Consider the following 111,637-nt stretch of genomic DNA (forward strand, 5'->3'; position numbering starts at 1 on the left):
GTATGTCACTTGCTTCCTTTTGCCAAAGTAGGGCAGCATAGTTTAAATGCCTTTGCAATCTCTACATTGCTGTACTTCAATATTTCATTGGTATGGTGAAACAAGCTGAAAGTAATAACACACTTCTCTTATGAGAGACATGTTTTGCAGAATTCAATATTGTTGATTTTTTTTCTTCAAAATAATCCAAGGGAGCAACAATTATGTCTTATAGTAGGGTTAGGTCTCTCACTTCAAGAGTATCCACACCACACAATATTGATGTACTGAATACCAGTAGTCAACCAGTTATATCCTCATGTAAAGAGTCTTATCCTCAGCAAAGAATGATCATTGAAATCCACCTGCAATTCAATCTGAGCAGCTTTGACACAACATTATGCAGATGGCTTCAACTTGGGTCTTGGGTCATCATTTTAGGCTGCCCTTTCTTGTGTAATTTTTGCTGTCTCATTAAACTTTAGCTAATTAACGAGTAATCACCATCTTTAAGGCCATCGATCCCCTGTGATGGAAACAGGTGATTTCAGGCAAAATCTTACAAACCATTTCTACCACAATTTCCAACGGCAATCGCATATTCTGAACACTCTTTGATAGAAGAAAACGAAATCAGTTCGACTGATATTCTTTCTCAAAGAAAACTTCTAGTGAGGAATACCAATTCTTAATGCACATATTGCACTGAACTGCTTTATACAGGCAATAATCATAGGCATTTTAGACATTTCAGCTTCCATTTACAGTTCAGTACTGGCCATCAGGGAGCTCAAAATGCACCACTGAATACAATTATTCAGGAGGTATCATAATTGGGACAAGCAAGACCAAATGACCGAAAGTGAGAACTATGGCCGAGGCAAGAAGAAAACACTGTGCAATTTGATAAAATACTGGGTTTAAAAAAGTCACATTTATTAATAGTATCAATGCTGAAAAGTGCAGAGAAAAAGGGCACGGACGGAAAATGAACTTGACAATGCACCCTTCAAACTCCTGGCCACTGACACCGCATAGGAAATAAAAGTACAGTAATACGACGTCCACCCCAACCATACCAACACTACTTTGGAGGGCGCCTTTGCAAAAGTGGTCTTAGTCGCAGACCAGGTAACTCTCTAAAACCGAGATCCAATGAAGTGAACATACAGTAAAATGAGCAGGTGTAGAAAGCAAAGACATTTGATTCACCTGTTAGGTCAAGCTTTTTTCCCCAATTTCATCATCATTAAGGACGTCATGTGTCAAGCAAATGAGGCTGATGAGGTAAAAACCAATCCGCAGGGTCCATGTGCTTTTAATAATTCATATGAAATACATGTTTGTGCAATAGCTGCAGCCCATACTAGTCTGCGAATGAGCCCTCGTTGTGACTTGCAGCAGCTGTGTACATGCATCAGTGTATGAAATCAGCTCTCAATGCATGTGCAGGTCTAGAAATTGAAGACTATCCCCTATACCAGCTTGACATAGATCATGTGACCTAAAGTGCATGCACATGAACTAGTGAAAGTCTACCTCCACAGCTAAGGAAGCTATGACATGGCCCAACAAGCACCCATACATAAACGGCATACTGACTATTGCAGAGTATACCGGTACCTTGCATCTGTGATGTGGTGCATTTGCTAGTTGGATGTGGGTACACTGTATAGGTAACAAGTTGCAAGAGGCTACTATTAACTGTATAAATTCAGCTGTAGTAAGTCAAACTGAATAGTAGCAGACTACTGTATTAAAGTGGATATTTTCGCATGAATGATTTTTCACACTTGGCTGCGTAAGATGAGTTTCACATGTTTTTAATTCCACAGAATCAAGACATCAACTACAGAAACATATCTATGGCATGCAAAAAATATTCATGTGCTTTTACTTTTGTGCTAGTTTCTAGTTGCACAAAATGCACAGACATTTCAACAATGTGAAAATTTCCAGTTTTACAGTACATCAAAGGTCAATAGTATAAAACTTTGCCTCTTTATTCTTTAATCTACATATTTTCTGAGTAAGTTATTTGTTGTTTGTTAGTTTGTTTGTTTGTTTTTCCACGACTACAGATCACAGGAAAGCTTTGTGAATGAGCCGAGATTACTCAATCCACTCATCCCAATTATCGACTCATCCCAATTGTGGCACAATGCAGATTACCCAATCCTCTCAATCACTAAATGCAGCACAAGAAACAAATTTATGAGGTAGGTGGTGCTGTAGCATCATTACTGCTGGCGGGACATCCAGATATACAATATAGTCAAGGGGGAGGGGTACATGTAGTTGCAATGATATTTGTGTTACAGCAGACTGCAAGCAGCATGTGAAGGCTTAACAATCAGTGCCACATAATTTCTGTTGTGTTCACCTTATCAGTGAATGATGCAATTTTTTGAGGACAGGACACGGCAGCATGTTATCATTCATACTGCGGTCCCACCACCTTCATTAATGTTACCCCTAAGACCTTCATGTCATGGCTAACATACCACACGGATTTATCAATTGCCTTGCGTGACCAGGATGAAGAAATAAAACAAAATCACAACCGTAATAAATTCTCAAAGCTCTCAAAGTATATTCACACAGTCACAGTTTGTGACCAAAAGTTTACCATAGTGTAGTCAGAACATATCAATACATTTGTCATGGGACCACATGCATGAAAATTCAACTTAGCTCACAGTAATGCACAACCAAATTTGGCTTCTTACTACTAACTGCTGGTATAACACATAAATCTTGAATCCACTTTTCTTATTTCTACAAAAAAAAAATGTTGTACTTTCAGTTTCATACTTTGCAATTAAGTTCTCTCTCTCTATCCATATATCTATCTATGTACACTGTACATACATAAAAAAGAAAAAAAAATCCCTTAGCTTTTCTCACTTTCCCTTCCATAAATGATCCCTAGAGATAGGGTAAATGATATTAAAGGCAATCAGGAAACCACAAATTATACCTGAGAATGAAAATGGGGGAAAAGAGAGCAATAACTCCACATTTTTTCATGTATCTTCTTTAGCTCTCACTCTCCACACAAAGATTGTTTATTAATAATAATAATAATTGCATTTATATGGCGCTTCATACTGACGTTTCCATGTCAACAACAAAAATTTGGGTGATTAGGTCAAAGCCCCTCGAAAGTATCGCTCATTAACCATTCATGCACAACAAAAGATCATTCATTAAAGTTTCACAGCAGTCTCAAAAGTGCCTGTTAGATACCCATTGTCTAAAGGTACTATCGATACCAATTCCACCCACCACAAACAACAATTATGATATGGACTCTCATTCATCACGGGTAACCTCTTTAGTATGAGTACTGCTCTTCGAGATGGCCCTGCCAGTATCATTACCATGGCGATTCCAGGTATCCATTTTTACACCTTAGGAAGTCATGCAGTTACTTCCAAACTGCTCACAGCACTAAGTCATTCAACAATTAAATGCAATGTCTTTTGTTTTTCATTTCAACAGTGAATACACAATATGTCACAGTGAGATAGGTATCTACATGTACCTCTTTAACATGTATTTACTACTGACAAAGTGTAGCACATTATTGTGCAAATTTCTCTAGGAACTATCAGGCCAACAAAATGGCATTTCAGACGATGTCAACCTATTTTTAGTGTTAATTGTTGGTGTTGAACACAGATTTCTCATGAAAGAATACATCACTATGGAAAAGAAAAATGACAAGATACAAACAAGGGTGGATAAATATAATTTAGAATGAATGAAAACAAGGTGTAATGCTTTGTTGACGGTCGTATGTTCAGGTAAAAATCCCAAGAGAGCATCACAATTTCTCTTAACTCCTCCTCCCCTCCCACCCCCCCCCCCAAAAAAAAAAAAAAAAAAAATGTCTCGGTAAAGTTGCCATTTCTCTGAAACTGTATTTAACCTGCATGAAAGAAGACCAAAGCTAAGATGTTTCTCAGTAAGTGTGAATACATTTGTGACTGCCCAGTTCTAAACCAACAAAAAGTTGCGATTAGGATTCTCTGTAATGGATGAACATAGGTAGGTTGACCGATTCTAATTCTTAAAGTTTGTTTTACCTGGGAGAGTGATCTCTTCTCTACCTGCTGTTGAAATTTGGCAACTTAAAATAAAACTAAAAGTGAGACATTGGCAGTTTTTTTTTAAACATATTTCATTGGACAGGTGCTGCCTACACTGGGGAAACAGAATATGATATCATTATACTTCTGCACAGCATACCTGAGTGACCCTCATATTTACCCTCCTATAAGATACCTAAATGGTCCAATTTTCAAATGTTACATATAATTCTAAAGCTTAGAGCTTGTACTCTTTTTAACTATGTAGAATGGTCGAATTTCATTTTTGCATACTTTTTGTGGGTTTTGAGGTGAGCGATCACATTCAACATTTTTTTCTTTTCTGAAGGACATGTAAGTACAGAGAATCCATGACGCACGAGTAGAGTAAAAGAGAAACTTGATGCTTTTTCAGTTTGATGGGCTCCTTTCATAATGTTAAATGACTTTAATTGCATGAAAAAATGAATACCAGATAACCAGAAGTGCAAAAATACCAGGAATTGGAAACTAGGAAGATAAGACATACAACACAGAGCTGCAGCTTCTGATATTTAGGTGGATTAACAAATAACAGAAACATTTGCATGAAAGTTCAGCAAACTGCTCTCATAGCCCTAGGGCTCATCTTTGAATGAACTGTGAGGTTCGCAGAGAAACTTCCGTTAGAGTTACATAGGAGTGCACTGCCCCCCTGTGCTCAAGGACATAAATGCAGCATTTCATCTGAATACATCAGAAGTGATTTGAATTTGGAGCACACTTTTCACAACTAACTCACACAGCAGGCGTTAATCAATAGGAGTGATCCTCCAGACAAGGACAATCTTCACAACTTAAAAAAAAAAAGGAAGATGAAAATGTCAGAGCAAAGGGGTGACTTTTTGTGAGTTTGGGGGTGCATGGTCATATTCATTGTATGTCAATCTTTGGGTAATGATAGAAGCTCTCTTGCCCAGACAGGACAGCATCCCTTGGAAAAGGATTCTGCTACTGGATGGGTTGGTGCAAGAAAGCCTTTGGAAAAGAAGTCAATCCATTACCAATGGTAGACAGACTGTAATTCAATTTCTGGCAGTAAACTAAAACAAACTCAGGGGAAAAAGAATAGAGATGAAATACATATGCCTAAGCCTAATTCCTAGGTACTGGTGTAAGGAGAAATGTAGCATGATTTTAGGCTTTTGGCAGTGATTCCTCAGACACCTTTCTAAAAAAAAAAAAAAAAAAAAAAAAAAAAAAATTATTCATCTCCTTATGAAAACACTACAGCCAGTAGATTGGAGCATATCTTCCATTATCATAAGACCCAGGTACTGCATGTCTTGTTTACCCTCAGATGTGGGATCTAATTTCACAATTTCTATGCCATATTCTACTCTGAACGAGATCTGATATTTCTCCCCCACTTCTTCACCCCCACCCCAGTTTCGATCAAAATATAACCTTTCTTTAGCATGATTCTGCACTGATAGTTTTGAAGTCGATGGACTGCACAATGTCCCTCCAGTCAAGAAACTGTAACAGGAAAAGGAAATGACAGTCTACAGCTTGAACATTAATGTCTCTGGTACAGATTTGACTGTATTTCAGCTGCATGAGACTGCGTGACAGCTAGTACTGGGTGTTTGCTATTATTACTATTTCCTGAATGCTATTATTTGAGCTTTTCCTTGTTTTTAGAGTCTGGTTGGGTCTAATGAAAGCAAGAATTGAAATGCACAATATTAACAGGGTAACAGTTTGGTCAATAGTTCAGATTTACAGTAATCTGAAAGACCTGCAAACACAGGACATTTGAAAAGAAAAAAAAATCCTGTTCTCCATACGAGAATGCAGCACAGGAAGGGAGATGCATGTTCCACAGAGCCATTGTAGGACAAATGTGATAAGCACATAAGAACACAATGACCGACCATGTCTGACAAGAAGCCTCCTGAATATTCACTTTTAAATTATTAAAGGGGATGGCTAGTAACCGATCAGTGGGAATCAGTGGGAATGTTGAGGGATGATTGTTCCAATCCTTGTGGGATTCATTTAAGAGTACATTAAATATCTACTGTTGTGTGAAAATTATTTGCTTCAGAACGGTCTCATATTCAAGTAATGTGCAGATTAACGCCCCGTCACTGACCAGGCATGTTAACCTGGAAACATTAAACTGCACATTACTTGAATATGAGACCATTCTGAAGCAAATAATTTTCACACAACAATAGATATATAATGTACTCTTAAATGAATCCCACAAGGATTAGAACAATCATCCTCCAGCATTCCCACTGATTCCCACTGATCAGTTACTAGCCATCCCCTTTAAGACCACAAGAAAAAAAAAATTGAATTATGAAATAGATAATTGCATTGTGCCACAATAAATATATTGGGCTAACAAAGCACCATCATAGATTTGTCAAGTTAAGTTTGAGGTGCTCGTGGGACAAAGTGTCACCAAAATTCTCGACGCCATCATGATACTGCTCTCTATTAACCACATATCGCTGCCTCAATCTTCTCTTCTCTGAGCATTTGCCATACATAACTACTGTGATTTAAAATCACTGAATAAAGAGGGAGCGGGGGTTGGGTAGCTTCTTCATTCTCTGAGGAATGTTACTCTTTGTCTGCAAAGCCCTTTTGATTCCCAAAAAACCTTTTCAAAAAGTTGACATTTAGAGGAAGAACGACCCAAGTCAGACATACATTGTTAGATGAGACTAAAGAGTTTCTTTGAGTGTTGTTTGTGCCATCTCTGAATGCTCAGGTTTCATTACATTGCGACCATGAACTATGTGGCACTGCATTTGACATTGTGACAGTAAAATTCCAATGCCACCATAACATTTATGACAAGCAGCATAATTTCATGTTATAATGAATTACATTTTTACCGCCAGCCACGGGATGCTACTGTGGAAGGTCTTTGCATTTTCAAGGTTTTACCAACAATTTTGGCACACACCACACATCCTCATAACCTTGAGGACATTATACAGAGCAGGACTGTCTTTTACGCGTAAGTCTCTTCTGTTCATTATCTTATGATCAGCACATTCCACGGACTACGCATCAATCGTGTGGTGCTAAGATCAGAATCTTAAACATCTTGACCAAGAAAAAAAAAAAGAAACGGAAGACCTTACAATGCTAGTCTCAGGTCTCTTGTTTTCATCTCTTTCGTTTTAATAGCTTCTTCGTCTTCTACGGATGGTTTGGTCATGAGTGGTCTCCGGCCCTGTTGGCGGTAGGCTCCGCTGCTGCCTCAGCCCCAGGGGCAGCACTGTTTGGCATTGGTGCTGTGGCCGTGGTCGCCGAGAAGACTGTGGATGGAACGACGTCGTAGCCCAACTTCTTCATGTCGCGGGAAATTATGTTCAGCTGGCATTTGATGCTTCCCTGAGATCTGACTCTTGTTACTGATGGACAAAAAGAAAAAAAAAGACAGAATAGTGATAAATATGATGGAAAGACTGAAATATAGAGGACAAATGCACTATTAGGAGACAGAATTGGACAACATTTCAATATATTTACAATATATGGATAGGTACTGTAAAACAAGGAATGTTCCCGTGCATTTCAATTTCGCGAAGTTAGCTACAGCCAAGATTCACGAAATTAAAATGCAAGCGAAAGTTCTCGTCTACACTATATGTACTGAATGTTAGAGGCAACTCGTGAAAATTTCATGACGCGAAAAAGGCTGTCGGCTCCAATTCGCGAAAATTTCATGCTGCGAAAATATGTTTTACAGTAGATAAATAGATAAATAAAGAGATAGATGGATAGATGACTAGACTGATATGTAGATAGACATGTAGATGGACAGACAGATAGATAGACAGATAGATAGACAGATAGATAGATAGATAGATAGATAGATGGATAGATATGCATACAGAAAGAATGGCCATGTTTTCTAAAAGAAAAATGTATAGATGGATAGACAGAAAGACAGAGGATACATACAAACAGACAGTAAGACAGATAGATTGACAGATAGGAAAATACATAGGAAGATAGATAGATAGATAGAAGATAGATAGATAGATAGATAGATAGATAGATGGATATACATACAGAGAGAGAATGGTCATGTTTTCTAAAAAAAAAAAAAAAAAAAAAAAATGTACAGATTTGTTACTACCCAGTGCCAAGAAGGCCTAGTCATTTATGAAATTTAGATTCAGTTTGAAATATCACTGACTAGGACAACAAGAAGAGTTAGCATCTGAACCGCTAAGTATTCTATGAACTTGCCAAACTGGACAAGAAAAAACTATTTCAAGCATGATTAGAGTTTTAGTCTCTAGATGATATCTGTGATGTGTCTTAAAGGGACTGTACAGTACTGGTTGAGGTGGGGATTCATATTTTGAACATTCCTAAGTGAGATAATGAAAAGCCTCTTATGAAATATGAAAGAGCATGTAATTTCAAGAAGGATTCAACGTTTATTTGATGAAAATTGGTTTTCAAATGGCTGAGATATCCAAAAAATTGCTAATAATAAAAGACTCCTTTTGGGCTTTCAGAGCAGTGAGGGGAAGATATGTCTGCTTTGGAAAATTGATTCAGAAAAAAGGGACAACTCCAACAGGTGTTCTACTGTCTCTCATCTTACCTTCTCGCCCCTCTCCTCTGGCCACCACATTGGTGTCGACATACTCTGGGCGTCGGCCCATGAACCACCTATGAGAGGTTTAAAGAAGACCAAACAAAAGATATTTCATGAGAGTAAGAACATATTCTGCAACCTGCACGGACTACCAGGATAAAACAAAAGTTTGAGCCCAGGGTTCATGCTGAAACGTTCCTACTACCAAAACAATAGTCATGCACTGCACGCAATGCACCCTGGAATCTTACTGAGGCTGGCTACATCACGCAATGTTTGTGCAGCATACGCTACCTGAAATAATTTTTGATCTGCTCTGCCAGTTTTAGTACATCAAACACTATGAAGTGAACTATCCAATTAATTTTTATGAACCTGTTCAAAAGATATCATATTAAAGTGACCTAGCAAAAGTTATCATTTCATCCTCACATTTCTTCATAACTTTCAGAACTTTGGTGTCCTTGTTGAGCTGTAAAAAATGGTTGTGCCAAGTGCTGCATGTAACAATGCTTGCTCTGCTACTTGCAACACTATCTTACCATCTTAGTTAGATATACATGCATGCAGTCCTCTGATTTGGTAAATGTTTTGCATTATCTCCATTTCAAATGCGCAAGGGTTTTACTGAATTAAATTAAATTAAATTAAATTAAATTAAATTAAATTTAATTTAATTTAATTTAATTTAATTTAATTAATTTAATTTAATTTAATTCAATTCAATTCAATTCAATTCAATTCAATTCAATTCAATTCAATTCAATTCAATTCAATTCAATTCAATTCAATTCATTTATTTCATTCTCATTTTCCTTGAATAAAAGTAACAGAATTAATAGATTTACAATGCTTCTGCAGACTTTGATTTAGGTCCCTTTAGTGACATAGAAATCAATACTAAAAAAAATTACTTGCAGCTTCATAAACGTATGATTAATTTACATCAGGTTTTTGTAATGGGGCATTAATACCCATGAGTCAATGATGGTGTCATACATTGAATGATTTGTACTGGATAATTTGTAATATTTTGGTTTTCCTGAATGCTTATTGACCTTTGGGTGACCTATTGTGATTGTCATTTTGCTTAGAATGATTACAGAATATCAGCTTTCATACAGGTATTTTCGTAGAGTATTTTCAAACAGTATGAGAAATATCAACAACTGAAAAACAAGACTTCATTGATTGCAACTGATTGACAAATTGCCCTACATCGACGTAAATAAGCACTGAATTGATCAGTGTTTTAGTAGTAGCCATGATAAAAAAATCATGGGCGTACATACTCGAGCAGGATTCGAACCTACAACCTCCTGATCACCTACGACCTCCTGATCACCAGACATGTGTTATCTCCATTAGACTACAGAATGTGGCACATGGATCACGAGATTCCCCAAAGTGCTCCATATCTTGTCTTTTTATAGCCTGCCAGCCTGGGTCACGTTTTTGGCATTAAAATCTGATATACATGAGTATTGCTGTATGAAGAGTTCACATCTTTCCAGATATACCTGCAGCCAAACATATTTTTATAATCAAAAGCCTGACTTAAGGCACACAAATTTTGATGCTGAAATCTGATACATGATTGAATACTGCCAAAAGATCAAGAGTTCATGTCTTGCCAGATGTAATTGCAAACAAACAATTTATCCAATACCTCACTCAAGGCACACATATATGAACTCCAGTGAACCCTACTTCAATGGTCCCCTAACCTTTATGATGGGTATCCATAAAGTCATAGAAAACACAAAACAAAACAAAAACCAATACAACACCAAATACAGCATAAACTTTAATGAACCTGTATCAGAGAGACATAAAGTCTTTGCTAAAGGAACACTTAACCATTCCCTGGGAATAATTTGTTTGGTTAGTAGCATAATATTTATCAATAGTGTATTTGCCGATACCAGCAAGCCCTTGGAACATTCAAAACTAGCGGAGACTCTCAAGTCAATATCTGTACAAACTCTTTCTTCTAAATACACTACCCTAGTATAAGTGGTATGATTATCTGTACATGGGCTTCACAGCAGTTTGCTATGAAAAAGTTTCAAATAAATCTATGTTGTAAGCAGTTGCAGCCCTCCACAAAGATAACCTGTAAAAAAAAAAAAACTAGAAATGTCGCTTTGGCGACTGGTATGCCTCCGCCATAATGCATGATTTTCCCAATAGGTCTAGATAGTACATGTGGACAATGTGTGATTACATTTTCACAAAATTGGCAAAATATTGAAATGACAAGTTTGTCACAAATGTGTTGAATGTTCACCTTCCTTGACCTAGGTTTAATTGGATGGATAGGAGAGCATGTATCTACAGTAGGGATTTAAGGACTTTAACTCGACTTTGACCCATTCATACATTTAGGCATTGAGTAATTTTCAAGGTACAGGTGTGGAGAAAAAGTGCAATTTCTGAATTGAATAGTAAATTGTTACCATTTTCATCTGGCCCTTGACCCTAAAATTCATAAGATAATCACTTTCAGGTAGAACATGCATAATATGTACTAAGTTTCAAGATAACTTGAGCCACTTCCGAGATATGGAGGAAAAAGTTAGTTCAGCACTTTCACTTGATCTTTGACCTTTTGACCTTTGAGGCAAAAAAGAAGAAAAAAAAAACTTTCCAGAGAATTTCTATTAGGTTACACATGTATGCATACACCAAGTGTAAAAAAAAAATTACCCTGCTGGCATTGCATGATAGGAGGGAAATAGTAAAATTTTGAAGTGTTGCACTTGACCTTTGACCCCTGACCTTTGACCCCATGAACCCTACATTCTCTAGATAATCACTTCCAGTCAGTATATGTATATACTATGTTCCATGAAGATACCTTGAACAATTTTCCAAGGTATGGAGAAAAAAAAAGTTTTAACATTTTTACTTGACCTTTTGACCTTTGACCTCATGACCCAAACTTTCACCAGAGAATCCTAATTGGGTAATACATGTATACACTAAGTTTCAAGAAAATATCTTCAGGCATTCAATAGATATGGTGGAAATAGTGAAATTTTATGTATTTGACCCTGACCTTTTGACTTTTGACCTTTGACCTCATGACCCAAACTTTCACCAGAGAATCTTAATTGGGTAATACATGTATACACTAAGTTTCAAGAAAATATCTTCGGGCATTCAATAGATATGGTGGAAATAGTGAAATTTTATGTATTTGACCTTGACCTTTTGACCTTTGACCTTGAGCATGTGCACCCAAAAGTTGATAGGCACAACTACACCCCCTAATACACATACATGCCAAGTTTCATTAGGATACCTCAACAGGTTTTGATAGTTACCTTGTCCACAAAATTCATTACGGACGGACGGAAGGACGGACGGACGGACGGACGGACGGACGGACGGACGGACGGACAACCCGAAAACATAATGCCTCCGGCACCACTTCGTGGCGGAGGCATAAAAAAAAAAAGCCAAATGCCTGCAAATATCTTAGATATTGATACCTCATAAATGGCACCAGAAAATTAATGACCAGTGGGGTCGATACCAACAAGCATATAACCTGTGTGCTATCATAAACACACACACATGACACACACAGACACGGACACACTAAAACCACCACTTATACTTCAGGCTGGTACAAATACAACATTTTTCATGGACAAAACATTAAGTTGGAAATATTGGCATGGTTATTCTGAACTTCTCCTGATATCATACAGGCTGTGTACCATTCTAAGCAACAACAACAACAACAACAAAAAGAACTAGAAATGCTGCTATGGTAATCTGTTTCTCCTGCAATTTTCTGAAAGCCTCCAATGCCCCCAAACATGATTCTTTTTAGTAGGTCGACAGAGAACAGACAGGTTGGTAATCCACCTACACGTGCCATCAACAATAAGAATATTGGTCAGGTGCGAGGTTTGAATAGAGCGTGTGCTGATGGGCTCTCAAAATCTTTTGTTTCGTATAAATGGCATGCCTTATTTTGTAAGTTGTTCTTCTGCAACACTATTAAAAGAAGTTTCCGCTGTATAAATTTGGAGTTGCTTCCATTTAAGGTCATGCTTTGCCAGAAAAACTCAGTAATGTGCAGAGTGTATTCAGATGAAGGAGAAACTTCCTTCGTCCTGAAGTATAAAATGTACTATCAATCATACTATCCAGGAACTACTTTGAACATATTGTAGCTAGAAAGCAAGCATTATCATGTCTCTTCAGAATGTTCTACGAAATTAATCACATTTCACGTAAATATCTTGGAATTAAAAGTATTACTCTGGATATCATTACCCTTACACCAAGATTAGTTTTTCAAATTGCTCTAAAATTACCACATTCGAGGACATGAACATCTATGTTCAAGTGGTTATTACTTTCATTATTTGATGTTATTTTCTCCAAATGTTCATGTTTCTGGTGGAAATGTTTTACCTATTTCACTTAAAATATGCTTCCAGTGATGTATGCACAAATTTTTGATGGAGTGAATTAAAACTTTACATAATGCCAATGGCAAAGGTGGTGTTGAGAGAGGACTGGCATGTGTTCTTTTCCACTGAGGTTATTTGCATTAAATTTGTGAAGGAGTTACTTAACCATGTACATCAATTCATTTCATATTTAAAATATTTAAAGGCATTATTTACCATTTGCAGATGAAATAGAAACCTAGATTTAGTGCTTCAAAATTGTTCTAAAATGCCAGTTCAGGATAGAAACAACCATTGTAAAAATTTGAATCAGCATAATTAAGGTTAAGTATTGTTAAATGTACAAAATGTGAACAATAACTTACAATAAAAATGTTTCTGGACTAGACTGTCTACAATTATGGTTTAGTGAGAAAAATAATGATATCTCCTTATATTTTAGGCTTAATTGCAAAATTTTATATGGTACAATGTTTTGTTAAACAACTTACCTGCACACATGCATCAATTGTGATACCTTGAACATCTTTTAAATCACTGCCCCCAATGGTAAACACTACCTTTAATAACATGTGAATAGTAGGAGTCTCAGGCAGCTCCCTGTAATGGCAAAGTTGGGGCTATGTGTGCAAAGAAGCGGTAGTTGGATCTCAGGCTGTTCAAGGAGACATCACACCTTCAATCACACACTCCAATCATATAATCTAAAGACATTAAAGCCAGAAAGCCATTGAGCCAACGACAACTTATGTTCACCATTTTTTGTTCATAATTGCTGTATTAACACTTAATTTGCCAGGCCCAAAACCCCTAACGTGCCAGAGGTTTCTACCTAACGCCAGAACGTTTCGAAACTTGACTGATAATGAAATTTAAAACCGCCATATCTCTGAAACTATTGACTGTTTTGAATTGAGTTTTACACAACATATATCAAGAAATGTTTGTTCTTTCGTGTCATGTAGTCAGTTTGCCATGATATCTATCTGAACCTGAAATATTGCAGAAATAATTGATACATCAAAAAAATTATTAGAAATGTTTGTGTAGTAAGGAAAAAAAGAGTCAGTCATGTTTTTTCTTCAATAGAATGCTCCCTTGACTCTGTGAGAAAGTTTTAGAGGAACATCTCCTCTTTCAAATGATAACAAAATCGCCTTCTAGAATATTGTATGATTCTAAAGATACTAGCAGTTTATTTTGTCATAGCAATTTCTCTTTCTGCCTCAGTAAATCATTCCCAAATCTGAGTCCTTTAGTCCCAGATCCTGTATTTGAAACTAAAGTAATTGTAACGGGCCCTGGAAGAGTGTCTTTTGTCCACTTGAGAAGGAAGGACCTACTAATCCTTCTTTTGTCTAAGCGGACCAACCGCTGGTGGAGGAGGGGGGGGGGGTACTCTATTGAAATCGGCAGGCCTTTGTCCGCATGCAATTCCTATGCTAGGCGTGGGGGCGATTAGTGACGTTCACCAAAACAAAAGGATGATAGACTTGACCGACGAACGAAAGCTGACCCTCTTTGAGGGACAAAATGAAAGCAGCTTCCCGCAGGACAGCATCCGAGCAGAACAATGCGAGTGGAACCGCATGGATAGACAATACACACAGATTCAATAGCATACGCACGCGTGGTTTACCAATGAGACTTTTGATCCATACACATCTCGCAGAGGGTGCGCTTGCTGCGGGTTTTCCTGACGCGAAAAAAATACATCTAGCTGAAAAATCATGTATTTACTCAAAATTTTCCAATGTGAGCATGCTCATATTTTTAGTGGAAACGATGGCTATGCTAATCAGCTACCAGTACATATCATTGGCAGTTTCTTGGTGTAACACATTACGGTACCACAAGAACTTAAATGATCAATACTTTTCTCGCTCTTCTTAGTTGCCGATCGGCGACCATGGCACATCAGGACTAAGGTCCCCGTTCGGCAACCATGGCACGTTAAGAGTTAAAGACATAGACAATTAAAGCATTAGAGTTCATATTAGATATCATTTTCTCTGCTTCATTCTTGAGTGAGCTGATGACAATGTCTGTAAAAGTTTTCAGAGATAATTTTGCTTTCTTCTACTTTATTTTCATTTTAACAGGTGGAAATTGGACCAATTCTATGAGTTTCAATAGTCTGAACTGAATGAATTTTCACTGCAGTTTTTTAAAAATCAGTCCCTTCAAATGCCATGGATCATCACAGGCAATTCTCACTTCATTCAACTTGTTGAGGCTTCCACACTGAATACTTTGAAGATAAGAAACAAATAAAGAAAGAGAAAACAGAAAAGCCTTGGGCCCCAAGGCACTTGTTGGAGGCATGGCTGCACAGATTCATTTCACTGGTCAGTTCCAAATATTCATAAAAGATGCTACCCACATATCACCAAATTACTCATGACCAAATGGTTTAGTCTCATATAGTATTTCACCACCTTACAAACTTCAAATTGGGAACATGGGAAAGTCATTATAACCTCTGGCCATTCATCAAATCCACTCCACTGACCATTCCATTTTAATACCTTTTATTCATTTACGAGATACCCTCAACATATATGATGGATATATTAAAGAGAAAGCATTACAGGCACAGGGACCTGGGAACAAGTTTTATAGAATGCCTGGGGGAATTGCTGGTCTGGAGTGAATAGTATGATATCTCCTTACATCACACCATAATGAAAAGAATACCAGGTACAGATTAATTGGCATTTATAATTCATCACCCGGGCAATATTTCATAAAGGCATTGTCAGGTCACCAAGTAAAAGGCCACTTCAAACAAGTCAACTGACCATTAGAGTCAACAGTATCACATTTGAAAGAGTATGATATGCCCTCACCCACCATACTAAGTTTAATCAGCAGGAGAACAGCACAACAACAACAACAACGAGAGAATGATGGCATGGATCGTATGACAGTGCAATGTACTGGATGCGCTGCGTGACTTCATGAACTTTGGAAAACACGCGAAAAGATAAGCACATTAACTGCAATCATTGGCCAGTTCAATCAAGTCAATTGACCATTACAGTAGATAGTATTACATTGTATACTTGTATTAAAAAGATCATATTATGCCCTCATTTGCACAACGAAAACTAAACTAAACTAGAAATGTCGCTATGGCGACTGATGCCTCCGCCATAATGCATGATTCTCCCAATAGTTGTATAGTACAATGTCTTCACAATGTGTGATGACAGTTTCACATAACTGGCAAAATACTGATATGACAGGTTTGTCAGAAATGTCTTGAATGTTCACTTTCCTCAAACTGGGTTTGCTATAATTGTCTAAGAGTGCAGGTACACATATTTGGGGAATTGAGGATTTTTACTTGACTTCTGACCGACCCTGTTATATGTTTATGCATTCAAGGTATGAAGAAAGAGTGTAATTACAGTACAAAATAGATTTTTTTTCATTTAAACCTGACCTTTGACCCTTAACCTTTGACCTTTGACCTTCTGGCTGGAAATTTTCCAGAGAATCTCCATTAGGTAATACATGTTTATATTAAGTTTTAAAACTAATAATGCAAGCATTGCATATACAACGGTAGTGTATGAGGGAAACAGTAAAATTTTGAGTTGACCTTGACCTTTGACCCCTGACTATTGACCCATGACCCCTAAATTCCCTAGATAATCCCTGCCAGTCAGTACATGCATATGTACCAAGTTCCATGAAGATACATTGAACCATTTGCGAGAAAAGTGAAATTGTAACATTTTCACCTAACCTTTGACCTTTTGACCTTTGACCTTGTGACATGAAACTCTCTCTGGAGAATCTTTACGCAGTAGTACATGTCTGCACTAAGTTTCAATAAAATACCTTCGGGCATTGCATAGATATGGGGGAAATAGCAACATTTTTAGCATTTGACCTTGACCTTTTGACCTCTTGCCAATGTCACTAAAATCTCCTCAACTAATTGCCCCATCATACATCATACTTGGACCAAGTTTGGTGAAAGCTGCTTCATCCAGTTTTGAGTTGTCACATAAACAGATAAATTTTAGGATTTGACCTTGATCTTTGACCTTTGACCTCTGTCCAATTTCACTAAAAAACTAATCATGCAATTGTCCCATCATACATCATCCTCGGACAAAGTTTGGTGAAATTTACTCGATCCTGTCTTGAGTTATCGCGTAAACGGATACAATTTCTTGATTTGACCTTGACCTTTGACCTTTGGCCGATTTCACCCAAAATCTAATCAAATAATTGCCCCATCATACTTTATACTTGGGCCAAGTTTGGTAAAATTCCAGTCAATATTTCTCAAGTTATCGTGTAAACGAATGCGGACGGACGTACATATGGACGTATGGACGCTACGACGGACGGACGGACAACCCGAAAACATAATGCCTCCGGCACCACTTCGTGGCGGAGGCATAACAATCCCTATAAGAAATGCATGATCAAGTAACTTGTCAGCACGGACACTTGTAGTCGCAGCCATCATACAAGCTCTTTCCCTATCACTTTCTGTCTCTTTTTACTGTTAGATATAAGTGCTTATTGCTGACCTTTGACACTGCATAAGAGATGAAAGGTATACAATATGACACAAGTAACCTTAAGGGACAAGTTCACCTTCATCTACATATGGATAGAGAAAATGTAGCAACACTGAGAACACATCAGTAAAAGTTTACAAATTTCAGAAAATAGGTGACCACAAAACTCTGCAGTATTTGAGCGGTAACTGGCACTTCTTTGTTTCAAGCAATTTCCACGCTAAGTTTGCAAAGAGACAGCTACCGTGTCATGTTCTGTGAAATGACAAAAGTACTAGTTGTAGCAAAGCAAATGAAGCAAAGCTAAATACAAGGACAAAGCAATTGAGTTATCCAATTACAGCTCCAAGGATACCTTAGTCATCTGGTAGGTGTCTCCTATTACATTAAAAGCACTTCTATCAAAGTGATGCACACTTACAGGTGCATTTTGGCTGGTACAATATTTTTTATCTAAATAAAAAACACACTATACTGTTCTCTCTTGGGTATGAGTGACTTTGGTGGATTCACACTCTTTGTCAGTTACAAAGCTTTGGGTGAGCTTGGCTGCAAGCTTGCCCACTGTGCGACCTGAGCCTGCGAGCTGTATGGGGCGCCAAGTGTCAAATGGCCTATTTTGTTACGAAATCAGTCATTTCTTTCACGAAATGATTAGTTCATTGACAAAATGTCATCGTTTTGTTTGGAAATGACAACATTTTGTTACGAAATGACTGATTTCGCACCAACATAGGCCATGCAACACTTGGCGCCCCATACAGCTCGCACCAGCTCACAGGCTCAGGTCGCATAGTGGGCATTCCGCTTAACTTGAGAGGTTTCAAAGTGCATTTGGAATGGTGTTTGCAAACCTGGGGAAGTTAAAGGGAAGATAAACCCCAAGATCAATGTGGATTGAGTGAAAGCAGCAACATTAGTAGAACACATCAGTGAAAGTTTGAAGAAAATCGGACAATCGATGCAAAAGTTATGATTTTTTAAAGTTTTGGTGTTGGAACCACTGGATGAGGAGACTACTAGAGGTTATGACGTATGAGTGGACTACAATATCAAGAAAATGTAAAGAAAATACTACAAAAATCCATTTTTCATGAAAATTACAAATTCCATCAACTTGATATTGACATATGTTAAGGGTAGCAATTATTCCCCCTGCTTTCTGAAAGCGGTTGGTCCACTGCTCTTTCATAATTCTAGAAAAGTGAATTTTTGTTGAATATCCTTTATATTTTCTTTGTATTGTTGTCCACTCATACGTCATATCCTCTAGTAGTCTCCTCATCCAGCGGTTCCAACACCAAAACTTTAAAAATTCATAACTTTTGCATCGATTGTCCGATTTTTCTCAAACTTTCACTGATGTGTTCTACTAATGTTGCTGCTTTCACTCAATCCACATTGCTCTTTGGGTTTACCTTCCCTTTAAGGTCAACTGCGTACCACCAAACATGCCTCATCATTACGCACAAATGATGAGCAGAGAACATGACCGGGGATAGCCAGGATTTGACCTTGAGATATAAACGCGTTTTGAAACGGCATTGCGTATATCTACTCGCAGAAAGGCGAATCATGGTCTCAAACGTATTACATAACGCCCTTTGAATGGCGTTTAAAATCGGCGTTTAACGCATTTGAAAATAAAATTGCGTTTATCTATCCCCCCAAAAATGCCTCAAATGCATCTAGAATCGTGATTCTGTCTCAGAAAATTTTTAAATAAACGCACCATTTGAATCAAAGTCAAATACCCTCTTTACACTGCGTACGACTTTAGCTCGTATCTGAAGCGAGTAACAATTTAGCTCGGGCTGTTTCTTCTATCATTTGCCAAAATTTTGAAGCTAAATGATCAAAGGAAAGGCAAGAAATTAGCATTTTTCTGGATCATGATATTCCTTTCCAACTTTCAATGGAACAGAAACATGTCCAAAGGTTTGGATTTAGCGCTGCAGATCAGGCACGCCGGAAGCAGTTTTGGATTGGGGGGGGGGGGGGGCAAATATTGGAGGGGGCTCACGATAGACCATACATATGTTACACAATATACACATACACACACACACACACACACACACATATATATATATATATATATATATATATATATATATATATATATATATATATATATATATGTACAGTGGCGTACCGTAGGTCAAGACATTGGGGGGGGGGGGCACTTTGTGGAAAACTAATTTTGAGGGAGTGTATGCTTGTGCATGACAGTGTGCGTGCGCTGTCAGTCTGCAAACTTAATGGGACGTACTACAATACATTACTGGATGTGATACATTCAACAACGCAGTCATTGAGCAACATTCTAAGTTTTCCTTACATGGATTATGGAATGACGGTGTGAAACGACAAATACTGTCAATAACATCAGGAGAATTGCATAACAATAAAATGCGAGCGAGCGGAGCGAGCGAGCTTGAAAATTTTGACATTTTGCAGTCCCAAAAGTGCCGTTTGTAGCTATTATCTTTTGCTTTGGAAATTAAGGGGGCGCACCGGGCGCAACTGCTGACAATTACTGGCGGCAACATTAGGAGAATGGCATAACGATTCGATGCGAGCGAGCGAGCTTGAAAATTTTGACAATCTACAGTTCAAAAACTGCCGTTTGTAGCTATGTTCTTCGCTTTGGAAATTAAGGGGGAGGCGCACTGGGCTCAACACTGCTGGTAATTACTGGCAGCAACGTTAGGAGAATGGCATAACGATTAAGTGCGAGCGAGCAAAGCGAGCGAGCTTGAAAATTTTGACATTTTACAGTCCCCAAACTGCCGTTTGTAGCTATATTATTTTTTTTCGCTTTGGAAATTAAGGGGGGGAGGGGGCGGCCAAGGCGCAACTGCTGGCAATTACTGGCAGTAACATTCTCTTTTACAATGACATATTAAATGCAAGCGAGCTTGAAAATGTTGACATTTTACAGTATAAAAACTGCCATTTGTAGCTATACTTTTTTTCGTTTTGGAAATTAAGGGGGGGGGGATGCACTGGGTGCAACTGCTGGCAATTACTGGCAGCAACATCAGGAGAATGGCATAGCGAATTAATGCGAGCGAGCTTGAGAATTTTGACATTTTACAGTCCAAACACTGCTGTTTGTAGCTATATTTTTTCGTTTTGGAAATTAAGAAGGGGGGGGGGGGTGGTGCGGGCGGGGGATGAAACTATTTTCCGGGAGCGCTACCTACGTCAGGTGTCACGTTAGTAACAACTAGCGGTGGAAGAGGGACGTATGGAAGATTTTTATTTTTCTCAAGGGGGGGGGGGGCACACGTATAAAAATTACAAAACAAAGAAGAATTTTTAAAAAGTTGCTTCAAAAGGGGGGTTTTGGCATGGGCCAGTTGTGCCCACCTCTAATTCCGCCAGTGCTTAAAGCTAACATTTTGATATTTACATGATTTTCCATAGCCAAAGGCCTCTAAAAACTGCAACGGTTACCGTTGAATGCGGTTGAGATAATCTGCTCACACGCAACGAAAAATGAATGTCTAAACATTTATGAGAGTTAGAATAAATAGTCTTAGCTAATGAATTTCTCTATTTGTATTATATATATATATATATGTGTATATATATATATATATATATATATATATATATATATATATTTTTTTTTTTTTTTTTAATCTGTTTTTATCTATTTTTTTTTGGGGGGGGGGTAAAAATGCATTTGCCCCCCCCCCCACTTTTTTTGATGGGGGGCGGCTGCCCCCCCCCCCCCCCCCCCAGCAACAGGGGAGTGATCTTATTGGTTAGTGCATGGCATCCTGGTACCTGATTGGTCGTGCGTGGACCGCTGACACTAAGCTTGAATGAACATCGGGGAGGTAGCTATGAGTGGACCTTCTATTGTCAAGAGGTAAAAACTGTCCTGCCTCCCCTTGATCATGATTGCATTGGAAAGAAAACTTTGAAGGCTGTTTTCTCGAAATGCTGATTTCCTAGACCACACAACATGGTCTCAGAAAATCATCAATATCTCTGCAACTGAGTACTTTTATGAGTCACGTTATATATGAAATTAAGGCGGAAGAGTATGGAATAATGTCATGTTATTTTCGGAAAATCAACCTCCCTCAACTTTTGGATCCTTTCGATGTAGCGGGTCACAAATATTCGCTGACGGGCACTGTGTGGTTTTGGACCGTACTCCGAGAGACAGCCAATGAAGATCAATTCAATGAGACCACCCATATTTCCCCATACTACTGGCTCTTTAAACCCACAACCTGCTGTTAACAAGGCCAAGTTTCTGGACACTACGCCACATTGCTTGCATTTCCTGCGAGAGAAAAATAAAACCGACATTCTGCATGTGCAGATAACATTTGCTGTGAAAACCTACTGAACATAATACCAATATTTGTCAAAAAAATAGTTGACAAAAACAGAAGAGGAGTTAGGGTGCTCCAACCTCCCTGGTAGATCTAAACAAATACTTTCATGTTGGTTGTTTGTAGAGTAAATAGTCTGTCTCAGGTTTCGATATTTTCATTACATTTGGGCTGGTTTCTGTGCCCAGATGGCTTGCAGCTTTTACAGGCTTAGCCTGTTACAACAAAATTAAACAAGTATTCTGTAATTCAAATGTAACTCTCAAAATAAAAAAATCATATCTGTAGGAATTTTATCATTGCTGTTGCAGTTTAAAGTTTGACCTGACCCATCAAGTGTCAGATACATTTCCATAGTTGAATGCTGTGTCTTTTAATTACAAATTTTATACTCTTCATTATTAGTGTTTCATGAGGCAGAGTGGAAAAAAAAAAGAACCTCATTCATTTTACTCCTTTTTCATTCATATGAAATTGTATGAATTTCTGTTGCACAATTATCAAAAGCCTGTACCAGGGTAATCAAGTCATTTGTACCAGATCAAGTAGGCAAAACATTTACGAGATAAAAGTTGATGTTTCTAATCTCAAATTGGCAAATTTTGAAAATTACTTGTTCAGTCACATGCCCACAGCACATTTCTACATGTCTTGAAAATGAGACAGTTCAGTAGGTTTACACTAAGATGAAAAATACAATCATATTGTTGCCTACTCAGCAGGCCGAGAGCTCATCATGTTTGTTTTGGTTTTTTATTAGTATCTTTTCTCTGGAGAGATGGGATGTTTTGAACTATATTGCATATAGCACTGCCTTCAAATATGGTTTGTATGGAAATATGATTTAAAAGAAACAGTGCTTAATTTTGTTGGGTACTGCACGTGAGATACATTAAAAAATGAATATGAAAATTCAAGATAATGTCTACATGTTTTCTGAAAAGTACTTTGACTGTCTTGGACAGATGCCTAAATGTCTGCTTTAATGTTGTTGGCAACGTACAGGACAACTATTCTAAATGCAGAGAAGTTGTAAGTCCCTTGACAACACATTTTGCCCTTGATCACCCATACAAGCATTTCAGTCCCGTCAGATGGAAAAATTCTGTATATATTTTTCTAACTGGCAGTCATCATATTCTGTATGACCTCACCATGTTGGTGTGATATTTGTTTTACTGTTTTTTGTTTTGTACTTTTAAAATCATCATCCAAAAGCAATACTCCTTGAGGTTCTTCATTAAAATGATTTGTGAATGTGGGCTTCTTTCTGTTTCACATTACTGTGTGCCATTTAATACTGTATATGCTGTAATTTTCATGTACAGATATTCTTTGCGAATAAGGAGGTCACAGACATTTTCGCAATATGTTGTTTTCGTGAATGGACACCGAAGCTATCATAAATGCATTGCTGCCACATCATATGGCAACATTTTCGCATGTTGTTGAATTTGCGATCCAACAGTGACTCGCAAAATTCGTGAAAAGAACAGCTTATACAGTACATATGTGTGTGTGTGTGTGTGTTTATCATAACGCAAATATATCCTAAGATCACTACAGTGGTGAAAATATACTATGTTATAGACATACTATCATTCATGTCTATGCATGTACACGCTTTGTACAACAGTAAGTGACGGAACATGAATACCACTCACAAAGGAAGAACTAATCCCCTATTCAATCCTTTTCACTCTCTATTCACTCCTTTTATGCTCATTGTTCACTCCTTTTTAACCCCTATTCATTCCTTTCTACTCCTTCTTCACAGATTTTATACCCCCATTCACTCCTTTTTACTCCCTGTTCACTCCTCTTTATCCCCTATCACTCCCTTTCATTCCATCTCTCTTGTGTCTCTCTTTGAAATGCATCTACATAAACTGAAAAGCACCCTAACTCCAGCTGGGTTTTAAAGTTGCATTTCGTAACTAATAACTCTATTATCACTTTATAACAAAAACAAAATATATGACTGCATTTCTTTCATAGATATTAATCCTTCTTGGCCATTGTCCAACTTCGGAATCTGGACTCTTCCATTAGTTTCATGTAGAAGGCCTTGGAGTTTTGAACTTCATGATGATCAATCACAGAAGCCACTTACTACAATCAAGATAAGATGTTAGTTTTGTAATGAAGCCAAAATCAACACTTGTTATCATATGACACAAACAGAAAAATTAAACCAAAACTTTTGGCAGCTTGCTTACCGGAGCAAAGCATAAGTTACAGTCAACTCCAAGCTCAGTATGAGTTTAAGTGGGGGTGGGGGGGGGGGATATTCAGAAACTGGTCACAATTTGCATTTTGCAGTGAGCATGCTCAGTCAGGAGCACAAACATGATATTCTTGGTTCCAGTACTAGTGAAAGTGGGTCTGTTTTTTGGATGGGAAAATATTAGTCTAAATTAAGTTTGTAATTAAGCATCATCCATCACAAGTCTTATTCATGGTAATGGGCCTTTCGGACACTTAAATGAGTCTCGTTGCTGACCGCAGACCACATGTGTCATTCTATTCAATAGATATGTCACAAACTTTATGACTTGTCAATCAGTCACTCACCTGTCAAAGCACATGTACAACTACATCTGTACACATCTACATAGATCAACCATATGCTACAAAGACTGGAAAAGTGTGTGGTTTATCATGCAGAAATGATATGTACAACCAAGATACACTCCACTTTCACAAGAAGGGCATTCACATTAGAGTTACTGTGGTATTAAAGATAATAAAAAGTTTTGGTACCTCAAAAGCTTCCCTGAATTTCCTTGTCTTGGTTTGTGTTTCAGGTTAAAGTACATTGTCTGTGAGAATTACATGCCCCAAAGTGCTCTCATGTCGTAGTAATCATGCAATAATGGTTTCGTACCAGAGCCGACGCTGTACAGCGTCGATAAATATTGTACGAAACCACTGACTGCGACCAGCAGCGTGCAGCCCATTGTACGCATAGCTAACTGTGACCAGCAGCCCCATACGCATAGCGTAATGGGGCTTCGCATTGTAGCATTCAGGATCATGACAGAATTAGTATCGCGGCTAAATGTCAACTTAAAATCCAAAAATTTCTTCGATTTGAAGACTTACCAATTAAGTTGAAGTATTGAAAACAGGCTTCGAACAACGTTTGGTTCTGCCAATAGTCCCTTTCTGTTCGAATTGATGACTGAATGTGACTCGGTCGAGAGGACCTTGGGAGAGCTACGTACATACACTGGATACCATGGCCAGCGCATGCGCACACAAACATCTTATCCGTTCATGGATTTGAAATTTGTGTGCATGTGATGTGTTCGCATGCACTGGCTGTAGTATTCAGTGTACTGTATGTAGCTCTCCTAAGGTCCTGTCGACCGAGTCACATTCAGTCATCAATTCGAACAGAAAGGGACTATAGGCAGAACCAAACGTTACCCGAAGCCTGTTTTCAATACTTCAAGTTAATTGGTAAGTCTTCAAATTGAAGAATTTATGGGATTTTAAGTTGACATTTACCCTGCAATACTAAATCTGTCATGATCCTGAATGCTACAATGCGAAGCCCGATTACGCTATGCGTATGGGACTGCTGGTCGCTATGCGTATGGGGCTACTGATCGCAGTTAATTGCATGATTACTACGACATGAGAGCACTTTGGGGCGAGTAAGTCTCACAGTGTTAGTTATATGAAAGGTACTTTAACCTGAAACACAAACTAAGACAAGGAAATTCAAGGACACTTTTGAGGTACCAAAACTTTTTATTATCTTTAAATACCAAGGCAGTTTGTTGTTAATGTTCTCATTGATGAAATAAAGCGGTCATAAATACCTTAGTATATAATAGTATTTCCATTCATACCACACTCATTCACAAGGGTAATTCTGGCCCGAAAGTACACCTACGTAAGTTATTGACTGCGCATACCCATTATCTTCTACAAGAAGATCAATGAATGCACCTTCTGTGAAAGTGGAGCTATCTTCACCTAGCATATCATTTCTGTGTGATAAACCACACTCACTCATCCAGTCTATGTAGTGTATGAATCACCTATGTAAAAGCATACATGTATTCGAGCATACAATGCATTTGAGCATACAATGCATTGTAAAGGTGCTGTTTACCATTGGGAGCAGTGATTTAAAAAATATTCAAGTTATCACATTTGATGCATATATGTGTAGGTCAGTTGTATCTCAATACATCATACCATATAAAAAATTTTGCAATAAAGCCTGAAGTATAGGAACTATAAGATATCACTATTTTTCTCACTAAATCATGACTGTAGATGGTTTAGTCTAAAAACAATTTTATTATAAATTACTATTGTTCACATTTTGTACATAACAATACTTAACATTGATTATACTGATTAACTTTGCTTTACACTGATTGTTTCTATTCCTAACTCACATTTTAGAACTATTTTGAAGCACTATAAAAGCTGGATTTTTGTTTCATCTGTAAACAATGTCTCTAACAGCCATGTGATTGATTGGTCACAAAGTTTGCGACAAAACTGCTGAATAGAATGACATAATAACATGGTCTGTGGTCAGCAAGGAGACTCATTTGAGCCTCCAGAAGTCCCATTACCATAGACATGACTTGTGATGACGCTTAATGACAAAGTTGATTTAGAAAAGCGATATATTTTTCCCATCCAAAAACAGACCTTTTTCACTGGCATTCGAACCCGGAATATTATGTTTGTGCTCCTGACTGATATGAGTGTGCTCGCTGTAAAATGTAACTTGTGACCAGTTTAAGTCTCTATCTTCGTCTCTTTCAGTCATACTACAGTTTTGTAGGTATACCGAGAACCCCTTCGATCGTGTTCACTGAAAATGAGACATCACTGATTGCTCAGCATGATTTTTATTTTCTCCAACTTAAAAAACAGATACCGTCACAATTCCAGGTTCCTTCCAACTTTGAACCATTTAAACTGTTCTGGTTGATTATCTTTAACCCCAGGGATGGAAATCATTAAATGAAAAGAAAAATTGTGGATCTTGATGAGAAGCACAAACAAAGTTGTTGAGCTGAAACTGAAAACTACATTGAGCACAAGCACAAGTTCTGCCATGGATGGAATAAGCATTGGATAGCAGTTCCAGTCAGACAATGAATTTTTTACAGAACACAATTTTGATCTAAAATGCCTGAATGAAAAAAAAAAACTTTCAGGAATGAAACAATTAATTCACTGAACACATTTTTTTTTTTATTTGAATATTTTGAAATAGAAATTGATTTTATGAAAAATTGATAACTACTCATGACATTGCATGAAAGAGTGGTTCTCACTGCAATAAAAGATGCTGGTGTGATTCAAGCTTTGTATGCTTTGAAACACATTAAATTACACATGCTATGTAGCCATATGATTCTATGACCTGCTGTGTACTAACAGTACACTTTTGTGACACACATGCTATTTTATGTGTTTGTAGTGCAGCCTTCGTTAGCCAGTAAGATACATGTGGGGCAAAAATGTAACCCCAAAACTGAAACAAAAATTAAAAGAAACAAAAAAATCTGGGACACCGGGACAAATTCCCCCACTGAAAAATAACAGCCCTCTTGTAATATCATGGTGACATGTTGCAAGGGACATTGACCCTGCTCCCGTGCACCCTCCCTGCAGACAGTTGATCAAGTTCAGTTGCAAATGTTCATTATGCTGTGGTCAGAGTATGCTTGCAATAAATTTGCCGCCAATAACGGTTCATTTGTAATTGTGGTCAACAGCTGTCCTGGGTAAAACCCCATCACAGTTGGATTTATAAGAGCTTGGACATCTTCCAAAGTTTCATACCTTCACAAGTTTCACTCAGAGTTAATAAGTTTGTACAAGTAGTTCAGTGGCCTTCCTCTAGGGTGTGTTCCGCTGTGCTGACTTTACCTCTTGCCATGGAACAGTTTGAGAATAAATTACAGAGATTGCAACTGTTATAGATACATGTGCATTGTACTATCATTTCTGGGCACTTTATTGTTCCGCGGAGGAATATGAAAATAAAGAGTTCGACAAGATGACCGAGATTGACCAAACACCTTGTTTGAGAGTCTGGGTATTTTTGGTGGTTATGATGGTTCGTTAGGCCAAGCTAACCTCCGTAACACAATCATTAACTTTCCCATGTTTGAAACAGATTTAGTACCCACTATCAATCACGTTTGCAAACAGCTTTTGGATCACGTTCCTCGAGTTCTTGTGTTTATCAACTTTGTTTCGAGTTGATTGGGAGGCCTTGTCACTGCGCAGCTCCATTGCACAGTTTGACCCAAGGAGTGAAGATATGTAGCCAGCAGTGGTTGGTGTGGGCAGGTCTGAAAGTGCTATAAAGGTATTTTAGAACAACTTTGCCTTAATTAACTCCCAAGAAACATGTTTTTTTTTTTTTGCTCAAAAATGTTTGCCATTGCACTTTTTTTTGGGCCATTTCAGAAACGTAACCAATAATCAAAACAGCTTTGCATTTATCAACTGCCCGAAAACTCTCTGAAAGTTGTTTGGAAACCTTAATTCTGCGTCAGAAGTGAGTTGATAAATGCCCTCTTAGACCAACACTCGATGGTCTTTTACACGAAGTTGAATAGCGGTAGCTGAAATGGTTATAATTATCAACAAAAGATTTGAAGAAAATGCATCCTGTTATTAGCACATTCTTTACAGAGAAGTTAAATGAGTTATTAAATATAAGATAGAAAGAAAGCAACAAGAACAATATATGTGACTATATTATAAAACCAGCATCACTGCATTTAAATAAAACAACAACCCAAATAGAATGTAAAACTTCAAATCCCATATCATCTTTCTAGTTTTACATAAATCATGAACTTCTATAAAGTGCAGTTTTTTTTTTTCTTATGAATTTTCCTTCAGCCATCAAAATCAACTTAAAATTTGCTGTTCACCCTGAATGGTGATCAACATTGATAATGTACTTTATGGTAGTTGACCTTATGTCGTAAGCTTGTTTACCTGGGACCATCTTCCCAGTCAAGGTCTCACCGTTTGCTTTAATGAAGATGATCCCATTGAGCTGTATTTCCAAGTATTTTGTAAAACTTCTTTTCCCCTTAAGGTATTCACTCTTTTACAACATACTAGTACCTTCAATTTTGATGTAGAGAACCTGTAAATAGTGCATCTTCACTTTGACTGTACCACACAGAGAGTGTTGATGCATTAGAATAATTCATACAGTTAGGCTGACCCTTTGATCATTTTGTTGTATAATTGAAAATGGAATACAGAAATAAAACTGAACTTCAGACTTAGAGGTGTATTGCTCTTTCACAAAGGACTATCAGAGGAAACCTTACAATCACATTCCTGTCTATTGAGCACAACTTTAATTGTATCCATACAATTAAATGCTGTCACATTGTTAAATTTTGTAATATTGCACTGGGAAAAAAATGCACTTCTGAATAAAACTAAACTGTAACTTAAAATTCAGAGCCGTATTGCATGTTTAGTTCATATATCTTATGACTAGGGAAACCTCACACTTATGTTTCCATGTATTGAGTGTCAACATATGATACCCACACAATGTCTCTTCTCCCTATCTAGAGAGCCTTTTCCCAGAAAGATAATTCTTTGAAAAGATGAAAATATGACCAGCAAATCATGAAAATCACTGTCCTGTCCTTGCACTCTTACGACAATAATAAAATGCAACGATAAAAATATCTCCCTGCTTCTTAATGTTTTCGTTTTTTTTTTCCAAGAAAGCGAGACATATGATATTTATATAAACAGAAAATCTAACACACACACACACACACACACACACACAAATACCAAGGCTAAAACATTTTCTGGGGATAAACAGAAGCCAGCAAACCTAAAAAAAAATAATAAGAAATAAACTAATCAAAATACCTAAAAGAAAATTATGGAGCAACATGCAGATAAAAATTTAAAGAAACTGGCTGAAACTTGCCTCAGCAGCTTGCCTATAGAGACTAATGCCCGAAATCACAAAGGTGGTACAATGAATGGGACCATGGTTTAAATTGTACCACCTTCGTGAATTCGGGCCTAAAAGGTGAGATGGCAACTGAAATCAAAACACAATTTTATGCGCCATCATAGCTTGCTTACCCTTCTAACAACCTCATTTCAGACAAGAATGCAAGAAGGTGAGTTGTTATTACTCACCAAGATGCCTCAAAACTTGCCTTGGCACATTGTTTTAGACAACAGCAACAACAATAACAACAAAATCCTTTGGAATATAAATGTTACTAAAGTTGCAATGTCACCATCTCATCTTGGAGAAGCCTTAACACCTTCTCTTCCAAAAGAAGATAGCTAGGTGAGTTTCAAAAAGTCACCTTTTTGCCTCATGTTTTTAAGATTCTTTGGGGAATAATGAAACAGTAAAGCTTACCAAATCATGAATGCATGCATGCAATGGGATTAACATTACAACATTCATACCTTTCCTGTACACATTAACACATAATTATACTGGAAAATGAGGAATGTCTGTGTGCATTTTAATTTTGCGAATTTTGCAAGCGCCAAAATTTGCAAAATTTAAATGCACGCGAAAGTTCTTGTCTACACTATATGCATTGAATGCCAGTAGCAATTCGCGAAAATTTCATGACCCTAAAAAGGCTGTTGGCCCCAAATCATGAAAATATCATGCCGCGAATATATCATGTTTTACAGTACAGGTTCACACATACCTGGTACTCATAAAACACATACACACGTCCAGAGTATTGTATAATGTGCCATTTTGCAGGATTTTATTTTCGTGAATTTCATGAGTCGGGTGCTATTTACGCGCACATGTAACTTTGATCCTGACATGAATGTGTTATGGATGTGTACTAGTATGCAGTACATGGTGCATAAACAAGGCATGTGATAATTGCTGTACTCCATGATCGCAAATTTATCTACCGGTACTCACAAAACTGTTGGGAAGTACTGATTCGTAAAAAAAAAAAAAAAAAAAAAAAATAGACTCACTAACTACAAATGTATGTGGTGTATACAGTAGTTTGCAGCATACCTGTAATCTGTAGACATCATTACTCAAGCTATTTCCTCTTAACATGACTGCAAATTAAGCCAACATATTATCCAATGATCCAGCAATACTTGCACTTTTCATCCCTAATAGCTGACATACATGTACAAGCTGTAGTATATACAGGTGGACTAACCATCTAGACAGAATGAGCACATTTCATTCACACATGCACATGCACTACACAAACACAAACACACATAAAAAAGGCTTGAAAAATAACAACAAACACACAAACATGTGAATATGATTGTCTGCCATGTGCCAAAAGCAAAGGTGGGCAATCAACATCACATTTGCAGCTGCGGTATTTTTTTTTTCCAATATCATTCATGTGTAATGGCACAACAACAACAACAACAACAACAACAACAAAACACATTACAAAACACTACAAACACACAAACAAACACGTCAATATAGAACTGTCTGCCATGTGCCGAAATCACAGGTGGGCAATCAACATCACATTTGCAGGTGCAGTAAATTTTTCCCCCAATAATACAGGTGTGATGGCACAACACCTGCTACCCAAATAATTGTATATCCACAAGTATGCACTGCGCTGCCCATCAACAGTCTGAGCAGAAACATTCTTGGCTTTATGCCAATAGCTAACAATTATCTCCCAGTGATTATTGATGAATGGAAGAGTGAAACTACAAACATGACTGATCCACAGTCTGACCAAGGAGGTTTAAGGAGTTCCATCTGGCTATTAATTATTCAAACAGTTGTCAGCTTTCTATTGATACACACACACACACACACACACAAAATCCACAGGTGCATATGTGCCTTTGATGATCAATATTCGACGCTGCCGTCTTGCTGAGCAATCTGAGGATCTATTTTGAATGTTACAGACATAACATTGGCTATATTTTGCTTGGTTATTCATTAAATGAAATGAAATCTCACTTAATGATAAAGCATGTAAAACAGAAGTCAGTCCTGTCCAGAAATTTGTGCTCAGGTATAAATGCAGAGCTGTATCATGTGGAAGTATTTAAAACTGTACCATCCTGGAAAGCTGGATTTACCACTTTTTTAATTCCCACAAATAAAATTAATGTGGAATAATCTTCAAGAATAATTCTTTATTTATAGGTATCTATCAGATTAGTGCCCGGGCATGCCCAGTCAAGTAATTTTGGTTTTCATTTCATCACTTTTTGTGCAATTTCTGTTCGCTAATCCCCATGTCTGTATCACATACCGGTACATTTTATAAGAAGGGACAGCGAAAAGTAATTACCATCACAAAGACGTGGATTATCTTCCTTAAAGGTGCTGATGATTATGCAATGAGACAAGAATTGATTGTCTTCCTATCTGCGTTGCAGAATCTGTTTGGCACATGCTTTAAATATTCGTGAGTGGCGGCATCAAACATCTAGCAAAGGAAGAGATGGTTGTGACTCCATTCTCTTGAACCTCCTTGGTCTGACTTTGATTATCAGCCATCTCTCATTCTTACTTCAGTGGAAAAAAAAAAGTGATTTCAAACTCAATTAAAATTCCTACAAAACTCACATGATTCACCTAATAATATTCACAACTGGAACATGTTATTCATTTTACATTATGTTGAAGTTTTAATGAAATTATGTTCAATGTTTCAATTAAAAAAATGAATCATGATTATAAATACTGATAAGCTATTATAGCATAGATTAAACCAGTATTGCACTGTGCCCTGTGCGCTATACCTACTGTACACTGCATACATGTACCACTGGGTCGGCAGCTACATATTGATATGTGCATTTTATAAACATTATTTCTCCCATATATTTAAATCCGGACAGGCACCAGTCCAGACATGGCCAAATAGCACAAGTTTGACTGTACAATAGTTATTTCAACACTACATGAAAGAGTATTATTACAAACTGATCTGACAAGTTTTGATACATGTACATTGTATCATTCCTGCACTTCTCACTGATGCACTGAGAAGCAAAGTGGCTTTTGTATTGAAGACAGCCGAGTTTTTGATCAAGTTTGCCTGATAACTTGGGTTCAACTCCTTCAAGCCTGACACCTACATTAGCATTGTTTGCAACATGGTACTGACAAAGGGGAACGAAACCAAATATACATGTGGATTGAGTAAATGCAGTGCCAACAATGAAGTACAGTTTGCCCCCCAAAAAAATTACAATCGGATTTTCGCATTGATTACACCCAATATGATTAAACTGTCCAAATGCTACTTCAGGGTCTTGAAAATATAATATCTTAGCTCTCTATTTTGCAGAAAACCCCATTCAATTTGGTTAAGCAGTCACAAAGAAATGTAGATTGTTGTAAAACATGTCATGAGTGTGAGTCTTCCAAGTTTAGTACTGATGCTCTTGGACTGTGAACACAATGGACAGAACATGGAAGGAAGAGATTCCGATATGCTCTACAAAATTCCTCATTTCTCTTCGACCACTGAAGCAAATCGAATGGGGTTAGCTGTAATACCCCTTTTATACTGGGCACGACTTTTAGCTCGCTTCTGAAGCGAGCTAACTTTAGCTCAGGCCAAGTCGTTTTGTACTGCCATTCTCGACCACCAAAGGTTACGTGCGAGACAAGACCTATCCCCCCCCCCCACCCCATTAGCCTGCTGTCCTTCCAACGAGCGCGAAAATTCAGTGACAGTTTTCATGCTTACTTACGAGTACGAATTCAGTTCCATTGTTATATGGTATGTTACTCGCGAAATTCAACCAGTCATCGGCAGATATATATATATATATATATATATATAGTGTATACGTACTGAGCTGGTCTATTTTTTTTTTTCTTATGATTGAACCATGTCGTTTGCTAGTTCAAAGAGTTCATTGCATTGAGAGTTTTACCGAACATCGAACATACCAATGCGCTGCGTAATACACAGCGCGCCGGTGGCAACAGTACAGCAGTAAACGTACATATTGGCAACCCAGAAGCACCGTACACACTTTCCGGTCACGGGTCAGTGGATTTAGCCGTGGCTTAAAGATAATATAAAGTTTTGGTACCTCAAAAGTTTCCCTGAATTTATTTGTCTTAGTTTGTGTTTCAGGTTAAAGTACCTTTCATATAACTAACACTGTGAGACTTACTCGCCCCAAAGTGCTCTCATGTCTTAGTAATCATGCAATTAACTGCGACCAGCAGCCCCATACGCATAGCGTAATGGGGCTGCGCATTGTAGCATTCAGGATCATGACAGACTAGTATCGCGGGTAAATATCAACTTAAAATCCAAAAATTTCTTCACTTTGAAGACTTACCAGTTAAGAAGTATTGAAAACAGGCTTCGGGCAACGTTTGGTTCTGCCAATAGTCCCTCTCTGTTCGAATTGATGACTGAATGTGACTCGGTCGAGAGGACCTTGGGAGAGCTACACTGAATTGACGGCCAGCGCATGCACACACAGACATCTTATCCGTTCATGGATTTGAAATTTGTGCGCATATGATGTGTGCGCATGCGCTGGCCGTAGTATTCAATAGTACAATACGTGTACTACTTGCGGTACCGCGGCGAGTCAAACTAACGGCTCTGGTACGAAACCATTATTGCATGATTACGAAGACATGAGAGCACTTTGGGGCGAGTAAGTCTCACAGTGTTAGTTATATGAAAGGTACTTTAACCTGAAACACAAACTAAGACAAGGAAATTCAGGGAAACTTTTGAGGTACCAAAACTTTATATTATCTTTAACGCGCGAACTTTTTATATTGAAGTTAGCTCGCTTCTGAAGCTGACCTGATCCATCCCCCTAGAGGGGACTAACTTTAGCTTGGACTAACTATTTTTCGACCTTTTATACTGAGAGTTAGCTCGCTTCAGGTGCGGACCTGAAGCGAGCTAACGCCCAGTATAAAAGGGGTATAAGATGTGGGCAATGAGTTATAGTTTCATACCCTGAAATTGTATTTGGATTGATTCACTATTTTTAAAGTTATCATTGTGGAGGGTCCCATTGTAATTTTTTTTTTGACATACGGTAGAACACATCAACAAAGTTTTTTGAAGAAAAGCTGAATATTGAGTTTTCATAGTTTCAGTGCAGCCATTGCTGGATGAAAAGAAAAAGGCGTGATATTAATTACTAAAAATTCTATTCTTAATGAACAGTATGCATTCCCTTGACTTGTTACTAACTTAAAGGTAATAACAGTCACTATGCTTTTTAAATGAGGTAGGTCAAGTGCTCTTCCATTATGCAAGAAAGTTATATGTTGAATTTTCTTTAAATTTTCTTTTATAATTTTCCATGTATGTGACATTATACTCTCCTCATCCAGCGATGGCTGCACCATTAATTAAACTTTTGAACAGATTGTCCAATTTTTCTCAACTTCACTGATGTGTTCTGCGATACACATTGCTGCATCCCCCCAAATCACATCTATTTGGGATTCCTTCTACTTTGAGCACGTAAAATCCAAACAAACGCAAAAGTAATAACCAAAAATGACAAGATTAAATGGAACTATGGTACCCAGTTTAATAACTATACACAACATGTTTCATAATGTGTGTGTTTTTCTTTTCTGTATGTTTATCTTTGAACAGTACAAATAAGAATTAATTGAGCTTCAAGTCAGGTTGATCTTAATTTCAAATCCCGCAAAACAGCCTGAAGACAAATTTGTTTGGCATCCACTGAAACCAGCATCCTAGACAGAACACAACAAACAAGTTTAATGTAATTTCACACATTTCAGTTTAGAGGCTCAGCAGTGAAAAAAGCTGGGCCTTGGGGGAGGGGGGGGGGGGGGGAAACCCAACAAAAACAAACAGGTGGAATTCTCATGATGAGAAAAGCAGAGCAAAAATCATAAAGCACAGCTTCAGGTGAATAAGATGTGAATCAAGTGGTGTGCGTGATATCAGCAAGGTAAATCCTACATGGATAGTTGTACAAAAGCCAAGAACCTAGGAGCCCGTTATGAATATGAGGTGATTTGTGAAGAGTTACTGGCAGAGCTACCTGCATTTGTACTCAAGATGAAGTACTGTGTAAATAGGCCCATTTACACTTGCTTGGAAAAATTGTGATTTTTCTAAAATCGAGACATTTGGGTGCAAGTTGCTAAGCAACTACACCCAAACGCCCTCGAAACATTGCCAGAAAAATCGCCAGCCGGAGTGCGATTTTTTGAAACATCGCGATGTTTGAGGCGTAGTTTAGCGAGTGTAAACCCAAGCTGCAGAAATATTGCGATTTTTCATCACGTGACTTTCGGTATCGGATTGCCCGGGCGTTTACGCATGCTCCCGATTGCTCTGTGGAACATGTACAGAGTACTCAGTATGTCGGCCGCTGGCCAGAATACAGGGTACATGCTGTACAGGTAAACGGCCGATCCTCGGCTCGTGGTCTCTCACCTCCCTGATGAAAGTATATTTATTATGAAAACTAGTAACAAAACTGAAGTTCTCCAACCACGTATCACCACCCCATAACGACTTAACCAAATAATGCTCTCCCAGAAATGCTTTGATTTTGGGAGTGCCCATACTGCTCTCGGTATACGTTGACTTTGTGGAATACAGGTCAGTACGTAACAAGTGTTGGTAAAACAGTAGTGAGTTCTTGCTGTCGCCCGATGAAATACCAGTCCTAACTTCAAATCCTACTTCTCACTTTTGTCATATCGGCGAAATTTCATGATCCTCCTGAATGCTAATTTCATCAACTTTCCCATACTAAGCAGAAGTTTTACACACCTGCTACGTATGTGATCTAATATGGCAAGCTTTATAGTTTTACCGTAAGTTTACACTCTCGAGAAACACAAATTTATGTGTGCATTGGACTGATAAAAAGCCCTGGCTCAATGTTCTAACCAGCTAGCTAGCTAAAATCTGGAAAAGATCTTTTTCATAGTTATTAATTCTTTGTGTAAGAACTTTAAATGGCATGACTCTCAATATATTGCTTTTTCACAGATAAACAGATCTGGTGAAATGATTTCACCAGATCTGTTCATCTGTGAAAAAGCAAGAGAGCCATGCCATTTAGTTGTGATAAAATGTTACAAATATTCTATTTCTTTCATAAAAGCCATGCGTCAAGAAAAACTTCACCATGAAACTCAATCAACTGATCAAATTTAAAAATTCAATCAAAAGGGAAAATCCAAAGACTTACAAGAATTTGAAGTTTGGTGAAAATTTGACAAATGTCAAGGGGTTAAAAGTCACCGTCAACATTCTAAAAGTTATCTCATGTACAAATGAGGTATTTGCTCCTATTTGTCAAGTGTGACACATGAACATAGCATGGTGGACCAGCTTCTCCCGCGGGAAATTCGGCTTCGTAGAAAAAACCAGAATTCGCTTCCATCGCTCTCCAAAACAACACCAAACGATCGGGGAGATAAAATAAGCTAAGAGAACCTTGAAACTTGAACACGAGTGATCGTGAAGTGAAAGAAAAACAGCGAAAATTCGAGCTCAAAATGGCGACCTGACCGCTAAGAAACACACGCTACGAATGAATTGACTGCGCATGCGTGCAAGTGGGATCTCATATTAACGAACAACGGAGATTACAAAATAAATACAACTTACTGGTGTCAAAAGGAGTACTTTGACATTAACAGTCTACATTGTGAGAAAGCTTGACAAATTGAGTCTGCGGGAAGCCGTCGCTCGTAAAGTAACGTAATATTTGAGTAATCTTATCAGACATCGTGTACACAAATTGAAATGGCTCATTCCCTAATCAAATTGGGGATAGAATCTGGTAATACTTGAGAAAAGTTGAGATAAAAATTCCCAAAGTTTATGGGTTAAGGCAATGAATACAATAAGGCAATAAAACACAGTCCCATCATCATTGGGGCACCGTATCATCATCGTGGGGACAGAAGACTGAACATTTTTGGGGAGTTTTTCTCTCTTTTTTTTGGGGGGGGGGGGTGGGAGAAGGGGTAGCAGGGAAAACCCCATGATTACATCAAAACCATGAAATCAATTTACAAACATCTATGCAAGTTGGATATACTGTTTATGTTATAGCTTGCTGGCATGTATTGTAAAGTTCCGTGTAGAAGACACACTTTTTTTCGTCGGAAAATATGAAAAATTGGGGGTGCATCTATACCCGGGTGCAGTCGAATCACGGAATGTCATGTACACCAAATTTTATAAGGTCAACTTGGGGCCATGTACGCCCATCAACCTCCGGAGGGTAAGCAATTATTAAAACTTACCGATAAACGAGCGATGTATCAATCTGGACACACACAACAGCTGTATATACGGGATAAACTTACATCGGCCTAGTGTAGTAACAATGTGTCAATCTGGCCATAGACAACAGCTGTGAATATGTGATGTATCGGTAAAACCTACCGATGTACATAAAATCAGTTAACCTCCGCCCATGTCTTATGAATATGTATGTTGAGTTTCATGAATATTTAGTGGTGCGACCAGATGTGTCTGGAAATAATCGGAGGGTAGTTTTCAGAGACAACGAAACATGAAATGTTGAATAACTTAAAAAGTACTCAACCGTTTCTCATAATTTTTCGTATGTGGATAGAAAGTTTGAGCAATTTTGGTCAATGTATAGTGGAGATATGAGAAGGTGAAATTTTGGTGAAAATGAGAACGCCCGATTCGCACTGCCTCGATGACGGTTGAAAATTCAAAACCTTTCGTGGGTTTCGGGGGAGTTAATTATAGTCGTCCGCTGCGACTGTACATTTGATACAATGCCTATAAACTTCTTATTTCATGAAAATGACTGTTTTGTTTTTATTTGTACACGCTCAACTCTTACAACACAATAGCGCCCTTCTGGTTTTCAGCTGACAATATATAACTTATTAAGCTCAATCAAACATGAAATTCAGATACATTGTCGCTGTATTCAATAAACACTGTTGTTCAATTTACAGACTCGAGCTCTGATATCATGTGAGAAATTGAGTTTGCATACAGTAAGAAGTGGTGAGCCTCCCAATTCAGCGACTTCTTGACTTTATCAGCATATAAATTCTGCTTTTTCTCAACCTGTCACAGTAATGATGATAAATCTATTAATAGAACAGCACAATGAGCACAGTTATACACGCAAATTATTAGGAGAACAGCAATGTCTCTTCACCAAAATCAGCACTGTCAAGATGACAGCTCTACATTGTACATCACAGATATTGAACATCACACTGTCAATGCTCCTGTATTCCCTCTCCCCTGGCATTTTAAGAATACTATTAAATATCAAAGATATTTCTTGTAACAAACAAAAATGTTGTATGCGAGTAACTACATACTTTAAGTGATGAGAAGAACTGAATTCCTGCCCTGTTCCTGTCATGTTGAACACTTAAAGTGGTTATCACCTTATCAATATTCGCTTCAGTTTTCTCAAACTTTTACAAACCTGCGGATTTCATTTTATACCAACATTTCTAAACCATGCATCATAGAACCCCTCTAGGTACACTACTCCTTAAAGGTAGGGGATACCTTTTACAGACCTCCCAAAATGCAGCAAAACATTAAATATGAACCTCAGGGGACTTGTTTAGGCCACTGCTGAGAAATTTGGAAGTCAACAGTTATCTACAATTTGAATAATGCACAAAACTCAACTACTCAGTAGTTCTGTGTGTCAGCCACACTTAAGCCTTTTTGTTGCAGTCTTCTGTATTTTTTTTTTATCTATAAACACAAATCTAAAAGTATAAGAGCTGATGTAATAACATAATAGAGTGTGTGGCAAGAATGCATATCATAGAAATGTTTGTAAGTTTTGATGAACTTTCTTCACAAAATATACATGATGGACACACATGCAGTGCATGGGTCTGCAAAGGTAGCCTAGTAATGTACTGGAAGTTACGGTGAGCCGCGAAAAAAATTAAATTCAAAATCTAACGGTCAATAAAAATGTACTAAATGTTACCTTCCACTTTCAATACTTTATGGGAGTTTCTAAAATGATACTCTCTTCAACATACCACTGTATTTATACAACTCTTCATTTAAGGCATGCAAATGGGATTCCCTACCTTTAAGACTCGTACATAGTCCATAAATCTGAAAGTAAAACCCTCCTTTTCTGTTCCAATCACACACACACAATCACACAGGATATCACAAAAAAATTGCGTGCAAGTGTTAAGTTTTACAGACAAAGAAACTGTTTTACGACCAATAGTTCATGACAAAAAAAAAATTTCAACAAACAGATTTCTGGTGTAATTCATCATCTTTTTTTTGAACTGGAAATGATCATACCAGTTTCATACAAGTGCGCTCCTTGTGCTGGTATGTTTGCTGGTTTGTCTGCCTGTTTGCTTTGTTCAGAGGGCACTGACAGATAGCGGTACTTTAGGGGTACAAACTTTTGCAGATCTATGTTATACACACACAAAAAAACAGTAGACATTTTGATCTTGAGTGAATGGGCAATACTTCATTCAATGCAAAAACATTCTATAACTCTTCCAGAAAAGAAAAGAAAAAAAAATATACAAGCATTGTATAATTTCTCATTGTGTATAATATCCCATCATGATGTGGGGGGGGGGGGGAAATGCTTTTAAAGCAAAGTACTAACAAAAATACATTGGCAATCATTTTTGGATGAAAGTTACATCACACCTGTCAAAGAAATTGAACTTTGACAAATGTTGTTTGTGACGGAAAAATTGATGATAGCTTGAAGGCCTAAAAATCAACACACCTTTCAACAAAACAGAGTTCCCCTTCATTCAGAGAGAAAAAATTAGGTCATGAAATGATTTTTTATTCTTTGGTAATTCTCAAGGAATTTCATTTTTTTCTAGAAAATGTACCAATACACAAGAGTAATGGTTGTTAAATTTCAGGCCAGATTTCTATAATATACATGACGTAGTTTTCAAACAGAAAAATTATCCCAGGACTGATCGTCTTTATGATTCTATATCTCCAGTACAATTATAGAGTTGAAGACTATCAGACCACTACAAAAGACCGCAGACCACAACCACATTATGACATGTGATATAACAATTATATCATAGAGTTTATCACCTGTCAATCATGTCCATTAAATATCTTTCAATCAGCATACTTGCAAAGGTACGTATCACTGAGTACTTACAGGCACTTTGTCATCAGAAGTATAATGAGAAGTCCTTCTAAGCTCCACTTTAATAATCAAACATGTTTTAAGTGTCAATCCATTTAGAAACAAATTTTGCACTTCTGGAATCACATAAAACTTGGCTATAAGACATTTCCACCTCACAATGCTTTTAACATCAATGAAGAAATATTTGCAAGAATAACGTGATTCCCTGCTGCCTTCAGGCAAACACATAAAGCCACACCCATAAATCATCTCTATGATATAGAATAGCATCCAACCTGATTCTCTTATTACTCAGACACATGCAGTTTTGTTTTGTTTTTGGTTTTTCTGCAGGAAAGTTCCCTTAACTCTTTATGTGTCACGTCCGCACTCTCGACTCAGTCGACGGCATGCCAAGTTCGCATATTTTGCTCAAAGACACAAAAACGCCCAAACCGGTCGATAAATTGCAACATGCCGCAGTACCATGAGAGCTTCACTCGCGATTCCATTCCTGTAACATGTAGCTTGCATCATGTGGTGATTGAAAATGACACAGTGTTCCTTACTGGATTTGCCAGTAATTTCTATGTTTCTGTCACTGTTTTTATTTTTCGTGCAAAAGTCATGCCTAGACAATTTATTAGCTACCGGTCATTTGAAAAATAAATAATCACTATTCAGAGAATTTACATCATGGCAAAGCCTGGCATTTTCTCTGTAACTTCATTCATTGCATGTCCAGCATAACAAAATCTTTTAAAGATAGGGTAGAATGGGTATGAAAAAACAGTTCTGTTTTACCGAAGCATGCCTACATACAGTAGCAGTCTCAGAATTATGTGGCACACAGGAGGTTTACACCATGGCACATAAGGAGTTAAATCTCTTCCTAGCCATGGGAGGGCCTTGCTCCAGAGTCCCCTGATGGAGAAATATATTATTTTAGCCCCATCATCATATGAACACTACATGGAATTCCCACCTGTATGCAATTTTATCACCTTTGTCCGAAGTGCCCATGGTGATTGGTAGCCAACATGACCATGACCTCAACACTATTTTATCAATACCAAATATTTACCACTAGTTACAGTATTATAATAAAACCCTACAAACCCACTAACATCATTCTATAAGAGTGGTAATACTAGTAGTCATGAAGCTCAACTGAATTTGATTTTGATGAGCTAAATTGCAAAAGTACACAGTACAAAAATCAAACTCTGATAAAAGGCAGTTGGAGTTTAACTGGGGCACTAATGCAGTTCTGATGGTATCTACCATAAACTGAAAAAAAAAAAATAGTACAGAGGCTGGTGAAAGGCTTCTGTACTTTTTTGAATCATTTTTTTTTTCATATGAAGTCTTTGTCATCTTTTTCTGCATAACTGATTAACAAATCTTAGTGGAGGTGCAAACTTTTGCACCATCTGATAGGACTGTATTAAGTGAGTTATCAACTCAGACCAAAATTAGTGTCCATTGAGGTTGATTTATCTGAAACTTCCGATTTTCATTACTTCATGTAAACAGAGTTAGCAAAGGGCACAGACTTCCAGGCTTATGTACTGAATTCCAAATCATGACTGTGGCAGAAATAGCATTTTTTTTTTTCACGATCGCAACATGCATGTTCAATACCCAACAAAATATGACTGGCTTAGAAATGGCCACTTTACGGCTATGAAATGTCAATACACAGAAGCCAAAAGACAACTTTAAAGTTCTGTAAATAATAGCCTGGTATATAACCTTCAATTCAGGAAGTATAAACACCTGTATAAGGTATTTCGCACTTACCCAAGAAATTTCTGAAATCTTGATGAGGCTTCGGGAACAAACATGGGCACTATTCTTGCATGCCTGCAACAGACAAAATTGAGAAGTCAAACAAAAACATTGGTGTACCTCTCCACTGATTTAAGTCTTCTCATCCCATTGAAATATCAAGACTCTACCTAAACCATGAAAAAAAAATAGAGAAATTCAACAGAAAGACATGCTGTCGAATTTCATGATTTATGGGAACCTTGTTTTATGTTAGTTTTATATGGAGAGTTAGATAGGAACATTAAAAGGTAAAACACAGCCCGAGAAAGAGACATACACGTACATAGCATGGCCGGCGCAGCCGTGGGGGGCGTGGGGGCTCGGGCCCCCACACTTTTTGTGCACCATACAAAGGAATACAAAAGGTGTCATCTCTTTGGGCCCCCACACTTTTTTGAACCTGGAAGTACGTAAGTGGCACTAAAATAGAAATAGATAGGGATCTTGAAGTATGGCGGCGGTAAGGTTATGTTTTCTCTGAAGACCTTTTTTTTTGCTTGTCAGCTGAAGAAACCCGGAAGTGGACGGGTAGAGCTGAGTTTGCTTGTCAGCTGAAGAAACCCGGAAGTGGACGGGGAGAAGAGATGAGCCTTTTGTTTGTTTGTTTGTTTGTTTGTTTTTTTGCTTATTAGCTCATCAAACCGGAAGTGGGCCCCCACACTTTTGAAATTAAAGAAAGGGAAACTCGAAAAGCACTCGGAAAGCAAAGACCTCCCCCAAGCTGCTCATTTCTACCCATTCACACAATGCTGAAAATCGCCCAATTTCTCATCATAGAAGCCTTTTGTTTACTTCATCAGCTTCCAGCTGTGTGGCGCATCGCCTGAGCAGAGCATGCACTTCAATGTGCATTTGCAAACTTCAAATACATGTAGCTCGAACTCCCAAGCTTATCGACCCTATCTAACAAAAGATTTTTTTAAAATCCTTCAAAAAATTTGTGAACAATCCCGGATCACTATTTTAATCATCTGTTCCTTGTATCATTTTCAACTTTTCCTTCAAGTTACATCTAAATCCGTTCACAACTTTTTGAGTTATCATGCAAACAGACAAATAAACAAACCAACACTGATGAAAACACAACCTCCTTCCTTTGGCAGAGGTAATAAGGAGAGTGGGGTGGAGGGAGCAGAGTTAAACAGCAAGGAGGGGGAGGGAAAAAGATAGGATGGAAAGAGAGGGAGAATGTGGGAGAGAGGGTGGGGGACAGGAAGGGAGGGGGACGGGGAGGGAGGGGGACGGGGAGGGAGGGGGACGGAGAGGGAGGGGGACGGGGAGGGAGGGGACGGGGAGGGAGGGGGACGGGGAGGGAGGGGGACGGGGAGGGAGGGGGACGGGGAGGGAGGGGGACGGGGAGGGAGGGGGACGGGGAGGGAGGGGACGGGGAGGGAGGGGGACGGGGAGGGAGGGGACGGGGAGGGAGGGGGACGGGGAGGGAGGGGGACGGGGAGGGAGGGGGACGGGGAGGGAGGGGGACGGGGAGGGAGGGGACGGGGAGGGAGGGGGACGGGGAGGGAGGGGGACGGGGAGGGAGGGGGACGGGGAGGGAGGGGGACGGGGAGGGAGGGGGACGGGGAGGGAGGGGGACGGGGAGGGAGGGGGACGGGGAGGGAGGGGGACGGGGAGGGAGGGGACAGGGAAGGAGGGGACAGGGAGGATGGGGGACAGGGAGGGAGGGGCAGGCAGCAGAGAAGAAGGAAGTAGATGAAGATTGAAATAGGGCTGGAGAAAGGAAGATCGTGAGATAAAACCAAGGAGGGAAGCAAAGAAGAAAGCAGAACAATGAGGAAAAGTATCAAAAATGAAAATATAAATCTATGCTTTGGAATCATATAGTACAACACAATGAACTTTGTTCATATCCACAATCTTTTTTCCCCCGATTTTAATGTTTCTCGCAAAGCTAAATACTACAATGTAAACACAAAGCAACCTTTGCCACGAACAACCTGGATACTAATTACTGTAAAACAAGGAATCTTCGCATGCATTTTAATTTTGCGAAATTCGCGAGTGCCAAGATTTGCGAAATTAAAATGCATGCAAAAGTTCTTGTATACACTATATGAATTGAACACCAGTGGCAATGCGCAAAAATTTCATGCCACGCAAAAGACCGTTGGCTCCAATTCGCGAAAAGTTTCATGCCACGAATATATCATGTTTTACAGTATTATAATAATGTTCATATCCAGTCCTGATCTTTTTGATGCCCATGTACAATTGTATCTCTGTAATTCTTAAGAACATTTCTGTTGTTATGAAAGTGTGCTGAATATTCAGACATGATTTGGTGAACATCTTTACATTACTGTGACAGAAGTGGCACAACTCGTAATACATATTTTGTGCCTTGTGCCTCCTGCTTATTCCAGGTGGCAGCCTAGGCTTTGCACATTAATCAATTATAAACTTCATTTTTGTTATAAAGAAAATTAAAACAAAACATGTCTGGACATCACATGAAAAGAGAGAGAGAGAGTGAGAAAAAAATCTTGCACACTCTGCACGTACATCTACATCTAGGTGTACTGCACATCTAGGTACATTGTATGATTACTAAATGTGACCCGCTACAACAAAAAGGTCCTTAAGTCGCGCACGGTCGAAGCCGTGAAAATCGAGTTTGAAGTCAGAGCATCATAATTGGTCAAAACTTACGATTTTCTGATTTTGACATATTATCTGTCGAAATTTTGAAGCAAAATGATGAAAGGAAAGACCAAAAAATAGCGTGTTTCTGGGCCATGTTTTTGGCGTTTCAACCAAGCAGAAACCGGGTTCGAAAATTTGGATTGAGCGCTACAGATAGGCTCCGCCCCTAACAACAACCGGAGTGATCTCATTGGTCAGTTTGCTGCTTGCCGCTAACCGAAGCGTGAAGTCGACTGGTGCGTGCGGGCGGGGTGCGCTATGCCCAGCCGCTTCTCCTGGCATCCTGGTCACTGATTGGTCGGTGAGGAGACCGCCGACGCTGTGCTTGAATGAGCATTACGGGGGTTGCTAGGGTTTACCTTCTATTGTCCGGAGGTGAAAACTGACTTGCGTGACCCTTGATCGCGATTGCGTCGCAAGGAAATCTTTTAGGGCACTTTTCTTGAAACAGTGATTTCCCATACGTCTCGACATGCTCTCTTTTAAACATCGATATCTCCACAGCCGATTTTTTTCATAAGATGTGTTATGTATCAATTTAAAGCAGAAAGATTGTGGAATTTCGTCATGCAATTTTCAAATAATCGACCTCGCCCGGCTTTAGGATCATTTTGTTGAAGCGGGTCACAAATATACCCCTGGCTGATTAATCTGAGTTTGATGGCCTCACATGTTTTATGGTTGCCAGATAGTTGGTCAGTTTAGTTGATTGTTTGATCTGTGATGTGGTTGATCCGTTGCGAAGTCATCAAATTTGTTGTACATGTATATCAGTAATTAAGCTGGTTGGATACCTAATTTTTCAGAATTGCCGGTTGGTTAGTTGGTCTGCCAGTTTATTTGGTTATTGTTCAGACATAATTCTTTGGTTGGTTGCATGCTGAGCGGGTGAATTGTGGATGTAAGACTTATTTTCATTTAACCCGTTCCTTACCAGAACCTGGTATACAAGGTTTCCAAGATAAAGACAAGAGTGCCTGCTTTCGTGGCCTAAATTCATGTTTCTTTGTATTAAAAAGTAAAGTCCCCCAAAATGGGTTTGATAAACAGATTAGAGTTTATTCTATCATCATTATGTTTGTTCTCTTTCTGGTGGAAAAATGCATATATCACAGTATTCTTTACTTTTTTCTGTTTTAGTTTGCCCTTGCCCCGCTACAAAACTCATATGAACATGTACATTAGCGATCAAAGCTGAGCCCAGTAGATATCTGTGTTCGCTGACCCCAGTCATCGCATTCAGGTGCCTGGTTTTGTGTAGAACAAAAGAGTCGGTGAGCCCATCAGCGCACGCTATATTCATACATCGCACCCGATCAATATTTCCATTGTTCAAGGGCACCTGTAGTTGACCGTGGAAAGGGGATACATGCACCGCTTGACTGCTTTCGCACAGGTGGATTACCAACCTGTCCGTTCTCTGTTGGCGGGCAAAAAGAATCTCTTTTGGGGACATTCAAAGTATTTAGAGAATTGCAGATGGAACGGGTTAAACCCCACCCATCCTACCATTTTACATATTACCAACAAATTAACCCATTCAGGACGCACATATTTTGTTATAACACACATTTCCCATAGACACCTGCCCAAGTATTCTCGGGACTCATCTTCAATGGGTTAAACTACTTGGTGTGCTCAAATAACATCTGCTCTTATTAACGCCAATGGGCAAATTTTAGCCCCACAAACCCTCCATTTGGAAAAATCTCATCCAACCTAACCTTCAATGTGTTTTGTTTTTCAACATGTTCACCGATTATTGGAGATGTATAAACAGACAAAAGGAGATCCAATCACATCTGGTCGGGTCAGGTTCTGAAATCAGGTGGTTTAAGAGCCTGCTATCATCGCAACTTCTGCTGCAGTATAAGCGCCAGGTGGTTTGAGAAGCCGCTTTTTAGCCGACCTGGAAGTTATCACTGAAGGTCATCACCTTCTCATGCACGATGTAAGCAACTCAGCTGTCAAAACCAATCTGCGCAGATAAAACCCGTGCAGATTGTACACTTTGGCGCAAAACCCTGTGCCGTATGTCAGAGGGGAGGATCCAGTTGGGCCAGCTAGGGCCTGCTTTTGGTGAGCAGTATCAACAGAGAGGCCGCTTTTTCAGAGTGGGCTGTTGAACCTCCTCGAGGAGGCTCTGAAACCCGCTCCCAGTATAAATGGGGTATAAGTTTCAATGAATGGGAATGATCTAATCTCCCTTTATCCCTATTGTGTTATCATGGCCCTCCTGTTGTACTAATGCACAGTATCTCTATAATAATAATAATAATGATAATAATACATACAATTTCTATAGCGCCGTTCTCCACTTTGATTAAATGCTCAAGGCGCTTTACAATTGTACATCAAAGCAAACAGACTGAAGATACAAGTACATCACCGTAACAGAAGAAGATGAAGAATAGTTTTAATGGATTATTGAATGCTGGTGCATGATTCAAACTAGAAAAGCACTCTGAGAGCACAGACCTCCACCAAGCAGCTACTTTCCACTGATAATCTTGCTCTTCCCAAAGAGATTTTTCTCCTCTCCACCACTGGGGAAAAGCTCTTTGGGCTCTTCCATAGAGATCAGTGATTTCCACACCCATAGGTATACATGTACATGCTGAAAAATCGCCAGATTTCCCAATATAGAAGCCTTTGTTACATCATGAACCCTCAGCTGCGCGGCGCGCCTCGACCAGCTGTAGAAACTGGAGCACGCAGTTTAGTGCGCATTTGAAAACCTCAAAAATGCGCAGCTTGAACTCTCAAGTTCACTGACCCTATCTGTCAAAATATCAAAAATCCTTCATAAATTCCCCCAAAATTCTCGCATCACTACCAAAATTTAATCGTTTGTTACTTGTGTCATTCTCAACCTTTCTTGTAAGTTTTATCCAAATCCGTTCACTACTTTTTTAGTTATTTTGCACACGGACAAACAAACAAACAAACAAACCAACGGTAATAAAAACATAACCTCCTCCCTTGGCGGAGGTAATGAATACCCCAGCACATATAAACGGTGTGATGATAAAATGCACCTCCTATTAAAGTGTTGCTGAACATTGTACTTTTAAACTTTTCTGTGTCAGGGACTGGACAGTGTGCACACTTCTATGGCGTTTTCTGTGACAATCCCCATTCCCCACACATAGGGTTAACTCGGTGTTTCTTTATGTATCTAGACTTCCAATCTAATATGGTATAAAAATGGTAAATGGCCTCGGTCATGAATACAATAAGACAAGATTTCACAGGTGGTGAAATGGGTGCTGTTCGTTATTCCGAAGGTTCGCTATTCTGAAGGGTCGTTATTCCGAAGGGTCGTTAATCCGAAACACGCAAATTCCCTATACCTAGAGGTTCGTTACTTCGAAAGTGAAAAAGGGTTCGTTAGTCCGAAAATTTGTGGCGATATTCCGAAGGTTTGTTATTCCTAAGATTGGTTAATCCGAATATGAAATTCGGAACAATGAACCTTCGGAATAACGAATCTTAGGAATAAAGAGCCTTCGGAATAACGAACCTTCGGAATAACGAGCTGTAACCGATGAAATATAGAGGGGTTCTAGTGTGCATCATCTTTCACCAAGTGCAAAATGTTCCACTGCATGAGTAAAGACGATACCCTCTCCTTTCTATATAACACCTTAGATATCAATAATAAGGTGACAACCAAATTTTTCTTTTATCATTAATCAAAGGCGAATTACACGCATGTGCAAGTACAAAATGTTCCACTGCATGAGTAAAGACGATACCCTCTCTGTTTAATACAACACCTTAGATATCAATAATGAAGTGACATCCAAATTTTTCTTTTATCATGCATGAATTACATGCATGGCACAGTTCAGTCAGTTATTAATGAAAATTTGATGGTTTAAATTGTGAACTACATGTATAAAGATTTAATGAGTGACTGACGATGTGCCTACATTGATTTAAGATGGGCAGCAAACGTGTTTATTGTGACAGAGGCGTGCAATGACCATTGCAAAAACTATGAGTTGATCACGAGTTGAACAAGGCAGGGCTGCCAACTGTCACTCACTGAGAGTGAGACTCACTCATTTTGGTCCTTTCTCACTCTAAAACTTTATTTCATTTGCATGCATTTCTATTGATCTCACTCATGTTGACTCCGAAATTATAGCATTGGCCTATGGGATCTCACTCTCAAGTAGTTTCCAGTGTCGGCAGCCCTGACAAGGGAGTCACTGTCAATTGGTGACATCAGCCATGTGCTATCCATTTTTGCTTGACAAAAATTACACAGCTCAAAAGCGACAGCGTGCAATGATACTTTGAATTGTATGTCACATGATGAGCAATCGACCAATAGGATCTTGATAGAATTGTTTTAGGTGTTGTATAATAGCAGCTGTAACAGCACACAAACCCTCAACCTTCCTTCAATATTATATCTTCTTCCACCACCACTAACTGCTTGACCACCGATCTTAGAGTTCAAGTTCCCTCTGTCCACCTGCCATTCCCTATTATTTCATGAGTATGCAAGACCGATGTCCAGCAAACTGAAGAGATACCTGCAACTTTACTGCGTGTTCATCCATAGCAATTGACCTGCTAATAAACATTTTAGATAGGCATAGATGGCCCTTGCTCTAAATAAACACAAATACAGGTACACCATAAGGGCATTATTAAAAGTCGGGGGCAAGTAAGGGAAAGTACAATGAGAATACATTTCTTCATGCATGGCATTCTTATTAGTCACATGTCTCATAGCAATATATACATGGTAAGATACATATCTGTGTAACATTGGCACTCAGTACACTGGTTTTATTCCTTGTCCTTCACATAAATAAAAAAAAAAAAAAATCCAGTTTGATGGTCTGGATGTTGCTGGTACGACTACATTCAACTGCAACTCCATAGCCACATGTAAGATCAAGCAAAACTCCACCCAGTACTTTGATATGATACTCACCTGAAAGACCTTCAGGTTTTGTATGAAGGGGATATGAGGGGTTTACATTTTTCAGGACATGAGAAACTAAACTAGACTCATGAACTCAAATTACATTCACATACTATATTCAAACTCTAATATGAATGCGAATTCAAGTGGGGAAAAAAAGTCACTTTAAGAATTTACAGTACGGATTCCTGTGTGTTATATGGTTTGACCTCTAAAACATGATTTGGGAGGAGGAGCTTTACACCTTGACCTTCTGACCACTTCCACTGCCAAACCACATGGGTACTTGGAGTTGATACATGTTCACACATTTGTAGTTGCCAATGCACTCCGCAGCTCAAATTATCACATGAACATTTCCCTCTTCAATTGCAGTGCAGTTAGAAAAGTTAAAAACAAAATAACAAACATGCAAACTTGATTAAAAATGGCACAAAGGATTGGAAAAAAGAAATCTACAATGGACATTCCTTTGCTTGCTAGAAATCTGCTACTCTTCACAAGGGTTTGACTTAACATTTCTGTTTACATTTTGTTTTATCTTCATTAAGGAAAATTCTCTGCTTTCATCTCCCTCCCACCCACCACAACATCATCCACTGAAGTAGACTAATCTAATTGAATAAAAATGTCTGGATAGGCATAAAAAAACACACACACACACACACACACACACACACACACACACACACACACACACACAAAGAACAGCATGACACCTGGGATACATTTAAATATCATCCCCTAACAATGGCAGGGCAGTCTTGATACTGCACTTTTGGCAAGTTTCCTTTTGGCAAAAGAAGTTGCATTCGATACTGTTTGTTCACCGATGCTTATGAAGTGTCTGGTTTCCACAAACATATACAATGTTATTTTCATATGCCCAAGTATTTAGCAGTGATTTTTTTTCATTCCTCTCTTTTCATCTAATATTAAATCTTTGTCTGGACTCTTCAGTGTTCATAACCTAAACTTGGACAGAACACACTCAGTACTCCTTTCACTCTCAATCTGTCTGTGTTTGTTTAAGTCTTATCTCTTGTAAGTTATCACATATTCTATGATATAAATAGTGTACATAGCTCGAGTGTTATTGAAAAACTTCACCAAGTAAGACACAATTTATGTTAAAAAGTACAGCTTGGCACTCCAATGCCTCATGTCAATAATGGATACAACACACACATATAGTAAAAAAAAAAAAAACAAAACAAAAACAAAAAAACAAAAAAAACAATAACAAGAACTGAGGAAGAAATGACAATAATTGCACTTATCAACATCAATACATCACTGTCTCTGGAAAATCAATTAAGCATTGCTCTTCACATTTTCTACATTACACGTTATAATAATGCCATGGAACCAATCTGGGAAGATAGCACTCATGGCAGGCACTTAGAGAAGGTAAAACAAATGTCACTCAATGGTTAAATACAAATCACATCCTATGTGACCACCAAGCTCAAAAACAACAAAAAGTAGGCCAAAACGAATTTCCGCTCTTCTACATCTAGTTTTAATGCTTTAAAATATCAAATAACACCACTTTAAACACTAGCGCTGATCCCAGACTGGTTGAAATCATGGTCGGGCCGGTAACTTTTCAGGAATTGCCAAATCTACTAGTCAGACATAATTAGTTTGAAAGGTAATGATAATAAATCTGTTTAGTTTGAAGCCACTTAATTCAGTTTTAAGGCACAAAATTATGACAGTAGGTAGAGAAAAGAATACCATACACTCCAAGGTGAGACAAACTGAAAAAAAAAAATGAGTTGTTCAATCCATATGACATATTTTGGTCCATTACGGAGAATCCTAATCTGCAACTTGTTGTGGGTTTAGAGCCAAATGGTCATAAATGCCAGGTACAAGTCATGGCCGGCACCATGTTTTCAAAAGTGGGAGCCCACTTCCGGGTTTCATGAGCTAACAAGCCAAAACAAACAAACAAACAAACAAAAAAGGCCTTCAGCACAACTTTATGCCTTTCTTCAGCTGAAAAGCAAAAGAAAGAAAAAAAAAAGAATACATTGTTGATATGCCTGTTGTTGTATGTTGACAGTCTTTGGGATCTTAGAATTGCCTTCACTTTAATATCTAAGATCAAAAATTTCCTTCCATTCCACACAGTGTGCACCCTGTTGAGTTTGAAAGGTAGAAGAACAGGTTTGAAAACTGCTTATCCAACAGTGGCGAGCCATTGGAGTTTGAAAGTTTGAAAGGTATGTTCTCCGGTAATCTCCCCCAAATGATAGGAAACTAAAAATGACAATCAGGTGTTTATCCAAGCTCCCGACTAGAAACAGCGACAGTGAGAACTCAAATATTAATAGTTGTTGGACTGTGCAGATAAATCTTTAAAAAGAGCTCACTTAACTGAACTTAACAACAACAAAAAATATTGAATACATCTTTAATTATCAAAGAGCTTTGTCCTTCAAAATGAAGTAAAGAGGAATAGCATGTTACCTATAACACTTTCCATTTTATAGTTACATCCAATATTTGTTGCAATACAAATTGCAAGACATATACCCTCCGCCCCCCCCCCCCTAAAAAAAAAAGCAAACAAAAAACAAAACAAATCTAATTTTTTTCTGGGGTTACTGAAGAAAACATCTTCAGTGTACATTGTATATTTTGCTGGCAGCCAACGCATTAATAATGGCAGCAAAAGCTCACACACAAAAAGGTACAGTGTACTTCTGCACATTTTCCTTCATGGAATGATATCAAATATCAAACACGAAATGCTACCTTAATTTCATGCCAAATGGCCTTGACATTTCTTAAGGTAATATTTGGGAGATTCATGACCCATAATCTGCCAGAGGAAATGTTGAGTAGTCCAACAATTCTAAAGGCATAAATACAGGTACATGTACATATACCTTACACAGCAAAATACTAAACTACATTTTATTCTTTTGATATGACTCCCAAATGGGTGTATTGTTCTACATATACAACATATCTGGTACCGTATTAAAAAAGCTATTGAGAGAATAAACATTGTAGATGACATTTCCATCATAGACAGCACACACCTTGTGAAATTCTGAAATATTACCATCAAATTTGACCTGGGAATTTTAATGGAGAAATCTCCCATAGCCTTTCTGATGACCACTCTCCTATGAAAAAAAAAAAAGGAAGCAAAAGTTTGATGATGATTTTTATCTCCGCTTATGAGATTATATTTTTGCTGGCATTGGTTGGATTGTTTGTCTATCTGTTTGTAAAATAAATCACAAAGTTGTAAAAAGATTTGAAAGGGTAAAACTTACACACTGTACAAGAAAAGTTGATAATGACACACGGAACAGATCATTAAATTTTGGTAGTAAACCAAACAGGATACAAACAGATCCAGGATACTTTTCTAAAAATGTTTTTGTTTTTTTTTAAGATAATCATCGGCAAATCAGGCAACAAAGTAGGAAGTTCAAGCTGCAAGTATTTGAAGTGTGCAAATGTGCACTAAGTGTGCGCTCGAGGTGCAGCGTGCAGTAAGTGCAGCGAGAGTTCCCAACATAGCAGTCTTTGGAAAATGGGGCCCGGGATGTGTGTTTTTGAAAAAGATGGCGTGTTAAAAACCGTATATGATAATTCTTTGAATTCAGGTTGACACAATGTTCTTACTATTCCCATGATTGCAACCACAGTTTCAATGATATGGTGGTTTCATTTCATCAAATATGTGATGCGACTTATAAGAAAACACACACAAAACATAGACTACTAAGTATGTGATGGGCCAGTCACAAATCAGTTGCGATGCGTCGGCGATGGGTAAAACCCGGGAAATTTTAACAAAATCTTGAGACAGATCTCACGATTTTGCACCCGTCGGAGGTGCTCTCCGGACGCCTGCGGCTTGTCGCAGATTTTCTAGGCATCGCCACACCCGTCGCGGTCCCTAACTTTGAACTTAAAATTGCAAGACTGCTTGCAAGATTTTTCACCCATTTTTGGCATCCCAGACACAATTTCCGATGACCTACGATGTCCTCCGATTAATCGGAGGCGTCCTCCGAATAATCTGAGACTAGTCGCAAGATTCTGTGTGGGATTGGAAATTCAGGTTGAGATTCAATGTCTGCGAGTAGTCTCCGGCGCCCTCCGACTGAATCGGAGGCGCCCTGCGACGATTCGTACGCTTTCTGTGATCGTCTCCAACGATTCGTATGGTGGAATCGTAGTAAATCGCCATGTATATAAGGGCGCCTCCGACCGGATCGCTAAAAGTTTGAGACGCTCTTGCTGCAGGAGGCTGTGACAGAAGATTTTTTGAAGATTAAAAATTAAAAGAAAAGACGATCGCAGATATCGTCTCCGATCGCCTACGATGCAATCGGAGGCGATCGGAGGCTAATCCCACGATTTTTCGACAAAACCGGGTCAAAATCCTTGAAAAAATCTCAGACAATGTGACTGCTCCACTTTTATTAGGATTATTGCTAGGATTGTTCAAGGATTCTTTATTTTCTACGACAACCCCCGGCCAAAACTAATCCCCGACAGATCGCCGACATTGTGACTGGGCCATGAGTAATAGCTCCATTGTATCCTGGAGGGTAGAGGAATTAAAGAAATAAAAAAAAAAAAACACTATGCGATGTATACAGTGTATTGACTGCTATTGTGCGTTAAGATCTGTAACTTAACACCCTGTTGACTTTATATTCATGAGTGGGTCTCTAGAACAACCTGCACATTGCAAAAAAAGTGTGTTTTTAGTGGAAATATGACCCCATTGTTTATCAATTGCAAAGAACCCTCTTCAAACACTTTAACACAAAAGCTGGCAAAAAAAAAAAAGCAAAACAAAACAAATTCTGATGTTTCGTTTGTAAGCACCACTTAAATACTAGGCCCAACTTCCCCTTTAAGGCATTGGCCATCACCTATTTATTGATACTCTTTAGATCATAAACATGACAGACTGACAATTTTGTCCAGGTCCACTTGAAAATGTGAAGATAGTACAAAAAGTTCACTCAGGTTACAAAGGTCAGTGTTAGGAACTCTTACTGGGGGCTAAAAGACACTTGAAACTGATCTCCATTATCAACGAACATGAAGTCCTTGCCACAATTCTGAGCTCAATACTAGATAGAATTACCACACTGGCCAATTCCTCCTTAAGCTGGTATCTCACTGAGCGGCGAACGTTTGCGAACGTAGCGAATTTGAGATTCGCCAACTTTTCTGACGAATGTTTGCGAAAAATCAAAGTTCGCTTCTGCCATTAGCGACAGTTAGCGACTTTTAGCGATGTTTAGCGACAATTAGCAACACTTTAGCGAATGTTTGCGAAAGTGTTTGCGAACACAGGTGGCGACTATTAGCGAATGTTAGCAAATGTTAGCGACAATTTTGCAAATGTTAGCGACAGTTTTGCAAATATTAGCAACTGTTTGCAAATCATTTGCGACAATTTTGCGAATGTTCTTGGACCTAGAAAAGTACCAGGCGATTGTGTATAGTAAGACCCATAAAACGACATAAAACCTTCCACTGAATTCAGATCTCTTGTGACAACCGTTCAAGATGGATTTCCAGGATATGGAAATAAATTTCTGCCAAGAAGAGGCTCAAGGTGTTGCTATCCTTGAAGAGCTGCTTTGTCAGGCTGCTGCTACAGCTATTCTCTCTAAAAAAAGAAAGAGCGAAAATGTTCACTCTTGAAGAAGTGAATAACAAAAAAGAGTGAGTTTCAAGTGAAATTAGAGTGATTTTGGAGTGAAAATGTTCATTTTCACCCATTTTTGAGTGACCTCAGTGATCACTCCAAGATTTTCGAGTGATCCCTAAGGTCACTCCAAAATGAGTGAAAATAGATATTTTCACTCAAAATTCACTCCAATTTCACTCAAAACTCACTCTTTTCTGTAATTCACTCCTTCAAAAGTGAACATTTTCACTCTTTCTTTTTAGAGAGTTGGGCAGCATAAGAGAAATGAAATAAAGAAAAACAAGAAAGGAAGAAGAAAAGAAAGAGATTCAGAGAGTGCTTGTTGCAGAGGACAGACTTTAGTCAATATGAAAAGCTTTTGAAGCAATTACAATCATGATGGAGATGTCAAGAGCTTCAAGAACTTTCTTAGAGTGGAACCTTGTCTGGTTCAGAAGCTTTTATATAGGAACCATGTGGTTACTTGTTCGCAAGCAGTGGCAAATCATAAGAAAAACTGTTTGCGACAATAAAAACCGTTTGCGAACTTTCTTGCGAATGTTAACGAACCTTTGGCAACCGTTTACGAACCATGGCGAATTCCCAAATTCGCTACATTTGCAAACGTTCGCCGCTCAGTGAGATACCCCCTTAAGTCTGTGTAGGGTATATTGCTCTGTCTTTGCAGGGCTCAACACTTTCTTTTTTTTTATGTCAGGTGGCCAATTTGGGCCACTAAAATCTTTACATCTGAAATTTTGGTGGCCTGACAATGATATGAAGTGGCCTGAAATAAAATCAAAAGTAAATAATCCTTTTCAAACCTTAGGTGCCCGATCAGGGTCACCAAAAGGTCAATTTGGTGTCCCAACACCAATTTTTAGTGGCCCCAGACAACTGGGCAACTACTTATGTTGAGTCCTGCTTTGTTTGTTGTTGCTGTTGTGTTTTTTTTTATGTCTGATCAAAATCCAACCTCCAATTCTCAAGAAGGTGACAATGTGAAAAATATAATGTACAATGCAAAACACACAACATAGGACGCACAATGCAGGAGCTCATTGCTGGGGGTGTTTCACAAAGAATTTAAGTCAATTAAGTCAATCGTTAATATTAAGATCAACTTAAAATTATGGTAGGCTATGTGTGACTTCAATAACATTCAAGCTTTCATATGAGTAAAAATTTTGGAGACTTTTTCATACATGCATTAAATTAACAAAACAAAGGAACAAAAAAAAAATTACCATAAATTTTGATAACAATTTGAAGTGGATTTTGAAAAAATGAGATAAAACTTAAACGAGAAACCAATGGCTCACTATGATTTTATAAAGTCAATCTTAACTTTTAAGTTCCACTTCAATTCTTCATGAAACACCACCCTGCTTCCAATCCAGCATCACTTTTCTTCCCATAGACCTGACAAATCATCTCCTTGCAGAGAATGTATGAAAAATACCATATAAGGACAGTCTGTGGTTCTGAATTACCAGGTGCCTTTGGTATGAGGAATCAATTAAGCAATATAAAGAAAGCAGCATTTATTATGATTGTAGTTGTGTATTGATTAGGGATCTTTTTTGGCAGCATTTATAAGATTTTGCGTGCCGAGAATCATTGTTTTGAAACACTGATTCGGAACACTGATTTGAAACATGGTTTTGTCAGGACAGCATTTATAAGATTTTTTTCCCCGAGCGCGTTGTGGCTCCCGCTCAGACTGTGCCATTGCGCAGCTCATTCTGCCCAGTTTGTTTCTTAGCAAAAGGTCAAACAGGGCACGCGCAAGGCATTGTGATGTCATTTAAACAGTGTTTGAGATTGCGGTCGCGTTTATAAGATTTTTAAAACACTGTTTCTACAGAACCACTGTTTTGAAAGGCATTATTTTGTGCGTTTCAAAACGGTGTTTCAAAACACTGTTTCAAGTTACGGCTAGCGTTTATAAGATTTTTTTTTTCTTGCTGTAACACTGTTTTGCCAGAAACAGTGTTTCAAAACACTGTTTCCGGCCAGAAAAAAAAAAAAAAAATCTTATAAACGCACCCTTTCTCTGTCTCTTGTCTCTTCTCTTGGGGCTTTTTTTTCTTCTTCTTTCATGCTTCTGCTTTTTTTTCTTTCTCAAAAAATGCTTATTACAAACTGAAAATATCAGATGAAAGGTCTTTCAGGAAACCAAAGGGGGAATTTGTTGGTTTGGTTTGTTTTGTTTTGTTTTCTCAATATGTGTGTGACTAAGTGTGTGTATGTGTGTGTAATATTTTGGTCAACTGTTATTTCTTACTTGGCATATAAGGCATACAATACCTAGAGTTGCTAATTACAGAAAACTGCATACTACTGAAATTCAGTTCAATAGCTTTGACCTACAGGAGCATTCACTAATTTACAGCTCCGTGTTCTGAGTGATTTTTGCTCATGGACAAAAAGTTTCATAAGTCTTGAATACAGTGCACTCCTGCTATAACCAACATGGTTATAACGAAATTCCGGTTACGATGATATAAAAATCCAGGTCGCAAAATAATCGGCTCTATGTTTTTAATTGTTTATTTGTCCGGTTATACAGAAATTTCACAATACCGGAAGAAAACTGCCGGTCCCAAGGACTTCGTTATCGTTATAACGGTAGTCCACTGTATTACGATACATAGACATCTAAAAGTAATGGCTATGATTTTTTTTTTTAGCACAAAGCATGATTTTGATAGGGATTTTATCTGGTTTCTATTTTGGAGTTAAAAGTGGCCTGAGCTTCTGATCCTAGCAGAATTTTTGCCAGAGGCAAAATGACAAACATGTAGGGAAAGCAATCAATATAAATGACTATACACAACCAGCACTGTCTGAGGAGGGCTGGGGACATAGAACAATTAAAAAAAAATAGATGGGTTAATGTCAAAGGCAGGTGCAGGAGGGAGATTAAAGCAAGAGGGTGAACAGACAAAAGGCAGAGGTGGGCCAGTGATGATCACAGGGGCAACCTGTGAAGGATAGAGATGAATAGGGAGGCAACATCAAAGAAAGTAAGGAAAAACAGGATAAAGAACAGGAAAAGAATGAAATAGCAACAGGACGAGTATAGGGGGGCTGAACAAGCAGAGTATTTTAAAACGAGGAATGTTTGCGTGCATTTTAATTTCCTGAATTTTGTGAGAGCCAAGAATTGCGAAATTAAAATGCACGCAAAAGTTCTCATCTACACTATATGCATTGAATGATAGAGGCAACTTGTGAAAATTTCATGCAGCAATAAAGGCTGTCGGCTCCAATTCGCAAAAATTTCATGCCGCAAAAACATAGTGTTTTACCGTATGAAACCTGGTGTAAAAGGTGTGATAACAAAATGAAAGTGAGAGCCAACCAACCAATGGAAAGTACATAACATATCAACATACATATAATATATACCAAAAGGCAATACATACCATATGGGAATGGGTCAATATACAAGCAACAATCCCATTTAAGAGGGAGAAATATATGTTCATTACATATATAACCCATAAACATAAACAACACGTACCAGTGTGTGTGTATGTGTGTGTGTGTGTGTGTGTGTACTTACCCATGGTGTATAACGAGGACACACTATACAAACTTTAAATTTACACAGAGGACTCACAGAAAACTGAGTACATCCTCGGTACGCAGACCATTCAAAACGGTCTGCTTTTGCATGCTTTTGCATGTAGGGGTACATGTTTTTAGGTCCTCGATTAGCATTATTGTAATAAGTCCTCGGTTGGATGGTAATATACGAATGAGTCCTCGGTTGACAAGAGTCCTACTGACACACAGGTCCTCGGTTATGCAGTAAAATTCTTCTGGGTAAAACAGGTCCTCTGTTTCCACCATAGATGCGTATGTGTGGGTGTGTGTGTGTGTATGTGTGTGTGTATGTAAAAGGGTTACATAAAAGTATTGTGAAAAGAGGAATGAATAAACCAGGAATAAGAGGTGTACATGAGGAAAATTCAGAGAGTAAGGAATGACAGAAATGATATTAAAAGTCATTTCCCTCCTAGATATTGAGACCATGAGGTTGGTTTGTTTGAAGTCATCTCTTTGTTTGCTACATTTCATTACCTCCACCAAGGGAGGAGGTAATGTTTTTCTTTAACCGTCGGTTTGTTTGTTTGTTTGTCCGTGTGCAAAATAACTCAAAAAGTAGTTAACAGATTTTGAAGAAACTTACAGGAAAGGTTGAGAATGACACAAGTTACAAATGATTAAATTTTGGTACTGATCCGAGAATTTTTTTGGAATATATGAAGGATTTTTGATATTTTGACAGGTGGGGTCAATGAACTTGGGAGTTCAAGCTACGCATTTTTGAGGTTTTCAAATGCGCACTAAAGTGCGTGCTCTAGTTTCTGCTAGAGCGAGGCGCGTGCCGCGCAGCTGAAGGTTTATGACGTAGCAAAGGCTTCTATATTGGGAAATCGGGCGATTTTGCAGCATGCATATCTATGGTTGGAAATCACTGATCTCTGTGTCCAAAGAGCTTTTCCCCCAGTAGTGGAGAGGAGAAAAATCTCTTTGGGAAGAGCAAGATCATCGGTGGAAAGTAACTTCTTGGTGGAGGTCTGCGCTCTCAGAGTGCTTTTCTAGTTTTTATTTGATTATCGATTTTACCTGTTTTTCTTGTCATATGACAAGAACTGGGGGGGCGTTTCATGAAGGAACTTGTCGGATAAAATATCTGACAAGTCAATTATATCCGACAAGTTTTGAGAAATTCTTTAGTCTGATTGGCTGATTTCTCTGAACTTGTCGGATATAATTGACTTGTCGGACATTTTATCCGACAAGTTCCTTCATGAAACGCCCCCCTGATCACAGTGCAATCAGGTGAGGGGAAAACCCCATAATGGGGGGGGGGGGGGGTCGGGTGTACGAATGATTAAACATGTCTCTGGTTGCAAAACACAGGAATGTGACACTAAATCATGCATCTTACCTCCCCGGAGTAATGGGTATGTGTACTGCTCCATAACCCCTAACGACGGCAGTTCCAAAGGCATCAAGACCATACACACTCAGTACCAGCTGAGGCCCTGGAAAAAAACAAAGATTGTGTTGTTAAAAACCTTTTCTTCTTCTTCCTTTTTTTTTAAATCTGAAGGAAACCCAAGAATAACAGTATTCAAAAAGGTATGATGTAAAGAATAATGATGATCTAAAAAAAAAATCATAATCGGTTTGTTTGTTTGTCTGTTTGTTTGTTTGGTTGCTTGTTTGAGGTATGTTCATTGTAGTGATATACAGCCTTTCCGATCCTACTTGTAAATCGATCTCTGATCTGTCATTAATAATTTGGCAATGCACTTCAACTCATTAATTGTCACACATACACGTCGTACACAAAAGGGCTTGTGATTTACACATATATGAAAGCAAGAGAAGCTCATAAAACTACAAGTGCACACTTTGCCCTTATTCAGATGAGTTTTTAATTTTGAACATATTGCAAACATGTCTGTTGTATGGCCCATAGCCAAATCCCGTTTCTTTTACTATCATCAAACACGGCTTAATACCATACCACAGAAAACTGCACGAACCAAGCCAACACTGTAAAGACAGCAAACAAACTATAAAAGTTGTGGCAAAGTGAGGGGTGTTATGCTAAACACAAGAGGGCAGCATTGCTATTTTGGGAGAACTGTTGTATCTCATTCATATTAAAGGTGTAAACTTTCTCTCTTTTTTGCCATAACCTGGTGTTTTTTTTAGTGTTTGTGCTTGGTTGGCTAATTGCTTTATTTTTATTTTTTTGAGAACGGGTGTTGGGAATCTTATAAAGAGATATTTCCTATACTTGTTATCAGAAGTTCCATAAAAATGCAAAGTTATGTTTTATCTTTCATTCTCTAAAATAATGTAGTGTGTGAAATTCTACCCTAGACATGAAAGTCAAGCAAAAGCATCCCTCAGCAAGGGTTACATGATAGTCAAACATAACAACCCATCAAGAATGCTGGTCACCCTAATGTCAATAGCTGTTGTTGATGTTGTTGTTGTTGTTGTTATTGCATTTTATTTTGTTTGGTTTTTGTTTTTTTTTGGTTTGGGCAATATCACATTTCGTACACTAAACTTGCCATGAAATGAGGCCAAATTACACTAAACATAAGAAACCTAAAAATTTGGTTAAAGATTTGGTCGACTTTGGGAGAAAGAAGTATAGATTTATGCCTGACAACGTCCGAGGCCTCTGAGGCCCCCCTCGACGTTCCGTGCGATGTATCGCTATCGCGAAAAGATATCACGACGTTTCATGACTTTTTTCTCTCGAGTCTCCCACATCTTTTGACACCAAATTTGCAATGCCCGGGCGCGCGGTTCTGAAGTTGCACATAAATATGTACGTGCATGTCAGACTAAAAATTGCTCAAAAACGTGAATTCGTGTACAATTTCAATGCAAACTGTGTGTGGTGGACTCAATAGACTTTCATATACATCTCTCACGTTGTTGCAATAAAGAGAATAGATCAGGCGTATGACTTGATTTTGTTGCCTTCTTTAATCTCTTGTGGTATACAAACGGACAAATTCAACAACAGTGTCGGTTACCCTGTAGACGAAACAGACAAGAAAGGCATTTATGAAAAAACACATATACAATGCTACACTAATAAACATGCTCAACTTCTTCATCTCAATAGATGAATGACAAGAAATGAGTTTCTTCTCTCATTTTTTATACTGTTGTTTTCCATAATGTATTTATACTAGGGCTTACAGTGTATTTAATCAAGTTGTCACTACAACAAAGAGAGTAAAACCAAAATGCGTGGTATGCTTTGAAATTGAGGAAAAATGATATGAAAAATATATTTTTTTCCATTTTGCGTATGCATGTAAGAAAGAATACAGATTATACCAGTTTGATGTTTTGCTTCAAGCATTGTAAGCCTTTTTACACTCTGTCTGAGATGCTGAGATTAAACAGTGAAAATAAACTCAAACAATGAGCTGAATTAATAGCAGTTCAAATATAACCAACTCTCCTTTGATTAGTTTTGAACAATACTTCAACATGTGAAAGTCATTATGAAATACTCTACGTGATACGAATAGCACCGTCGTGACAATACTGTAAAACTCCTCACTCTAAGTCTAGGCGTGTGCCTCTTCACCAGGAATGTTGGTTAAAATATCACTCCGCGACCGGCATTGTGCGCGGAACCGTTTCCATGGAGTCAAGCTAACAATAATGTAGTTCCTACTAACGGTTAGAAAGTGCCTTAATTTTGGTGACCTATATGTGCGTTAAAACAGCAATGTACAGTGTACCTCCAATTAAATCATACATATTATTGTGCTACAACCTTCATCGTCCAGATAACCTTTCACACTAAATCAAACTTGTTTTCAATTTGAGAACGACAGCACTTGAATTCTCACGTTCACCTCCACGTCAAAACATCCTCTCACTGAACATGTATACTCTACGCGCACTGCACTACTGACTGCACTACGTTCTGTAAGTCAATGTGCGAACTATGATACAATAACCAGCGAATATTTATCATCTTATCAGTGCGATAAAAACATTCCATAAGAATTCATACTGCAGTTGTATTACCTTAATAGTGTCGGGTGAAATCCTCAGGAATCTATGGAAATCTGAAAGTCATATCAAGCGAAAAACTGCTACGAAAACTCCATTGGTTAGCAAACTGCTGTGACTACATGTGAGACAATCATGTAAGCGACTCATGAATGATTTTACTCGCTAGTTTCTTGACCAGTCGCTCTAAGTCAATTACAATGTGTATCATAACCACAATAGAAAAGACCTGGTATCGCAATGAAAGTGTCATATCATGACATTCCAACCCCCCAAAAAGTGATGGGACGTCACAACTCATCAAACATCACTTCCCTGAACATATTAACATTCAAATGCGGCCTAAAGTTCAATGTCCAGGAAAAAAAAAATAACAAAGCACAAACAAGATCTATCAGTCTGTTTTCCTAATAACAGTCCTTTCATTAACAGTCTTTCAATTTGCTGTATCTGGAGTCCGTTGTGCTTTCATCTCCTGGGAATACAATCACTTTTTTGTGTGTGAAAACTCTAAGACAGACTGTAACATTCTAAAGGTCGATAAGGCCAATATTCGACATAGTTTCTGCCATCGCTTTCATCACTTCAAATCATCCCGCTCTGACTTTTTCATCAGAAGGATGATCTTTGTAACGGGTTTTCTCGCGACTATACCATCCGAGGATTTGACATCTACAACTCTCACAAGGTCGTCTTTACCCGGGTAGACTTTCACGACTTCCGCCATCTTCCAAGAGCCGCGAGCCTTGTTGTCACCAATGATGATAACCACGTCGCTCTCCTCTAAGTTCTCGGCTGACTGCTGCCACTTGGGACGAGGAGAGAGTTTCCGGAGGCATTCCATCCATCGTTTCCAGAAACCGTCTACCATGGCATTGCAGATTTCCCTCCGCTTTCTCAAGTCGCCTCTGAAGTCATCGCACGGAATCTCGGGACAGGATAGATCACCTCTGCCGATGAGGAAGTGGTTTGGGGTCAGCGGTGGGTGATCTAGAGGTGATGATGACTTAGCCGTGATGGGACGACTGTTGATGAGCCCAGAAATCTGTGAGAAGACTGTTTCCCACTCGACAAATGTTAGTCTGTCTGCTTTGACGAGGTGTCGCATTCCTTTTTTCACCTCTTGGACCATTCGCTCCACAGCTCCCTGATGGTGAGGTCCCCCGGGAGGTCCAAACCGCCACTCCGCACTGTATCTGAGGCAGCGCTCTCTGACACGGTCGTGGTCTAACTTCAGGTTCAACTGATTAATGGTGTTATCAGCTCCCCTGAAGCAGGTTGCGTTGTCACTTATCAGCCTTGATGGGGCCCCTCTGATGCTTACAAAGCGTTCAAGGGCCTGTAGAAAGGAATCAGTGGATAGGTCTGGCACACATGTGATATGTACGGCTCTCGTCACTGCACACGTGAAGACTGCTCCATATCCCTTAGTTGTCGTATTACGACTCAACTTGACATTCACCGGTCCAAGATAGTCAACCAGCGTTGTCTGGAACGGAGGCGAACAACGATCTACTCTGAAGTCTGGAAGGTCCGACATCTTTTGTTGAACGGGTTTGCCTCTATGTCTCCTGCAGATGATGCATCCATGAACGACACGCTTTGCGATGTCACTATCTCCCACGATCCAGTACTTCTTCCTGACCTCGGCGGCTGTGCGTAGATGGCCCCCATGTAGAGAGTGAGCATGACATTCCTGGATGATCAGCCAGCTGATGTGACTCTTCTTTGGAAGAAGATATGGGTGTCGCACGTCATAGGATACTGGTGCGCGGTCCACTCGCCCACCAACACGGAACACCTGGGCCTCTTCATCGAAGAACGGATCCAGCTTCATGATGTGTGGATCCTGGAAGTTGATTTCCTTCTGTGCATGTCGAATCCAATATAGCTCAGCCTCTCGTACCAGCCTACAGGATGGCCACTGTGAAATTTGGTTCGTGAGTTGTCTCAACCACTGGTCCTTTGGCAATTCTTTCATAGACAATACTCTGGCAGTGACCATCTTCAACCTAGGCCAACTGGAGAAATTCAAAGCCTCGATGATTGGGGATGTCTTGCAAGCAGCATTGACACTCAGCGCAAGTGTCTTTGCGTTCCAAACGTGAAACTTTTTCTTCTCAACGTCCTTTGGGTCTGTTGGAACATTCTCCGGTGTCTTTGGCCACATCGCAGGAGGAAGTTTCAGGTACTCCGGTCCATCTAGCACCTGCTTCATCTCGGTCGCAGTTCCACCTCTAGACACAAGATCCACGGCATTCTGCGCAGACGGTACGTACGCGATGTCCCTGATGGGATCAAATCTGGTAGTTATCTCACCCACCCGGTAGGCAACATAGGCACGGAAAGACTTGGATTGTCCCCTCAGCCAGCTGATGGCAGTCATGCTGTCAGTCCATATTTTCCAGTACGCTATGTTGAAGCGTAAGGCGTCTTTGATGGTGCACATCAACCTCGACAGAAGAAGAATGGCCTGGAGTTCTTTCCTCGGCATGCTCGATTGCTTCAGAGGTGTGAGCCTTGCTCTAGCACACACGAAGGACAGCTCAGCTCCTGTACTATCTGGGTGGGCCCACCTGAGCCACACTCCCATGCCCATTGCGTCTTCCGATGCGTCACTTGCCCCGTGCAATGACACCTCCGGCAACGGTCTCACTCCTTTGAACTTTTCTGGGATGAGGCACCTTGGTATTTCGACATCTATTGCCTCCTCCAGATCTCTGTTTATGGCATCTAGTACTGCACCGAGTTCTCCTTGAGGGTTGATGGGTGTATCCCAGTCTAGGTTCAATTGCCACAGCTTTTGCAAGAGGATCTTTGGCCGAACAAGTATTCCAGAGAGTATTCCGAAGACATCATAGTATGATGCTGTTTGCTTCAGGATGCTGCGTTTGGTCGGAATTCCTTTGTCAGACTTCACCTCTTTGACGGTCAGAGTGTCTCTCTCCAGATTCCACTTGGTACCCAAGACTGTAGCCGACTTAGTATCCTCTGTTTCATCACAGACGTCCTGCTCATTGGATTGCCATTTGCGTAGGGTAAAATTGCCCTTTGCCAGAATCTCTGTGAGTTTTGTTTTGAGCTCAAGAGCCTGCTTCACATCAGGAACGGACTCATTCAAATCATCCACGTAGAACTGTCTGGTGACTACTTCCTTTAGCTCCTCATCTTGAGGTGCATGCTCTTGCACAACATGTCTGAGAGTGATGATGGCAGCCGTTGGCGATGGTTTGTCCCCGAACGTGACAGTAGTAAGCTCAAACACCTGCATTGGATGGCCAGGGTTCTCTCTGAAGATGAAACGATGAAATCTGGCGTCATCCGGCTTGATTTTGATAGCCTGATACATCTTGCTTATATCAGCAATGACTCCTACCTCCTTTTCTCTGAATCGCAAGGCAACTTCGAAGAGGTCAGAGTTTACATTCTCCCCTTTCATCAGATAATCATTCAGGGCGTGACCTTGGAAACGTGCCTTCCCATCATACACCACCCGGACAGGAGTTGATGACGAGTCCTTTGTAACAGCAAAATGCGGAAGGAACCACATCTTCTTCCCTGCTGCGCGATCTTCCCTCATCTCCTCCTCAGTCACGTGTCGAGAAACGCCTCTCTTGAGCTGGTCCCGCATTTGTTTGCAATACATCTCCCATTCGTTTGGCCTGTTAGCAAACTGCTTCTCAAGATGCTTTTGTCTTTTGACTGCATAGTCATAGTTGTCCGGTAGTTCCTCAGGAGATTTCCTCCATGGTAATGCGACTTCGTATGCCCCGTTTGGCAGTTGAGACATGCTCCGCTGCATGATCTCTGTCGCATTTTTGTCGAGGAAGTCGGACGAACACCGACATCTTTTGGGCTCCAATCCCATAGTCTCCAGCCCGATGAATTCCTCTATGGGACCAATAGCCGAGACATTTAGGTAGTTCAGGAGTGAAGTGGTACCGGATGAACGCCCTCCTTGAACAAACCATCCTAATGGGCACCGTACTGCGACAGGGTCGTCAGATCTTTGGCCACGCAAGAACTCCTCCCATATCATTAAGTGGGTGTTATCAACTCCTAGTAGGACATCGATCGTTGTGGAGGGAGCAGCGCTCACCTCAACGTCACTCAAGTGGTCATATTGATTCAAGTCGCCTGCCTGAATGACTGGAGCATTCCCACAAGGCCTATTGATCTCTGTCACTGTCAGTGGGTAGGACCGTCTTCCTTCCAGATCTTCTACGTGACAATCGATGAGTCTTAACCTGCGCGAAATCTTGTTTCCCCCAACCAGTGTCAGTTCATGATCTTGATACCTATCATGCTCCGTCCTTGGAAAGATCCCCTCTCTGACTAGGGTGGCTTGGCTGCCGCCGTCAAGTAGTATCCGGACCAAATGACGAGTGTTGCCCAAACGAAGATAGCCCATAACTGTTGGGAGGATGCCACCGAGCTGCGTTCCTGTGGCAGCGTTCGCATTAGCTGGATTCGGACCTGGACGGAAGGGCCTGGCATTGGCGTTAAACTGCCCTGGAGGGTCACTCAGCTGACTCGGAGAACTGACATCACTCCCGAACACCACCGGACAGATTGCCGAAAAGTGAGCATCGCTACCACATGTTCGGATACTACAGGGAGAAGCAAATTGGCAAGACCCTAGATCATACGGAGGCTTCCCGGCTATGCAGTTATTGTGTCCACATCGGTTGCAGATACTGTGTTTTTTCATCAGGTCATACTTCTCCTTTAACTGAAGCCCTCGAAACTTGTTACAAGTTTTCAGGTAGTGTGTGTGTGAATCCTTGTGCAGTACACACTTGGGTACCTCAGGTCGAGAACCTTTGCCTTGTTGTCTTGAAGACGGATTAACTGTGGCAGAGTTGGATGATCTACTGGTTTTGTCACTCTTGTATGACGTTAGCGTTTCTGTACGGGCAGGCTTAGATTTGTCGAGCAACAGTAATTGACTGTACAGCCACCTCACAAGACCGGTCAGTGTATCCGGTGTGTGCTCGTCTCTCACACTTTTGAAGAAAGCTATGCGATGCTCCTCCGGTAGTTTCTGCCTGATGTTGCTTAACATAATCCTGCTATTCAACTCTCCTGAGAGACCAACGGTCTCTGCTTGTGTTTCAAACGTTTGCAGGGTCTGAACAAACCGTCTCATGGCTGGTAGATTGACCCTGCCCTTGTACTCGTATGGTTTCAAGTCGTCAAGCTCTTTCAGCAGACTATCAACCACCTTGTCTTCATCTCCAAAATATTCATCAAGCACTTGCCAAGCACGCTCAACACTAATGCATCCTTTGATCATGTTGCGCTCTCTGTTGTTAACCATTGCCTCGGTGAGCTGATAGAAGCATTCAATCTCGGTTAAACCTCCTGCACAGTGAACAAATAGTTTCTTGAACCGTTTGTAGTCCTTTAAATCTCCGCTGAAGGTTGGGAATTTCATCCTTGCCATCTTTGGGGTAGACAACGTTGACTGCATTGGAGCAGGGGACGACGTAGGGGGAGCTTGACTAGAGATTGGCATCGTGGTTCCCGGATTCACAGGCTCTGAAGGACATGGCGATGCAGTGTGTGTTGGAGAGGTTGATGTTGAATCAGTATTACTTGCGGGGTGAGAAAGACGATTAATCAAACGCTTTGCTCGGACGAGAACTTGAATGAAGTCCTTCTCACATTCCGTCATCCACTGTTCCTCCTCATCGAATTGTGATTCAGTCTCGATTGCGTCGATTAACTCTGCATGCTTCTCCTCGACTCGGTGAAACTGGTCTTCAGCTTTGGTGACATAACCCTTTAATATTTCCAAATCACTGGCATCATCTTCAAGAAGACTTTTGATAGTTGAAAGGGTTCGGGTCAAATTACCCTTTGTGTTTCTTCTTGAGAGTTTCAGCTTATTGATGTCAGCCATGATGTCTCAGCTTACATACGTTTGTAGCAATTGTTTCCCACGTTTACATTTGTTGTTGAAGATTGTGGTGGACTCAATAGACTTTCATATACATCTCTCACGTTGTTGCAATAAAGAGAATAGATCAGGCGTATGACTTGATTTTGTTGCCTTCTTTAATCTCTTGTGGTATACAAACGGACAAATTCAACAACAGTGTCGGTTACCCTGTAGACGAAACAGACAAGAAAGGCATTTATGAAAAAACACATATACAATGCTACACTAATAAACATGCTCAACTTCTTCATCTCAATAGATGAATGACAAGAAATGAGTTTCTTCTCTCATTTTTTATACTGTTGTTTTCCATAATGTATTTATACTAGGGCTTACAGTGTATTTAATCAAGTTGTCACTACAACAAAGAGAGTAAAACCAAAATGCGTGGTATGCTTTGAAATTGAGGAAAAATGATATGAAAAATATATTTTTTTCCATTTTGCGTATGCATGTAAGAAAGAATACAGATTATACCAGTTTGATGTTTTGCTTCAAGCATTGTAAGCCTTTTTACACTCTGTCTGAGATGCTGAGATTAAACAGTGAAAATAAACTCAAACAATGAGCTGAATTAATAGCAGTTCAAATATAACCAACTCTCCTTTGATTAGTTTTGAACAATACTTCAACATGTGAAAGTCATTATGAAATACTCTACGTGATACGAATAGCACCGTCGTGACAATACTGTAAAACTCCTCACTCTAAGTCTAGGCGTGTGCCTCTTCACCAGGAATGTTGGTTAAAATATCACTCCGCGACCGGCATTGTGCGCGGAACCGTTTCCATGGAGTCAAGCTAACAATAATGTAGTTCCTACTAACGGTTAGAAAGTGCCTTAATTTTGGTGACCTATATGTGCGTTAAAACAGCAATGTACAGTGTACCTCCAATTAAATCATACATATTATTGTGCTACAACCTTCATCGTCCAGATAACCTTTCACAATAAATCAAACTTGTTTTCAATTTGAGAACGACAGCACTTGAATTCTCACGTTCACCTCCACGTCAAAACATCCTCTCACTGAACATGTATACTCTACGCGCACTGCACTACTGACTGCACTACGTTCTGTAAGTCAATGTGCGAACTATGATACAATAACCAGCGAATATTTATCATCTTATCAGTGCGATAAAAACATTCCATAAGAATTCATACTGCAGTTGTATTACCTTAATAGTGTCGGGTGAAATCCTCAGGAATCTATGGAAATCTGAAAGTCATATCAAGCGAAAAACTGCTACGAAAACTCCATTGGTTAGCAAACTGCTGTGACTACATGTGAGACAATCATGTAAGCGACTCATGAATGATTTTACTCGCTAGTTTCTTGACCAGTCGCTCTAAGTCAATTACAATGTGTATCATAACCACAATAGCAAAGACCTGGTATCGCAATGAAAGTGTCATATCATGACACTGTGCTTACAGGCAAATTTCATAAAAGCATGATTATTTGCGGGTTTTATTGATTAAAATCAATTAATAATATATTTTCTTGTTTGGAACAATGGCGCGGACAAATTTCATCGAAAAAACAATGAAAAACATAAAATCAAAAAAACAAGGAAATACATAAAAAATTCAAAAAACAATAATACTTGAAAAATTTTTTATGATGGCACAGTTTTTTTTCTCTCACATCTGCTACTTAGGACACTAAAAAGAATATTTACACAAAAAATGTGCCTGTTTTGAGCTTTATTTAGTGATTTATAACAAATTGTCTGATTTCATGCACCATTATGCATACATTAGCATAATTTAGCATAAATTATAATTTTTTGAAAAATTACCTTCATGGTACTTTAGATTACATCATAGGCAATGTGTGTGCCAATTTTCGTCGCGATCGTGTGGTCAACGGACGAGATCTGGAGGGGGGGCCTGGGAGGCCCCCCGGCTCTATTAGTATTATCTACCTAAATAGCCCAGCCTCGTTAGGGTTAAACTGCATTATCTGTAACAGTTCCATTCTCTTCTAATCTTTGTAAAGTTCTGAATATACACATATTAAACATGCTTCATGGCTCTTGATCTCTAAAATTTGAGAAGACAAATTCACACTCTGAAATGAACTGGTACGTGTTAAGGCTCAGTGGAAAAGACTACAAAAACAACAACACTTCATCTCGGTGTTCGAGGTTTGAGTTTGCTGGCTGATGTCATTGGGCTCTTTGACGAGTCCCAAGTATACTCAGGCAGGTGTCTATGGGAAATGCGTGTTGTAGCAATATCAGCCCATCCTCAATGGGTTAAAGATCAAATTCACTTTATATATGACTTAACTAAGAGTACAATTTGACAAAATATACATTGTAGTGGCAGAAGTTTAAGTATAAGGCTTAAAATAGTGTAAAAACCAGAAATATATGCTGGATGACAAAACTCCATATAGACTGTAACTATTAAACATGTTCAAATTTAACCCTAACCAGGCCGGGCTCTTTGGGGTGTTCTGTGGCCGGGGGAGGGTTGATTCAACCCCCCTCCCCCCCGCCGATTGTGTTAGCGATTTACGTGCTTTTTCCCCATTGACTAACACAAGCCCCTAGGGATTATCATTTTCTTCATTTCAAGTTCGGTGCTGGTGTTAGCGTTGCCGTGCGAGACCCGTATTCACTGCCATAACAGATGCACGTTTTACGTCCAAAGTCTATGCTAATGCAGTGGTTGCCAACATAACGTACACAAACACTCCAGACATGGCTATATAAATCTGAGCCTGGAAGCAAAATTAAGATAGTTGTATTTTGGGGAATGGATGAAATTTGTGGCACTTTAATCCGTCTTCCTTACTATATGTCTTAAACTAAGCAGTTTTGGTTACATCTTTTAAAATTTGACTGTAATCACGTGCCATCACTTTTTTCGTCGCGCAATTTCTGCGGAGCTCGTTGTGCTGTGATTCCAACACCTAGTGCTGGTGTTGGAGCTCGATTTAACGCTGTTATTTGGCGGCTAGCACTAGCGCTAGCACTAGCATCGAACTTGAAATCACCCAATGTATTTGAAAAAAAAAATCTGCTATCAAAATTAATTTCTTACGTATTTTATTGATTTATGAATTTCTTATAGTATTTTTTTGTTTTTCGACCTTTTGTTTTATCATTTTTTTTTCACAAAATTTATGGCAGAACCTATTTCAAGCATAATCATGCTGAAATTAATTGATTTCAGCCTATGAAAGTGAAAATAATCATATCTTTATGAATAAGGTGAGAAAACTCCATTTGCATAGACTTTATGCACAAAATCACGTCTTTGAGCCATTTTCAGTCGGACAGGCATGTATAAAAGGATGTGCAGCATCATAACGGCATGCGCGATTTTGGCGAAAATGGTGTCAAAAGTTGCGCGCAACTTGAAAGTAAAGTCAGCGAATGGCGCAGTCAAAAAATTTCGCGCAGCGGAATAGTCACGAAAAATGTCGAGGGGGGTTGATTCAACCCCCCCCCCCCTTTTTAGGGTTAATGACTGGTAACAAAGGCTGCCCCTGACCACCAGAGAGTTTGCCCAACATTTGCCTGGCATAGCAACAAGCTGGATCCAAGTGTTGAGAATATATATGCACATACATATTATATGACCTTTTATCATTTAGTTCAGTATTCATTTGGCTCTTTGAGGGGAACTTACATCCATAGGGATTTGTACTCTTGAAGGTGACATCCAGCGGAAAATTCCAGATGAAATGTTGATTTCCATAGACATTCTTTTTGCACACTTGAGAGATGCCCTCCTCCAGACCCTATGCAGTGATAAAAATTGAACTATACAATGTGACTACATTGAGGTACCTATCTTTATTACTCATACAGCTAGTAATTACATTAAAAAATATTTATAACATTAAAAAAAGAGTTTATTGAATTCAAAAGAAAGTAAAATAGGGCCACCAAACACCTTAACCTGTTCCATACGCAAACCTGGTGGCCTGTGTATTAAGTCTATGGGGGTTTCAGAATTCAGTATGGAACGGGTTGACATCTCACCTCCATGGTCAGGTAAAAATTTATTACATGCTGTCAGCATAATCAATTTATTATTTCATTGAAGAAAAACAAATTTCAGTGTTTATATAACAAAACAAACCATAAAATGGTTTCTAACATTTTTAGTGAGATAATGAGAAACCTCTCATGAAATACGAAAGAGCATGATACAATTCTAAGAGGTATTCAAGGTTTATTTGATGAAAACTGGTTTTAAAACGGCTGAGACATCCAAAACAGAGCGATCCTAATAAAAGGTGGGACCCACCTTTTATTACAACCACATTGTTTTACTTTGGTTGTTTTTTGATGTCTCACCCATTCCAAACTGATTTTCAGCAAATCAACTTTGAATTCCTCTTAGAATGATATGATGGGTACTATCCCATAAGTGGTATCTTGGTATCTCGCAAAAAGTTAAAAAGCCAATCCTCATCTCCACCAATACTATACTATACCAATACTAAAAGTCCTAAGATTTGAAAATCAAAAGGGGTGGATTAAATGGCGATGGGAAGATGATTGAATGGGGGAAGAAACTGGTAGGGACGAACTAGAATACTTACACTTGTGATCACCCAGTCTGGCCCATAGACAAAGTTGTACTTCACATATAAGTCATCAAACTCTGGGAACTGAAATATTGATGTAAAGAGAAATTATTATTTCCACTTCTTTTCTTTTCTTTCTTTTTTTTCATAGCATTTTCTTGACGAAAGTATGACAAAGGCTCAGCTCTACATTAATTCATATAAGAGTTATAAGATGAAATGGAGATTATTTTACGGAAAAGAAGGGATCCTGGTTGAAGATAAAATTTTGTATTCCACTATAATGGTAGTGACAATGGTAAAAGGACACTGGTTCACCGTTTCAAAACTCCACACATAGTTTGGACAAGGGTGACATCTGTCCATAAAGCCAATAGGCGGCAAGATTTTACGGTATTTTTCTGCACCAGCCTGTAGTATGAAATGTTGTTCAGCACTTGAAAGTGCAGTGTTATTTCCTTCACAACCTTGCCTAGCTGCTCATCAGAAACAAAAACAATGAAAGGGGTACTCTTACACATTAAAAAGTGATTATGAAAGATCTTTCAAGACATAAACTGACACCCACATGAAAATTACCCAAGATTCCTGGTTCTATAGAACTTACTTACTGTAGCTCCTAGTTGCAAACTGTACAGTCACAGCAAAAATGGCAAAATAAAAAGAATAATGAACATAGACTGAAATAAATTCACTTTCAATCATTATATGTATAATTGTCAAAGACTACAATCAAATGCTCCATAATAAAAAAATGCATTGCATTACATTGCAGAAAGATTCTAAAGGTATTTTTGTGCCAATGGAAGTTACCAAAATCAAGTACAAATAGTTTCTGTTTGTAAAACACCACACTGCTCAAGTACAAACAAGTGAATATCACGTAATTCAGAAGGCTCAGCATTATCAAGGAATGAGCTGTTACAAAAACAGTTGAATTTGAACATGTTGCAGCTGTAAATAGTGCTGGACTAAAACCAGAAATGTTCGTGTGCATTTCAATTTTGCAAATTTTGAAAGAGCCAAAATTCGCAAAATTAAAATGCATGCCAAAGTTCTTGTCTACACTATAGGCCTAATGCAATGGATGCTAGTGGCAATTCGGGAAAATTTCCTGCCGCCAAAAAGGCTGTTCGGGTCAGCTCAGATTCACAAAAATTTCATGCCATGAATATTTCTTGCTTTAGAGTACACTGTCACTAGTGTCAGATTGTGTATTTCCTAGGAAAATCAATTTTTAGCGCCTTGTGTGCACCCATGGTACTACCTCATACTGTATACACTGTCTAGACTAGTCTAGACTAGTGCAGGATCGTAATGCACTTGTCCATGTAATGACGCACCCCACTACCCCCGGACATGGGTGCGTCATGGTCATTTTTTGACTGACCACACGGGGTTTTTGACGTACACCACAGTCACTTTTTTGACGGACAAAACCCTGAAAGTGACGCACACCTCGGTCACTTTTTTGACGGACATCCTCGGTACATTTGACGCACCCCCGTAAATACTAAAACGATTTTTGCATACGTTTTATTAAAGCAATTTCATTTTCTTTTGGTTCGTAAACATAATTTGTAAAAGTTTCGGCAAGTTTCCCTTACCCTGGCCCTGTAAGCACCGTCCCGTCATTCACCGTACATCACTCTGCTGCTACGATATTCCGTATGTATTCTGTGCATGCAATCCATACATGACTTGTGTGCAGATGCGCTGTATGTGCGCGGCCATTGCTAGTCCGGTTGAATGCAACACATGGACGATGTAGTTCACGCTGCTCACTAGCGAATTGCATGCACAGTGTTAGCGAGTCACGCACCACTCGACTTACTGTAAAAGTGGATATTTTCGCGCGACTAATTTTTCGCGCTAGGCCGGGTCAGAAGAGTTTCGCGTGTTTTTAATTCCGCGGAATCAAGACATCACGCACGGGAACGTATGGCAAGCAAAAATATTCGCGTGTTTTTATTTTCGCGCTAGTTTCTGGTTGCGCGAAATGCGCGAAAATTTCAACACCGCGAAAATTTCCACTTTTACAGTACCTGCTACTGCAGGTACACACCACGCCATGGCATTCCCGTGAGCAGAAAATGGCATGCAGCAGGCAGTTTCTTCTGCTGCCGCTTCTTTTACTGTCAAAAATTCGCCGTTGTCACCACAGAATATTATGTAGACGCACACTGTATTGGAATATTAACGAACTTTCTTCGATAGCAATGAGTGTTGGTGTTGCATCGCAATATGCAATAGCAAATGGGCACTAGGGCTGCAAGTAAGTCATTGAAGTGTTCGACATTGACATTAGTATAGTTGAGGGGGCTAGATATCGCGCACGAAAATTTGTGATGCTCTTATAATAAAAATTATTCCACAATCGTGCCTGAATTTCTCAATAAATATCACGAAAATGCTGAAAAATCACCTCCCAGAATCTCCTGATGATACGATGACAGAGTAGTGCGCTGTCGCCGTTTGTATGTCGGACTTAATTCTATGCGTTCAATTTCTCCGGGTATGTAAAGGTCGCGCAGCTGCCCTATATAGTTTCATGCGTGAAAGTGTCTGCCCCTCTCTGCGGCTGTAACGTGCTTCGGCTTTCGTAGAATATTATAAACGATCGATCGAACAAATTACGAATTCTATCGGCTACAATCATACGAACGAGACAAGCGAGACGACACAGCTAGGCTACAACATCCTTAAAAAAGATTTTAAGCTAAGGCAGGTAAATTATAAGGTAAAAAATTGGAAATTTAGTGAAAAATTTGTTCCAAAAAATTGGAAATTTAGTGAAAAATTTGTTCCAAAAAATTAGAAATTTAGTGAAAAATTTGTTTGAAATCAAAATTTCTTACCTGCTTCCTTCTCATGTTTAGCGGTTGTCAGGTATGTTTATTCCATGGGCGTATCGGCAAATTTTGTGCTTAGTCCTATGCGTAATATTGCTTGCTATATGCAGTTACGCTATGCGCGATCATTAAGTCCCTGCGCGAGACCTAGTACCCTTACTATACTAAGGTTGAAATCGTTACATCGCTAAACAGTCCGTCTGGTTTGAGCTTGAGTATGCATGATTTCATGGGTTTGTTGGAGGGAAAATGTGAGGAGAAAGGGTGGCTTTTGAATTATTTGCTTGCCAGATTTGGGCAAGCATTTTTCCCTCTTATTCCAAAACGCTTCCCGACTTTGATTTTCACTTGCCGCGGGAAAGCGCTCACTGTAATTTCACTCGCGGTACGTGTATCTGGTACTGGTAGCGTGCAAAAAATGCGTGCAGTTTTCCATAGCCAAGTGACGTACCATGACGCACCCCTCGGTCAAAATTTTGACCGACAATAATGGGATTTTGACGCAACCCTCGGTTAAAAATTTGACGGACAAAGCTGGTAAAATGACGAACACCTGGGTCACAAATTTGACGGACCAAACGAGGAAATGACGCACCCATGTCCGGGGGTAGTGGGGTGAGTCATTACATTGACAAGTGCATTATTTCGGGGGACACCCCCGAAACCCCCGAGAACAACATATGAATACCACACTCCAGGCTTTGAAATAGGATTTTGGAGGGGCAAGGCCATTTAGAAAAGGACACTTTTTCCAAGAGGCCAGCCATGAAAGGGCACTTAGGTCAGTCAGAGGGGCACCAAGGCCACATTGAAAAGGGCATGTTGGGTGTTTTTTTAAAGGGTGGTTTTTGCGACGTTGCAAGAATTTTATGGGTTTTTTTTTCATATTCTAACAACAACCCCCCCCCAAATACATAATATACTCAGTATATACAGTCACCTCGCGTAAGTCGACATAATCGGGACTGTGCAAAACACGTCGACTTACGCGAATGTCGACTTACGCGTAAGTCGACATTTTGTCGACTTATAAATGAAAATTAATTTCCTCTGTACAGAGTAAGATTTGGATTACGATGCAGATCGCTACCCATATATCTTACTCCTTTTGCCGCCAAAACATGCCTACTGACATGAGCAACAATAGTGTTTTAGTTCATGCATAAATCTTGCGCGGGCTAGTATTAGTAACGAAAACGCACAATTCCCAAATCTCTAGAGGGATTTTGAGAGAGCGGGATCGGAAACCTAGGCCCGTTTCTAGACACTTAACGTTTTAAACTTGATTTGAAATATCAAAGGCAAATTCCCCAAAATCGAATTAAACTTTGCGATTTAAATTCAAGTGCGTTGCTGGGAAGATATGCGTGTGATTTCGCATGATTCTGTCGAGATTATTTTTCAGTGCCGACTGAGTTGAAATATGTGTGATTTTCCTTCCCTAAGTCGCCATATTTGTTCTGCTTAAATTTGTATTGCCATACTCTGAAAATGAATTGTTCTCGCGCTCCGATTCGCAACATTATAACTACCGCTCTGTACGGCGCGGGCCTGTCTGAAATAAGAAGAAAAGTTTGTTCATCCGAAAACGACATCTTTCGGACTACTATAACCTTCGTAAACACAAACCTCTTACCATTGTCGGACCTATTTAACTTTGGACTGAGATTTGAAACTTCGGCATAGCGAACTTTAACAATAATTCGTTATCATTTTTTTCATTGACATTTTGTGAAGCAGCATGCGTTTGAAACGTGTAAATGTTGCGATGTCTTTCCTCTGCAAGTGCAGACTAAGTTCGGTCACGGCGAAAGTTCCGTTACGAAATAAAAAATAATGCGAGCCTTTTCAACAATAACGCACTTCCGTACATTTTAATGCGTTTAAACGCAATTTCTAGTTTCGGACAAGAACCGCAAGTCTTTTCTGCAACGCTCTTGCGTTTTAAAAACAGATTTGCATTTGATTTTTAGAGTTGCGTTTAAACGCAATTGAGTTTAGATTTCACACAATTTTCTAGTTTTGTGTTATTATCAAACGCAAGTCTTTTCAGCGTTCCGTGTGATTTGATGGACTTGTATTTGATTTTCAGAATTGCGTTTAATTTTTAATTTTGCTTACGATAAGTCTTTTAAACAATAACACACTTCCGTAGATGTTTAGAGATGCATTTAAACGCAATTTCTTATAGTTTCGTACAAAAACCACAAGTCTTCTCTGCAACGCTCTTACGTTTGAATACAGCGTTACATGTGATATGATGGACTTGCATTTGATTTTTAGAGTTGCGTTTAAACGCAATTGAGTTAAAAAAAAGTTCCCTACAATTTTCTAGTTTCGTATGATTATCAAACGCAAGTCTTTCAGCGTTCCGTGCGATTTGATGGACTTGCATTTGATTTTTAGTGTTGCGTTTAAACGCAATTGAGTATAAGTTTCCTACAATTTTCTAGTTTCGTGTGATTATCAAACGCAAGTCTTTTCAGCGTGCCATGTGTTTTGATGGACTTGCATTTGATTTTCAGAGTTGCGTTTAATTTTTAATTTTGCTTATGAAATTAAAAAAAATATTGCAAGTCTTTTCAACAATAACGCATTTCCGTCATTTCCGTAGATGTATAGAGATTTATTTAAACGCATTTTCTAGTTTCGTACAAAAACCGCAAGTCTTCTCTGCAACGCTCTTGCATTTAAATACATCGTTGCGTGTGATTTGATGGACTTGCATTTGATTTTTAGAGTTGCGTTTAAACGCAATTGAGTTTCAGGTTCGTAACAATTATTTTCTAGTTTCATATGATTATCAAACGCAAGTCTTTTCAGCAACGCAATTGCGTTTAAATGCAAAAGTTGCGTGTGATTTGATATCACCTGCATTTGATTTTTTGAGTTGCATCATTAGTTGCATTGTAATAAATCTTTTTAGAAAGGGCCCTGGTTTTAATACCGCTTCGGAATAATCAACGTTAGAATATTCGGATTTACAAAAACAGGGGCAGGGGCACATACCCCTCCCCCCCCCCCCCATACTTTTGGGGGCACCATCAAAATGTGCCCCCTTTTCTGGAATATGCCCCTTTTTAGGAGAATGGGACCGATTTTGCACTAGAAAGGGCAACTGAAAGTACAAAAAGGGCCTGGAAGGAGCACAGGGGCAGCTCTGGGGGGGGGGGGGGGGCAGGGGTACACAGTGCCCCTCCACCTTTTGGAGGATCAACTAAATGTGCCCTTTTTCTTTGAAGGTGCCCCTTTTTTCCTGTTAAGGGCGGGGCATACTTTTTCCTAAGGGGCAGTTTTAAGAACAAAAAGGGCACTTTGAGGAACGAAAAGGGCACTTTGAGGAACGAAAAGGGCACTTTGAGGAACGAAAAGGGCACTTTGAGGAACGAAAAGGGCACTTTGAAGAACGAAAATGGCACTTTGAGGAACAAAAAGGGCACTTTGAGGAAGAAAAAGGGCACTTTGAGGAACAAAAGGGCACTTTGAGGAACAAAAAGGGCACTTTGAAGAACAAAAAAGGGCACTTTGAGGAACAAAAAGGGCACTTTGAGGAACACTTTCAACTAACCAGCCAACCCGTGTTCACATACAGTGTTACGGGGGTGGGGGATCTGCACAATTTTTTTTACATTTCATTTCACTTTTTTTCGCATGCGTGCCCTCGATCACATTTACTTTGAGCATGCGGGGATGAATGCAGAGCGAGAGAGATGGCAATTCTCGCAGCCGTCCGACATGCCTGGCACATGGCTTGCGACCACTTGCTCCAGACGATTTAATAGCCGCATTCCCCACAGTATGCATGCACATAGTGCACCCACCCAAGGCGCTCAACCGCTGATTGCGACACTCGACGTACAGACACCATCAACGTACTTCCGTACGTACGCGCGGGAACACTACGAATACAGTCCAGGAAGTGGACTACTACCTAGCTAGTAACTCTATGGCCGCTGCGCTTCGGAGGCAGTCGGAACGGTCAAAGCCGGTCGTCCGTACCGTACGTACATAAGTACAAGTGTACGTACACGTCGTCTCGTTGAGTTTGAATCAGATATATTGGGACGCGAGTGAACTGAACAGAAGGTATGATATTTGAGATGAGGAAATTTGTTCAAGCTTATTGAAGTGTAGACTTTGAGAAAGGGCATATTATACGTCATAAACAAGAACTTTCATTCTAAAAGGGCACCACGACCACAAGAAAAAGGGCACATTTTTTTTTGGCCGTAACTTTGATCACAGAAGAAAGGGCATTGCGGCCATTGAGAGGGGCACCGACGGCCATGGCCGTCGGTGGCCGTCGGTTAATTCGAGGCCTGACACTCTCAGCGCACAGATCAAAGAAAACATACGTAAACAAATGCAATCGTCACGTCGACAGCCGAATTACGGAACATATCGCACAATTCGCAGGAATATTTTTGATGGTTGCTATCAGCAAGCGTACTGTAATTAAATTAGGCCCTACGCTCTTTTCAGAGCGATTTGCGCTCTCCGTGATTGGTTGCCGGTATCCTGTAATTTACCCAAAGACTCCTCCGGACAAACGGATTTTTCTGTCTATGCACTGCCACTGCAGAAAACTCTACTGCTGACATGATTCCACACACACACACGTAGAAAACACGTACACCCGTATGACCCGTGGGTATTACAGAAACCACAGCACAGTGTACTATGCATGGGTCTATTGGCTCCAGTCCCGCCGGCGCGCCGTTCTGCTGATTAAGTCACACACACGCCACACGGCCACAGTATTCTGACATTCTACCGGCAAAGAAATCTATATACTCACATCACCACCCTCGATTTGACCACTCATCATGAGCAGAAAGACAGTCGGAGTTGTCGTCATGATGAAAATGTCGGAACTTCATATAAAAAGACGTTACACGGAATGGAACCCGGGACCTAAACAACAAAATCGTGAGAGTTTGCATTCCCGCAAAATATTTTCCATGACAGACAGGTATAAGATTATTGTGCATAGATTAGGTCCTGACTCCACTGTTGGACTCAGTTGGAAGGGATTAAGAAAGGAGCACAGTCTCGGCATATGTTTACGGAAGTGCATCGCGGTACAGACTCTAATTCAATACCGTGGGAACTCCGGGTCCGGCGGTCCGTGCCAGTAAAATGTCTCCTATTTCACCATCAAGGTTCTTGCTCATCTTCTGTCTCAGCAGTGTAAAGCACTTATCAGTTTCAAAACAGGTATGAAGATAAAGTAAGGCATCTCACTCAATAGGATGTTATTGTATGTCCAATCCATAAGTTGTGTAACGTTACTGTGTAGCTGTAGTCCAGTAGACGTAAAAATTTAAAATAACTTAAGATGATCATGATGATCTAGAGTTAGTTTTGAATTGCTGTGCAGGGTAAATACGGATCATGGTTCCACGGTTGTTGCATGATTGTCGCATAGAAGGAAATAATTGAGAGAGGGTAGAAAGACTAGTAAAGCATGACTATCCTGACTATGCATTGGATTTGATGAATTAGCATTCTGAAGTTTACTTATGTTGTACATTTGACCAAAATTTAAGATCGGTCTGTATAACTGGTCGTCGGGGATATGTTCCATGGAGACTACGCCAAGTCTGGCTTCACCATGTTCACACAGATTCCCCTCCTACGGAGGACAACCGTAAATGTCAAAATATAATAAAAACTCCTCTGGACAGACAGATTTTTCTGTCTAGTTGTACATGTACATGTAGCCTACTTTCAAAATCTGAAAAGGGCACCCAAACAATTATGAAACATCAATATTTAATTGCATCCTTATTAAAATGTATTGCTTTATTTCAATCACACCTTTTATTTTCTGGTAGCCTCACATAAGCTTCATAGAATCATATTTGGATTTTTTTGGTTTTCAGGGATGTTTCATAACCAATTTCTAAATTTATGTCCAGTTTTTTGTTTGCTCCCTTATTTCTTCTTCCACTGTCTTCAAGAATAATTGTGGTGCGACGACAAGCCAAGTCAGTCTAAAGTAGGCAAAGTTTATTCTGAGATATGAACGAAAATATGTTGATTTTATCCATTTGTGTCTGTATTGTACACTAGCTAGCTCTCATTCAAACTCTTATAACTTCACAATGAAAGGTCATATCAATGTCTGGTTTTCACTGATATGATGCTAAAAGTACGCTGAAAATTTGATTACGATGTAAAAAATCCGAAATTGATATTTGCCGACTTTAGACTGATTTTGCTTGATCGCACCACACTTTATCCTCACAACAAATCTAAAAGTATGTGCAAGTGATGACCATCCTGCATCGCAGTATGATAATCAGCGACTTCAAATTGATTACTTTTCCTGAAACATAATTTCATAAGTTAATGTGTTTCCAGCGATTCTCATTTCTAAATTAAGACAGTTGCAGTTGCTATGGCACCATACATCAACCATTTAGATCTGGGTATTTGAGACACTACCATAAGCATGGAAACACAAATCATTGTAAACTCCTAGAAATATGCACTCTCATATTAAAAGCAAAAGACGAAGAAGAAGAAGAAGAAATAAGAAGGAAAGGAAGAGATAGAAGAGCAGAAGGTACGGGGGAGTTGACAGAAGAAGAAAAGGAGAACAAAGGAAAAAGAAGAAAAGAAGTGTGTAATCTAGCAAGTTAAATCATATGGGAGGTACTTGCCTAGTACAGGTCTCCTTGATTGAACTGAACTCACTCTTTTGTGTACATGTTTAACTGTCATCTGAGTGTACACAAATGTGTAAATGACAGTGATGCATGGCAAAATGCTGTCAGTTCAAAATCACACAAAAAGACATTGCAAAACCTGTTTAGGTCTGATCACGCTAGGTATTGTTCTTCAATAATCATCTGCCTTACGTTATTGCTTATTTTCATAAAGGAAATATACTGAAGCGAATTAAAATACTTGTAATCTATGTATGATCACTGTGGGTATGATCATGTTTAACAATTTAATTTTATAGGTGATGATGAATATTAAACATCAAAAGGAAATAACACAGATGTGTATATAGGACTAAAGCCATTAGAATAAGACCACTATTTCAGTGTGTCAGGAGTTGTCCTTACTTATGCTTTATTTGTCTTGTGTAATGTGTATGTCAACTCATTCTAAAAAAGAGAAAAGATGTGCTTAATACATTTGTATGTGTTCTCTCTCTCCCCTCTTTCAAGATATTTGCAGATGTCACAAGCAATAAACTGACGAGGGAGCATGATGGTAGCCAAGGATTGTGGTCCTATCATGGGTATGATAGAGTTTATCATCTATATCTATTTCTACAGAGCTAACCATCTATCTCTATTAAACATGACTTATGTGTATTTATATTATTGTCCTATATTTCCCAAATTAACCAATCAAGCCAGCTGAAAAAAGGAATGGAAGAGTTTATGCTTGACTTGAAACCAAAGATAGTAGATAACAAGATACGAAGGCACACGATAAAAATGGACACAAAATGGCTACCCTACATGACGATACAAAAGAGAGCTAAGTACAAACTCAGTACACCTAGAAACATCATTCATTTCCAAAGGTCGTGGCATTTTTATTATCTTAAAAAGCTTTAAAAATTATAGTCGTAGCTTTTATTCGATTAAGGGGATTATTTTGAAGAACAAGATTTTAGAGTAATAAGGATTATTTCGTGGAGGTAAAATATTGGCAACAACATGATCTCACAATCAAAACGATTGGTAAACAATAACAACATCTTCAAAGACAGCACGTCTCAGGCAAAGACACACATCACCTGAGACGCGCTGTCCCTGAAGCCGCTGCTGCTGTTTATCAAGCGTCAAGGCAGCGCGTCTCAGGTGATGTGCGTAATACGCTTGAGGACCGCGCGCTGTCCATTTGTTTTGTACAGGATAAGCGCGCACTTTCCTGTCTTATTAGTTAAGTGTCTTTGCTTGAAACCCATGTACCAGGTACAGATATGTACATACAATCAACCCTACCACGGAAAAATTGCCAAGCCGTACTTAAACGCACCATTCTTCACTCAAGAAGCCAAATAGGGTTTGATGATCTACAAATAGTGGATGGTCACGAGTGTGATGGTGCAAGATTTAGCATGAGGTGAAGGATAGAGGCAATATCTATTCAGTAATGGGAAGCCGAGTTGAATAGTGCGCCTCATTTCTCACCGAGTGCGAAAAATTGTTCTATCACTAATAAAGACCATCTATCGGGCCTACTATTTCTTTTTTAAACAACGCCTCAGATGTCAAAGGATGTGGTCCACACTGACTCTTGAATTTAGTACAGAAATACACGTATCAAGCATTTTTTTTTTTTTTTTTGTGCAAGGTGAATGGATGGCGCACTCAGTCAGCAGTACGTCTTACACAAAAATGCAATAGGTTGAAGTTGTGTAAACAGTAAAATTATGGACTGAATGCACTGCTTGTATAATAAAACCATAAGTACTGCAGAACATGGATATGAAGCCAAGCAGTGGCAGATCCAGAGTGGGGTGCAACTGGTGCACGCCCCCCCCCCCTTTATTTTTCGTTAAAAACAAAAGAAATAAAAAGAAAAAAATGGATTGAAACCCGGAAGTGGCACCAGAAATATTAGTTGCGCCCCCCCCCCCCCACCCCTTACAGAATTCCTGGATCTGCCCCTGCCAAGGATTATAAGAAATTCTGGGGACACTGTCCATATGCATGAAAGGTGCCAAAACAATTGACCATCTAGAGAAAAAAAAAAAGTAACTTTCCATTTCTCGCTGGGTGATTATGTTTATGGTGTGTGGAAGTTAATCTGTATATGCCACTTAAATTTCCTTCTTTAAACTTGCAAGTTAATTACAGCAAATTTTGTAGAATTGAATTTGAGGGTGGTTGTCAGCATGATAAAGAAATGTGTTCAGTTTTGATTTGCATGACTGTCTATTCAGAGCAATGATCAGTCAGTTTCTTTTGAATTCAATTTCTGTTGGCAAGGCTGTAGAGGGGCTGCAAGAAATAAATTTCACACAAAATGCGGTACAAATCAATATAGGTTTACGACCGTCATGCCCCACATATTCTATTTCCACCAAAAACATTGATCACCTGTTTGATACGTACACTTGAAAAAGGAAAATTTCTCCATTACATTTCAATCATGGATTTTTTGTTGTTGACATAACACTGGTGCCTCTGTCAATATTAGTATGAAACCTTTCCTTGCAACTTGATATTATTGAAAATTGGATGCGATGTTTTGTCCAGACCTCGCAATTTTTAGTAGGTCACAGGGTAGGGATTGTAAAAGCAATCAGATAGGATGCATGCACACACACACACACACACACACACACTCTCTCACTCACACACACACAAACATAAGCTCACATAAATCTACACACACATATATTTTCTCCTGACATCAGAGACCAGGAAATTAAAGATTAGTCCCAGGTCAACATGATGAATCCAAACTCTCCCTTTGTCTTCCAATTTGTATTGTTTGTCTCTGACAAAGCGTTGCCCTGGAGAGCCATGCTCGACAGACAGATTTCATCTACAATAGTGACCTCTTGACCTCCGCTGGATCGCGACACAGGGACATCGCATCAACTGTTTACCCTACCATGGGTCTGACTTCAGATCAGGATCCTGTGTTCCAGGTATGAGAGAGACTCTGGAGATATCTTCTACTTCCTCTGGGCCTAGATAGATAGATAGATAGAAAGATAGATAGATAGATAGATAGATAGATAGATAGATAGATAGATAGATAGATAGATAGATAGATAGATAGATAGATAGATACAGGTAGATAAATAGATGATAGATACAGGTAGATGGATATATGGATATAGATGGATAGATAATCAAGCTAGATAGATAGATAGATTGATAAATGAATGAATAGATAGATTGATAAATGAATGAATAGATAGATAGATACTGGTATATAGAGATAGAGAGGAGGATGAGTAGATCACAATTGGAATGACAGATGAATAAAAAGATAGATGAACATATAATTGTAGAGCTGTTGATAGATAGATAGATAGATAGATAGATAGATAGATAGATACTTACTGGTAGATTGAGATAGAGATAGGAGGATGAATAGATCACAATTGGGATGACAGATGAATAGAAAAATAGATGAATATATAATTGTAGAGAGAGAAAGAGCACTATCAACCCTGGCTGCTCTGTTCACTGAAAAAGGAAGGCATCCTATTGAAAAAAAAAGTGTTTTCTTTGCCAATTGGCACAGATATCTGGAAACTAATTATCAGTGAAAAGAGATTTACCTTATCCCTCTTATCCTGTTGGACTGAGGCAGGGCCTATGTAGCTGCACCTGAGTAGGCTTGCTAACTTACAAGCAGGTTAAGTGTTGAAGGGATTACTGAATGCTATTGAAAAAGTTTGCCAAGTTAAGCCAAGGGCTTGGGCACGTAAAGGTTTCAACATAAAATGAATAAGAGATGAGCTATCAGCAGAAATCCATGCAGCTACTACTTTAATATCTATCTTCATTTCACAACTCTTTGCCATCTTTGCCTTAGGCCGCTTCAAATGTCGAATTTCGAATTAACTGTCATCTCACCACTGTTGTGTTTTCCACAGAAATAGACTCGTGATGCATTCATTATGATTTTTCTCTTGTTTCATTGAAAGGAGTACAAAATGTCCCCGATATTCATTTAGTCTAATTGAGTGTAGCTGGCTCGTTTTTTCTGGATGGTATTATATATATCTCTATGTATTGTGCGCTTATGCTGTCTTCCTGTTTGACCTACCCCTGATGTACACAAAATGTTGTATATCATACCAAAAAAACAAAAGTACTACTGGATAAGAGATATATCTCTATGGTAATAAGGAAGTGAAAATAAGCAGGAGCAATCACAAGGAAACATTTCTCTTGGGTTTGTGGTCAAAGTTTAATAGGCTTTAATTAAAGTTTATGGAGCTGGAACTCCTTTTCCACCTCCTGTCTTCTGCTGTTGGCGTCAGCATATTAGGCATTCTGTTTTCAAAAGGCAATTTATCATCCACTCATAAATGTACCTTGATCTCACTGAACCACAGCTGGGAAACCATTTATCTTTATACATTTGGAGGGCACTCGGTCATTATTCACCCAGTCAGTTTTCAAACAACTTGTGACTGAATATGAATGTGTTTTGATATGGGATATTCTGTCCAGGGTTGGTAATTCCAAGCAAAGATGGACTGAAAGATGGACATTTAAAGCTTCCAACTCTGTCATAATTTGTGGGGGGGGGGGGGGGGGGTTCTGTGGTGGAAGGGTAAATAATATCATTTTAAGTAAATACAGATATTTTTTTTTTTCAAATGAAACCTTGCTTGATATTCATGTTGATTACTTAACTAAAGTATAGCTAGAATATTCCAAACAAATTGTTGTAATCACGTCCAAATTGTAAGCAATGTAAGACATTGAGGGAATTCTAGACTCAGGTGTTTTTATGGAACAGTTATATCACTCACAATCATCTAGTATGCAAATTAGATGAGACTGTGATAACATCTGCTCAAAAGTCTTTCATTGATCTGCACACATACACATTAGCAATATCCTCCTCTTTTAAGGAAATCAAAAATCTTGAATAAATACCATATCCCTTGCAACAAGTTATTGTGAAGTTATGATAATATTTGTTCAGGGATGACTCGTGAGGAGGGATATATACAATATTTCTGATTATTGCTTCAAGCAATTGCTTGTGATAGTCACAACCTCTACATTAATCAAAATTGTGCAATGTATTTGTCTTATCCAACAATGTTTTGTATTGAATATATTATATATGTACACTGTACTTCATTTGATTACTTTGTCATTCGTATTTCAAATTAATGCTGTTGCAATTTATTATGAAATCACTGCAGAAAGTATCTGCAAACAGCTGTCAGGCAATGAAGGATTTATGTCACATGTGTAACTTTTTATATTTCATGGCAGAGGTACCTCATTCTTCAGGCCAAAGTTGTTGGAATAGATGGCTTTCTTGTGGAATGGGTGAGTACGTGATGGAAACTGGGGTGCAAAGGATCAGGTATCATTCATTTTCAAGGGAAGACATATGTAAATCCTTCAGTGTCAGCCACTTGTGTTTTGATTGCCATATATATGTACTAGGCTAAATCCCAGGCCTGTCACAAGGATCGTTAAGTGCTAGGAAAATTTACGATAAGTGTCACAGGTTGTTTTGACCGTTTTGATTAAATGAGGGATATCAATTTCTTTCAGGAGCAAGGAAAATTAGGTCAATTTAGTTTTGCTTTCATTTTATAGTTTATGGGTGTGATGTTTTCCACTCCATGGCTGTTTAGAAGTACGTGCCAAGATGCAACGCAAACTAATTTCATCTCAAATAGCACTTCAAGGACACGTGGAAGGAATCCAACCCAGTAGCAAGGCATTGCCATAAAATTACCAAGGAAAGAGTGTAAATGGATATACCAGATTTTGTAATTTTTATCAAACGAAAAAAAGAAAAACATGTCATCAATAATTAAAAGCTATATGGACTGGTATGGAAGACCACATCAAATTCTTCTGTAGTGAGACATTGGTGTAAATATAAGTGTTGAATAATGTTGGGAAAAGCTTGCAAGACAATGATAGAGGTCTCAGAAAAACTCTTTATATCAACGGCTGTTACTTTATTCAAATTAGTGAAATTCTTCCGTCGAGATGTTTTCATTGCAACTGATTGACAATTGCCCAACATCAACGTAAATAAGCACTGAATTGATCAGTGTTTTAGTAGTAGCCATGATAACAAAAAATCATGGGCGTACATACTTGAGCAGGATTCGAACCTACAATAAATAGTATTTTGAGAAGAGAAATCACTAGCTGCTTATATTAAGTCTTATCCGCCGACAGCATCGATATCATGGTAGAAATAAAGCATTAATATGTATTCCTCATTCCTTTCTCTCTAACAATTCTTTATTTCATTTTTTTTCACGCCATCTCTCTCTCTCTCTTTTGTCACTGCTTTCACTCCTTCTGTCTCTTTACCTGCTTAGATTTAACTGTCCATCAACTCATCATTCTTCAACTGTCAACCTAGTATGAATCCATGTGAAAGGATCTCTCATACTTGCTCATATACTTTCCACATGGCAACTTCAATGTCAGAGATATCTTTATACCAATCCATTTAGTTTTATCATGATTGTCCTCTTCCCTTGTCTTTCTCACTAACACACACACACACGTACATGTACTTCCTCTCTTGCTCTTACTTACTATACTTACATACCTCGTTGTCTTCATAATTTTTTGAAAGGGTTTCATGAACCATTCCAGCGATGATGCCCTGCGTAGCTTCTTGCACCTCACTCAAGACATTCCTTCATTCAGGATAGCTGTCAACTGGTGAGTCCAGAATACACGGCCTGTTCACTAGCCACGGTCATGCTGGCAAAACTTTGTGAAGTTTTTTTTTTTCTCAAGTTGTGCCAGTGCGACTGCAAACTTCCTGAAACTTCTTGCAGAACTTCTTGTAAAACTTCCCACTCTAACTAGGGAAATTTCCCAAACCCCTGCAAATCTTCATGAAGTCTGTGCAGTCTGAAGGCTCACAACTGAAACTTTTTGAAGTTTGCTACTTGAGCCCAATAAAATTGAGACAGGCATAAGTAAACTTATTCAGGTGAAATTCTTCCAGTAGACTTGTGCATAACCGTGCATCATAAGTACATGTATGGTTGCATCAATAAATGCACCATATTTGATCTGATTTAGCAACACATTCAAAGTACTTCTCCATAGTGAAGGTTCTGTGTTCTCAAGAATACTCACTAGAAAGAAAATAAAAAATAATATTATGATTACCAGGTAGATGTTTCAGTTTATCTTAGTGTACTCTGGAATCTTTTTCCAATTTGTTTAAAACTGTGAGACATAAAATATACCTCTCTGTAATGAATGTTTTGTGTTAAATAAAACTGCTTAGACAGTCACCTGAAAAAAAAAAAAGACATAATTTGATAATGTGGAAGAAGTTACATTTCAATTTAGTAGGCATATGCACTGGAATGGTTTGTGGGGTGTATTTTCTGTAAGGTTTGTTTTCTGCTCCGTGCATTTCTCTGTGACTGTGATTTTTTGATTTTTTTTTTTTTTTTTTTTTTTGGGGGGGGGTCAAGGCATTTTAACAGACTTTCTCATCAGAACAATACAAGCAGAATTGCTGTTTTTTGTATATATGATGGCCATGACTCTTCTGCTGTGATAAGTTAAACACTTGTTGGAAGCAGTGAGAGCACATTTCCGTACAATCCCCTCCCCTTCAAAAAAAAAATAAAAAAAATATGTTTAATCTCTTTCTCTCTCTCTCAATTTATTTATCTATTGCTTAATGTGGCATATACCTCCTCAAAAAGTGATGAGATAAAAACTACTTCTTACCCTATGCAAAATTTTGTTTAAAACAGGTGTGATCATTGGCTGACTACAGAACTTAAAAATCAGTCATATGAACAGGTGAGTGAGGCTTACATATTTTTGCAATACCTCTCTGCTTTTGTTGAAGATACTGACTATGATATAGCAATATCTTAATCATGCATGGCTGATTGGTGGAGGTCTGCGCTCTTGGAGTGCTTCTCTAGTTTGCTATATCTATATCTTTACATAGTTTGTAAGTTTGTAATGTACAGTAAGTGAGGGGACTGCATTATACAAGTTTGCTTTTTAGCAGTGCCTCAATTTTAATTTCCAGTCTTTACTGAAACAAGATGAATTTCTTTGTGATGCTACATTTATGTTATGTGGATATGCTACTATTATGATGTTTGCTGACATAGGTGTATACATGTATTTTTGGAAATGACAATAAAAAGGGAATGAAAACATTCATGAATGAATGTTCAAACTGGTTGTCATTTTCTTGATAAAAAGAGATATCGCCAGTGATCTGATTTAAAACTGTAACTTTGAAGTCGTAATTCAATACTGTACGAAACTGAATAGAACTTTAATAGCAGAAATAGAAGAATTTTCATTTCTTTATAACAAAAGAAGAATAAAATGAAATGAACTCATGTGTTCTTTATGTAATTGTGAATGATAGCACAAGAGCAAAAAAGATATAAACAGTGCTATAAATAAATTCTGATATAGCACATATTATTGTGCATGGCAGACAGGTGCTCCAAGTTGGCACTGGAATCTTTTGGTATATCTATAGCCTCAGGCTGCTGCATACATGAAGGTTCATAAAGGCTAGGATTTTAAATCAATCAATGTGGTAGCAGAATGTGTATCATTTCATCTCGTTTGAAAGAAAATATTTCCCATTCCATAACTCCTTTCTGAGTGAAATCCCACAAAATGCAGACTTTCTCTTTAATTTCACTATTCCATCAGAAATGTCATCCGCTGACAATGCCTACGGTATCACTTTGCCATTTGAGACCAAAATTTTGAGCATTTTCAGAGTTGTTTGATGATGTCGTCTTTTCATTTGCAATTCATTCACTTGTCATTGTGCTAATTAAAAATTCCTTCTTACAGGTAATCACAGCTTTTCATGCCAATCTGCAATATCTCATGGACACCCTCTATAGTTCACAGCAAGGCCTACATCATGCAAACAGCCCGGTGATATTTCTTTTTGGTGGTGGATTGACATCACAGCAGCTAAGAGGTGATTATTTCAGATTTTGATTTTTTTTTTTTGTATTGCTACACACACCCACGCATACACACTCATGTGGATGTACAGGAGACTCCCATTATAACAAAGTCCATTGGACCAGCCATTTTCTTTTGTTCTAGCAAAATTCTATTCCAGCTGTACAGTAAAGTATATAAAGATATGTAGATAAATATTTTTAAAAAATAATAACTTTAGGACCTGAATTTTTACTTTGTTGTAGTGAGAATTTTGTTAAAAACGGGAGTGCACAGTACAAATGTACATATGTATGTAAGGGCTCAACATTAGCAGTGGCCACTGGCCTCTGGCCACTGAAAATTTGTGTCGGGCCACCAAATATATCTTGTGGTGACCCATTGATATGATAGCAGCTTTTGCTGGAATGGCAATTGTCATGGTAATAACAAGAATCCAGCTTCCTGATTGGCTTTTGCTATGGGAAGTTGCCGCAAGAGTTGCTATCCTAACATCTTTAATGAAATGGGGCCCTGATCTGTACTGTATGTATGCATGTTCATAGATTACAGACCATGGAAGGTTCCCTAGAGTGTTGGCAGCCCATGTAGATGTATGTTTGATATGTATTTATGTATGTTTAAAGGTATGTATGAATAAATATGTGATGTCTGTCTGTCTATATGATATTTATTTGAGCATGTAATCCTTGATTGATTGATTTATTAATTTGATTGATCTCTTGTTGTTTTTTCTCTCCCTATGATCACATACATAACTTACTAAGCCTCTAATCCAAAACACTCTCCTCCTCTTGGTCTCTTACCCTTGATCCTCTCTTCTCATCCCAAGACATCCAGGCACTTCCGCTTCGTCTTCCTCCGGGGGCCAAGTCGCCCATCTGGATAGGGAGCTTCCTAAATTTTGCTGCCACCCCAAAGCTGTGGGCAGAGTGGGGGAGCCTGCTGAATGGCACGTTTGGCTGGGCACCCCTCGTCGAGAGGCCGACACCGGCAAACATGTCAGAATGGGATTACTATGGCGACACAGATGATGCAGTCCAGTATCAGGTATGTGGCAGAAATAAGATCATGCATCTCTCAACATATCACACCGAAATCGTGTAGAGCATTGAAATAGTTGTCTTCCAAAGGTTGCCGATTTAGCCCTAGAACTGGTTGAAGTCTTTGATCATTTCATCAAATTGTCTTCTGAATTTGTAAGGAGAAACAGCTTGATAAGTGTGTAGTGATAAATGTCATAACTCTTTGAAATATCAGCATTGCTGTGATGTGTGCATAAATCTACTCTAACACTAGACATGTGTGCATGTTTTATTTAAGTATATTATTCCCTCTTGTTTTGATCTTCATTGTTTGAAAGTTGTGAAGATGGATGGTTCAGTCATTAAGGAGCTGACATGGATGAGCAGATAAGACTGCATGCTTCGGTGTATGTATGAGGTCCGTGGTTTTTAGTCCTAGCCCAGCAGTAGTGGCCTTCGGCAAGACACTTTATCCTCATTCTCAAGTCTGTAGGAGACTATAAGCCTTCAGTTCTATGTGTAGGAGAGTCGTACCCTATGCACATAAAACAGCCCACATCACTTCTTGTGAAGTGTAGGAAGAAATCTTTTTGAAGTGATCAACATTCAAAAAGTGGCTTACTTATATATCTTCAAAGGGTGAGACCTATTGGTTGCAGTCTCTTAAGTTGACTTTGCACTAGCCTGATAGACTAAGGGATATCAGTTCCATTAACTCTGTTGTTACTGTAACCCTCATCAAGAGGAAAGCTACCGTTATCACCCCATCACCACTGTTGTTTTACATAGAATTCCTGTCATCAGTTTCATGGTTATTATTGCCACTACCACCACCATCTCCACTGCTGTCATCATTTTCATTATCTTTGTCATCATCTTCATCATCATCATCATCGTCATCGTCATCGTCATTAACATCACCATCACAATCATCATCATCATCATAATCATCAACATCATCATCATCATCATCATCACCATCACAATCATCATCATCATAATCATTAACATCATCATCATCATAATCACCATCTGCACAATCATCATCATCATCATCATCATCATCACCATCATCACCATCATCATCATTCTCATCATCGTCACCATCATCATCATCACTGCTATCATCAGAATCATCGTCATCATCATTGTACCCATCACCTTGCAAAGGTATCATCTCAAAACTAGCCCTCTGGACACTTGTACTTCCTTGTTGCAACTTCATCAGGCAAATGTCTCCAGGTTTGGGAGGGGCTGCGTTGCTGCTGGTGAGTGTGTCCTTTGGTGCGGCTCTGTCTCGCCAGGCTTTGACAACAGGGGGTGTGCCGCATGGGGGAGAAAGCTGCGCTTTATCCCCCGGCAAGACCACCAGAACCCGGAGAGGTAGGAACAAGACTTACTTTTCTGAGAAAGAAAGGTACAAGCTTGTAGATACAAAGATAGATAAATAGATTACTTAAATAAGTAGATAGATAGACATGAAGATAAACAAATGGATGAATAGATAGTTGGTTGAATAGATAATTGGTAGAATAGATAGATATATAGATAGATAAACAAAGAAACATAGAGAAAGAAAGAGAACCAGAAAGATAGGTAGAGACAGAGATAGATAAATGAATACATATCCGGAAGATGAATAGACATATAGATAGTTAAATGTATGAGTAGATAGATAGATGGTTGAATAGATAAATAGACTGACTGACAGACAAACAGAAAGAAAGAGAATAAGAAAGAGGCAGATACAGAGATAAGAAAAAAGATGGCAAATAAAAGCAGATAGATAGATAGATAGACACAAACAGACAAAACAAACATTGAGAGAGAAAGTAAGAGTCAAGAGTGTGGAAGTCACAATTTCATTCCAGAGATTCCACTTCGTCCTCTTCTGCTCCCCTTCAGAACGGTACAGACAAGTGTGCTACTACACAGAGCTGCTAAATGTCTGGATCTGCAGGATGCTCCTTGAAAATTCAATGCCATTTTAATGTCCTGTCAAGAAAATGTTAAAAAGTAACATTTCTTCCTGATTTAGCAATTTCTTACGCCTTATTGAGATAATATATGTAACACACACAGGCATCTGCCTGATTTCTTGAATTCCTGAATTTAATGTGTAAATGTTGGCAGTCCTTCAACTATGTGTCAAAGATGGTTAGATTAGATCGAGGAATGTGATTTAAAAAAAAAAAATGGGAACCAGGGTGAGATATCAAAACAGAAAAAAAAGAGATGTTGTGATAGGGAACTTGGAAAAAGACTATTCTGCAGTTGTGATATGTGATGGAATTATTGTAAAACTAGAAATTTTCATGTGTGTGAAATATTTGCAAGTTTCAGTAGGAGCCAAGATTCGCGGAAATTAAAAGGCACGTGAAAGTTCTTGTCTACACTATGCATGAATGACAGTGGCAATTTGCAAAAAAATTTCATGCCTTGAATATTTCTGGTTTTACAAGTATTTGTTAAAGGAATGGTACAGTATTGGTGGAGATCAGAACTGGATTTTTATCTTTTTGCGAGATACCAAGAAAACACCTATGAAATAATACAGAGCATACCATTTTAAGAGGAATTCAAAGTTTCGATGAAAATTGGTTTTGGAATGACTGAAACATCCAAAAACAAAGTAAAACAAAGTGATTGTAATAAAATGTGGGTCCCACACTTTATTAGAATCGCTCTGTTTTGGATATCTCAGCCATTTCAAAACCAATTTTCATCAAATAAACATTGAATTCCTCATGGAATTACCTGCTCTTTCATATTACATAAGAGGTTTCTCATTATCTCACCAAAAAAGTTAGAAACCTGAAATTAGGTCTCAACCAAAACTATACGATCCCTTTAAACTCAGGTGGGTCAGAACTGAAGTGTTTACAGCAGGGATGGTGGTCTCCAGGGGTTGTGGAATGTGTCTAGTTTTCTATCCTTAACATTTTTTTTTTTTTTTGGGGGGGGGGGGGGCAGTGCTTGTGGTTATGTCAAGGGGCAATGCTCCCTCTGTGGGGAGAGTCCAGGGGAACCCTTGGAATCATAGATTTTCTTTAGTTATCAAATATAATTTCATTTTTATTAAAGAAAAAAAACAAGAGCAATGCTGGCTGCACCCAGCCAGCATATCCCACCCCTCGCCTCCGGTTATAGAGCGTGCATGTGTGTCCTATTTGTATGACCTTTGGGAAATTTGAGCTGTTTGTTTTTGACAATAATTACCGTCTTTAGATGTACCATCGAGGGGCATGCAGGTAGGTTTAATAGATCATTTATTTTAATAGTTCAGGTCACCAACACCAGTACAGGGATATTATCAACAGGTGTAGTGTCAACAAACACTGCAAATATTCGAGCATCACAAAGAAAAATGAAGCGATTTCTGCACCCAGCAAAAAAAAAAAAAAGAAAAAAAAAGAAAAGAAAAAGTAAATTGCTGGCATTGAAAAAGAGAGAAGTTGATCTATTGTGCGTGTCATGTGTAGTTCACATGACATGCATTGATTTTCTGTGTTTTGTGTAAGAGTGGACAGTCGATACACTAATAAAGATTTATACTCACTAAAAGTAGAAGCCTGCCATAGGAGGTTTATGCAGTATTCGTGGGTCGTATCATGTGAAATGTATTGAAGTTTAAAAGTGTTTGTTTCTAACTCATAAACCAATATGAGAGCATGCACTCAATCTAACCCCCATTATTTAAACAGGTCAACGTATGATGCGCAGTGGGAGTTCCACATCAACGCTGCCTCCTCCGCAGAGTACATCATCGTGCCAACTATGAACGACTTCCCAGGTAAGGCGAAAAAAAAACAATCAACTTTTACCAGGTCAGTATCAACGCTGTGGTGGCTGTGACTTTTTAGAGATGTGCAAGTGAAACAATCTCTGTACCCTCTTGGCTTGAAGTGAATGTTCCAAATATCTGTCCCTTTTTTGTGCTTGCAGAACAATTTTTATGATGTGGAATATAAGAAATAGTCGATACAAATAATGAAAGTTTTATTTCCTATTAGCATGCATGTTGATATCTGACACTATTAATTACCTCTTAATTACAGACATATGTCTCATAATTGTTTATGTTTTTGTTAAGGTTGAATTTTTTTCAATGGTAAAGGGTAGACCACTCTATGAGTGTTAGTTTTTGTGTCATGGAAAACAATCTTTTCAAAATACAATTGCTGCATGTAATTCACTCTGTTGACGTGACAAACACTAGGTACATTAACCTTGTAAGAGAAAGGAAGGAAAAAAAAAAAGATACTTAAAATTTGCTTTACATTCCATTTCATATTTGTGTTTCTCTTAACAGAAGCCACCCCTATACTCCCCATCATGGAATCTTCCATGCAGAGCCTTTACAGTACTAGCAAATATGCCAGCATATGGAAGGGTCGGTCGATTGACACCAGATGGGTGGCACTGCCCGGCGAGTGGTACCACCTCTACAAGGCAATGCAGTTCTACAATAGAACAGCTGGAATAAATGGTGAGAATATTGGTATTGTTTTGTTGCTGTTGTTGTGGTGCTATTGTGCTTCTATCCCTCCCCAAAATAGCCTTATGTGTGTCTATGTATGTATCACATTTGTATGTGTATGCTTGTAGGGGTTTGTTGTGGTTGTTGTGGTTGTTGTGGTTGTTGTTGTTGTGGTGGTGGTGGTGGTGGTGGTGGTGGTGGTGGTGGTGGTGGTGGTTGTTGTTGTTGTTGTTGTTGTTGTTGTTGTTGTTGTTGTTGTTCATTGTTGTTCATCATTAAAGGAAACTGAAACTCAGATATAGAAATGGATTGAGTGAATGCAGCAATATTAGTGAAACACATCAGTGAAAACTTGAGGAAAATCATACAATAAATTCAAAATTTATGAATTTTTGAATTCCACTGTTGTTATACCTGGATAAGGAGACTATTCTACAGTTCATGATGTCATTCTGGACAACATTTTATAGAAAATATACAGAAAATTCAATGTGTTTTCACTTTTCAATCATAATGAAAAAGCACTTGACTTACCTCTTTCAGAAAGCAGGGGAAATAATGTTACCATTAGCATACCAGTAACAAGTTGATGAAATGTGTATTTTTCGTGATAAATGAAATTTTGTGGAATTCTCCAGATATTTTTTGTACGTCGTTGTCCATAATGATGTCATGAATTGTAGTAGTGTCCTTATCCAGCAATAGTGTCACAGAAACTGTACAACTTCATAACTTTTGAATAGATTTCCCCATTTTTTTCTCAAATTTTCAATGACGTTTTCTATCAATGTTGTGGCATTCACTCAAAATGTTTAATGCGCACGTCCAGTATATTTGGATGAACTTGTCCTTTAAAGCCCAGATATATTATGACAGTTTGCAGTAGTTGCAATCAAAGTGATATCAAAGACCAATCATCTTTCTGGTGTTTTATTACATCTAAAAGGGAGACTCATTATGTTTCTTCCTTTCTCAAACATGCCACATGATATATATTCTTGCTTTTGAGCAGTGCAAATATTGATATCTCATTGACATTGTTGAGAGAAGGAAGGAGAGAACTTCATATTAAGTGGAGAACTGAAAACAGTGACGTGCTTGTGATGATACTGGCCCGTACATTCTGCGTATGTGGTGTGTGTCTTCACAATGTTTACCAAGTACATGTTCTGTCTATATATGCTGACAAAATGTTTGTTTTGAGCTAGGGGCCGTGTTATCTGTAGTGTCATGTTTAATTAGGTGTACAGTAACATTTTAACAACAAACATTTTAAGGAGGTAAATCTGAAGCCAACATAACTCATCCTAGTTAACTTTAGAAAGTTACATGTACCTATGTGTATGTATTTGATGATTTTCTTTTTCCTTTCTTTCTTTCTTTTTTTTGGCAGAGGGATATTGAGAATATAATATGTCACTAAATATATCATCTTTGGCCAACATCTATTATGGCTTCTACATGCATGTAAAATTCCTCATAAAAAATATGTTATTTTCCGACATGACATAAAACTAGCATCATATCTCTTATATGCAAGAAATGATGCTGTTCTCTGTTGTGTATGACTATGCAGATGCACTGTGTGGATGTTTTTTTAATGTCAGTCATTCAAAGGACAAGTCCACCTTCATATACATAAGAATTGAGAGAATGCAGCAATATTAGTAGAACACATCAGTGAGAGTTCGAGGAAAATCGGACAATCCGTTCAAAAGTTATGAATATTTTAAGTATCTGCGCAGTCACTGCTGGAAGAGAAGACTACTACAGTGTATGATGTCACATGCGTACAACTATATAATGAAAATAAAAAGAGAATTTCACAAAACTTTACTTTTTGAATACAGTGCACATTTCTTCGACTTGCTACTGACGTATGTTAAGGGTAATTTTATTCCCCCTGCCTTCTGAAAGAGAGAAGTCGAGTGTTCTTTTGTTATGCGAGAAAAATGGAAATACATGTATGTTGAATTTTCTTTATTCTTTCTTTATATCGTTGTACTCATGTGACATCACAAGCTATAGTAGTCTTTTCATCCAGCCGTGACTGAGCAGAAACTTCAAAAATTCATAACTTTTGAACGGATTGTCCGATTTTGCTCAAACTCTCACTGATGTGTTCTGCTAATATTGTTGCATTCACTCAACCCACATGTCTATGAAGGTGAACTTGTCATTTAACATGGATTACAGGCATACCCTTGCTAATTGTACGTGTACTTATGTTCTCGTTCCTTCATCATGTTGCAGTCAGTGCATTGGAAGAGATTTTAGAGTATGCTTGCAGAGCAATTGGCCAAGGATCAACACAAACAGCAAGTTACCTCCTTATGAGTGCAAAGTGAGAGTTGAAGTTCAATTGTTATGAATATTCCTTATTATCATTTATGTAGAATGTCTTTAAATAGCGGCACATTAAAAATGTGTATTCTTGTCTGCTCGATTTTCACTGTGCAATACGAGAGCGTATTGAATGAAATGCATAGGCAAATGTATTAATTCCCCATAGGCTACTGTTGTTAGTGGCCTTGCAATAATACACCTTTTTTTTTTTTGGTCTCGTCTGTTGTATTAGCGCTTGCTAAGTGCACGTACGCTCCCTACTGTACTAAGTGCGCAAACTCTTATTAAATATGTGCGCAAACATCTTGCTAGTTGCTACATACACAATTGCATATGTATTTAGCAAGTGCATGTGAGTTGCTCCTTTTTCAGTGCAGAGTCGCCTTTCAAAGACTTGTAGAAGTATGGAACTTTTGCACAGTTTATGCCTTCTCTAGATAGTGGTTATAGATGATAATGATTATATTGGATGGCTGTAATTCATGTATTACCAGGGAATATTGCACTCATTAGTGTTGTAAGCCAGACTCATATTAATGATGATGTCTGACACTGCGACAGGCTGCAGTTGAAATTGCATTTATTACACAAATAAAACGACCCCTATAGGCCCTAGATGGTGACAACATAGATGATGATGATTAGGCATCTTTACAGCTATTGACATGTATAACATAAATAATGATTTCAATCATTTGCATTATTAATGCGATGAATATAAACTTCACATATGCATTAAAACCCGATATTTTGGTTTTATTCAATAATTCACAGATTGCAAGTTCAGTTCAGTTCAGTTCATTCTAGTTTAACAAGGCAGACTTAAGAAGATGACTAGAAGAAGAAAAAGAATCATAATAAATCGGAAAGATTTCACTTACCCATCCGCCGATACTATGATTGCCTCAAGTTCCATTGTTGGCCTATGCGTAATGCTGTCGCAGTTCTTCTAAACTATGATAAACATATAAACTACATGTATAATGATGACATCTACAAACTCAGAGTGTATACATATCTATGCGTCTCTCATAGTCTTTGTAAGCTCAAAAAAAATAAAATTTGCGATGTGCCCATGTCAACCAGGCAAGCTGCGCCATTGGCATAGTCACAGGGCACCCTTATAATGTCATAACGATGATGCATTGTCTCATTTACCACATTAGGATCAATATTCCGTGGTATCCCATTCATTGCCATCCAATATATCATACATAAGTGTAGTACAGTGTACACTTTATTATGAAGAGTTTATACTAATCATCATCCTTGTCACTTCTATACCCATGATATAAAGCAATATGTATATAAATGATTAAAATTTGGGATACAGGATTGGAGGGTGTGTGCTGCATGTATTCTAAACATGACAGGATAGTCTGACAAATCCAAGGCTTTTCACAGAGGCAGGTTATTATTACTTTAATTGGAAGTCTTTTACAGCAGTATTTTCTACATGCAAGTTTATTATCATTCCATTTTTCTCTTCTGTTGATACTATCCAGAAAACTGTTGGATGATAATGTCAGACCATCTGTAAGACAAGAGAATCTGACGTTGACAGTGCCCGGACCTGCCATGGCATTTTCCGTACTGCCTTCGCTCCTAAATGGGTCATATGTGATCAACAAGACTGCCAAACTCTACCTACGGATGTCCAAAAACACCGCCGCAACTCTAAGAAAATACAATTTCAAGGTAAGTACTCATGCAGGTATGTGCATGCATGCATGCACTCCACACATCAATGCTGGACCCATGATCACATCATGCTAACAGCTATTCCAAACACAAATCTTGTAAATTTTGCACCATCATACTGTTCAAAGAGTTCAGTATCATTAGTGGTGACTAAAATCACTTGATTTGCACACTAGGTCTATAAAGTGTTGTAAGTTTGTATTGCTTGCAAGATATAGACACATATTTCATTGCAGTGTAGATTTTCATGTATTAAAGATGCCTAACCCATGAAAATAATTCTCCTCTGTGACTGAGTTCAGAAGCTTGAAACTTAAGAGTGCAAACATTGTTTGCTGGTAGAGAAATATCTGTTCCCTGGGTCAGCAACAGGTATTATCAATGTCTCGTGCATTTTAGGGTTACCATTGTGTTGGCAGCACCCCTCTCTCCCAACAATGGAATTGCTTCAAGGATGAATGTTTACATCTGATACGTCAGTCCACATTTTGCCACCTGCGATGACAGTTGCTTGCGAGGTGCTTGTTTTTGTGCAGGTATTAACTCCTTGTGTGTCAAAGAAGCATTTTTCTCTGTCGCAATAATACTTGCACATGCATTAGAGAAGATTTTTTTTTTCTTTAACATGTTGCTGCTCTGCGTATGCAGTTGTAACAGACATCAAAAGTAGCATAAATGGGGATTTAATTCACCCAAAATGTTGTGCTTTAAATGTGATGCCCTCCACTGTTTGTCATTGGTTGTGGCATGTAGCATGCACACTTGTACCAGAGTGAAGTCTATGCAAATGCAACATCCAGTTGAACAAGTCAGTGGCATCTAAAGAGTTAACGATCACGTTCAGTGGTGTCTCATGTCATCGTTGGCAGCAGCGCCCACTCACATGTGAACATGCCATGTGACAGATTATCGCAATGAGGAGTTAAACAGGGGCGTAAAGATTTATTACACATGCACACCACCACATGACAAGCAGTGATATACAATAAATCAATCAAGTACTACCATGCAGGGGAGGGAGGAGAAATGTTGATAGTACAGTATTGCATTACAGATCCAACAAAATGATTTTGTTTGGGGAATGATGGAAGATTTGCATCAATTTCATGTAATGTAGTTTTATACCATACTCTAGTATACCAAAATATTGGTGCACACACTAAGATAATAGGATCTTTTAGTATGATAGTGATGTGATCAACCCCTCCCTCTTCTAAAGGAGCTATAGTAGCTCACTGGATAAGACCACAGACTGTCAATCATGATATCCCAGATTTAAAGGGATGATGTAGTTTGGTCGAGATAAGGATGGGGCTTTTTTAACTTTTTGTGAGATACAATTTGTACCGTACCAAGAAACTGGACTTCTGAAATAGTACCGAGCATGCCATTCTGAAAGGATTCAAAGTTTATCATTTGTGACCCACGACAACGGTTTCAGGCAAAAGTCGCAAGAGCAAATTCCCTCCTGACGGGGTACAAAGATTTTGACCATTATTTTTGTCGATTTAGGGTTTTTGCAGAAATCGAATCTTTGATATGTTTTCTACATCTACACTAAATTTCAGAGCATAAGACTAAGGTTTTCCTATTGGAAATTGAATTTTATGCACCCTATGTTGGATCGCACTTGTCAGTTCTGAGCTTTTTTCGAACGCTAAGCCAATATCCCCAGCGTTGCTACGGCGCAGGGTTGCGCATGCGATTGGCTGGTGCGTCGCATACATTTACATAATTTGGCTTACGGAGACACCAGTTGCAGCGTTTGGGGAATGCTTTGTCCACGCGTGCACGATTGCATGCTCCATTGTTCTTGCTATAGTGGTTTTACGCTCGCTCTGTAGTGCGTGCTCTTCGTTTGGCTTTCTATCCAAACTATTCTACCGCAATGTTCGACAACGGAAGTGAAACAAAAATCATGCAGCATGACATAATCGTGTGAAAAGAAAACTAGTTATTCTCAGGTTTGTCTACTTGCACATGTAGTAAAAATTATTACAGCAGACTGACTCAATGGAAGGTAGATGAGAGGAAAGGAGCAGTCACATGTGACTAATTATATTCATACTACACGTCAAGATAAAGCGCATCAAACTAATGAGTCGTGTTTGTTTGTTTGTTTGTTTTAATTTCAGTAACACCATTAACAAAGCAACATATGAATGTCTTGTAAAAGCAAAACAAACAGGAAGCGTTACCCTTGCGAGCACAAAGACAACTTTAGACAAGTCAACCACAATGAAAACGCGATTTGTAAATGTGTGGATTTGACACCGCTCCAGTTACATGCACACGGTCATGGCGTGTGGATGCCATTGCGTAATGCATGCACCATACACATGTTCATGTACACCATACGTGGAATTATCGTATTCGCCATCTTGAAAGATGTACTGTAAACGAACCCGAGCGAAACGCATTGTTTTTCGGCTCCATACGCTGAGCTCCAAGGAAGGTGCCCGGGAAATTTGACTCTCTCAGTGAGCCAATGCAATCAGAACGCGATACGGTTGCTAAAGGTGGAGCTTAACATCAATTGGCACCATCGTACGGATGGGTGATTCTCCCCTCGCATTGCCGCTCGGACATTGTCTTTGAGAAAGAGGTGAATCTTCAAAGCCTTTTTTCTTGCAATTTTGTCAGGCTAACAACTTAAAAAGTGCATTTTATTTCCCTTTCTATGCCCACTTATGGTGCCGGAGAATACAAGTGTTTTATATCAATGCAAAACTTAGGTAATGGGCAATGTGATTCAGTGAAAAATTAATTTTCAAAATTCCTGACTTTTGCCTGAAACCGTTGTCGCCGGTCACATTTTTTATGAAATTCGGTTTTGGAATGGCTGAGATATATATATATATATTAAACATTGCCAAACCAAGCACAAAGCTTGATCGACTTTTTGGCAAGCAACAATGAATAACATTGATACAATGAAAGGAAATAAGGGGGTGCTTGTGGCTTGCCTGCAAGCACTTCTGGCTTCCTTATCAGCCATGTTAGACAAATCAATTCAATTCACTTGTCCGAATTCACTTCACTTGCAAAGGCTTTTTCACACACCAGTTAAGGTCTACGAGATAATGTGGTATGCATTCATTGGCTTTTAAAGGCACATAGTCCCGGTAGTGTAGAGGGCTCTGTTGAATGATGGTGCTGATCACTGTTAGCATTGATACGAAGATTGCTGAAGTTGAGCTGTCATCAAGAGTAAAGCGCGGAGGTGTTGCTAGGTAACGTTGCCTTCGCTGTCTTCTCTTCGCATCACACAGTCTAGTGATGCCAAGGTGTGCCAAGTTTGCTAAAGCTGTCATCCCCCTCAGCCGAATCATGAGCCAAACTGTGATCGGACCACTGACTACAGTGGATCGGACTTCTTCGGACTCAGGGAAATGGGCCAAAGCGTAAGCGCCAAAGAGGAGTCAATAGCGTAGGTCTCTATAGGAAACTTGTGCCGTGCGTCTGTGTATGCATTCGACTAAAACACCAGGACCATGTGCCTGAAGAGGAATGAAATCCAAGTATACATGCTGCATTGACTGAATGCAGCAATATTAGTGGAACATATAAATGAAGTTTGACAAAAATCGCACAATCCATTGAAAAATTATGAATCTTTAAAATTCCGGTGTATACTGGATGAGGAGACTACTACAGTACACTCTATGTGATAAACCATGTGTGGACAACAATATGAAGAAAATAATAAGAGAATTCCACAAAATTTCATTTTTTTAATGAAAAGTACACATTCCCTTGACATGTTATTTTAAGGGTAATATTATTTCCTGTGCTTTGTCAAAGAATAAAGTCGAGTGCTTTATCATTATGCCTTTCTTTATATTGCACTGTACATGCATGACATCATGAACTGTAGTAGTTTTATCATCCAGAGACAGCTGCACCAAATCTTGAAAAATCAAGAGCTTTTCAATGGATTGTCCAATTTTCCTAAAATTTCGTTGATGTGTTCTTCTGATATTGCTGCATTCCCTCAATCGACATACCAGTATATATTTGGGTTTAATTCCTCCTTTAACCCTCCCCTAATGCTTGTTTGCATCTGCTACAGCAACAAGTGGTACCAGCACAATCAAAGAGAAGGATCGCTAGTACATGGGAACATGCATGTTGCACGTTTTATGTCATGTCATATATGTTGCATGCAAACACATTAAAGATCACATTTCATCATAATCTCTTGCCTTTTATTGCAGGGTCTGCTTAGATTCCAGTTCCAGACTCTCGACCGCGACCTCTCCTATCTGCGAGTAACTTCCAGTACTAGATACACCAGTGAAGGACGCCGACTGCTCAAATTCTTCATATCAAAGGGGCTGGTGGAGGAGGCTAGCCATCAAGCGACCTCGGAGTATAGCGTAGAGGCAGACAGATCAGAAGTGTGCAAGATATATACAGGCAAAGATGAGAACAGTAAGTTCTCATCAGAGCAAATCATCAGTTTTCATATGGAGTTAGGAAAATTGATTTGAAAAGAAGTTCAGGTCAAATTCTGTGGTACATGTAATGCTGCTGAAGCATTTTTTTATCATATTTTTTTCTGCTTTTCATCAAGAATGTCAATGTGGTTGTGTAAGGTTGATTGCAAATCTATTGAAAGGTTCTGCAGGGCAAGAGTAGCATAACATTGATAAGTATTTAGAAACCAGGATCATGGAAATTATGTAATCCAGTTGTCTCTACGTTTTCAGTACAATGCCATTACTGAAACAAGCATCATTTAGACTCAACTGTTCAATTACTACTACCATGATCTACTCTTTTTGGAGTCATTTGGTATGTAGTTGCGCAAGTGTTTTCTTGTTTACAGTCTTGACACTGTCAGCCGTGAATGAGAATACAAATGCTCTTTAAGTGTGCTGAATACTCTTGCTCTACCAGCAATAGTTCCTCCTGTGGAGATCGAGACCCTCTGCGTGGCCTAGAGCGGTTCATCTAGATGATTGCATAATGTGGTATGCAGTATCATCAAACACATGACAATTATTTTTCAAGTGTGAATGGGGATCCCAGACAAAAGATGATGTAGTGGCATCTCAACTCTGTCACTCCTGTTGGTGACCGATTTGTGTAAAAGTGAATGGTATTTTGAGATGGTTGATGGATTTGAATCAGTGAAAGAGACACAAGAGAGGTTGGATTGCAGGTTGCTCAGATATTGTGGGTCTCTACTGACTGTTTTATAGATGAAGTCTGGTACCACACGAAAGCAAAATATTGTAAAGAGAAACCTTGTTAAAAGGACCGAAAAACAAAATACAATTACCTTGTTATATCAGGTTTCTCATATCAGGGTACACATGCAAAGAAATAAAAGGAATTGGACCTGCAAAATCACCTTGGTTTGTTGTATCCAACCTGTTTATAGTGAGGTTCCACTGCATTACAAAAGAATATGACTAGATTGTGAAGTGATGATCTCGTGACATTTTCTCAGTAATATTCTCGATCTGTTTTTTGTTTTTTTCCCCCCCCAGGTGTGTGGCAAAATGCAACAGTACCTCTTTACAAGCAGAACCAAGCTTGGGACCACTCTGCAGCCCATGGATCCGATCTGGTCTTCGGCACCAATGGACATTTCCTGGTCAGGAATGTTTCTCTCGAGTTCACTATGTATTCACTAAGGTAGAACCATAGGGCACAAAATAGTCATGTTCTCTAGTCAGGCTTGTCAACATTCCCTTTCCAGTCTCCTCTGGGGAAAATAGTCACATACACTTTTCTGTGTCAGAGAGCAAACTTGTTTTGTTTTTTTGTTTTTTTGTTCTGTTCTGTTATGTTTTAAGATAAAAATTTTGAGAAGTGTCCCTGGAACTTTTTTTTTTTTTGACGAGTGTAAACTGTAGTAAGCTATCCATGTATGTGAGCAATATCTCGCAATAATTATTATAGGCCAATAAATCATGATGTAGTTTTGTTTTGTTTTTGTTTTGTTGTCGTCCATAGTGTGATGAGTTGGGCAAAACAGTACACCTCACACAATTTGAAATGTACTGGACTAGAGAAAATATCTGATGACTCGTATGCAGAAGCCAACAGACTTAACTACAGAAAAGAAAATTTCAGAACATTTTTGTTGCAGCGACGAAAGTGAATTGTTGATTTATGTGATGTCGGCTCACACAAGGTTTAGTATATGTTTGATTTGGTCATACATGTAAGTTCTGCGATGTCCTGCAAGTGGAGGCATGTTACACTGCCCTCCACCAAACAGAAATGACTGGCCAAGCTGTAGAATCCATTATCTCTGTAGTTTCCATGCAAGTCCAGTTGATTGGATTGATAAATGGTGTTACTTCTGACATGTTGACCTAAAATGACTATGTTCGTTATCTATATTTCTCTAATTTTCTATGCCTCTGTTCTTGCCACTACAATATGTGTACGACTATTCCTACTGTATACGCCGAATATTTCGTGAGGTTGTTATTTTCACAAACTCCGCATGTAGGGTGCTATTTGCAAATTCAAAAACACACAAAAATATTGACTCTGATCTCAACATGAATGTGACATGAACACAATATTTTCTGTTCAGTACTTTACTCCAAGTTTGCAAATTTGAACCACTCGCGAATTTGTCGGGAAATCCCGAATCGCGAAGAATAAAACTCGGTAGATATATGGTGTATTATAGTACTTTGCTATGTGTTTTAAACAGTACTCTACAGATGTTGCAATATACTCTATATTCTATGCAAGTTTATAGCCTCGTTCCTGTAATCACTTGTTCATGTGTAGATGCACAAGGAAAATGTATGAAATTCCTCACATTTAACATAGAGACTTTATTTCGTAATCCCAGTTCCATTTCAACTCAAACCTTAAAGGTACCATTTACCTTTGGGAGCAGTGATTTAAAAAATGTTCAAGTTATCACATGCTATGCATACGTGTAGGTCAGTTGTATCACAAAACATCCTACCATACAAACATTTTGCAATAAACCCTGAAATATAACGAGATATCACTATTTTTCTCGCTAAACCCTAACTGTAGATGGTATGATGTGAAACTATTGTGCCAACGAATTGCTGAAAGAAAATTATGTTTTAAGTCCAGAGCAAAGCTCTTTGTAATGGTATTGATTTCATTTCATTTCATTTCATTTCATTTCTTTATTGTCCAAATTATGTATAAAAACATGGCATGGAAATTTGATTTTGTCACACATTCATAAACACATATTGACAACAGATAAATAGCAAATGATATTACATTACATATAAAACATCAAGTGAATACTCAAAAAATACAGGGAACCAAACATACATCACAACATTGACTGGCATCATGTGTTTAACGTGCAGAGGGGGAAAAATAAATATATTTGTGTACATACACAGAAAACTATGGAAAAATCAATTGCCGCAAAAAGTTGTATAACCACAAATTCTGAAACACCTTACTTTACACAGACCACTCCAAATATCATAATCCATAAATTATAACACATATTGCACATATTCCTTACACCCCCCCCCCCCCCATACACACAGCTAAAATCCGCTTCGTTTCACTGAATCCCTGACACACCCGATGTGCACAATCAGACAACTATTGCACATTAATCTTAATTCACTTAGAAGTTATTCTATTCAAATAATTGCAAGCCATAAAATTCTTGTGTGTTTTTGATAATACTCAAAATACCCCCCCCCCCCCTGCCGTCATACACCAAACCAGCTACAGCTCTCCCTTCACTTTATACAAAAATCAGCGGTTGTTATTACACATCCTGATTGCGTATGGAACAAAGGAGTCTGCGTATCGATTTGTACGACATTTCAGAGACCGTAGTCTTCTGCCTGATCGTAGGAATTCAAAATAATCATGTAGAGGGTGATTCTCGTTTAACATAATACCATCTGCCATATTGGCGATCCGATCTGTACATTCCTTTGTAAGGTCGTAACTTTCCCCAGTGATTTTGCTAGCCTGTCTCACTATAGCTTCCATTCTCTTGAAGTCTTGTTTCCTGCAGACCCCGAACCAGATGACACAGTTAAACAATACAATACTTTCAACAAGTGATTTATAGAAAAGATTGAGAATAGTTCTATCAATGTGTAGTGATCTCAGTTTTCTCAGAAAGTACATACGAGTCCGGGCTTTTGAGATAACAGATCTACACTCCTCAGTCCAAGAAAGTTTACTGTCCACTGTTGTCCCTAGGTATTTGTAACTCTTGACTATCTCAATATCTGTACCACCAATATTTATAAATTTTGGCTGTGGGGGCATTTTCCGAAAATCAAACACAATCTCCTTAGTTTTAGTGAGATTTAACTTCAGACAGTTCTTGTCACACCAAGAGGTAAAACGTTCAACCTCGGCCCGGTAGCTAGATTCATCCTCATCAATAAGTCCTAAAATAACAGTGTCATCTGCATATTTCAAAATGAATACATTTTCCCTTGCTGATTTACAATCGTTCGTGTACAGAATAAACAGCAACGCCGACAAAACACAGCCTTGTGGGGCACCTGTGTTCAAAACGACAGGGTCTGAAAAGCAATTTTGAACTTTCACAGTTTGAGACCGATTACATAAGAAATCTTTTATCCATAAGATCAGATAAGATGGTACATTCATGTGACGCAGCTTCTGAAGAAGAATGTGAGTCTGCATAGTATTGAACGCCGAGGAAAAGTCTACAAATAAGGCACGTGCATAGCGTCGTGGTTTATCGGTGTGCTGAGCGAGCTCGTGTACGAGTGTGAGAACAGCGTCATTCACAGACTTTTTAGGTTGATATGCAAATTGAAGTTTGTCAAGAAGATGGGACACTGATGGATAAAGGAACTGCATTATCAGTCTCTCGAAGCATTTCATGACGATCGAGGTAAGTGCCACTGGTCTGTAGTCGTTAAGCTGTGAAGTGCGATTTGTTTTCGGCACCGGAATCACGATCGCTGATTTCCAGCTGGCCGGAGACATACCTTCATTCAATGACATTTGGAAAAGTTCACAGTAGGGAGTTGCAAGCTGTTGGGCGCAGCATTTTAATAGTTTAGCATGTATCTTATCCGGGCCCATTGCTTTGTTCACTTTAGCCCGTTTGAAAAGAGTCGCGACTGTTTGCTGGTCAACGCGAGGGGGTGTGACGCTAAGCTCTCGTAGCTCTGAACACATTGATGTGACTTCGGCAGAGAAATCCATGGTGTCGAAACGAGCATAG

The 111,637-nt window shown here is 38.8% G+C and overlaps 2 protein-coding genes across 2 annotated transcripts; one reads left to right on the forward strand and one right to left on the reverse strand.

The window, feature by feature from the left end:
* Window positions 1–6,461: 6,461 nt before the first annotated feature.
* Window positions 6,462–82,173, reverse strand: LOC140232038 (B9 domain-containing protein 1-like). The gene is made up of 7 exons (XM_072312188.1): window positions 82,038–82,173; window positions 74,403–74,471; window positions 73,481–73,592; window positions 61,270–61,366; window positions 42,985–43,047; window positions 8,701–8,768; window positions 6,462–7,492 (listed from the first exon to the last, which is right to left on the reverse strand). Exons 1-7 carry the CDS (start codon window positions 82,095–82,097, stop codon window positions 7,293–7,295), a joined length of 669 nt encoding a protein of 222 aa, XP_072168289.1. The 5' UTR covers window positions 82,098–82,173; the 3' UTR covers window positions 6,462–7,292.
* Window positions 82,174–82,358: 185 nt separating this feature from the next.
* On the forward strand, window positions 82,359–109,510 carry LOC140231756 (uncharacterized). Its single transcript, XM_072311907.1, has 15 exons — window positions 82,359–82,456; window positions 84,424–84,497; window positions 86,726–86,870; window positions 89,194–89,250; window positions 90,533–90,621; window positions 91,683–91,731; window positions 92,764–92,896; window positions 93,716–93,933; window positions 95,137–95,291; window positions 97,613–97,701; window positions 98,221–98,397; window positions 100,642–100,732; window positions 102,240–102,432; window positions 106,653–106,869; window positions 107,934–109,510. The coding sequence occupies exons 1-15, from the start codon at window positions 82,379–82,381 to the stop codon at window positions 108,083–108,085; spliced, it is 1,917 nt and encodes a 638-aa protein (XP_072168008.1). The 5' UTR covers window positions 82,359–82,378; the 3' UTR covers window positions 108,086–109,510.
* The last annotated feature ends 2,127 nt before the right edge of the window (window positions 109,511–111,637 follow it).

Source organism: Diadema setosum, chromosome 8 (genome assembly GCF_964275005.1).
Source record: "Diadema setosum chromosome 8, eeDiaSeto1, whole genome shotgun sequence".
NCBI lineage: Eukaryota > Metazoa > Echinodermata > Echinoidea > Diadematoida > Diadematidae > Diadema > Diadema setosum.

Excerpts from the sequence above, each read along its gene's own strand:
- LOC140232038 (XM_072312188.1), bottom strand. The coding sequence starts at position 82,097 with ATGACGACAACTCCGACTGTCTTTCTGCTCATGATGAGTGGTCAAATC. Across the intron at positions 43,048-61,269 it reads ATACCCATTACTCCGGGGAG|GCATGCAAGAATAGTGCCCA; the intron begins GTAAGATGCATG and ends TGTCTGTTGCAG. Across the intron at positions 8,769-42,984 it reads AGATTTCAGAAATTTCTTGG|GTGGTTCATGGGCCGACGCC; the intron begins GTAAGTGCGAAA and ends AACCTCTCATAG.
- LOC140231756 (XM_072311907.1), top strand. The coding sequence starts at position 82,379 with ATGTCTCCTATTTCACCATCAAGGTTCTTGCTCATCTTCTGTCTCAGC. Across the intron at positions 84,498-86,725 it reads GGATTGTGGTCCTATCATGG|CGTTGCCCTGGAGAGCCATG; the intron begins GTATGATAGAGT and ends TCTCTGACAAAG. Across the intron at positions 95,292-97,612 it reads GACCACCAGAACCCGGAGAG|GTCAACGTATGATGCGCAGT; the intron begins GTAGGAACAAGA and ends TTATTTAAACAG.